Source organism: Artemia franciscana, chromosome 9 (genome assembly GCF_032884065.1).
Source record: "Artemia franciscana chromosome 9, ASM3288406v1, whole genome shotgun sequence".
In the NCBI taxonomy this organism is placed as follows: Eukaryota; Metazoa; Arthropoda; class Branchiopoda; order Anostraca; family Artemiidae; genus Artemia; species Artemia franciscana.
In genome coordinates this window covers 43,425,931-43,570,109 of record NC_088871.1, presented here as the reverse complement: position 1 = coordinate 43,570,109, position 144,179 = coordinate 43,425,931, and the positions used below count along the sequence as shown (strand labels likewise).

Sequence of the window (144,179 nt, the reverse complement as noted above, 5' to 3'; positions counted from 1 at the left end):
TTGGCTCTATTGGCTAGACGTGACAACCCGTTAGTAATACCCCTCTAATGGTAGGATATATGTAACTAACTTACTGCCGGCGTAACTGATTAGTAAACGGAGCCTATAACTGATTTTGTGGCAAAAAATATTTTTGAGTGTCTGCGATAAAAGACTTTCACCACTTAAGTGGATTGGAGTTGCTTAGAACCAAAGACTCCTTATTTGAAATTTTGAAACAAAACAGATTTGATAGACTAGGGTATTTGAAAAGCCCAGGTGTCATATAAACAAAAAACATATACAAAACAGGGATGTCGCGGTCAAAACCAATTTCAAAGCCCACAAAAACAGAAAACAAAGCGAAAAATACTTGATCAAGAGGTAAAACAGCTTAAACCTTTACAGCTTAAACCTTAAACGCATAAGCCTTTACTTCTATCCAAGATTTATCTATATGCACAGCAACTTGAGCTATTGTTGTTGGACTACTACATTGAAGAATCTCAGGAAGAAATCAGAAAGGAAGAAAATTGTCCAAATTTTCATCAAAATACTTAATCTGCAGATGACCAAAATACATCTCTTTACGTTTCACACTCTTTTTAGCAAATACACATTTCCTGCCTATGGGTTGGCGAAACATTTGCCCCTAGTTGTACACATTGACATATATATAACTTTTCCAGTTAGCTTAATTTTAAAATAGACTCTCTTAACAAAACTGGCTTTGAGCACATTGTCATGTTTTAATGTTGCTCAGTACCAGCCTTTTCTTCACCCCTTCATTAATAAATTAGCCAATCAAAACGATTAATTTTTTTTTAAAGGTGTCTTCAGAATTCCTAGGAAAGCAAGGGTATTACCCTAAAAAAATGATTTCTTAAATGAGTTGCTGGTACACTAGCATAATGTGTGCTACGTCCTCAACTCCTTATCTGGGAATAGCCTCTTTTTCACTGAATTAACCATCTCTATAATTATTTCTATATGTAGCGATAAAACCGCAAATATCTTGATTTGGAGTTAAAACGTCAGTTTTGACTTTAGTTTGAAGAAGAAAACTTATTGGCTTTATGTTTCTTTCTGAATCTGTGATCATTCTATGATCACGTAACTAATACTTTAGTGAGATTTTTGTTGATTTACAGCTTCTTGTTTGGGCATTTTTTACCTTTTTTGATTGTATAATAAACAAGAAAATTTTCATAAATAATTATTAAACTTTATTATATTTTATACAAATGATGGTTAAAACTTGAAATTTTAAATACAGTGTAGGTTTGAACACAATAATTATAAAGCTCCTATCAGATTTCATCTACTACAAATTAGTGTTTGGAAATAATTTAACCAACCAATGTATCAGTATATCGATATTTTACTTTTCATATTCGGTATACAAAGATCAACCTATTGGATCAGATTTTTGCTCAGATTAACAACTGGTTTCGCCAGACTTCAATAACAAAAATTGCAGTTAAAGGATATCTTGCTTAATTTTTTTTCGAACTTCTAATAACATAAAATGAAGCAATAGATAGAAACTTTGATTCCATAAATAAATATCAAGAAAGCCCAGATTTTAGATTACTTAGGCTCAGGATAAAAAAAAAATAAAATAATGGCCAATTTCGGCTATTACATAGGGTAACATGTCAATGTTTTCCCTGAAAGTCAATGCCACACTGGCTTGACTATGCTGTGGCTCACTTACAGGGATTGTCACTGTACTTGCATCTAATGATACAGACTGAGAAGCCAGCAAGGCCTTGCTGTTTTACTCTCAACTTAAAGAAGATTTTCAGGGTGAATATGCATTTTCTTTCAATGCAGCTCAAGAAATTTGGCAATGGTGACGGGTGTGATCAGACCAAGGCTTACAGAGCTAGAGGACGCTTTATTCATATGTATCTGTATGTGTCGGTCAATGGATGAAATGCGTTATTCTTCTTTCGAAGTAATACTTTCGAAATGATTTTGTATATTACTGCTACTGTTAACAATTTACAGCAGCATCAAACCACCTGAGGCCAAAATTTCTATATACACTCCCCTTCCATTCCAATATATTCAAAGCTTCCCAATTTACACCCCCTAATAATTTCGAAGCATGGCATCTTCCATCTCATTCAGGGACAATCTACTTTTCAAACTGGCATAAAAACAATAAAGACAAGGACGATCTTTGGCAACCGCTCATATTTAATCCACAGGAACTGTCCTGGCCACCTAAACCTTTCTTTATTATAACTCTAGAAAGCAGAATAAAGCCATATTTTTTTCAAATAGCAGTTTTAAATGTGGTGACATAGTCGGGTACCCAAGACAATCCGTGTATAATTTCTCTGGAAAAAATCAATCAAATCCTCCGTCCTTTGGAGTGCCCACACTTCATCACTATACTTGACCAAAGTAGGTTCTAGTACTCTGACCTTTGTTCTCAGACTTACATCTTATTCTTTAAAACTTAATTCAAATACCCTAGGCCTTGGCTAGCCCACTTGTAACATCTTCTTAGTGCTTACCGTTTTAACTAATAATATTACCTAGGTAAGTGAAGCCGTTCATCTGATCTACATTCTCACTACCCAGTACAAACTTAACATTTCCCTAGTTTTAGAGACTTAGTGTTCCTACCATTAAATGTCAAACCTATTCTTGCGTCCTGAGCGCATTCATCATGCCATTAACTATATCAAAGACGTTCAAATCGTCAGCACAATCTAAGCCTAAGAGAGTTTTATTTCCCCCATTGATTTCATGTTCTCCCATCGTCTTTCTGTGCTCCCTAGTACAAAGTCCATTGAAATAATCCATTTAAATATGGATAATCCACAAACTTTTTAACTCCTGATTTAAAGTGAAAACATCTACCAACCTCATTTCCTGCCATAACCGCAGCTACTTTAATGTTATGTATAGCACTAATCTTACTTCCTTGCTTTGGGAAGGAACCAGACGAAGAACTGTACTGCTTGGATTGTTTCCTGTTTTGATTTGGAATTAGGTCTGATGACCAAATCGATCTATCGGTGGCACAGAATTACCCCCCTCCCCAATGGAGCGGATTTGTTCCAATTATGTAAATCACATATCTAAGACTTCTGTATATTTTCCCCACCAAGTTTAATCCCGATCCCTCCAATCTAAGCGTTTCCATGATTTTAGGCTCCCCACCCGAAACTCCTCCCAATGTCACCAGATCCGGTTGGGATTTAAAAATATGAGCTTTGAGATACGATATCCTTCTAAATATCAAATTTCATTGAGATCCGATTACCCGTTCGTAAGTTAAAATACCTCATTTTTTTTATTTTTCAGAATTATCCCCCCCCCAACTACCCCAAAGAGAGTGGATCCGCTCTGGTTATGTCAATCATGTATCTAGTCGGCTTGTGCTTATTTTTCCCACCAAGTTTCATCCCGATCCCTCCACTCTAAGTGTTTTCCAAGATTTTAGGGTTCCCCCTCCAGACCCCCCCTCCAGACCCCCCTAATGTCACCAGATCTGGTCGGGATTTAAAATAACAGCTCTGAGACGCGGTATCCATCCAAACATTAAATTTCATTAAGATCTGATCAACCGTTCGTAAGTTAAAAATACTTCAATTCTTCTAATTTTTTCCGAATTAACGGTCCCCCCACTACCCCTTCGCCCAGATCGTCAAATCGAGAAAACGACTATTTCTAATTTAATCTGTCCCGGTCCAAGATATGCCGGCCAAATTTCATCGTCCTAGCTTACCTGGAAGTGCCTAAAGTAACAAAACCGGGACCGACACACAGACAGACCGACAGACAGACAGACCAACAGACAGACAGACAGATAGAATTTGCGATTGCTATATGTCACTTGGTTAATAACAAGTGCCATAAAAATGGCTCCTCTCAAAAGAGCCAGTGGTTTGAGGAGGGGGCGACCCCCGCTGCATATGTTATAATTTATGGTTGCTTTAATGTTGCTCCTTACTTTGTGCGGGAAAACGTTTTTTATTTAATAAATAACAAGGTCTAAAAGTGGTCACAGGCAAGACCGTATCCAAGGGGGCTAGACCACCCGAAATCTTTGTCCAAATCGTAAAAACGTGACGCAAACCCATATAAAGAAAATTTTCACATTTCACTAACAAATTTAAAAAAAAAAAAAATGATAAGTTCGGCATAGGCTTGAAATATAAATGCCAAAACAATCTGAAGGATCAACGTGGATCTCACTTGGGAATTAATCTAACATGCTTTTAGATGAAATTATCTTTAAAAAAAAACTTGTTCCGCAAAATAAGTTTTTATAGAAAAGCAATGAGCAAAGAAAAATAAAAAATTATCATAAATAAAATCAAACAATTTTGAAAGCAAAAAACTACCAAAAATTATTATCAATATATAAATCAAACCCAAAAAGAACAAAAATCACAATTAATACATTGCTTAGAAAATGTTTGTCAATGATTAGTAACGGTTACACTACCTCCTATCCGTATGTGGTTGTGGTGGAGAGACTGAGAGTTTGTTTTAAAAGAATAAAAGTAACGAACACAAAAACACTTTCTTGTATTAGTGGTCTATTTAATTGTTGTTTTATTCCTGTGTTTCGGAAAATCTTTCATTTGTTTGTTTTCAAATTTTTTCTTATTAAGCTTTTATTTTTCACTTTTAGTCATAAATTTCTCCTTAGTTTTTTCGGGTGTCACTCCTTTCTTTACCGGCAGCGCCATATTTTTAATCAGGGAAATTAAAACAATTTCGTTTATTCGCAACAATAAAGATGTTAGCCTTTGGACAATTTCATAATGGTGGCCCGATCTAAGAAATTCTCTGAAAAAATTAGCAAAATAAAATAAAACGAAGTCGTAATTGAAAGCCAGCCATATAGAAGAAAAAGTAGGCATAGAAAAACAGCAATAGCATAAAAACCAGAATTTTGTTCCTACAACTGAATTAAATAAACACAAAATGCTGTAGCCTAATGCGGCACTAAGTAGGCAGGTAGGTTGGTTTTATTAGTAACCATTAGTTATTAGTAACCATTACAGTACCTCCTATCCGCATGTGGTTGTGAGGGAGAGAACAGAGAGGTTCCTTTTAAAAGAATAAAAAGTAAAATTAACCATATAGAAAAAAAGTAGGCATAGAAAAATAGCAATAGCATAAAAACTGGGCAAAACTCGAGTTTTGTTCCTACAACTGAATTAAATGACCACAAAATGCTTTAGCATAATGTACAACTTAAATGCTCTACAAATACGAAAACTACGTGGTTAATTATATCCCATCCTACCAGACATAACTAGGCCGTTTAGAAGCCTTTTTTTTGTTTGAAAATACCAGCCAACAAAACATGACGAAACTTTTGGGAGCCTATTTTAAGCTAAAATTCAAGCTTGTTGCCTTTCTTTCTAATGACATAGAAGAATTACTTTATTTTATCTTGGACTGGAACACTTCCAGGTTTTCCAGCTTCTAAGGAATAGGTAATATTACTAATGTTATTTTTCCGCTAACTTGTCTATTATAAAATGAAAGAAGTCTTCAGAAGAATAATTGGATCTTCGATACGACAGAGCCTAATGCCAAAACATGCATTAGAAGTAGCTCTCAATCTGTATTAAAACATCATACACATTCACGATGAATAAAATTACAAGATCAATTGTATATCATTCCAATATCAAGTTTTTCTGATTAATCCGACAATGGTTTTGATTATTAAGTTGGCTTTCAGTTTTTAATTATCTAGGGCGGATATAAAGCTTTGACCTTTTTAAGGGATTATGGATGCTCTGAACAGAACGCCGAGCCAAAAGTAATGAAAGGGAGAGAGATGATACCGAACTTAATTTATGGAAAACATCGGACAGTTTAAAAGTGGTCACGGACTTCCTGTGTTGTTTTAAGATCACTTTTCTGTGAACAGGCAGCGTGGCCAAGGAATGCACGTGGCGCTGTGACAATTTTTCACAGGATTCCAGGTTTTTTGAAGGGAAACAATCACTGAGTGATAGTTTATTGCGCCCCATGGTAAATTTGTGTCAGATTATTATAGTTGTCACGCAATATTAATTAGTTTTAAAATCCTCAGAAGTACTATACAATTTAGGATACATACCTTTCTTACTGCGCATTATTTCTCTACCGATTATTTATCGGTCAGGTCTCCAAGACTTCAAAGTGCATTGGGCTTACCATTAGCAGTTTCAAGACTAAAGTGATGGCCGTCAACATCCTTTTGAATCATCGTGGGCGATAAACCAATTGTAAACGTCGAGGAATTCAAGTACCTTTGGTCTATTTTAACACCAAACGGTGGAGCCGAAAAAGACATTTCTGTCCAAATATCAAGGGATTGGGGTATCTTTAACAACCTGAAAAAGCGCTGTCGGTCTGACGTGAGATCTCAACAAAAACCAAAGTTAGATTTTGAACAGCATCCATGCAATTTGTACTACCGTTTTCCTGCGAGACGTGGACACGTGGCCACTCAAGCCCGAAGAGGATAGAGCTCTGGAAGCATTCTATAACCGCTACGTTCGCTATATACTCAGCTATATACGCTAACAGCTAGGGTCTAGATGTTCCAATAGTGAGGTAAGAAGCCACTGTGGCCAAGTGAAGAGCTATCCCTTACCATTAAACAACGTTGGCCCAAACTCCTCGGCCACACTTTGCTTCACCCCACAGGTACGATATGTCAAAACATCCCTATCTGTGACCTATTACCATTCGGGAGATGACACCGAGTAGGATCGAAAAAAAAACATCTTTGGCAAAAACTCAAAGAGTACTTTGATCCACAGGGAGTCTTCCACCGGCATGCTGGTACATTGGACAAAGACTGGCTGAATATCACTGTGGAAGCTGCCGCCGATACATGGATTTGGTCATCAGACCTAATTCCAAGTCAAAACAGGAAACAATCCAAGCAGGGCAGCTCTTCGTCTGGTTCCTTCCGAAAGCAAGGAAGTAAGATTTGTGCTATATATAACAGAAATTTGCTGTGGTTATGGCAGGAAATGAGGTTGGTAGATGTTTTCACATTAAATCAGGAGTTAAAAAAGTTTGTGGATTATCCATATTTATATGGATTATTTCAATGGACTTTGTACTAGGGAGCACAGAAAAGACGATGGGAGAACATGAAATCAATGGGGGAAAGAAAACGCTCTTAGGCTTAGATTGTGCTGACGATTTGACCGTCTTTGATACAGTTAATGGCAAAATGAATGATTGTGTGGATATTTCGAGAGCTCGGGGCGCAAGAATAGGTTTGACATTTAATGGTAGGAGCACTAAGTCTCTAAAACTAGGGAAATGTGAAGTTTGTACTGGGTAATGAGAATGTAGATCAGATGGACGGCTTCACTTACCTAGGCAATATTGTTAGTTAAAACGGTAAGCACAAAGAAGATGTTACAAGTGGGCTACCCAAGGCCTAGGGTATTTGAATTAGGTTTGAAAGAATAAGACGTAAGTCTGATAACAAAGGTCAGAGTACTAGAACCTACTTTGGTCAAGTATAGTGTTGAAGTGTTATATATACACTTTTCAATAACTTTGCTAAAAGCGGACAAGATGGAAATAGGTCGATAATTGGATGGATCTTGCTTGTTTCCTCCTTTATGTAGGAGAATAACTCGAGCAGTTATCATCACTTCAGAGAAATATCCGTGTTTGAAGCATAGATTGACCAGATGAACCAGCACTTGAGCATAACATCCAATGGTTTGTTTCAGTAGATAAGTAGATGAGTAATCGGTTCCTTCATAATGTCCGTTCTTCATGATTTTTACCAAATTCTTAAGTTCCACTTCAGTTACGGTAGAGAGACATATGGAAGAATCGAGGGGATGTGGTAGAAAGTCGCGAAATCCAGATTCCACATCCAAGCAGTCATTCAAATTACTGTTTACGGTGGCCTCTCCAATCCTAGCAAAGTGCTGGTTCATTTCCTCGGCTACCTTTTGCTTACCATTCACTATTGATCCATCCGATACTTTCATTGATTCGGGCAGCCCTTGACTTTTGCTTTTGTTAAGACACTTAATGTTAATTATTGTCCAGGTCTTTTTTGGAGATCCTTCAGCTTCGAGAAATAGTTTCTCAAAATGAATCCTTTTCGCCCATCTTATCATTCTTGTAAGATGGTTTTTATAAGATTTGAATGTAGTTTCATTATTTGATGTGGGAGAATTTATGTATTCAGCGTAAAGTCGATTTTTTTCGGCTCAATACTCTTAAGCAAGCATCTGACTCCAAGCCTTGCGACCAATCAGTATAAAGAAACTTGGCATTTAATAGCTTAACTGAACCTTGATCCATCCTTCTAGATTTTTTCATTTGACCCTTTTCACCGGAATAACGGAGAAACTCGCTCATAAGAATAAAACGATCAGACACATCCGTAAATATTACGTCACACGACCCAACAGGGAAATTTACAAGTTGATTATCAATAATAGATGCATTTTGATTTGTAACCCGAGTTGGAATCCAGACGGATGGAACAAAGCCAGCAGCCAATGATGTAGTAAGGAAGTCTGTAGCCAGAGTACTCAAAGGCGCAGAAGTACTTGAGTCATGACTTACTGAAGAATTATCAATGTTAAAGTCTCCCATGAGAATGATTTTTCTTTCCTTGGTACTGACCATCTTAGCAAATTCTTCAAATTTATCCAAATATTTTTTGGTGCTAGAACTAGGAGGGCGGTAGAACATGCATAAAAGAACCTTCTCAAATGTTATGGTGACTTCGATAACCAGAAATTCGAACAGCATTTCCTCATATAGAGAGTCAAAATCTTTGATTTCTTCAAAATGCAAAGAAGTATGGATGTAGAATGCAAGTCCTCCTTTCTGATTATTCGATCTTTTTTTCTCAAGTATTTGGTATGCTTGAATATTTGCCACATTCAGGGTTTTTGCATTCAAAAGAGTCTCATAAAGCCTCATAACCCCTATCCCATTACCAGGAAGGAACGCAGATAAAAAAAAATCTAGGCTAAAATGAACCCCACAACAATTCCAACTCGCAAGTCTAAAAGGCCATTATTAACAGGAATAATTTCTTCAGCTAAAAGATACCTATTATGGGGTAAATTATCAACAAGAGGGTCTTGTGCTAGATCATCACCTATATTTATTGAAATTAATATTTTATTCAACTCAGTAGAGTATCTCTCAAACCGTTTCAGTCTATCAGACATATCAAAAAAATTACTTAACAAAATAGTTTGTTTTTAAATTACTTGCCAAATAGTATCCAAAAGCATGAGACATAGTGTAAAGCGCGCCACATACCGGATCCTCTGGTGATGGACATAAATTCAAAAAGACCAAATACTCAATATCATTAACATCTAAAGCATTATTTTCTAATTCATCCAACCGATCCTTCTGGTGTAACGGCAAAACTAATTATCAAGAAATAAGAACAATATAAACTGTACTGATTCCTTTTGGAAAAAACCTAATAATAATAAAAAAAATAAATAAAAATAATAATACATAAAAAAACTAAAAATGAAAAATAAATAAACACAATCTAAGCGACATCTTGCAACGACCATAGGCGACGGGGGAAAGCATCACTCGCAAGGCGTATATAAACGGACCTTGATCAGACCACACTTGTTTATTACCGTATTTTTCACGTGCTAGGTTCATAATGTCCCGTCTCTGCTTTGTTAAGTTTTCTGATAAAAATATACCAATGCGCACCAGCTTCGACTTAAGCTTAAAAACTTTCTGGGCCATTTCTTTCGACCTGAATTTGACTAGGACCGGAGCTATGGCATCTTGACGAGCTGTAGAACTCTTTAGTTTAAATCTTCTCACTTCCACAATATCACCATCAGATACTCCAGATATTTCCATTTTATTGCGAATCACACCCCCGATTACAGACTTTAAGTCACTATTTGGAGGCTGTTTGATACCGTTGAAAAGAAGACTGTCTAGCCTTAAGTCCTGATCATACATATCTAGTTTCATCTCTGCATTCTTAACTCTCTCCTCAAGAAATAATATTTGATTTCTTAGAAATTTTAGCTCGTTACTGAGGGCTAGGAGTTTCGGTTCAAACTCAACAATCAATGCTGAATAAACCTCTCTGACGAAAGTTGAATTCTGAGCTGTTATGGCATTCAAAGTGTCACTGGATGGAAAAAATGACTTGTCCCTGGATCGGATGAAATTGATCCGATTAAGTGGGAGACCGAACATATTGGGATGGAAGAGACCGTGCCTGGATAGAGACTGCCTACCAGCAGCAGTAGCCACTAGTTTTTCATCTAGCTTCTCGTCTATTTTTTTTTTTTTTTAGCAAGATATTCCATTACACTTTGGATTTCCTGTTTTGTCGCGGAAATGCGAGTAATAATAGCCGAAGATCGCGCTACAGTTTGTTGCCCAGGATTTGGAATTTGAGCTTTTAGCTACTCTTTGCAAAGTTCTATATAAATGTAGTTCTAATAAAATCGTAAAATGCTGTCTTTATACCGTTGCTAGTAGATTTCATACCTTCAGCCTTATTTGCCTCGAACTGCATAAGCTGTGACTCGAGAACAAACTCGGTGTCATGTGACCCGTAGCAAAAAACCAGATACTTAAAAGACTTTTGACTTTGAGCTCGCAGTCTTTGGATCCAAAACTTCAGTAATACGAACTGGCCAATCGGGGAATCCTCGAAACTTTGCTAGAGCCAGATCATGAATACTAAATTTAGCCATTATCTGTAGCTTAAATTTATCAAAAGTAATTTTCAACAGTTGCCAAAAAACTCGTACCTGTTAGTGGGGCAGGCCCACGTCGGCAGTGGCAATTACCGTTTGACAGGAGGCCCAGTGAAACGCAGGACCTGCTTATTGATTTCTTCACCTTATTCTTAAAAAATATCCAAATTTCCGAGCATCCAAAATATTCCCAATAATCACAAAAAAATAGCCAATAATCACACGTCACTAATTATCAGAGCTAGCGAAATGCAACTGCATTGAATGAATGCTAGATGCGAACTCAAATATTTTTATTGTGTATATGGAGGGTTCGTCCCATCGTCAATGCCTTACTCTTTAAACTAAAGTTCAAATTTTGTTCCAATTATTTCAGAATAACCCCTGAATCACAAAGGCTGTTTAATTAGAATAAACATTTTTTTTTGAAATTACTAAAAACAAGATAACTTCGAAGGCCACACTGCCTTTCTATGGCAAAAATATAATAGTTCAAAATAGGGATAAAGCTTTTTTAATTGTAATCGAAATATCCAGTTAAAAAATTTATATTTGTTTCACTGTCAATTAAAAGGTTTCATCCCTACTTTGAACTGTTATATTTTCGTACTAAAAAATTTTTTGGGTAAAGTAAAATGTATTGAGGAGGGGACCAAACCCCTCATATACGTAATAATTTCTTTTTGCTTTAATTTTTAATGTTGCTCCTTAATTTCGGTTGAATAAAACTAGTTTTTTTATTTAATTTCTGAATGTTTTTTAATTAATGTAGGGTTTGATTTTGGCTCACCATACATAAACAATTAAAACGAAATTTGCATATTAATTTTACTTTTTTTTTTGCTAAATGGCTTTCTCAAAGTTTTGATCGGATGATTTTGAGAAAAAAGGAAGGGGGAGGGGGCCTAGTTGCCCTTCAATTTTTTTCTATACAAAAAGGCCACTAGAACTTTTAATTTTATTCAAAAATGTTTTATTAGTAATAAGTAAACTTAAATTACAAATTAACCTACGTAGCGAACTTCTATATTCGTATATTTTTATTGCGTACATGAGTGGGATATGAATCCTCGTCAATACCTCGCTCTTTGCATTAAAGCTCGAATTTTGCTACAATTCCTTAAGAATGGCCCCCTGAATCAGAAAAGCCGTTTAATTAGAATAAATAGCTCTTTTGAAATTATTAAAATAATTTAGTGTAAAAAGCGAGGTATTGAGGAGGGGACGAACCTCCTCATATACGCAAGATTTCTGTTCGTTTTAAGTTTTAATCTTGCTCCTTACTTTCAGTTGAAAAAATTTGCTTTTTTATTTAATTTCTAAATTTTTTTAAAGAACGCTGGGTGGGAGGGGGTCCAATTTTTCGTCACTTAAAAAAAGACTCTAGAAATTTTAATTTACACTAAAATGATCCCTGTAGCGACATTCTAGAACCACTGAAACGATACGATCACCCCTGGGCAAAAAAAAACAACAAATTAACATGCATCCGTGATCTTTCTTCTGCCAAAAAATACAAAATTCCATATTTTTGCAGATAAGAGCTTGAAACCTCTACAGTAGGGTTCTCTGATAGGCTGAATCTGATGACGTGATTTTCATTAAGATTCCATTACTGTTAGGGGGCGTTTTTGAAAATAATACAAATTTTCTTAGTCTCGCAACTTTTGATATTTAAGACTAAACCTGATGAAACTTATATATTTAAAATCAGCATAAAGATTCGATTCTTTTGATGTATACATTGGTATCAAAGTTCCGTTTTTTAGAGTTTCGGTTGCTATTGAGCCGGGTCGCTCCGTATTTACAGTTCGTTACCACGAACTGTTTGAAAATTATACAGATTATAGAGGGTAAGTTTGAACTAAATCAAAAGAAACTGTTTAAATACAGACGGCCAAATGGATATATTTCAAGAATAGATTTAGTTACTAATTTGGAGCTTCCGCGAAGGGCTTAAAGGGAAGATCAATTGACCAAAAGGTAATATGTGCATGCTACTACTAGCTGCATATTATGTTTGCCATGAAAAAGACTATGTGAATAGATATAATCTTTTTGGAATAAAATTATGTTTTTATTTCTGGTTAACTTCACAAGCTATAAAATTTAATTAAAAAACACTGTTATGTTAGGATTACAAACTGTTGAAGAAGTTTTTCCAACACACAAATAGCAATCCATATAACAGATTCTTACTTAACTTTTAACTGTTGACTTTAATTGAATTGAACTTTAATTTAACAGTTTTATTTTATTTTATTTATGTTGCTGGAGAAAAGATCTTTGCTGTGATTACTATACATGTATAATTTAAAAGATTGCCTACGGATTGTTCTGGGTACCTGGCTGACTTACCGTATTTGAAACAGTAGGCTGTACGAAAAATATGGCTCAATCCCGCTTTCTAGGGCTATAATGAAAGAAAGGTTAAGATGGCTAGGCCACGTTCTACGAATGAAGGATGACAGATTACCGAAGATTGTCCTTTTTGGCCAACCGTCTGGGGCTACACGGAAAGCAGGTCGCCCTTGTCTGGGTTGGGAGGATGTCATAAATAAAGATTTAAAGGAAATGGGAGCTTCCTGGGAGGGTGTAAAGAGGGAGGCTTTAAATAGATTAGGTTGGAGGAGGAGCGTGCGTAGCTGTGTTGGCCTCAGGCGGCTTCGTGCTGCAGTGAGTTATTAGTAGTAGTAGTAGTATAATTTAAAAACCTTTTTTGCAAAACAAGTTTTTTTATGAAAAATTAAGAGTTCCATAAAGGCAAGAATGAGTAAAACTAAAGTAAAATAATCTTTCAAGCGTAAAGCTACCACAAATCACTATCAATAAATAAATGAAACTCAAAACGAAAAGAAATTATAATAAATAGCTAAGTCAAACTCAAAATGTGCAAGAATTAACATGAGTAGGTCTGATAACCCCCCTGCCTTCTTTAGACCAGAAATCAACTTGAGCTTTACTGAAAACAAAATACGTTTGAAATATTTTCACTTTTTCTACTTTCAGAAATAAAAAAAATATCAAAACTTTAAGGAATAAATATCAGTATATGTTAATTCAACTGACAGTCCACGGTCATTTGTTTTTTGTGTCTTGTTTCAGTAAAGCACAATTTGCGTTCTCGTTCTGCACAAAATGTGATTTGTGGTAGTTTTACGCTTGGAAGATTAATTGACTTTATTTTTGCTCATTCTTGGCTTAATGAAGTTCTTTACTTTTCATAGAAAAACTTGTTTTGTAGAAAAGGGTTTTAAATTATACTTGCATAGTAATCATAGCAAGTAACTTTTCTCTAGCAGCATAAATGAAATGAAATAAAAACTGTTAAATTAAAGTTCAATTCAATTTAAAAAAAAACAGTTAAAAGTATAATAATAATCTATAACATGAGTTGCTACTTGTATGTTGTAAAAACTTCTTCAACAGTCTGTAATCCTGACAGAACAGTGTTTTTTAGTTTAGTTTTATAGCTTGTGAAGTTAAACAGAAAAAAAAAAACTTAAGACTCTATCTATGGTCTTTGACAACCTGGATACATTGACACTCTTTTTATTTTTTTAAAATGTAAGAGCAGAAGTGGTAATAGTAGTATCCCCAAAATTTTCAGCTTAATACCCTCAGTATCCAATCAAATGAGCTTCCTCCAAAGTTCAAACAACTACACCCTCCATGAAAAGATTATATGCCCCCCGGAGATAACATACAAACCTGATTCCAAAGCTCTGGGGGCTTGTGTCAACTCTGAACGTCTTACTACGTGATCTTTGGGATACTTTTAAAGACATGGCTATCTAAAAATTTCAGTAATATAGCATATCAGAAAATATAAATTTCTTAATATAACAGCTTAATATCTATAATAGCTATGATATATAACTATCAGTTATTAATCTTATTTTACAACAAATTTATCATGTTTTTTTTTTAAACAAAAACATCTGTTTTGCGTTCACTTTCGCGTTGAAGATTGAAAAACTATTCAAATCCTTTCATCCTACAACTTTAAACGACAAATTACGTTTAAAATGTTTTAACTTTTTTAGGTTTAATAAATAAAAACTATTAAAACCTTATGGAATATATATATATATATGTAAATATATATATATATATATATATATATATATATATATATATATATATATATATATATATATATATATATATATATATTTACATATATATATATATATATATATATATATATATATATATATATATATATATATATATATATATATATATATATATATATATATCAGTATATGTATACTAAACTGACAATCCACAGCAATTTTATTCAGTAAAGTGCAAGTTATGCTATGGTCGTGCGAAAGTAAGGGGGTTGATGAAGACATAATTTCCAGACCTTTCCACTACGCTGAACAAAAAGGGCTTGGTGCCCTCCAATCAATTTTGAATCATAAAAAGGACATTAACTCTTATAATTTCAAATTGAATGAGTGATTTTGGAGTGATTTTGGAAGTATCTACGACAACAAATGGACATCTCAAAATTTCTATCAGATACATTTCGGGAAAATACGAGGTGTGGGCGGGTATCCACCTTTCGATCACTCTCAATAAATGTCCCCAGGGTATATCTGACAACCCTTGCCCTGGGAGCTGTAGGGGGGTTTGTCATCCTCAAATACATAATTTATGCACCTCTTAACTACGTTGAACAAAATGGTTGTCTCAAAATTATGATTGGATGTGTCTGAGGAAATGGTGAGCGTGGAAGGAGGAGGGGGTCAATCAGTTTCTACGAAAACAATTGGCCATCTCAAAGTTTCTATTTCATGCATTCCGGAAAAATATGAGGTTTGGGGGGGGGGTAGTGTCCGCCTTCTGATCACTTTGAATCTTAAAAAGAGCACTAGAACTTCTGACAAGCAATCCAATGAGCCCCCTCCGAAGTTTATATGATCACTCTTTCCATATAAAACTTGTACGTCCCCACGGCAAAGCTTACAACCCTTGCCCTAAGAGATGTAGGAGGGCGTCGTCCTCAAATACATAATTTCCGGACCATTCAACTATGTTTGAATTCAAATTCAAATCTCAAAATTTTGATTGGATGTGCTTAGGGAAATAGTGGGCTGGAAGGGTAGGTTAGTTGCGCTTCAATCAATTTCCCCTTTCAATTCTAATCGAATGAGCTGTTTTCGAAGTTTCTACGACAACAAATGACCATCTCAAAACTTCTATCCGACATATTTAGGGAAAATACAACATATGGGGCATCCACCATCCAATGACTCTGAATCTTAAGAAAGGGCACTAGAACTTCTGATAACCCATCCAGTGAGCCCCTCCGAAGTTTATACGGTCACCCATCATGTATGTACTTTGTATACCCCTAAGGCATAACCTACAACCCTCGCCCTGAGAGCTCCGAAGTGTAGGGGGTTTGTATCCTCAAATACATAATTTCCAGGCCTTTCAACTTTGTTGAACAAAATGGTTATATCAAAATTTTTATTGGATGTATCTGGGTAAATGGTGCGTGTCGGAGGGGGGTTGGTTGCCCTCCAATCACTTTTGACTATTAAAAAAGAAGAACACAACCCCTTTCAATTTCTAATCGAATAAGCTCTTTTTGGAGTTTCTACGACACCTCCTTCAATACGAAGTACCCTGGTAAAAGAAAAATACATTGTGCCCACATCGCTCTTTTCTTAGGCAGCGCTTTTGCGCTGCCTATGATATAGTAATCTACTAGCCTATAAATAATAAATACTTACTATTAATTACAAGTTTTCTTAAATGCTTTGTCAGAGGGAAATATTAATGTAATTAAGTCTTAGGCAGTAAAAATGTATGTTTTTCTGGCAAATCTTTATTGCATAAACATAATTAGATAGCCAAATATACTTTTTCTGGTGTTAATAAAACCATTTCTAAAAAACATCAATGGTAGCCTCCTCAAGGAAAACTCTAAAGGGTTGAAACAATGGCGTAACTAGCTGATTTTCAGGAAGGGCATAAATTATATAAAATACTAATACACTTTTCTCATTCAGTAGGATAACATTCTTCAGATGAACACGGTATTTTCTGTCCTTCAGCAAAAGAAACTTAGAAAATTTATCATTAGACAGTATATTATTTCTTATTTTTGTCTCTTAAATACCTACGGCAGACACGAAAATTATCTTAAATATTAACGTTAATAAGTAAAAGGTGTAAGTTTTTAGAAAATCGTAGTTGAGAACTATCATTTTGCTTTTATCTGCCGACAGATTTTTTTTAGCTTGATATGCCAACGAAACCACTCAGGGGCCAATTAAGTCCTTTCCTCTAGCTATTACACTGAGGCGAAAGAATTCAGACATTTGGGTGAATCTACAAATTTAAAAATAGGTAGGCTACTTGCTTCTTGTTTTGTCAAAGATCTTAAAACCAACCTTTACTTTAAGAAAAGCACCACATTATGCTTTGATGACGACTTGGATGATCCAAACGAAACTTCAAAGACGAGGTATTAAAGAGGGCAGGTGCCCTTCCAATACACCCCATCATTCTCAAAGCCAACTCTCTAGCAGAAGGGTAGGGTGCAGTGTACTGTTTGAATCGAAAAAGTAAGATAATTCTCTATTTTTGCGAAATTTCATATACCTGACGATATCCTGACAATGTTTTTTTCCATAATCTGGCCGCTGAGGAAATTATTTTGATATGATTGTCCTTAATCCACTATAAGAAGGATTCATGGAGAGTTTCCATCGATATTATGTAATATTTGAAAGCGAAATGTTAATAAGTTAAAATTTGTGACACGGCTAGCCTTGAATCTGCTATAAACCTGCTTGTCATCCAAATTAATTTTAAAAAAATCGAATACGAAGTTTTTCAAAGAAAAACTTCCTATTCGGAATGAGAAAGAAGGAATGAAAATCTACAACAACTCCAACTCAAAACGACCAGTAATTACTACTAAAACATAGATGAAACCAAAAACGAACAGAAATTGAATAAACAATCAGAAAAAAAAACATAACAGGTACTAATATAAACAAATAAACAAATCTCGAGTAAAGCTTCATTTGAATATGTAAATCAAGTTTAAAACAAACAAAAATATTTTTCTATTGATTTATAAATTAAACGCAAAACAAATAGAAATCAAATTCACAACCACAGTAAACAAACATACAATAGGTAACAATGTAAATGAATAAATAAATCTTAAAACGAGTGATACTGAAATTGAATATGTAGATCAAACATGAAAAGAACAAAACCCCCTACAAACAAGAATTTGTGTAATGCCTCCTTCTCTCACTGTAAAAGCCTAGAACCTTTTGTATGCTCGATTTTTCTCTAAAGCGAAATTTAAGATTACGAACTCTTAGTAGTTATTCAGGTAAGTTTTAAAGTACACGGTCAGAAAGCTTTTAGATAGCTCTTTTCGGCTTTAATATCAATTTCGGGAAGACTTATTTGATTAAAATGAAAAATCGTTTATTAAACACGTATAATTTTCTTTAAATATGATTTAAATGCTCTGAAACAAGACAGTTTGAAATGGTTTGCGTCTGTTAACAGCCTATAGACAGTTTTCATCTGTAGACAGCGGGGAGGGGGGAAGCTTTGGGAAACCCATCCTGGGGTAGAGTTTCGCTTATTTTCCCCGTTCCTGATTTTGGAGGTTGGAAGGACTCTACGGGCTGTAGAATTCTTGAGCCCTGGTGTAAACTTTAGAGTAAACAGTGGGGGGGGCTACTGGTACCCTTCACAGATAGGGCAATGTCAGTTTGGTTCAATCTTCAACTAGTTTTTACTTAGGTTTAGCGTTAGTTTTACTTTCATAATAAAGGGCCACGCCAGAAATATTACCATAAATCAAGAGGAATTTGATAACAATTTCTAGTTCTCTCCCCCCTCCAACTTCCCTCGAACTCACTCTGTATTTATCCAGGAAATATAATAATAAAACATTGAAGGCAAATGACCTTTACTATAGACAATGCTATAGTGTTGCCTTTAATCCTCCATTACGACTTCTCCATTTCATTCACACTTGCGTATAGTTATCTTCTAACTAAATACCCAATTGCGCATAAGTTAATAATACCTAGCCTACCCTATCCTCCTCAAGCACCGGTTTTGACTACTTTACACCCTTATTTAACTCTTCGATCTCATGTTCTATCTTTATCCTTGTTTTTATGTAATAATTAACCTCTCCCTGTAAGAAGGATGACACAGTTAAGCAGACCTTCCATGAAACGTGGGCTAATTAGAAATAATAATACCAACAAGGTTAGCATGGATAACCACCCCCTTCCAATATTTTATTGACTTGTTATTTCTTTTTATTTTGACTCACTTGCAAAAACCCTTTCTCCTTCTAATTGTGTGGTCACTCGGATTATCAGCAGCTGATATATTTTCTGTCGCACACTAGCATTTGTCACATTCTTTTTAGTCCATTGGATATGTACAATCCTTCAAACACATGTTTTAGAACACAGGGAGTTTCACTTCAAGTTGCTGGTCTCAATGAGGCCCTAAAGGGTCAATCATTTTGATCAAAAGTTTCCGTCAATTCATTGACGTGTGGTTCAATCAATCTTCAACCGACCCTTCAATCATGACCAAAGCTAATCTAACACACTGCTTTTGATCAAAACGATGGAGTTCTATCACAGAATTGTCAACGCTCGACTCAAGCCTCAAACAGGTTCCTAGACGATCATTAGTCAATCTATTGACGGAAACTTCTGATCAAAATAATTGACCCTCTAGAGCTTACTTAAATGTCGGGTTTTGTAAACATACGAAAGCGTCAAGGTGGCGTTGCGCTTGAAACTTGTTTAAGTTTCTGCTTGAGTAAAAAAAAAAAAAAAATACAATTGACTGCACCAGATTTAAAGTAAAACAGTTCAAAATAGGGATGATACCTTTTTATTGACAGTGAATAGATATAAAATTATTTAACTGGAAATTTTGAACACTGTATATGTGTTCGAAATATCCAGTTAAATAATTTTTTATCTATTCACTGTCAATAAAAAGGTATCATCCCTATTTTGAACTGTTTTACTTTCGTCATGGAAAGGCAGTGTGGTCTTCGAAGTTATCTGCACCAGATTTAGAGATGAAGATACTTCTCAAACTTACATCTTTGAACACAATGTGTTTCTCTTCAAATTGTTGGTCTAAATACTAGGTTTGACAAACACAGCTAAGCGTCTACAAAAACCACAAACATAGTTTTAAGCTTAATGACATGAGAAACCAATTAGTCTGCTAAATAGTGGCCTTATCAAACAAAACAGTGTAAATTATAAAAAATTTTAGCATTCTAGTTGACACTCCAAAATTAAATCTCAGAGTATATAATTTCAAATAAGATGTGGTAGTAAATATGCTATTCGCTTTAATAACAACAATGTTGCATTAGTCCCTAGAAATTATTTTTATCTTATTGTTCTTTTACGTGGGCTAGGGTTTATACTATCTTTAAATTATCAAAAAGAATAATTGTGACAATTATTGTTCTTGCTTGTCAACTGAAATGTCTAGATCTTCTCGAGATAGGTCTTAAAATACTAGCTCAGTGACCACTAGCCGGAAGTAGATTAAACTTGAAAGCACAGAAATGGAAATGAGAAAAGATCTTTAGATGAGAGCCGTTTTACATAAAAGGCAGACCAATAAAAGAGAAAAGATATATAAAAGAGGAGCTCATATATGATAAACTAAAGTTGTTGTTCCTAGGCATATCTGGTGAGGCAATTGAACAATAAAAATACTCATCAAAAGTTACGAGCCTGAGAAAATCTGCCTTATTTTTGAAAAAAGGGTAAAACACAACCTAAAAGTTGTAGAATCTTAATGAAAACTAGACCTCCGTTGCCTGTGCAACGGGAAGTGTTGCAGCAACTGTGCCCTGTTCCTTAGGGCACAGTTGCGGAGCAACACGTGCAACTGTGCCCTACGGGACACAGTTGCGGAGCAACAGTCTCCATTATGTCCTTCAGAGGACATTTTTCTAATGCGGCTTCGATTGTTATCTTGAAGCATCTTTGATATGGTTTTATTTCGAGCTCCTACTAAACTGAGTTTGGTAAAATGTTTAGCTGGTCCAGAAATAAACGAGGATAACACAATAACACAGTTGACAATTCTGAATATTTATAGGATGGATAATTACAATTTCAAGATAAACCAGAATTTCTTTAAATAATTGAAACTAGAAATCAAATTTTATGGCCATGACATCAAAAATCACACTTAATTCAATTCATTACAGTTATAACGGTAACAACTAAAATACCGCTGTTCAACTAATGTCGATATCATATAACTGGACCCCCCTCTGCCCACAGAGATAAGGTCAAGTTTGGACTCCAAAAGGATAACTAGGCCCGTCAGACTTACTTTCTGTGAAGTTTGATTGAGATCCGACAACTCGTACTGGTACTTCTGGAGTGTATTGGAAATGATACGCGATAAAAAAAACGGTTTTTATTTTTTATCTGGAAAACTATTAGGAATTTTTACACACTTTCTAAGGAACTTTTTAATCCGTTTCACGTTATAAAAATAAAATAGACATCAAAATCGAAAATTTAAGAAAATTTCAAAAAATCGGAACGAGATTGACTTTTCCGGAATTATTTCCGGGAAATCTGTAAGAGCTACGGAATTTCATGCTTCAGTTCTCGAAAACATCAATAAAAGTTCTATACGAGTTCATAATTATTTTATCTCTAAAACGTTTACTTCCGAAACTAGGGCCGTCTTAACTTGACGCCAATTCGAAGTATTATGTTTCGAGACGCACATTTCGGGAATTATTTTCGGGAAATCTGAAAGAGATACGGAAATAACGTCTTATAGTTTTCTGCTTAACTTTTGATGGTCTAAGCTAGGAAAATATAAAACAAACCAAATTCACCAAAAAATTTAAATTGCCCCGAGGGCATGACAAAACTTCCAAATAGAAAAACCCAAAGAAGGAATTTTATTTCGGAGAAACTATTGTAAGCTCCAGTTGTTAGGAGATCGAGACCTGTCGAACCGCGTTGGAAAAAAAATTCTAGCTAGTCCAGAACAGAAGTTGCCTCTAGAACGTCGAAACTTCGGAAATTATTTCTTAGAGAACGAAGCAACTTGGTATATAGAACACTTCACTTCTTCTTGCATACTTTTCATAGCACTACTCGATAAAAATATAAGAAACATCAAAATCGAAAATTTGAGAAAACTCCAAAAAAAAATCGGAACGAGATGGACTTTTCCGGAATTATTTCCGGGAAATCTGTAAGAGCTACGGAATTTTGTGCTCCGGTTCTCGAAGAGACAGATGAAAGTTCTATATGAGTTCAGCATAACTGTATTTCTAACAAGTTTATTTCCGAAGTTAGGGTCGTCTTAACTTGACGCCAAACATCGAACGCAGAGTTTCTAAGAAAAAAACGGTTTTATTTTTTTTTATGGAAAACTGTTATAAATTTTAGGAACTTCTCTGGAACTTTTTTACTCTGTTTTACGTTTCCCTTCCCTCTGAAAAATCTCAAATTTTTAACTCTTACCACTTCGGAGCTACAGGTCGCTGATCACGGTGAAAAAAAAAAAAAAAAAAAAAAAAAAAAAACTACGAAAGCAGTAGTGTTGCGACAATTACACAATTAGATTCAGCCGACACTATCTGCATAAACGTGAAAATCTATATATTTTTTTTGCCAGAATAAAGATCACGGATGCGCGTTTTTTGTTCGTTTTTTCTGTTTTGTTTTGTTTTTTTCCCCAAGGGTGATTGTATCGACCCAGTGGTCTTAGAATATTGCGACTCATTCAAGTGAAAATTAAAAGTTCTATTGCCCTTTTTTGAGTGATAAAAAAATCAGAGGCAACCAGGCCCCCTCCCAAGCTCATTTTTTCCTAAAGTCACCGGATCAAAATTTCGTTGCCAGAGTCTAAATATCTAAAAACTATTTCTTTGAGGATGACTTAAACCTCCACAGTCCCCAGGGGAAGGGTTGCAAGTTATGAACTTTGACATTGTTTACATATATCATTGATTATTGGGAAGTATACAGACGCTTTTAGGGAGATTTTTTTCTGATGGGGAGGTGGTCGGAGAGAGGGGATCAAGAGGGGGGTCTTTCGATAGAGGAATTTTCATGGGAGAAAAAAATTCCTGGTCTTATTTTAACAACTATCAGAAATTAAAAAAACAACTTTTTTCAACTGAAAGTAAGGAGCAACATCAAAACTCAAAAAGAACAGAAACTGTTACGTATATGAGAGGCTCGTTCTTTCTTCAATACCTTGCTCTTTGTGCTAAAGTTTTCTTAGTACTTTCAAAAGAGTTATTTATTCTAATTTTACGGTCTTTGTAATTCAGGGATCTTCCTTAAAGAATTGGAACAAAATTCAAACTTTAGTGCAAAGAGCGAGGTAAAAAGATCCAGCAACTAAAGGTTCAGTTTGACGATTTATGTACCAGTAATGGCTTTGGAGGATATCTAGCTTTTATCTTAGCAGTATTGTTGATTTTTATTATGAAAAGGAAACAAATATACACAAGACATATAATTTTCTTTTGACATCAGATATGAACCTAAGACGATAAAGGTGTAGTTGCACTTAACATCCTTAGCTTTTCTGGAGACATCCAGGTTCAAACATTCTGTCCTTCCCTATGATTAAATAAAAAAAATAAGTTTTTTTAACTGAAAGTAAGGAGCGACATTAAAACTTAAAACGAACAGAAATTACTTCGTATATGAAAGGGGCTATTCCCTCTTCAGTGCCCCTCTCTTTACGCTAAAGTTTGACTCTTTCTCTCAACTCTACTTTTTAAAACAGTAAAATACTTTAGCGTAAAGTGCGGGGCATTGATTTATCATTTGGGGCAACATTTATAGTAATTTATTGTAAAGAGCGGGGCAGGATTTATCATTTGGGTGTGTCCAAAAAGGCTAAAGGGTATTAAGATGAAACTTCGGGGAATATTGAGGCGTGTTCTGAAGTAAATGAAAAGACACGTGGTACTCCCAGTTTGTTAAAAAGCCAAGTTTGTCAAGTATCTGCTATATCTTAAAAACGACTGAGGGTATTAAACCGAAATTTTGTTAAAATGTCAAGGGACTATTGAAAAGTGTTTGGAGGGTAACCGTCCCCCCTCCTTTGTTTCTTGTTATTTGATCATCTCCCAATGACACCCGATCGAAATTTTGAAATAACCATCATGTTCAAAATAGTCTAAAGATCAAATAACAATATTCATCTCATGAAAATTTAATACGCATTAACACTTTTTATTTATACTTATCTAAAGAGACAAACAAGAAACTGAAACAGAATACCAAATGTGCAAACACACAACTAGGATAATTAAATCCAGATTTGTCTCTTCTTTAAAGTGGACCATCACTGGACAATCTTGTCTAACTTAATGACATTGATGAGAGCTTCGTCACTCACTAACAACAGGAAGGAATCTAGTTGATGATCAACCATGGTAATTCTTAGCAAATTATTAACAAACTTGAGCTTACTAAATGTTCTTTAAGGCGCAGCAGTAGCAACAGGCACTGTTTGAGTATTTTAATACATGATTAGCTTGATAAACCTGATGTTGCCAGTGATATGCTTTGCCTGGGACTTCTTTGAAGGAAGTTGCGCCTTGTCAAAAACTGAAAGAGAACTTCACACAATACTTGAAGATCGGTAGAACCTGAAGTTTATTTCTTGATTTTGAAAAAATTTTGCTGCCAGCTGAGTGTTTGCAGCTAAAACCTTTTTTTTTAATGAGACTGAAATAAGAAGTAAAATGGCTGAAAGTTGACAAGGTAAGCTCTGAGATTTTATGCAATCATTGTAGTCAACTTATCAAGCAGGACTCCAAAATCCTGTCTATAGAGCTAATACAATGAGATCTCGGCTTTTCTTTGAGCTCAACTGCCATAGAGAGATTGTCCAAGTCGTCGACGATGATGTCTGATGAAATATGCCTGTGGATCAACTTCCATCTTTCTCTCTCTGTCAATTAAACTGTTCATTCCATCCTCACAAATTCTTTCGGAAATTTTTTCCCTAGCTTCAAGCATATCCATTGCGTCGATGACGTTTCTTTCCTCTTCTACAAGTTTTCTGTTGCATCCTTGGCCTTGTACATACTATTTTCCATGATGCCTCTAGCTGGTGCTTTCCTCTTCACGTCGATGTTCTTAATCTGTTTTATTTCGTCAAGGGCTGAAACAATTTCTTCAAACAAAGTAACTACTACTTGTATGGCTACAACCCATGGAGTCCATCGACTTCGTGATAAGTTTCGGAGATTAGGGCTGTTTTCGTCGAAGAGAGTTTTTCTGAAGGAGAGGAATATCAACTATGCTCTATGACGATGTTTTATCTATGAGCCTAGCAGAAGATATAAGGCACACAGTGATCAGTAATTTTAGATTAATCTGCTGGATTCCATTAAATAACTAGACTAGACATCACGCTTGCATACTTATAAGACTGGAAAGCTAGTTTATCCAGAGTAATTCCTTTCAATGTCTGCCAATGTTTACGAAATTCTTGAAAATGTTTCTTTTGTACTTTCTGCCATACCCTATCCGGTAAAGTCATAAGCCTTGCTAATATTTAATAGTTACTCTCTATGTGTCCCTTCTCAGCTGATAGCACAGATTATGACCACGAGCTTACCAGAATACGAAGCATCAGGTGTCGTATCCGTCATCACAGATTAAATTCTATAGGAGACTTCGTCGAGAATCTCCCCCCTCCCTCGAATTATGCTGAAATCAAGTCGATGAACTCGTTCTGAGAAGCTTTGTGTAGATAGGTAGCTTCGAATAGTCTATATTGGGTATCATTAAACCATGCTCTAAGAGCAGGCACACATCTCCCCAAAAGCCAAAAAATTTGAATAAAGGTACCATTTTTTGCTTAGCTTCTTCCAAAGGGAATACCTTTTCTCGCTAGGGTTCTATCAACGTAAAAAAAATTTAAATTTTTACTGTTGGTCTCTTCATCTTATGCTTGCTGCGAAAACTCAGCTCGAGTGCTTACATCAAGCAGGAAATCAACATGACGACTTTTTTGACAAGGTGACAAAAATCAGACAGAACTGCTTTGTATGACTCGGAAGAGAATTAAAATGCCAGTTCTCCTTTCTTCACTTTTCCATTGCTCTTCATTTTGTGCTGTTGCCACACACTGTTTTCCACCCAAGTTCTTACGGATTAATTTCTCCCGGGACCACTGGGGAAAAAGAAACACGCAAAGCAGAAGAGTGCATCTTTCTCGATACTGTGTTCTATCAGCTGGTAATACTCATACCAGCAGGGATTAATAAGCCACTGTTTTTCTTTTATATTGAAGGATCAGCGGGGCATACAGTCATATTTGGTTGATTAGGACCATGTTTAATAAGGTATTTCCTTTGGTTCAAACTAGAGGTCGACTTCCATGTTCCTGTATCCTTTTGGCCCAGGAATCGCTGCAATTGATAGCTAGCTCTTTACATAGCTCAAACACAGAAGATGATATTGATTGTATTTCCACCTATATATCTTATGCATTCAACATAGAATTTTCTCAGACAGTCTTTAAAATGTCATTGGAACCAGTATCTACTGATATAATATATTCCAGATTGGTGAAAAAGAAAAAACTGCCTTGTTGGGTCTTTAATTAGAGATGTTTTGTCCTGTGTCTAATCCCATCTGATCATTTATGTTGGTCGATGGCGTGATATCTTCTTCGGTTCCGATTTGATCTCTTGATTCTGCTGCTAGGTGTCCTAGCGTGGTGATTGGTCCAGCACCAAGTGTTTACTCGGTAATTGTAACATTCATTTCCTGAAAAAAAAATACTGTTAAATATAATTTAGCTTTAAAATCTACTTTTTATACTAATTAATTTAAAAAACTTTTTCATAAAACAAGTTTTTCAAAGGAAGGTAAGGAGCTCCTTCAAATTAAAAATGAGCAGAAACAGATTAAAGTAATTTTCCAAGCGTAAATCTACCACAAATCACCATCAATAAATAAATGAAACCCGAAATGAAGAGAAATCACAATAAATAACCGAATCAAACTCCAAACAAGGGTAAATTAACATCAGTAGGATTGAAAATCCCCGTGCCCTCTCAAGACCAGAACATAATTTGCACTTAAATGAAAACAAAATGCATAAGAAGTGTGCTCACCTTTTTTACTTTAATATGTAAAAAGCTATTAAGACTTTAAAGAATAAATGTCAATATATGTATGTTAGACTGACAATCCGTGGATAATGGTTGTTTTGTTTTTCAGTAAAGTGCAAAATATGCTGGTATTGAGAAGGCATGGGGGTTGTCAGCTCTACTGATATTAATTTTTGCTCGTTTGAGTTTGGCTGGGTTATATATTCGGGATAGAGAAATCGGAGACACCCTTCCTTAATGCTGCTCCTTTCAGTTTGAAAAAACTTATTTTTTATTTAACTTAGAACAAAAGTGCTATTTCAAGATTTTGATCAGATATTTTTGGTTGAAAAAAAGGGTATGGGAAGGGTGCTAGTTGCCCGCTGATCCCTTTTGAATGTTAAAAATGGCATTAGAACTTTCAATTTCCAATCTAATAAACCCCTTCCAATGTTTATGCAACCACTTCTTCAATTTGTGTAGGCTCAGGGAAATAAAAACAAAAAACATAAATCGTCGAAGCCTTATGGCTCTTTATTACAAGCAACACTACAGCGTTGCCTTGGATACAATCAAATAAAATAAAACAAGTTTTTCGACAGTATTAAGGAGTAAGATTAAAACTTAAAACGAGCAGAAATTGTTCCACGTATGAGGGGGGGAAATCATCATCCCTGGCTCTTTACGCTGGATTCTTAAAGTCTCCTAAAGCCCCTTCTCTTTCAAATTCAACAGCCCTTGTGTTTCAGCAGTCATCCTGAAGAAATTGTGACAGAAAGTTTAGCGTACGTTAAAGTTTAACGTAAAGAGTGAGGGAAGAAAAAGAGCCACCCCCATCATATACAGACTCATTTATGTTCTTTTAAGTTTTAATGTTGTTCCTTACTTTCAGCTGAATAAACTTGTTTCTATGTTTAATTTTTGACCATATTTCAAATCAGACCGAGAAACAACCCCTGGAAAAGTCTCCCCAGGAACTTCTCCCTGCATTGCAAATTTTTCCAGTGAAAAATCCTCCCTAGAAATATTTTCGAGCATTTCCCTATAGCAAATTCTATATGTAAACAATAGGTAAATTGCACAAATTATATCTCTTTCCCTATGGGCTTTGGAGAGCCATGTTAAACATGCCCAGAGGCATAGCTATTAAACAACTTTACTATGCTGAGCTAAATAGCTTTCTCCAAATTTTGATCATATCTCTTTGGGGAAAAAATGGGCGTTGGAAGGGGGTTAGTTGCCCTCTAATGCTTTCGGTATATTACAAGGGGCATTAGAACTTTTAATTTCCGTTCAAATGAGCCCATTCCCTCTCTCCTTGGAGTATTGGTTCCTTAAGATCGCCAATGGAAAAAATTAAATAAAATAGATACGCACCCGTGATCTAAGATCACTTAACTTTATGGGCGCGTTTTCCCCTTTTTTCAAAAATTTGGCAAATTTTCTCAAGTCTGTAACTTTCAATGGGCAAAAAAATTCTTAGATTTGGAATCAGCATAAGAAGTAAATTTTTTTTAGTATCAACTGTCATCAAAATTATTTTTTTTAGAGTTTCAGGTACTGGTGGACCCAGTCACTCCTTACTCACACTTCGTGGTTTCCAACTGTTTGCGAACCTTCCATGCAGGAACTGCCAAAAAAAAAGGACAAACGAAGAGGTCTGTGAAAAAATTTACTGTCTTCCCTCTGATCTTAATTTTATATATATATATATGTATATATATATATATATATATATATATATATATATACATATATATATATATATATATATATATATATATATATATATATATATATATATATATATATATATATATATATATATATATATATATATATATATATATATATATATATATATATATATATATATATATATATATATATATATATATATATATATATATATATATATATATATATATATATATATATATATATATATTTATGAATTTCCAATCAAATGAACCCTATACGAAGTTTATACGAGCATCCTTTCCATAAGAACCATATATACCCTCTGGGCACAACTAAGAAATCCTGGGGTGTTGCCCCCTCCTCAAGACCTCACTCTTCGTGCTGAGGATTTTTGGCATTTTTTTAAAAGTTACTTACTGTTCTAATTTAATGACCCTTGTGTTTCAAGAGTCGTTTTCAATGAATTGGGACAAAATTAAAATCTACCGTAAAGAGAGAGGTGTTGATGAGGGGGCAACTCTCCTCCTATACGTACTATACTCTGTTCGCTTTAAGCTTTAATATTGCCCCTAACTTTCAGTTGAAAAAACTTGCTTTTTTATTAATTTTTGATTGTTTTTCAAATAGCACCAGGAAATTCGGCTCCACCTCCCCGGAAAATCCTCCTTCCCACAGAAATATCCTCTGGACAAATCCTGGTGAAAGTTTACCCCGGACAGTTAACCTTAACACCTCCAATCGTAAAATTGAGTCAGCAAAGAGAAAGCAAGACATACAAAGAAATTTCACATAGTAATTCTGGCAAATTCCCCAGTATGCAATTTCCCATGAAATACAGCCGTGCCTATAGTAAAGGCCATTTGGCTCCAATGTTTTATTTTTTCCCTGAGGTACTCCATATGGAAAGGGTCGTCGCGTAAACTTTTGAGGGGGCTCATTTGATTGAAAATCCTTGTGTCCTTTTTAAGAGTGAAAAGTGATCAGAGGGCAACTATCCCCCAAGTCCTTTTTTCCAAAGGCACTTGATAAAAATTTTGAGATAGCCATTTTGTTAAAAATAGTTCAAGGTTCACATAACAAGAACTCCGGCGTGGACGCGACCCCACAGATCCCAAAGGTAGGCGTTGTAAGCTATGCTTTGGAGACTTACATGGTTCTTATGGAAGGGATGCTCGCATAAACTTTACACAGGGTTCATTTGATTGAAAGCTGAAAGTTCTAGTTCACTTTTTAAGAGTCAAAAGAATTCACAAGTTAACTAGTCCCCCCTCCTCCGAACTCTTCTTCCTCAAACCCATCCAATAAACACTTTGACATAGCTATTTTTTCAAATAGTTCAAAGATCAGGAAACAAAACTTCAGGGTAAACACAATCCCCCAGGACCCAGGGGCAGGCTGTGTAAGTTATGCCCTGGGGACACATATGGTTCTTATAGAAGGGACATTCATATATACTTCAGAGAGGGCTCATTTGATTGGTAATTGATTATTCTAGTTTAGTTTTTGAGAATAAAAAGAGATTGGAGGGTAACTAGCCCTGGGGACATTTATGGCTCTTATGAAAGGGAGGCTCGTATAAACTTCAAAGAGGGCTCATTTGATTGGAAATTGAAATTTCTAGTTCACTTTTTAAAAGTCAAAAGAGACCCAAGGGCAACTAACCCCTCCCCCATGCCTTTTTTCTCCAAGCTCATCCGATGAAAATTGTTATATAGTTATTTTGTTAAAAATAGTTAAAAGATCAGATAAGAAAAACTCCAGTGTCGATATAACCCCCAGGGGTAGGTGTTCTTAGTTGTGCCCAGGAGTTATATATGGTTTTTATGGAAATGATGCTCGTATAAACTTCGTATAGGGTTCATTTGATTGGAAATTCATAAAGGGTCAAAAGAAATCGGAGGGCAAATAGCCCCCCATGCCCTTTTTTTTCCCAAACCAATTCGATAGAAATTTTGAGATAGCCATTTTTTTTAAATAGTTCAAAAAATAGTGAACGAAAACTTATGCGTCGTAATATCCCCCTGGGCCCAGAGCAGGCGTTTAAGTTATGTCCTGGGAGCGTATATGCTTCTTACGAAAGGGATGCGGGTATAAATTTCAGTGAGGGCTCATTTGATTGGAAACTAAAAGTTCTTGTTCCCTTTTGAGGATCTAAAGCGATCGAAGGAAAACTAGCCCCCCCACGCACCCTTTTCTCTTAAATGCATTCGATAAAATTTTGACATAGCCATTTTGTTATAAATAGTTCAAAGGTCAGATAAGCAAAACTCCTTTGTCGACACAGCCCCCCAGTGCTGGGAGCAGGCTTTGTAACTTATATTCTGGGGGCATATATGGTTCTTATTGAAGGGATGCTTGTATAAACTTTGGAGAGGGCTTACTTGATTGGAAACTGAAAGCTTTAGCTCCATCTTTAAGAGTCAAAAGAGATAGAACTGCAACTATCCACTCCCTCTTCACTCCCCATTTTCCTCAAACCCATCCGATAAGAATTTTATGACAGCTATTTTCTTCAAAATAGTTCAAAAATCATAGAATGAAAACTCCGGTGTTGACACAATCCCTCAGACCCAGGGGTAAGCGTTGTAAGTTATGCCCTGGGGCATATATGGTTCGTATGGAAGGGATGAACGTATAAACTTAAGAGAGTACTCCCTTAATTGGAAATTGAAAGTTTTAGTTCACTTTTTAAGAGTCAAAAGAGATCCGATGGTGACTACCCCCCCCCCCCCGCCCTCTATGCCTTTTTTCTCTAATCCATCCGATAAGAATTTGGAGATAGCTGTTTCGATAAAAAAGTTCAAAGGTCAAATAACAAAAGCTCAGGTGTCAAAAAAACCTTCCATGCCCCGTTGGCAGGCGTTGTAAGTTATGCGCTTAGGGTAAATATGGTCCTAATGAAAGGAATTCTCGTATAAACTTCAGAGAGGGCTCATTTGATTGGAAATTGAAAGTTCTAGTTCACTTTTTAAGGGTCAAAAGAGACCCGAGAGCAACTAGCAACCCCCACCCCACTTTTTTCCCAAATCCATCCGATAAAAACTTTGAGATAGCTATTTTGTTAAAAATAGTTTCAAGGTCAGACAGGAAAAACTCCGGTGTCGATAAAACCCTCCATGGCCCGGGCGCTGGCGTTCTAAATATGCTCTGGGGGCACATATGTTTCTTATGGAAGGGATGTTCCATAAACCTCATAGAGAGTTCATTTGATTGTAAATTGAAAGTTATAGTTCATTTTTTAAGATCGGAGATCAAATAGCCCCCGTCACGCACTTTTTTCCCAAAACCCATCCGTTACAGATTTTGAAATAGCCATTTAAAAAAAAAAGGTCAAAATTAGATAACAAAAATTGTGTGGTTGACACAGCCCCCCCAGGGACCCGGGGGCAGGGGTGGTAAGTTATACCCTGGGGGCGTATATGGTTCTTATCGAAGGAATGTGCGTACAAACTTAATAGAGGTCTAAAATTGATCGGAAATTGAAAGTTCTGGTTCACTTTTTAAGATTCAAAACAGATCCTGGGACAACTAGCCCCTCACGCCTTTTTCCCCCAAACCCATCTGATTAAAATTTTGAGAAAGCCATTTTGTTAAATATAGTTCAATGGCAATATTAGAGAAAACTTATAGGAACAGTTGAATACTAAAATGTAAAGTTTAAAATTTGATAACGTTGAAAATGAATGAAGTAATTGTAGAAAAACAATTGAAACAGTGAAGTTGCTGATGTTGTCATAGAGAAGAAAGTTAGGAATATAACTAGGAATATTAGCAAAAATTATTTACGTTTTATAGAGAGGAGGAGCGGCTTGTACAGGAATTATTTAAGTCTTAGATCATAGGAAAATAGGAGGAATGTAAAGAAAGTGGAGAAAGTATTAAAGTAAGAACTAAGGAGGTGTGAAGCGGAGGCCATGGATAAAATTACTGAAGATCTGGAAGATACAACTAGATGAAACAATTGTAAAATAATGCACTTGTATGTTAATAAATTGACAGGGACTAGTCAATCTGGACTTCTCCCAGTTTAAATTAGGAAGGGGGCCGCAATTAGCCATAAAGAAAGAGTAAAAGAGAATCTGCTAAACCACGATAGACTTACAGGAAAAGATGATTTTTGAAAAAGGGTAAGTGCCTAGTAATTTTAAGAAGAACCGTAATTAAACCTCTGTATAAGAAAGGGGATAAGATCAGTCCGGTAGTTATAGAGGCATTAGCCTGGTTTATATAGGTAGTAAATTACTTATTTTTATGGAACTTTTTAGACTTAATGGTACTTTAGATTAAGCTTTAAGAGAAGAACAGTTCGGTTTTACGAAGGGTAGAGGATGTGTTGACCAAATTTACACTCTTAAGTTATGAATTGGGAAGTGCCTGAGTCATCAAGGTAGGAAATTAGATTAGTATCCGGTTTTATATTAAATCAGGAATTAAGCTGGTTTGTTATCTATCTTTATTTATATGGATCATTTTGATGGACTTTATCTTAAAGAGCACAGGAAAGGCAATGGGAGAATACAGAATCAAATGGGGAAGAAAACCTTTCCTAGGCATAGGTTATACTGATGACTTAAGCATCCTAGATGAAAGTGTGAGCAAAATGAATGAACTTTTATAGATTCTGCGAGTTCAGGGTTCTAGAATAAGTCTGAATATTAAGGTTAAGAAGACTAAGCCGCTAAGGTGACGCTACTAAGATGAAAAGGTGACGTTGGGTAATCAACAGATTGATCAAGTCGGCAGCTTCACATGTCTTGGTCGTATTATTAGTAAAGGTGGTTGGTGCCTTGAAGCTATTAAAAGTAAAATGGCCAATGATCGGGGTGTTTTTTCATAGTCGAAAAAAGTTTGGAAGAGTAGAAAAATAAGTCTACGAACCAAGATTAGAATATTAGAAGCAAGATTAGTTATAGAGGTATTAGCCTGGTTTATATAGGTATCAAATTACTTATTTTTATAGAAATCTCTAGACTTAGTGCTGCTGTAAATTAAATAGAAAAACAAGTTTTTTAAATGAAAGTAAGGAGCAACATTAAAACTTAAAACGAACAGAAATTACTCCGTATATGAAAGGAGCTTTTCCTCCTCAACGCATCACTCTTTATGCTAAAGTTTGACTCTTTCTCTTAACTCTACTTTTTACAACAGTAAGAAACTGTAGCGTAAAGAGCAGGGCGTTGAGGAGGAAAAGCCCCTTTCATGTACGGAGTAATTTCTGTTCGTTTTAAGTTTTAATGTTGTTCCTTACTTTCATTTAAAAAAACTTGTTTTTTTATTTAATTTCTGAACGTTTTTGAAATAATGCGTGTTTTGGTCTTGGCTGTCCGCACATAAATAATTAAAACGAAATTTGCATATTAATCAATTGCAATTAATCGGAAGATTTTCAGAAAAAAGGAGCGAGGGAGGAGTCCTAGTTGCCCTCCAATTTTTTGATTACTTAAAAAGGCAACTAGAACTTTAAACAAATTTACGAACGTTTTCACTGGTGAAAAATATACGTAACTTACGAATTAACTTACGTAACGAACTTCTATATTTGTATTTTTTTATTGCGTATATGAGGGGGTTCACCCCTCGTCGATACCTCGCTCTTTACACTAAAGCTTAAATTTTGTCTTAATTCCTTAAGAATGACCTCTGAATCACAAAGGCCGTAGAATAAATAGTTGAAATTACTAAAAGTACTTTAGCGTAAAGAATGAGGTATTACAAGGAGGTAAACTCCTCATATGTGTAATAATTTTTGTTCGTTTTAAGTTTTAATGCTGCTCCTTACTTTCAGTAAAAACAACTTTTTCATATTTATTTTTTCATTGTCTTTTCAAATAATGCTAGAACATCCTTTGCCCCCTTCATTGAAATTTTCTTCTCCCATGAGAAGTTTCTTCATGGAAACATCCTCCCACTTAACCCCCCTCCTTCCCTCAACTCTCTCCCTAAGCCAAAAAATCCCCCTGAAAACGTCTGTACACTTCCCAGTAACCATTACTATATGTAAACATAGGTCAAAGTTAGTAACTTGCAGCCCCTCCCACGGGGACTGTGGGGGAGTAAGTCGTCCCCAAAGACATAGTTATTAGGTTTTTCGACTATGATGAATAAAATGGCTATCTCAGAATTTTGATCCGGTGACTCTTGGGAAAAAATGATCGTGGGAGGTGGCCTAGGTTCCCTCCAATTTTTTGGTCACTTAAAAAGGGCACTAAAACTTTTAATATCCGTTAGAATGAGCCCTCTCGCGACATTCTAGGACCACTCAGTCGAGTCAATACGATCACCCCTGGAAAAAAAAACCACATAAACACGCATCCGTGATCTGTCTTCTGGCAAAAAAAATGTGAAATTCCACATTTTTACAGGATATAGTCTTCTTTTTATTAAGGAAAATCTTTTTTAAATTAAAAATTAAGCGAACTTAAAAGGGAGCTTTTTAGAAGATCTTTATTGGAAACGTTAAAGTTTGATCGAAGAAGCGGGGTTAAGCATGTAACAACCACCCTTTTATAGTTAGGATGCCACTGAATGTTAAACAGAACTTAGTCGGAAAAAATTATAAAATCAATTTTTTCCAATGGAAATAAACAGGATAGTTGAAACTTTAAACAAAAGGATACAATCCTGTATATAAAGGGGGGGGGCTATCAAACCAATTAAACACTCTTCTTCCCCTCTGTACACAAAAGCTAAGCACTTATCAAAGTGCTTCGAGAATAATTGCTCTATAAAAAGGTAAATATTATAGATGTTTACTGCTTTCATTACAATCCCTCGACCACAAAAAAACTTATTCATTTTAATGTTTTATACAATAGAATGCTTATTGCAATATTTAAACGGCTATCAGTAAATAAAACACTTGTAAGTGCTTGACGGATATGTATTTTCCGCTTTAAATTTTTTCAGTAAAGTACTAGTGAAACATTAGCGTGAAGAGGGAGGCACTGACAGAAAGGGGTTTTTTATGTCACTACGTATTTTCATTTCAATTGTTTTAGGTTGCCTTTTTGGTTGAGTATAATTGGACTTAAAGCAAATTGAGTTTCCATTGATTTATGGGAGAAATTTTAAATAAATCAAGAGGTAAATTGGTACTTTAAAAATATAAGATTGAGTTGAAAACTTTATGTTTTTTTTTAGGGCGAATACTCTTCTACACTAGGAGATTTTCCAAAACAGGAGGAAGGAAAATAAAAAAAGAATTTGAAATGTATCTTTTTAGTTGCAGTAAGGACTATTTTTCAGCAAATACTTGGGAAATTTCTTTGAACCTTTCCCTCCCTATAGAGGGTTATAACACCAAAAATAAAAACTAGGTGATTCTTTGTCTTGGCATCAGCCTCCTAGCCCCGTATTACCTCTCGTAAAGCAGCCTATCAAAAAATATTTATTTCACTAGCAGTGTTATTATAATCTAAAACCATCATTACTTTGAATAATCTTTGTCGTTATAATAATTACTTACAATTAGAATTATACCTAAATTATTTATTGTTTGTTATTTATTTATATTACTTATGGTTACGCATATTATTTATGAATAATCATTTATTTTTGGTTAGTATCATTATTTTTATAAATTAATAAAGTTCAGTCGCTTTTACATCAGCCTCACACTTAAACAATAAATCTAAGAATAGAGGTGACGCATAAGACTTTGTTTTCAAACTTTGAACATCTTTTTTATAGTTTTTGATGATGAAGACCCTGATGTCACTCTGCCTGGGCCTCTTAGTGTGCATTCTGGAGCGCCACTTGTTCCGCCACGTTCAGTGCCAGCTCTAACGTGCCGTAGCATCATTATGTCATGTGTGGTGTGCTTCCATTTGGTACGGTAACCTGGTGAACGCCATTTTTTAAAGTGGGCAGCCCATGGTGACTTCCAAAGATTGCAAATCAATAATCTTAAATCTGTCACCTCACTTTGTTGGTGATAAAGTAATTGCACAAGGAAGCATAACTATTCCCAAAAGTTGGTTATCTCCGGAGATGTTAAGTCCCATTTTTCTTTATTTGATCCAGAACTTGCATGTTCTGATACTTAGAGTAAGGGGGAAAACTGTCAAGCTTCATTGTTATTAACGAACTTTGAAACTTGGTCTTTTTTATGTTTATCTAGTAAATTTTATAGATCCAGAAAATGTTTCTCCTACTTTGAAATAGTTAGATATCCTATTATTAGTGTCAAATAGCTTTCAAGATAAATAATGGATTCTTTTATTTCTTTTTTACATTCCAAGCAAAGCGCTGAAAACCCCAAGTAGTCATCCTGATGAAAAACAACTATCGCCATCACAATTTTCAGGCACATGAAAAACAAATAAGAGTGTTTTCATCACAGAGGTTAAATTAATGAAGTAATAGTGAATTTAAAGGAGATTAGCTGTAAAAATACTATTCATTTTATGCTTATACCATATATGCGACCTTTTTCAAAATTAGAATTAATCTTGAAAAGGAAGCTGCTTAAGAATATTTTGAAGGGTTGACAAATGAAGGATAAAACTAGGAGAAAGTGAGCATATCTCAATAGTGATCAGATTTATAACTTTAAATGTTTATGAACCCTTACATGAACTGTGTAGAGGTCAACATGCCCAAGTCCGTTAAACTTCCAAAGAGGAAATTCAGAAAAATGTTTCCAGTGATGTTATTGGAGGGCGTTAGGCTTTACCCCCTAGATCCCCCCATATATTTGGAAAAATTACTTTTTCAAGGTATTTGTACAAAAAAAGTGTGTTTTGGGGTATTTTAAGTTGAAAAATCAAAAAGTTGAAAAATCAAAAAGAAGACTTTATCTTTATCATCGATAGTGAAAAGATAGTCTGACATCTTTTTACTATCTGCAATGGGGTGCAGATTGACATTCTGCACCCTACATTTTAATTCAAAAATCCATCGTTTCTTAAATTATCGATCGCAACCCGGTACAAGGTCACAGAAAAATTTCACTGGATCGCTAGAGAAAATCCTGGAAATACAAAATAAAGTCACTTGTTATTTTTTCATAGCACTTAGACACTCGGGATATTGGCAACGTGTGTTTTTTTATTATTTCATATAGCGTTGTGCTTCTAACATAGCTAGGTATAAGGATTATTCCAGAGTCCTCATTTTTGTTTCACTGAGCATCTAAATGATGTTGATGGTTCATTCAAAGGATCTGTCGATGGAAGGTACTTTTACAACCAATATTGAAAAAGAAGGTGAGTTTGGTCTACGTAAATATTTGTAAAGATAATCTTAATCTAAGTTTAATCTATGCATCGTTCGTCACTTCTTCATACAGCAGAACTAGTCTCCAAAAAGTTGAGAAAATCTTCTTTAGCTGATGTTCGGTCAAGCGTGGAGTCAGAATCGATGGTACCTCCAGCATTCATCGGCACAACAACAACTTCTCCACTAAAGTCGGGTGATTCGTCACCAAAATGAAACGAAGAAAGATACGAATGAAGTGGCTGAAGTATCTTCTATCCAAGTATTAAACTCAGAAATTCCATCTCATCTGGTGATGCCCATCCACCCCATTGCTGATATACCTGTACCTACGGTTGCCACTGAGACCCTTCCAGTTCCTGAAACATATGTTGATTCACCATAGGTATCAATTCCAACACCACATAGTGCTAACGTTGAGCCAGGTTTACAAAAATAAATGAATCCAATTTCCCAGATGACTCCTCGCCTAAATATCCACTCCCTGAAATTGAACAGCAGGAAAAGTCATCGGTAAAGTTAATATATCCCTACAAAGAAGGACAGTGGAGTTCTTTAAATCCCGGAGACAAAAATACATACGATACAGAATTTTTTATTTTATTTTACAAGATTTGCTGTTTGCTAAAATGCAAACAGCTGGGCCGTAAACTGGGCTTCCCAGGGTCGTAAAAAGAACCAAGACTGCAGTTGAACCACTCAATCAAGCATGAACGTCCGCCAAAAACGTTGCAGGTAAGGGCACCATTTACGACTCACTTGCAGCGGCATACAAGCAGATCGGACTTTCCTTCAACGAATCTAAAACAGAACTTCTTTTCTTCAATGGTTCAAAAAATGAGCTTTCAATTAACCTCTCCGTTAAAATTGGCGACACTCTGATTAAGCCTTGTGAGTCCCTTACGTATCTTGGCCTTCCTATTTCTCCTACATTAAAGGACACACGCTCAGCACTGACAAACCACCTCTGTTCCCGTCTACGAGCGTCTTACGGATTACTAGTTGCCAATAAGTATCGTTTCAACCGTCCTCTCCTTGCCCGGCTATACAATGTTTTTACTACTCCCCATCTGCTTGCTCTGGTTCCCTTCTGGAGAATATTCACAGCTACCGAAAAGAAAGCTATTTGCAGCGCATTTTACAGATATGCTAAGTTTCTACTGCGTCTCACTTTGTGGCACAGCAATGGCGACATCTCCAGGAAATATAAGGTCACCAACCCTTCCATGGTCATAGAGAGAAGAATTCCCAAATTCAGTACCAATGTTTTAAGGGCCAACCACCCCTGGACTAGTATTATTTTATAATATTTGTAGTGGAAGTGTACTTAAAATTTTGCTTTTCTTTCTTTTTATTTTATATATTCCGTCTTTTCGGCTTTTGACGGGTAATAAATTAATAATAATAATAACAATAATAGCAATGGTGAGGGGAAGAGGATGGGAGTCCTTCGGATATATATATATATATATATATATATATATATATATATATATATATATATATATATATATATATATATATATATATATATATATATATATATATATATATATATATATGTATATATGTATATATATATGTATATGTATATATGTATATATAAATATATATATATATATATATATATATATATATATATATATATATATATATATATATATATATATATATATATATATATATATATATATATATATATATATATATATATATATATATATATATATATATATATACTAGCTGGGTCCCTTGCTATCCCAGCTAAGATCTTGTCTAAAGGTCCACCTTTCAAACAACCTGGCAGTCATAGGCAGAACGCACATTTTAATTGTCAAAATTGCTTGGAGGGCGACCAGCCCCCTCCCACGCCCATAAATTTCCCAAGCAAATTCAGTCAAAATTTTGATACAGCCATTTTGTTTAACGCAGTTGAATGGTCCGGAAATAATGTCTTTGAGGACTACCACCCCCATACAGTCCTCGGGGAAAGGGCTTTAAGTTATGCCCTTGGGGCATATAAGGTTTTTATTGAAAGGGTGGTTGTGTAAGCTTCGGAGGGGGCTCATTGGATTTTTAACAGAAGTTATGGTGCCCTTTTTAGGAGAAACAGTGACTGGAGGGCAGATACCCCCCCCCCCTCACACACACGTCGTATTGTACTGAAATGTATCCAATTGAACTTTTAAGACAGTTTTTTATTCAATATAGTCCGAAGATCATATAACAAGGCTTTTGGGATTTAAAGAAACCTCTAGAGCCTGGGGTAAGGATTGTAGGTTATGGCTCGGGGTATTTATTTTTTTATGGAAGAGATGGTTGTATAAATTTTTGAGGAGTCTCGTTTGGTTGAAAATTGGAAATTCTGGTTTTCTTTTAAAAGTTAAAAGTGATAGAAGGCAACTGGCCCCCTCCTGACTACCCTTCTTTTCACCAAACGCATCAGACTGGAATTGTGAGATAGCTATTTTGTTCAAAAAAGTCCAAAAACATATACAATTGTCTCTAGGGTTTGCAAATCCCCCAGAGACCTGGAGCAAGGTTTGTAAGTTATGCCCTGGAGGCATATAAGGTTTTTATGGAATGGCTGGTCGTATAAACTTCAGATGGGGCAATTTGATTTGAAATTGGAAATTATAGTGCCCTCTTTAAGAGTTAAAAGTGATTTGGCAGCAACCAGCCCCCTCCCCCTCCCCACCCATCATTTCCACAGAAACATGCAGTCAAAATTTGAAATAGCAATTTTGTTTAGTATAGTTGAAGGGTCCGGAAGTTATGTCGTTAAGGATGCCAACCACCCCGCAGCCCTCAGGGTATGGGTTGTAAGTCATTCCCTAGAGGCATGTAAGGTTTTTGTAGAAAGAGTGGTGTTATATACTTCAGAGGGGTCTCATTGGATTGGTAATCCAAAAGTGCCCTTCTTAAGAGTCAAAGTGATCAGAGGGCAGCTACCCCCGCCCCCCTACACGTCGTATTTTTCCCAAAATGCATCCAATAGAAATTTTGAGATAGCCATTTTATTCAAAATAGTTCAAAGATCATATAACAGGGCTTTTGGTGTTGTTACCAACCACCAGGGTCTGGGGTTAAGGGTTGTAAGTTATGTAAGTTAATTGCCCGGGGGCAATTGAGATTTTACGGAAGGCATGGTTATATAAACTTTACAAGTTGCCCATTCTCTTGAAAATTGGAAGCACTAGTTCCATCTTCAGAGTCAAAACTGATGGAATTCAACTAGCCCTCTCTTAACTACCCCTCTTTTCATGAAACGCATCTGGTTAAAATTGGGAGATACCCATTTAACAAAAATATAGTCCAAAGAACATATAAAAATTCTTCTAGGGTTGAAAAAATCCCCCAGAGAACCGAGGAAAGGGCTTAATTTATGCCCTGGGGGCACATGAGGTTTTTATAGAATGGGTTGCCGTATAGATTTCATACGTGGCTCACTTGATTTGGAATCGGAAGTTATATTTCCCTTTTTAAGAGTAAAAAGTGATTTAACAGCAACCAGCCCCCCTCCCCCCCCGCATGCCCAATCATTTCCCAGAAAAACATCCAAACAAACTTTTGAAACATCTACTATTCAGCATTGTTGAAAGGTTCAGTTATTATGTGTTTGGCGATGTCAACTCCCTTCCCCCAAGGCCTCAGGACAAGGGTTGTGCGTTAGGCAATTTGATCATTGTTTACATATAGAATAAGTTATTGAGAAAAAGTATGCATGTTTGACTGCTACTTTCCCAAAATACGAAGGGCATTAAGGTATGTCTTTCAAGGATTATCGAAGATAGTGTTGAACTAAATCAAAAAAAATTATGTGTATATGGGTTGTCAAAAGGGTGTAACTAAGGAATGACTGAGAATATTAATTTTGAACTGCCAGAACATGATAAGGGAGATGATCAATTGACCAAAAAGGCCAAATTTGCGTGCGACTTCTATTACTAATACTATCACTACTATCACTAAAACTACTGCTGCTGCAGCAGTGTTGAACTAAATCAAAGCAAGTTATGTGTATATGGGTTGTCAAAAGGGCGTAACTCAGGAATGACTGAGTATATTAATTTCTAACTGCGAGAAAATGATAGGATAGATGATCAATTGATCAAAAAGGCCAAATTAGCATGGTACTTCTATTACTAATACTATCACTACTATCACTAAAACTAAAGCTGCTGTAGTGGGTACTACTAAGACTGAAGATATTGAAATAAACATCTGAGGAAAAGTTGAGGTGAAATTTGAACTAAATCAAAGCATATTTTTTTTATACAGATTGCTGATACGGAAGTATCAGCAATATTTTCGGAACAGCTTATTGTGTCAAGAGGAAACTTCAGGGATATCATGAGTGGGATGTTCAGTTGACCAACAGGCAATTTACCTGCTACTACTGCTAATAATATTGCTGCTACTACTGTTGCTTCTACTAATAATAATACACTGTTACTGTTACTACTGTTCCTACTACTACCACTGCTACTACGATACTAGTACAAAATCTTAGTACTTAGTAAAATCTAGTACAAAATCAGAATATTGAGGGGGTGTTTTAAAATAAATCAAAACACACCATCTACATGCAGGTTGTCAAAAGGGCGTATCTCAAGAAGGATTTTTGGTATTAAGTTTGAACTCTTAGAGAATACTTAAAGGGAAAGATAATTTGACAAAAAGGTAATATATGCATTTCATTACTAACACTACTACCGTTGCTACTTTTACTAATGCTACTACTGCTACTAAACTACTCCATCTACAGCTATTATTACTGCTACTACTACTATTACTAATATTAATATTACAACACTAACACTCCAACTACTTCTCCTACTACAACTGCAACTACTTTGACACTATTACTGTTAAGGGTAAGTCCATGAAGGTAGGGTTTCAGAGAATATTGATAGAGAATTCAAACTAACGAAAAACACTATGTGCATTTAGATTGTCAAAAGAGAATATATCAAGAATTGATTTGTGTATCAAGTTGGAACATCGTGTGTTGAAGGGGATGTTGGAAAAAAATCTAAGGTGATATGTGAATACTGCTAATAATACTACTGTTGCCACTACAGTTATTGCTACTGCACAAACTAAGGGTATTAAAGTGAAGCTTTCAGGGAATAATTAGATAGATGTTGAAAAGGGGCAATGCAAATAGGTGGTGGAAGATACTCACCACTATTAGATGATAAAAAGCCTTCTGTATCGAGACAAAGTGTGACAAACATTAGACTTGAACCGCCTCGATGTACGAGTCACAGGGCAGCCGCAAAAAAGTCAATGAGACCTGTAAACGACCGTCAAAAGTTTATTCAAGCAACTCGTCGCTTCATAATATTTGGAAGTCAGCAAGTTTCCAGGGCAAGTTACTATCACGACAGGGCATTGAGACTTCAACTACTGAACAGGTACCCTTCCGAGCAAAATCAGAACTAAATGATAAGCCCAACCTTACTGAACATGAAATTCAGGAAAAAAAACAGACGGGATTATGAAATGTGAATCTCCAGGACGCTGTTGAATGTGTCAAAAGGCACATACACGAAAAGAAGATTATGTATGTTATTGAGAATGGTCTAAAAAATTGTTATTGAATATAAGCCATCAGCAAGAACTGAATTCCAGAAACTGCTCAGAAACCATTTTTGAAAGGGACTTATATCCTGTAGTAGACTTTTTCAGGGTTTTAGGACCATTTTGGAAGGAGCTTTGTTATAAGTGTGGTATGCAGTTAAAGATATGAAAATGTTGTTTACTGAAGAAATCACGACGATAGCAGTTTTAGCTGAGCTACTGAAATAAAAAGATAAGAGGACTGCAGCTTGTGCTTGGTATACTTTCAGTCTTACTTGGAAACCTTTTAGAGCCGAAGCTAGTGATAATGTAGAGGTTCTAATTAGTTAGAAATATATGTACTTCACGGAGGACCCATTTCAAAGCCTGCCTCAAGCTTCATATCCTGAAAGAAGAGACAAAATGCTGACGAAAATATTTGACACCAAGGAGTTTAAAAAAAAAGAAATTCCGTACTAAATAAAGAAGGGGGTAAGAGAAAATATTTTTGTATTTTACAAAATTTTGATCCGTTTGATACAAACAATATTACAGTTTTAACTGAGAGTTGATCTACAGAATAATCTTGGGAGACAATAAATATTTCTGCAGTTTTGGTTCGAGCCTTGTTTTCTTTTACTTTAGGTTTTGTTTTACAAATGGATTTAATGCGCAATAATACATAATAATTACATATTTGTTATATATTATATAATTATATCATGTTATATATTTGATGGATTGATCCCTTTACCAGGAATCCTCGCATTTTGTAATTTGGTCAGTTTTGTTTCATTTTTAGTGTAAAAATAGCAACTTTTTTTCAGAAAGAGTTCTCTGAATGTTTTTGAAAATAAACCTATTCCTAAGAAATGCATTTGCCATTTTGTTGTCTGCCCCCTTGAAAATTTTCTGCCGGTGCCCTTGGCATCTTCTTCAATCATTAAATTATTACGTTGATGATGTATAGTAGCCCCTTGTTTTTAAATAATCTATATCATATTGAGGGCGAATGCCACACCACACGCACAATATACAGTCTCTGAAACTGAAAAGCTGCGTAACTTTTTTTTTTATAAGATAATAACTATCGTAAAATATCCTTTCAGCCCCATTAGGGCTAAAACTGCCACTTTGTGGTTCGACATTGTAGATATCAATACTTTGAATGCGCTAAGATTTTTTTTTGGTCTTTAAGACGTAACGTGTACTTAAGATAAAAATTTTCGTGTTATCTGAGAGTAATGAGAACAGATCGTCCCCTGAGAGCGGTTTTGTAGTATCTGCAACTTTTTCGGGAAGTGGAGTTAAGACTGCCATCTAATGTGAAATTTTTTGCCCTATCCGATTCCGTCGACCATTTTATTGTATCTCAACTAGAAGTGCCTCAATTTTAAATTTCGTTTATCGTATCTCACATTTTGCCGTTTTGTTAAGAGCGGTTTTGTCGTATCTCATATGGGAAAATTACATGGGCATTTTTGTCGTAACTCCGTCGACGTACACTTTTGAAGAAGAAAAAAATTGGTAAAAGTTTCACAATGAGTCACAAACGGACATTATTAATATCTGCACAAGCTGCGCAATATTGACAGGAATCCAGTTCCTCATTTTTGTGGAATTGACTAATATTTTGTTCCAAGAATATAATATATTTTATATCGTATATTATAAATATTATATTATATATTGTACATACATAGAGTATAATTTAATATTATCAAATATCAGATTTGTTATTATTTTTGTTGCGTATCAGTGGTCAGAATATATCTTGGTTATGATCGTATTTTGGTAGTGCTTCCTTGTAACGCAGCAGCCTGTCGGTAAATTTTTCGCAGTTCGTATTATTGACTTACAAATAAAGTTAACATACACTCGATGCCTTTTTTTATGTTCTTAACGAATTTAATAATCGCTTCTGTCGCAAATTCCAATTTAAGCACTTTTTGACCTCACCTAATTAACCCAACCTAACCTAACTATAATTAATTTTGGCACTGAGAAAACGTAGTATTATTTTGTCAAAAACGACCGAAAACGCATACTTTAATTGAAAAATTGGCGTCAAGGAAGAAGAAAATGGCATAAACGGCAAAATAAAATTTATTTATCCAACTTAATCGTTGAAAATTTGTGCTTGTAGATTACATAACATTATAAAAATGGATTCATAATGAAACAGTAAGTTTCTCAAACAGTCTGAAACAGTAAGAAAATCAATGAGGTATACTGTTGCATTTGATCCGAGTTTGAGGCTGGGCGTGGAGCAAACGAAATAGCTAGTGGACTATTGACTATACTAGAAAAAATTCTTTATGCTTACCCTGATATCTGTCAGTTAATTACTTGGTCGGACTCCCGCGTGTCCCAGAACCGGAACTCAATTATAAGCTTCGCCATCCAAGATGTTCTAAGAACCATTTCCACGCTTAGAAAAAGTGGTTATGAAGTATTGTGAACCAGGTCATTCGATTATACAGGTGGTCGATGCTATACATAACATTATTGAGTGGGGGCTAAAGCACCTTGATTTGTTTTCTCCGATAGATCTGGTGAGGAAGTTACTTAAAGTAAGAAAGACACGTCCTTTGAATGTCCTGTAAGTCACCCAGTCAAAGTTCTTTGACTTTCAAAAGCCGGCAAATCTGTACAAGTGCTCGTTGGTACCGAATTCAAAGGAAAAACAACTTGAGTTCCGTTAGGATAACGCTAAGAGAGTTTTGTTCAAAACTTCCTTATCTGGATACTTGCAAATGGCTACTATATCACAAGAATGTACTTCGGTTAAAAGTGACCCAACACTTCACCTTTCCGTGTTGTTGAACGTCTTGTTTTGCCCAAACTTTGTGGCAAAAATATTGATCTACCTGATGCGAAAATCAAAGATGTCAAGTATCTCCTGAAGTTCATCCCCAACCAAGACCAGAAGTATTTTGAAACCAAGATTGAACAGTACTACAAGGCCAAAGGGGATACTGAACGTTTGGAAGCCTCTCCATCTACGCGAGACCATGTCCAGAGGAGGATTCCTTTGAAACAAAACGGCGGCCAGCAAAGAAACTCACCAAAAAATATTCAGGAGACCCTCCTAGTTATTTTTTTTCTTTTTTTTTATGTATTTGCGAAGAAAATTGGTTGTACCGTGTAAGTTCCAGCAAAGGTGAAAATTTAAAAGTCTTTTTTCTCGGAATTTTGAAAACCTTAGTTACGACAAAACCGCTCTCAGGGGACGAGATGTGTGGTTTTGTTATATTAGACTTTCAGTCCAAACGCCGAAGTTTGGTCTAATTTTGTCGCCAAAATTTTAGAAGTGTGGCCAATCATACCGAAATGTTGATTGTGTAAAGAAGGGTCAGAACCATTGTATTTCGGTGCACACTGATTAATTACTTATTTCGACCACACATGGTCACTTTCGTCTAAAGATGACAAATAAAGTCGCAGTCATTGTGACTGCAGCATCGCCTCTATGACAACACTTTAAAGAAAAGCAAACTATTTAAATTAGTCGCATGCATTCTTGGGAATATATAACTGATGCAGTTTTTATTAAGATCTTGGACTTGATAGATATAGAGGTGTCCTCATTTTGTATACAACTCTAATATTCCACATAGTGGAATTAATTCCCTCAATTATATACTTTTTTTTCAAATAGGCAAGTAAGAAATAAAACTCCATCATGCAAGATGGTCAACAACTTCATAGGGCTAGAATGAGCTTTGCTGCCAGGCTCTGGCATGTGGTAGGCTTCTATATATGAATTATCATTTATGCTTGTCTTCCAATCATAAAAAATTTGCTGTTTTTTCATATTGTGGTATTTTCAAAGATATTTTATTTATTAAAGCAAGTTTGATTTCTAACAATGATATCTACTAAGGTTCAAAGTTTTGGTTTTTCTTTTTATAAAGTTTTTGAATTGTAGTAATCTCTTTTTTAAAATGGTAAATTTCTAGTTAATTGACTTCTTGCTATCTCAGAAAGGGTTTAGGTTAGGAAAATGAAACTTTCAGGCAAGGGTCTACAGGCTAAAGTATGACCTGGGAAGGTATTTTAAAGTACCCTCCTCCACTCCTTCTCTCTCTAGAGTGCCCTGAAATTTGCCTACATGACAGGTCTAACCTGTTGAAATTGTGACAAAACAACATCTTACCTTAATTATCAGTTACTAGTTGCCTTTTCTCTGCCTCTAGTTCTGAAAATGCAATTCCTGTTATTTGAGTAGAAATTTGAGCCATATCAATGTGTTTTTTTTTCAAAATTTAGGAAATATATTTGCATATCTTTAAAACCTTATAAAATGGAATTGAGCAAAGTTATGAAGCTGAAAACAGTTTTGTTGTAATCAAATTAAGCAAAAGATCTATTTTGCAAAGTTTCACTTTTATAACACAAATAGGCTATTTTTAAAGGTCGTCAAAGCTCAGGGCCCTCTAGAGGGATGAGAATTAGAGGTAGTTGCTTCAAAATACCTTCCTGGGGAATCCTTTGGTCTATAGATTCATCCCTGAAAGTTTCATTTTCCTGTTGTAATCCCTTGTCCAAATACTGAATCATCTATTGTAATAATTACAATTTTTTCTTTTTTGGGCCTTCCTACTGAAATTATACAACTGGTTGGATTCAAACCTGTTTGCTTAATCATGTAGCAAGTGGATTTTGTCTAACAAAAAAAAACTAATTTTGAAATTTTTAGGCATTTATTTAATTTGAATTAAAATATTGAAATTATTGCTCAGACACCATAAATATTTTTGTAGTTTACATAATAACTTAAGCAATTCCACAAATATACTGATGACAGTACTCTCCTATCTGACTCACCACTGATAGCAGAAGAAATGATAAAAAGAATGGTGGCTACAGCAGATATGGCAGGTTTCACAATCAGCATTCCAGAAACTAAATATTTACCAACTAAGAATCATACCAACTCTTTTATACATGTTAATAGAGATCCTATTGACAGAGTCCAAGAGTTCAAATATTTGGGAGGACTTATGGATACTAAGGGTGGAGCATCCAATGAGATCCAAGCTTGTACCAACAAAGTCTGGTGTGCTTTTGGGCAAATGTGCAAACCCCTATGGTTGGAACAAGAAATTGAGCACAAAACTCAGAATATGCTTGGTATGCATGTGCTCTATTGACCAATTGTTCACTCTTAGGTTAATAATTAATAAGTGCCTTTGTTTTCAAACACCTTTGGTCCTCAGTTTTATATATTATCAGCAAGCATTCAATTCTGTTGACAGAAGAGCTTTAGCAAAGGCCTTATCCTTGTATGCTATACCAGACAAATACATTAAAGTGATTAGTGCTTTGTACAAGAATAACACTGCTGGGGTTAAAGTAGGAAATGAGGTTACTAGCTGGTTTTGTATTAAATCAGGAATTGAGCAGGGTTGTGTTCTATCCCCCTTCATGTGGATCATCTTGATGGACTTTGTTTTAAGGAGCAAAGGAAAGGCAATGGGAGACCACAGAATCAAATGGAGAGGGAAAGCCCTTCTGGACTTAGATTATGGTGATGATTTAAGCATCTTAGATGAAAGTATGAGCAAAATGATTGAACTTTTAGATTTTTTGTGAGTTTAGGGTGCTAGAATAGGTTTTAAAATTAGTTTTAGGAAGACTAAGTCACTAGGGCTAGGAATAAGTGAAGAAGAAAATGTGACATTGGGTAACAAAAAGATTGAAGAGGTGAGCAGCTTCACTTATGTTGGTAGTATTATAAGTAAATATGGTGGGAGCAGTGAAAATGTCAAAAGCAGAATAGCCAAGGCTCAGGGTGTTTTTTCACAGTTAAAAAAGGTTGGGAAGAAATGGAAGATAAGTCTGTAAACCAAGATTGAAATATTGGAATGTACAGTGATGACAATGGTAAAACATGGCTCTGAAGCATGGCACTCCAAGAAGCAAATGAAAATTTATTAGATGGTTTCCTACATGGCCAACTTACCATATTTGAAAGAGTAGACTGTACAAAAAATGTGGTTCAATCCCAATTTTTAGGACTATAATGAAAGATTAAGGATGACTTTAAGTACTATAAGTGCTAGCTAAAATAGGGTGGTTAAATTTAAACTTTAACACAACTAGTAAACCATGTGCATTCCTAGATTTTCTGGCAAAAAAATCTTTCAGAAGCTGATGCATGGCTTGAAGATTTGACCCAATTGGTACACCAAGATATTTCAGTGTATCTTATGCTTTAATAACAGGTTCACCCAACTGAACATTTTTCAGGAAATCTGAATAGTGATTGAACACCTGGAATTCAGTCTTACTCTTATTAAGTCAAAGACCAATATGTTTATGCTCCCTATCAAAAATTTGAAAATTTTCCTCAATTCCAAAGGCTGTTCTCCTAGTATCAAGGATGTCATCCACTTACACAATAACTCTGAATATGCAGCTACTACTGGATCTATTGGCTTTTTCAAACAAAGGCTGGGTGTTGATTGGTCCTTGAGGAAGTGGAAAATCAACTGGGATGCTACTGATCATCCAACTGCTACTTCAGGGAGAGTACTGTTATGTCAGGAAATATAAGTCAGTTTCTAATGACCTTCAAGGACTCAAAATCAAAAACATTCAAAAGAAAAAAAACATTATTGAAAAGGAACCTGTATGAAAAAAAGAAGAAAAGAAATAAGCAGTAAGGTCATGAGGCAATGAAGAAAAAAACATGTTACAAAACACTTGGATGTTCAGAGAGAAAAAAACTGAAAAATAGTGTTGGACTGTCTGACCACATTATGCTGACATTCTCTATCTTTTGTAAAAGCTGCTTTCTGGTCATGCAGTAAAAAAGTGGGGCAAAAAAAGGAGTAGTAACCAATGCTAGTTTGCTATTACTAAGTTAAAATTTGAATTAAAGGTACAAAGGCAATTGCTTTTTGACATGGAAAAATCAAGAACTACCCATTTTATTGGGTGTATGTGAGATACCACCAATCAGTTCAATAGGGGTTATAATCAGGTTTGTTGTAGGTTACTCAAAGTTTAAAATATGTTCTTGTTTCTTGACATTTGTATATAGTCCAATTATAAACTAGCTTTCTGTCTGCAATAACCAGCATTGGTATACTTTCTGAGATTGAACATTTGTGCAAGCTAAAACAATTTTAGAGTTATTTGGCAGTCTTATGGGATTTGGGACTGCTGTACACATGGGTAGTTTCTAAGTGGGGTTGTTTTGCTTTCCAATTGTTTTAAGTACATATTATTCTTTTAGGATATATCTAATGTATCCAAGGTATGTAGACGATGGAAAGAATTATGCTTGGATGAATATTTCTGGAAGAAAAGACTGCTGAAGGACTGGAAAATTGACCCTACAATTGGCATAAAAAAGGGTATGACATAAGAATTACCATAACTGTGTCTTTCTATGGTGTTTATGGTAAAGTTTTGTATGCTTTACTGAATAATGTTACACAGTTAGCCACCTTTTGTAAAGCTAAGCTATTTAGGCTCCTTTTATTTCTTTAAAGTATTATATCAATACTGTTATTTCCATGTAATAGTTTTAATAGATCATACTAGCACACAATGTTTTGAATAGTAAAATTGGTTATTTTACTACAATATTAGTGTCCCCTATAAAATTGATTTTTTACTTTGTTTCATATAATTTACCTATTTTACTAGCATTTTATATATGAGTATTTTGTAAGTATATTAGGTGTATTGGTAAAATATTTAACATAACCTTGTAATTTTTCTTATTCAGAAGTTCCAAAACGTCTATGCAGTTTAAGAAACTTGTTGTTGAGCCAATTCATTCATGGTTATTTTTCAAGCTGGAGAATGAGTGATGTATTTGAAGCCTAATCAATATCATTACTTTGGTAATAACTTTGTTTAAACAGTATTTTAATGGCTACAGCCAACTGGGTTGACAATTCAAATGGAAAAACAGGTTGCATAGTAAATGATTGAAGCCAAAACTGGGCATGAATTGTGATAGCAGTGGCAGCTGCGACCTAGTAGCGAGTGAGCCTTTGCATATAGTAGCCAAAAAAAGGAAAATTGTGTTTTAAGGAAAAATTTAGGAGAGAGGGGTTGATTATCTGCTCATATATAGTGCCAATTACAATGCTGTCTGAGGCAATTGACCTTAATATTTGCTTAAAAAAATGTATCTAGAAATATAAACAAGAGCTAAGAGCTCATATGGCACTTGTGACGAGGCGAGAAGAGCTAAGAGTCAAGAGATCATATGGTATGAGCTCTAACAAAATTCTATGAATCAATAGATTGATTTAAAAAGGAAAATAAGAGGCTTAATGCCGGTCAAGATTTAAAATAAGAGCTCTGAGTCACAAAGTCCTTCTAAATATCAAAATTCATTAAGATCCGATCACACACTCGTAAGTTATAAATACCTAATTTTTTCTAATTTTTCCTCTCCCTTTTGCCCCCCAGATGGTCGAATCTGGGAAAACGACTTTATCAAGTCAAATTGTGCAGCTCCCTGACACGCCTACCAATTTTCATCGCCCTAGTACGTCCAGAAGCATCGAACTCGCCAAATCACTGAACCCCTCCCCCCAACTCCCCCAAAGAGAGCGAATCCAGCACGATTCTGTCAATCACGCATCAAGGACATTTGTTTATTCTATCCACCAAGCTTCATCCCGATTCCTACACTCCAAGTGTTTTTCCAAGATTTCCCCCTCCAAATCCCCACAATGTCAAAAGATCTGGTCGGGATTTGAAATAAGAGCTCTGAGACATGAATTCCTTCTAAAAATCAAATTTCATTACGATCCGATCATCTATTCGTAAGATATAAATACTCCAATTTTCATGTTTTCCAAGAATTCCGGTTCCCCCTCCAACTCCCCCGAATGTCACAGGATCTGGTCGGAATTTGAAATTAGAACTTTAAACCACAAGATCCTTCTAAATATCAAATTTCATTAAGATCTGGTCACCCTTTCGTAAGTTACAAATTCCTCAATTTTCAAAATTACCCCCCCCCCCCAATTCGACCAAAGAGAGCAGATCCGGTCCAGTTATGTCAGTCACGTATCTTAGACAGGTTTCTATTCTTCCCATCCAGTTCCATCCTGATCTCACCGCTTTAAGTATTTTCTAAGATTTTCGGTCCCCCCAACTGCCCCCCCCCCCAATTACGCTTAATCCGGTTGAGATTTAAAATAAGATATAGGAGTTACGAGGTTCTTCCAAATATGAAGTTTCATGAAGATCCCATCACTTCTTCGTAAGTTAAAAATACGTCATTTTTCTTATTTTTCAGAATTCCCCCCCCCCCCCCCCGCAATTGAGCGGATCCGTTCCAATTTTGTAAATCACGTATGCAAGACTTCTGCTTATTTTTCCAACCAAGTTTCATCCCAATCCCTCCAATCTAAGCGTTTCCCATCATTTTAGGTCTCTCCACCCCAAACTTCCTCCAATGTCACCAGATCCGGTCAGGATTTAAAATAAGAGCTTTGAGACACGATATCCTTCTAAAAATCAAGTTTCATGGAGATCCAATCACCCGTTCGTAAGTTAAAAATACCTCATTTTTTCTAATTTTTCAGAATTAACCCCCCCCCCCCAACTACCCCAAAGAGAGCGGATCCGTTCTGGTTATGTCAATCATGTATCTAGGACTCGTGTTTTTTCCCCACCAAGTTTCATCCCGATCCCTCCACTCTAAGTATTTTCCAATTTTTAGGTTTCTCCCTCCCAACTCCCCCCCCCCCCCAATGTCACCAGATCCGGTGGGGTTTAAAATAAGAGCTCTGAGCCACGATATCCTTCTAAATATCAAATTTCATTGAGATCCGATCACCCGTTCGTAAGTTAAAAATAAATCATTTTTTTTTTTCAGAAATACCCCCCCCCCCCAACTACCCAAAAGAGAGCGGATCCGTTCCGTTTATGTCAATCATCTATCTAGGACTTGTGTTTATTTTCCCTACCATGTTTCATCCCGATCCCTCCACTCTAAGTGTTTTCCAAGTTTTAGGTTTCCCCCTCCCAACTCCCCGCCCCCATCACCAGATCCGGTCGGGATTTAAAATAAGAGCTCTAAGACACGATATCCTTCTAAACATCAAATTTCATTGAGATCCGATCACCCGTTCGTAAGTTGAAAATACCTCATTTTTCTAATTTTTAAGAATTACTCCCCCCCCCCCCAACTACCCCAAAGAGAGCAAATCAGTTCCGATTATGTCAATCATGTATCTGGGACTTGCGCTTATTTTTCCCATCAAGTTTCATCCCGATTCCTCTACTCTAAGTGTTTTCCAAGATTTTAGGTTTCCCCCCTCCAACTCCCCCCAATGTCATCAGACCCAGTCGGGATTTAAAATAAGAGCTCTGAGACACAATATCATTCCAAACATCAAATCTCATTAAGTTCCAATCACCCGCTCATAAGTTAAAAATACTTCATTTTTTCTATTTGTTCCGAATTAACCGGCCCCTACTCCCCCCCCCCCAGATGGTGAAATCGGGAAAAAGACTATTTCTAATTTAATCTGGTCCGGTCCCTGATTCGCTTGCCAAATTTCATCGTCCTAGCTTACCTGGAAGTGCCTAAAGTAGCAAAACCGGGACTTTAGGTTTTCCCCCTCCAACTCCCCCCAATGTCATCAGATCCGGTCGGGATTTAAAATAAGAGCTTTGAGACACAATATCATTCCAAACATCAAATTTCATTAAGATCCAATCACCCGCTGATAAGTTAAAAATACTTAATTTTTTCTATTTTCTGCGAATTAACCGGGCCCCCACTCCCCCCCAGATGGTCAAATCGGGAAAACGACTATTTCTAATTTAATCTGGTCCGGTCCCTGATAAGCTTGTGAAATTTCATCGTCCTAGCTTACCTGGAAGTGCCTAAAGTAGCAAAACCAGGACCGACAGACCGACAGAATTGGCGACTGCTATATGTCACTTGGTTAATACCAAGTGCCATAAAAAATGGTTTTGGTATATTCAATGGGAATTCATATAATCAGGAGAAACTTGGAATCTCACACTTGTCATTGTTGTAGATATGTCACTGATAATTGGCAATTTTTGATCCCATCTTCAGAATGGGTGGATTAGAAGATTGGATTGGCTGATTTGTAGCTTTAACATGAAACTGACTAATATCTTTGGCATGATGTCGTTCAGGCCAAAAGAGTATGCTGGTTTGGTATAAAATTATTACTCAGTTGTATACATTTTTTTCACTCTTATCTCACTGCAAAACAATATAACCTAGCAATAGATTAAAAGTCAAGGGATTGTTAGGAATCTAGTTCAATTCCCTCAACCATTTGTGTTTTGTTTTGCACAGATTTAGAATGTTTATTTAAGTACAGATTAGGGCCCGACCAATATATATCATCTGGTCAATATGAGACTCAATGTCATTATTGGAAATCAGAAAAAGGAAAATATCTGCTTATATATATATATATATATATATATATATATATATATATATATATATATATATATATATATATATATATATATATATTTCTTCGTCCAACATGTCCAGAAGATGGTACCAGATTTCCTCTGGTAATTTTGCTTGTCCAGTCCTAGTGGGTAGACCCACCAGCTAAAATTGACCACGGTTGAGAAAGTAGAACAAGTGAGTCAAATAAAGTCAAAGTATATTTGTTGCTCAATACACACCCAGTGCAGCTATGTTCTAAATATATGGTGACTTCAAGAACATAAATCCTCTATCAAAACAACTAAAAAGAATACAGTGAATCGCACAATTTTGTTTAGTGAGCATTCACTTGCGTGGGTGAAAGATTCAAGATTCAAATGGTTAAAGCCACGATATCCAGTCACGGGCGCAGCTAAGAAGGAGAGAGGGTGGTTTAAGGTGGGGAGGAGGGAGTTCCAAGGGTTGAAAGTTTAGCTTGTGTGTCCGCTTTTGCGGGCATACTGGACATTTTTGTCGAAAAAAAATGATAAGCTCCCAAAGTGGCCTTGGTTTTCAATCTCCAATGAAGACTGAAAATAAAGGTTTGTAAAAGAAGAAGTGTGACCCTGATGAAATGCATATAACTAACACACCGAATTTTCAAGTTTTTCGGAAATTAGTAAAATATTATTTCATTTTTGGAGCAGGAGTCAAATGAAGATACAGAACTTCTTCAAATGCTTCTGAAGTCTGTTTTCTTCTGGTCTAGAATTCTGATGGAACAGAACTTTCAACTGTAAAAGTTTTAAGACGCCTTTTGAAAAACTGTAAAGTGATAAAAAAAAATTTTCGTTTAAATTTTATCAGGAATGATAACTATTGTATAAGTCTATTTTAATAGTAAAAGTTTATAGAGGATACCAAATTCTATTTTCTAAAAGGTCTGTGGGTCAAAATGAAAAATATAAAATTGTAATTACCATGATCAGAAACCTTAGACCAGTGGTTTCGAGGCACATCACTTTTTCAACGGGTTGCAGAAATTCACACTTTTATTTACACCAAGGCTGGCAGATCACCACAAGGTTTTAGAGAGATGATTAATGAAACATTAAAAGCTACTGCTCGCAACTACTGCTACTACTAAAAAGGTGGCTTAATAGTTAAAGACGAATTCTAACACGGTTCTGAAAAATTGGCACTACCCTAGAAAAAATAAGGAGAAGTAAAGTTTTGAGAAAACCGGGTTTTTATATTGCTGGTTTCTACTTAATAATCGCATTTAATCTATCATGGATAACTATTATTGCACCCAAATAAATCTCTATATTTTGTAGAGAAAAGAAACGACTTAATTGGTCAATACCCCAAGGCCTCTATTTCACAAAAGAAGAAGAACTACTTTTCGTTCCAACCTTGATGAATCCGCACTGCGTGCCTGGTTTTTGATCTACCAGCTTAGAATGATTGAATTTATATGTTTGCCATCTCTGACATATAACTTTCGTTTTAAAGCTGAACATAGATGTTGTTACTTTGTTTGTAATGAAAGTTGTTATACTGTATTTTCTTAAATTCGAAATCTTCGATTCGATAATGATCATTTACATTGAGCTAATTTACAACCTGGTCTAAAGGCTATGCGAAACGTATAAGAGTGGGAACCAGCACTAGTGTTGAAACGAAAAATCACCAACCCATTTTAGTGTTTGATTTGTTCGATTTTTAGCCTATCCTAAACTGCTGCATACTTGGCTTTTCAGGCACTTTAAAATGCAATAAAGGGTAAAGAAAGTTAAATTCTGTCACTAACCAGCTTAAATTGAACTAGCCTACCTAACCTGCGAAACTGAGAGCAGCTCTTCTGCCGTTAGGGTGGGAGGATGTCCTAAAGAAAGATTTAAGGGAACTGGGAACTTCCTGGAAGGTTCTGAAGAGGGAGGCATTGAATAGTTTGGGATGTAGGAGGAGCTTGTGTAGCTGTGTTGGCCTCAGGCCGCTCGGTGCTTCGGTAAGTTATTAGTAGTAGTATAGTAGTACTTAACCTGTCAATATATTCCAAAGCTAATCTAGGCCTACTTTCTGCAGACTGTTTGAACTTGGAATAATTCTTTAAAGAAAAATTTTCTGGTTAAATACTGTATTAGTCAATTATAGAAATATTATACCAATCGTAAAATTTGGTTTCGAGTATTTTCTGTCTCTTTTAGTGAAATTGTTTAACGCTACACTTTCAGTGGCCCTAATAGTTTCAATCCCTGTTTTCCCATGTTAAATGACCTGAAATACCACTTGGTTTTTCATTATCTTTGAGTTGGGTCGCATTGCAGTTTAGTGTGTTGCTGATAAATCCATTTTAGTGTTTCACAATTAATTTGTGTGACCAAAGGTAAACCTGGATTTTATGTAAACATTATATTTTTTGAAGCTAAATATTTTTTTTTTATTTGCTTTAAAATATAAAATTTGATAACAACTATTTTGTAGTCCCTGATGATATGAATGCAAGGAGAATTATCCTATCCGCTCGTAGTTCTGAGCTTGTCTAAGATGATTTGCTTTTACATGACAAAACTGAGGTAGAGCATACTAGGAAGAAGACGAGTACATTAAAACCATGAACGGTTTAGAAAGTGAACCATCGATTGTTGATTCAAATTCTTTTAGAATAATGATAGTAAAAGTAAAAGTACGGTAAAAAATACGGCGTTAGACTTTACAGTCCCTACCGGCGGTGCTGATCTCCGTTTCTTTGCCTTTCAGCCAGGAAGTGCAATGGGGGGCTGAGGGCCAACCACCCTGTGCTTTTGCACACACTTTCTGTTTACCTTCCTCATATTTCTCCAGTTACCCATTTAGAGCTGGGTCGACTCTGGCTGAGCTTGGAGAGTCACACCACTGACCCTCCTCCCAAACTAAATAATTGGGTACACTAGGATTCCAACCATCGCTCTCTCAGACAAAGGATCCTGATATTCAGCGCACCAATCCACTCGGCCAGGACGGCTCATAATTGATAGTAGTTCTTACAAACTTGTGTTGTTGCTCCGTGATTTCTGTATTATTTTAGGGGCACTACCGTCGGTTGAAGAATATAAACGACTATGAGAACGTATCCTTAAAAACTTGTATTATTTCTCCGTGTCTCTTGTGTTATTTTAGGGGCTTTATCCTGGCATGACGAATATATACGATTATGGAGACATGTACCAATAGTTGAGACGGAAATCTTGAAAGAGCACACCAATCAGGTTTTGCATGTTTCTTTCTCCAATAATGGAAAATTTTTTGCTACTTGCTCAAAGGATGGCTATGTTCTGGTGAGCTTTTCTTCCCTTGTTGTCTAACTTCTATTTCCTTTTTCTTCTACTTTTTACCTTACTTTTTTCTGTCACTTGTTTACTTACTTAGAACTTATTTTACTTTGTTTCTACTTCTACATCATTACTTGTTTTGTACTTTTGCTTCTTTATTTTACCTTTTTACTCATTTTATATTCGTTTCTTTTGCTTTATTCCTTTATTTTAGTGCCTATGCTATGATTATTTTTATGGGGGTGATGATGGTAGACTAAACCTGCATCCATTTTTTTTTTTTTTTTTTTTTTTTTTTTTTTTTTTTTTTTTTTTTTTTTTTTTTTTTTTTTTTTTTTTTTTTTGTAAGGGAGCCATGGATGATGCTCTCTTAAGAAATCCAGCTTGGTGGATTTATTGGTGATCTGAATTGTTAATATCGATTTATTTTACTAATTAAGAATTCGACCATGAGTATCTAAGCCACACCTTCTCTGAAAGCTGGGTCCAGAAACCTCTCATGAAAACAAAAAATTTAAGAGTTAAGATATTGTCAATATCATATGAAAAACCAAATAGTTCGGGTACTTATAAGAGTCAAAACTTGTGGCATTGTTTGAAAAAAAAAAATCAGTTGCCATTTGGCGTTCGGTATTTTTTCTCTGGAATAATAAGGCATGGTTAGCGTATTAATAGTATTCAGTTAAAAAAAAGAAAAATAAGTAAATAAAAACGCACAAACAATTGAGAAATTTGTACTCAATAATTAGGAGTTATTGTATCTTGTTGGTTCTTACTCATAGGCTTAACTAATGTCTTTTTATCCTTTCTTGAATATAGAGGAAGGATCATCAATCTTGAGACAGTTTTCAGGGAATCTCTTATGAGTTTTTCTTGTGAGGTAGCTAAAGAACGCTAGAAATAGGTTCTTTCCTTTTCTCTAGCCTAGGAAAGTAGCAGAAAATTATCCTGACTAAATAGTTCATTGGTGAATTATGCTAAAATATAAATTTTTCTTTTTTACAGCATAGAAAAGTAGCGTCTGCATTTTATGGGTTCCAAGCGTCTTGGACATGGGCGTTTAAATATTAGAATAACCTTCGCTGGTTTTGGGATGACCTGAAACATTTGAGGGAGGCTTGAAACTGGAAGAAAATAATCTACACAACTTGTGTTCAACTCCGTGCTAGTTTTTAGGTGGCCTGAAAAATTATAGCCTTATGATATAAGAAATTTTGAGTATCTTTAAAAGGGTCAAAATAGATCTGTTGCTCTTATAAATTGTTTTGAAATAGTCGAAATTATCTTCTTGAAATAGATATAATAATTTCTATAATATAGATTAATAATTTCTTGAAATAGTTTGTATTATATGGGTTTAATGTATAAACCGACCAAATATCATTGACAGTTTTTAAATAACTAGAGATTGTCTTAGAGAGCTGTGTATTCAGAAGTTGAGTTGAAATTGAATCTGCTTCCTGATAAATACAATCAGTTGCAATACGAGGCTTGTTGAAGAGCCTTAAGCAATTAAGGGATAGTAGCACAGTAGACTATTATTTATTTGCGCCATGAATAAGATAGATGTTGATTTTCTTTAGGTCTGGGATGCTGGATATCCGGCCAGAATACGGCACTACAAAGATATGAAGACCTTTAGTTGGAAATATACCCAATATTCAAAATTTAACGCCTCGGATACATCACTTTTGGTATCTGGTGTTCATTTTGGGTCCCACTCTAATACTGGTGAAATCGCTGTATTGTCCTTAACAGGTAAATAACCCTGTCACATTGTAATGAACTTGTATTATTTTAATGGCTTGTCCAGTCATCTAGTTGTAGGAACATTTTTAAATAACCGAGTTGAACCTTATCGGATTTAAAGGTCGTATAGACCTTATATTTTTAAGTTAAAAAAGGCCATGTTCACACTGTACGGCCTTATTTTGCGCCAGCTATCTAACTAAGATATGCTTTCCAGATTAAAGTTCATATTAGCACTTTTTTAACGCTAGCTTATTCTAGAGATTGTGTAAAAAATTAAGAATATTTTAGTGATAATTCTGTAGATTTTGTTATTATGGAGGTACAAGCTCATTCAATCTCACTTGATACGGCACTTGATACATTTTCATCATTGAGCACTCAAATTTTAGAAATTTAAAATATTTGCCAAAAGACGCAAAAACTAGCCTATCTTTACTGGAAGCCTATGAAAAGGCTACCAGATTTTATCTTCTTTTGGTGGCCCTTGGTGAAAAATATAGGTTTTAAGCAAACGGTTCGTGAGCTTTAATTTAAAATGATGAAATAATGTCTAGCGACCTCTAAAAATGACTTTACTTTTCATACTAATTAGACTAATACTAATTAGTCTAATACTAATTAGTCTAATACTTAGACTAATACTAATACTAATACTAATACTAATTAAATACTAATACTAATTAGACTGCCAATGATTGTAAAAATACACTGAGGAACCTGACAAGTTATATTTTCAGTGGATGGCTGGTTTATGAGATAAACTTATGTATTGCCCCATATTGCTGAAAGTATGATTTTTTAAGACTTATGAATTCACCTCTCGTAGTGCAAAGTTAAGATGTCAAATATGTTTGCTGTTCAGATTATAAATGAATTAAACACAAGATATTATTGAAGAGGACTCGTATACTGTCAGCTCCAATTACCAGTTTCATTGTTTCTTTATATTAATTTTTTTCACCATTTTGAAATACATTCTGTGTTTAATTATGGCACTAAATTATTTGATTTATTTGGACCGGTAAAATCTACAATAAAAAGCTCTGAAAAATCAGCATATATGCTGGACGGTCCAGAGTGGGTAGCCTCGTCTAGGGACTGTGGAATCTAGAGTTCAACTCCCAGGCCAGCAGATGTTTTTATCAATTATTTCCAACTATTAAATGAAAGTCAAGGGTTTATTCCTAGTCAGTTGTGCTTGTTGAATGCGCGGCGGTCGTGGGCCCCTTTGTTTATTTCTGTATGTTAATTTTTTTTCACCGAATAAAATATAATTTAAGTTTGATTTTCTTTATAATTTTATAAATAATATAATTTAAATTATTCAAACCATTTTTTTTTTGTCAAGAGGCCTAAAGATTTTCTATAATTATTACTAAATAGAAAAATAAGTCAACGCTTTGCTTCTTATTTGTTTGTGACCTGCCCTTTTTAATGCTAAAAATACGCTCTGTTATAATAAATAGTCATAGGCAGCACAATAGCGCTACCTAAGTAAAAAGTGATGTTGGCACGATGTATTTTTTTTTTAGGTCAGGGGACTTCGTATAGAAGGAAATGTCTTAGAAACTCTAAAAGGGCTCATTCGATTGGAAACTAAAGGGGTTAGTGCCCTTTTTAATATTCAGAAGTGATTGGAGGGCAACCAACCCCCTCCCATGCTCATCATTTCCCCAAACACATCCAGACAAAATTTTGATATAGCCATTTTGTTTAGCATAGTTGAAAGGTCTGGTAATTATGTCTTTGTAAATGCCCCCCCCCACATTTTTCAGGGCAAGGGTTGTTTGTTATGCCCTAGGGCATATACGGTTTTTATAGAAAGGATGGTCGTATGGGCTACGAAGAGGTCTTATTGGATTGGTAATCAATAATTCTAGTGCTCTTTTTAAGAGTCAGTGATCTGAGGGCAGCTGACCCCTCTCCCCTCCCCACGCCCATAATTCCCCCAAACACATCCTATCACAATTATGAGACAATTATTTTGTTCAGCGTAGTTAAAAGATCCAGGAATTATATCTTTGAGGATGACACCCCCCCCCCTACAGCCCTCGGGGCAAGGTTTGTCAGTTATGCCCTGGGGTATATAAGATTTTATACAAAAGGTGGCCATACAGGCTTCTTCTGAGTTTTTTGGGCTTGTAAGAAGTTAGAGTGCTTTTTTAAGAGTCAAAGTGATACAGTGGCAATTAAATCCTCCCCCCCCCCCCTATGCCCATCATTCCCCCAAATACATCCACTAAAGATTTTGAGATAGCCGTTTTGTTCAGCATAGTTGAAAGGTCCAGTAATTTTGTATTGGAAGATGACATCCCCCCCACGGTCCTCAGGGCAAGGGTTATAAGTTATGCCTCGGGGCAAATAAGCTTTAAATGGAAAGGATGGTGGTATAAACTTCGGATGGGGGTTCACTAGATTGGAAATTAGGAATTCTAGTATTCTTTTTAAGAATCGAAATTATTGGAGGGCAATAGCCCCCCCTCATGGTCTATTTTCCCCATATGTATCTGATAGAAATTTTGTGATAGGTGTTTGTTCAAAAGTAGTCCAAAGGTCACATTACAAGACATTTCGGGTTGACACAATCCCCCATAGTCTGGAGACCTGGGTTGTAAGTTAAGCCCTGGAGGCATATAAGGTTTATGTGGAAAGGGTGGTTGTGTGAAGTTTAGAGGAAACTCATTTGATAGTGAGTGTATGGTTTTAGTTCCCTTTTAAGAGTCAAAATTGATGGAGTGCAACTAGCCCCCCCCCCCTCACTGACATTCTCTCTTCCCCAAATGCATCCGATCAATTGTGAAATAGCCATTTTATTCACAATAGTCCAAAGAGCATATAACAATGGCCTCCGAGTGGACGCAACCCTCCAGAGCCCAGATCAAGGGCTGTAAGTTTTTGCCCTGGGCATATAAGGTTTTTTATGGAACGGATAGTTGCATAAACTCCTGATCGGATGGGGCTCGTTCGATTGGAAATCGGTAGATCTAGTACCATTTTTAAGAGTCAAAAGTGTATGGAGGTCAACCAGCCCCTCCCCCACAAGCCTTTCATTCCCCAAAACACATCCATTCAAATTTTAAGACAGCTTTTTTGCTTAGCATTATCGAAAGGTCCATTAATTTTGTCTTTTGGGATATCCACCTCCCCACGGTCTTCAGGTTAAGGCTTGTAAGTTAGGCAATTCTTTCATTCCTATATATATATATATATATATATATATATATATATATATATATATATATATATATATATATTTTATAGAGAAAGATATGCATGTTTGAACTTTATTTTTCAAAAAGACTGAAAGCCTTGCCCCTGGGCTTTGGGGGGCTGCGTCTACCCTTAAGACATGGTTATATGTTCTACGAACTATTGGTAACAAAATGGCTATTTCAAAGTTTCGATCGAACGCATTTGCGGAAAACAAAATACCAAGGAGGGGGGGGGTTAGTTGCCATCCATCACATTTGACTCTTAAAAGGAAACTTGAACCGTAAGTTTCCAGTTTCTATGACCACCCTTCCCATAAAAACTTTATATGCCCTCAGGGCATACCTTGCAACCCTGGTCCTCAGGGGTGTGTGGGGGAGTAGGGTTGTCATCGTTGAAGTCATAATTTACCACCTTTCAACTACGGTGAACAATGTCGCTATCAAATATTTTGATTGGGTGTGTTTGGAAAAATGTGAGCTGGTTGCCCACTCCCCCATATGGGTTGTAAGTTATGCCCCAAGGGCAAAGACATAATTTCTGGACCTTTCAACTAAAAAATCGTCAAGATTAAAAATCGTTGAAAAAGTTTCTCCTAACATACAAATAGCAAGCCAAACTATTTATTAATTTACAAAAAATCGAAAATATATATTTTTTTTTTCATGAAAACATCTATTTCAATAAAAAACGAACAGAGATTAATTTAAGAAAAACTATTTCCACAAAACAAGTTTATAAAAGAAATTTGAGAGATCCACCAGGCAAAAATAACCAGAAATAAAGTCAAATAATCTCCAAATTTCTTTTAAATGCTTTCACTTTTTTTACTTTAATAAATAAAAAATATTAAGACTTTAAGGAATAAATATCAGTTTATGTATATCAAACTGACAATCCACGTTCATTTGTTTTTGTTTTGTTTTTCCAGTAAAGCGTAATTTATGTTCTTGTTTTGAGAAAACATTGGTGTTATCAGTCCTACTAATGTTGATTTTTGCTCTCATTGAGTTTGACTCAGCTGTTTATTGTAATTCGTTTTGAGATTTATTTATTTATTGATAGTGATTTGTGATATTTCTAAAAATCTTTCTAGGGCCACTGCTGGCACACCGGGTATCGACAGCTTGTCCATATTTCAGTTGCTTAGTATTTTTTTTTTTTTCATAGGATAGAAAGCCAGTCGCCCAACCAAGTGAGTTCTGGTATAAAAATCATATTTCCTAAGAATATCTCCTAAGGATACGCAGCGCAGCATATTTCAAGAAAATGTTCTCATAGGAATCTTTGATTAGATACTAGATAACCATGGTATTTTGGGGAGTTTTGTTTTCTCATGATGATTAGGGGTACCATATTTGGGAGCTACCTTGGCGCAAAGGTTGCCTTGCTAACATAGTTAAATTTTAGGTTATCTTTTAAATATTGACAGCTTACCATCTTGGGCTGGTTTAAAGACAGTAAAAAGTATATAGGACTAGGAATTTAAGCTGACTGTCAAAGAAAAATATCTTATGCATTTTGTGATATTCAGTTTCGCTGCAGTAATTTTTACGCATTACAACTACTACTTCTAGACCTACTACTGACAACTCACTACAGCTTCAAGCCGCCTGATGCCAACACAACTACCCATGCTCTTCCTCCATGCCAATCTACTCAAAGCCTCCCTCTTTGCACCTTCCCAGGAAGTCCCAGTCTCCCTTAGACCTTTCCGTACAACGCCCTCCCGCTCCTTTCGGGGAGCATCTGCTTTTCGTTTCGCCCTAGACGGTTGGCCGACGAGGATACTCTTTGGCAATCAGTCATCCTTCATCCATAGAACGTGTTCCACCCATCTACACTGTTTTATCATTATAGCACTAGAATGTTAGATTGAACCACAGTTTTCGTACATCTTACGTTTTGAAAACGGTCAGTCAGACAGGTACCCAAAACTCTCTGTTGACAATTTATCTAGAAAACGTTTGGCAAATTTGTCTTTCGAGTGTCTACGTTTTAGAACGATGCTTGGCCATTATCATCACTATTACTCTCAATATTCTAATCTTGGTCCATAGACTTATCTTCCTATTCTTCCAAACTTTTGCACAACTGTAAAAAAAAAAAAAAAAAAAAAAAAAAAAAAAAAAAAAACGGAGCCTTGGCTATTCTAATTTTAATATCTTCATTGCATGCACCGTCTTTACTAATAATAGGTAAGCGAAGTTGTCCACTTGATTGATCTTCTCGTTACCCAAGATCACTTTTTCTCCTTCATTTATTCCCAGTCTTAGCAACTTGGTCTGTTTCACATTAGTTTTCGAGATGCACTCGAGATCTAACGGATTCAAGATACACTAGATACACATCTGCGAGAAGAGCAGCATGGTTTTAGAGCCGGCAGATCGTGCTCTGACTTGATTTTGTACTGAGAATGCTTGTTGAGGAATTAAAAGAATAGAACAACAACCTATATCTAAAATTTATTGACCTCGAAAAGGCGTTTTACTCGGCTGGACTGAGAAATTTTGTGGAGAATCCTCAGGTAGTATGGGTACCAGAAAAACTAGGGAGCAAATTTATTTCCTTATACGAGAATGGCGCTACCAGATTTTCAAGATTATGTCTGGTTTGCATCAGGGATGTGTGCATCAGGGATCAGGGACTTCCCCATCTCTTTTGTAGTTGTAATGGACTACATATTAAGACGAAACTCTAGATATGGCGTAAAAGTAAGCAGTAGGCAACTCTCTGATTCAAACTTTGTGGATGACCTACTCTTGTTAGAAGATTCAAAACATAGGTTACAGCAGATACTTCACGCATTTGTAGAAAATGCAGAAAACGTTGGGCTAATCATACAAATTTAGAACAGGTGAAGGATTTCAAACACCTGGGCAGCAAGATGAATTACGGTGAAATAATGACCGAAATTAAACGCCAGATTAGTCAGTCAACTGGAGCTTTTAATAGACAAAAGTCCATTTAGAGGAGCAGTAAATATTCTTTATGACTGAAGTTACGTCTCTTCAATAGCAATGGGCACTCCATACTCCTGTACATTAGTGAGTGCTGGGAAATAAATCAACAGCTCGAAAAGAGAATTTTTGCAGTCAAAATATGTGCCTAAGGAGGATTTTAAATATAAGCTGGCAACAAAGAGTAAGTAACTCTGAAATTCGTAATACAGCCGTCCAGCCTCTCATTACTGCTTTTATAATGAAGAAGAGGTGAGCGTATTTAGGAAATGTACTCTGCATGAAAGAAGGCCACCTTCCATGGACTGTCCACGACTGGAAACCAGGCGACTGAAGAAGACAAGGTCGTCGAAAGAACACTTTGTAGGGAACTTTTGACCGAGATCTCAGGACGGCTGAGACCTTGTTATAGACACCTAACTGGGAAGATGTCGCCGCTGCAGCATCGGTTTGGGACGATCGGAGACGATTCGCTTACGGACTATGCGCCACTACTGGCTCCGGAGGAACTAAGGTCTAAAGAAAGGTAAATTGTTGTATTCCGAACTCTCAAAATCTCAAAAATTCATTCATTTTGCTAATATTTTATCTAGGATGCTCAAATCATGAGAATCAGAGTTTTACTTTACATAGAAGTCTATCAGAGTTTTCTTGCCTTTTGATTCCGTGCTCTTCCATTGCATTTGCTGTGTGTCTTAGGAGAAAGCTTATAAAAATAATCCATATTAATTGAGATAGAACGCAATACTGCTGAACTCCTGATTCTATACGAAACCAGTTACTGACCTTCTTTCCTACCTTGACCACAGCATTGTTATTCTAGTATGTAGCACTAATCACTTTAATGTATTTATCTGGTATACCATGGAAGGATAGGATCTTTGCTAAAGCTCTTCTATCAGCTGAATCGAGCGCTTGCTCAAGATCTGTAAAACTAAGGTTTAAAGGGGTCTGATGACTTAGGCACTTCTCAATTATTAACCTAAGAGGGAAAATTCAGTAAGCGCATCTTCTCTCCCTCCTAAAACCATACTGTTCTTCCCTAAAAAGTTCATCTACGGCATCTCTAAGTATTAAAAGTATAATCATACCAAGTAATTTGCTTCCTATAGAAACCAAGCTAGTGCCTCTATAATGACAGTATTCACTCTTATCATCTGTCTTACAGAGGGCTTAAATTAAAGGTTTTCTAAAAATCGCTCAGTACTTCCCCTTTTTATGGCCCTTGGTATTAACCAAAGGACATATAGCGATCGCAAATTCTGTTGGTCTGTCGGTTCCGGTTTTGCTACTTTAGGCAATTCCAGGTAAGCTAGGACGATGAAATTTAGCAGGCGTATCAAGGACCGGAGAGACCGGACCAGATTAAATTAGAAATAGTCATTTTCCCGATTTGACTATCTGGGGGGGGGGGGGGAATGAGGGGCTGGTTAATTCGGAAAAAATAGAAACAATGACGTATTTTTAACTTATGAACGGGTGGTGGGATCTTAATGAAATTTGATACTTGGAAAAATATCGTGTCTCAGAGCTCTCATTTTAAATCCCGACCAGATCTGGTGACATTGGGGGGAGTTGGAGGGGTGAAACCTAAAATCTTGGAAAACGCTTAGAGTGGAGGGATCGGGATGAAACTTGGTGGGAAAAATAAGCAGAAGTCCTAGATACGTGATTAACATAACTTGAACGGATCTGCTCTGTTTGGGGGAGTTGGGGAGGGGGGTGGTAATTCTGAAAAATTAAAAAAATGAGGTATTTTTAACTTACGAAGGAGTGATAGGATCTTAATGAAATTTCATATTTAGAAGAACCTCGTAACTCAGATCTCTTACTTTGAGTCATTAAGCGGGAGGGAGTTGAGGGGAACCAGAAATCTTGGAAAACACTTAAATCGGAGAGATCGAGATGAAACTTGGTGGGAAGAATAAAAACAAGTCCAAGATACGTGACTGACATAACTGGAACGGATCCACTCTGGATCCGGCGACATATGGGGGAGTTGGTGGGAACCTAAAATCTTGGAAAACGCTTAAAGTGGAGGGGTCGGGATGAAACTTGCTGGGAAAAATAAGCAGAAGTCCATGATTGACATAACCGGAACGGATCCGCTCTATTTGGGGGAGTTAGGGGGGGGGGGTAAATTTGAAAAATTAGAAAAAATGAGGTATTTTTAACTTACGAAGGAGTGATCGTATCTTAATGAAATTTCATATTTAGAAGGACCTTGTAACTCAGATCTCTAATTTTGAATCCCAACCAGATCCAGCGTCATTCGGGGGGGGGGGGGAATCTTGGAAAACACTTAAAGCGGAGAGATTAAGATGAAACTTGGTGGGAGGAATAAAAACGTGTCCAAGATACGTGAGTGACATAACCGGACTGGATGCACCCTCTTTGGTGGAATTGTGGGTGGGGGGGATAATTTGGAAAAATGAGGTATTTGTAACTTAAGAATGGGTGATCAGATCTTAATGAAATTTGATATTTAGAAGGATCTTATGCTTTAGAGCTCTTATTTTAAATCCTGAACAGATCCGGTGACATTTGGAGGAGTTTGACGGGGAAACCGGAATTCTTGGAAAACGTGAAAATTGAGGTATCTTTATCTTACGAATGGGTGATCGGATCTTAATGAAACTTGATATATAGAAGGATTTTATGTCTCAGATGCTCTATTTTCAATTCGAATCGGATCCGGGGACATAGGGGGTTGGAAGGGGAAAACAGAAATCTTGGAAAACGCTTAGAGTGGAGAGATCGGGGTGAAACTTGATGGGAAGAATAATTACAAGTTATAGATACGTGATTGACATAATTGGAATGGATCTGTTCACTTTGGAGGAGCTGGGGGGTGTTGATTTGGAAAAATTAAAAAAAAATTGAGGAACTTTTAACTCATGTCTCAGAGCTCTTATTTCAAATCCCGACCAGATCTGTGGACATTGGGGGAGTTGGAGAGGGGGAACCGGAAATCTTGGAAGACGCTTAGAGAAGAGAAATCGGGATGAAACTTGGTGGGTAGAATAAGCAAATGTCGTAGATACGTGATTGGCGTAACCGTACTGGGACCACTCTCATTGGGGGAGTTAGGGGCGGGGCTCAGTGCTTTGGCGATTTTGGTGCTTCTGGACGTGCTAGGACGATGGAAATTGGTAGGCGTGTCCGGGAGCTGCACAAATTGACTTGATAAAGTCGTTTTCCCCGATTAGATCATCTGGGGGGCTGAAGGGAGAGAAAAAAGTAGAAAAAATGAGGTATTTATAACTTACGAGTGGGTGATCGGATCTTAATGAATTTTGATATTTAGAAGGACCTCGTGACTCAGAGCTCTTATTTTAAGTCCCGACCGGCATTAAGCCTCCGATTTTCTTTTTAAAGCAATCTATTGATTCTTAGGATTTTGCTAGAGCTCATACCATATGAGCTCTTGGCTCGTCTGGCCTCGTCACAAGTGCCATGTGAGCTCTTAGCTCTTGTTTTAAATTATATTCATAATATTCAGCAATTTATGTCTGACTTCATAAACATCATATTTTAAAAAGATCATTTACCATACTATCAGCATCTGGGAAATTATTACTTTTAATCCTTTTGGTACTGTCGCTAATTCTTCCTCACAAAACAAATCTTCGTTCAAAGTATCACAAACTTTTTCATTTTCTTATATATATTTTGCTGCAACTGTATCTCAGTTTAGCACATTCTCAAAATGTTTTACCCATCTCTCTTTAACTCTAATTCTTCGTCACAAAATAAATTTTTGTTCACTTCCAATTTGTCAGCTATATCGAGGTGCATATGAGTTAATCTGCACAAAAAAGTGTTATGCTAAGGTAAATTTGCATTTGTGTGGTGTACTTTTTTTTCTTCTGTCTGTTTTCATTTAATTTGCCTATTTTTTTTTTAATTTGCTGATTGTAGGGTTAGAAAAGTATGAATCTAAATATAATTCAAAACTATAGCTATGAATGTTGAAATTAGTTTTGTATAAAAAAATGTGCTACTACTACTACCACTGACAACTGATTGCTTTACCAGAAGACTGACATAGCCTAATAACCTCTTAGTTGTTTTTTTACTATTTTGCCTCAAGACTCATTACTTCCCGAGAACTAAGGCCTTGTGGCTTGCAGATGCTCCATAAAACTTGAAATAGGAAAAGCATAAACGAAATCCAGAACAGTAATTACTTTCGTGTAATAACTTTCTCTTGGCTGTTCATTAAATGTAGATTTAACAACTTATTTAAACGGAAAAAAAGCAAGTTCTTGCTGTAAAAAAAGGGTTTAATTTTGTTTCAAATTGCAATACCATGAGAAAACAAAATATCATTCAGACTTTGTATTTTAACGGTTAAAAACAAGGTATCTAACGTTTATTATAATTATATCAATGCTAAAATTGCTGCGAATGTTGTCTTTGTATTGTCTTTTAGCGCTGTTATATTTATTTTGATGCTCACATTTCATAAGAATAAATCCAAAAGGGAAAACTTGCACCGACAAAAAGGTTTTATCGGTTAAGAATCTTCCCTGAAACCATGAGGAAAACACCTTATTTCCATACTATATATATATATATATATATATATATATATGTGTGTGTGTGTGTGTGTGTGTGTGTGTGTGTGTGAATGTATTTATTTAGTGCACGAAGCAGCCGTGATCTACTCTGCTACACAACATAGCCAACAAATAAAACAAAAAAATGGTAGAAAAAAACTTCTATAGGTGGGAGTCGAACCCGTGAGCCTTCTAGCTACTAGCCGAAGCTTCTAATTGTGGGCTTAGACAATCACCAGGGAAAATTTTCATAGCCTTTAATTAGCTATCTGAAATTGATTGCACATTTCAAAGCTTTTTCTTAATATACAGTTTCTTTTTAGATGGTAACTTTGACCTCCAGTGCCGGGTTTCTAATCGGCCCTATGACATCTTTGGAACTTGGTATACAGATTCATATCTGATATCAGGCGATCAACATTGGCTGGGGAATTTGATAAGCACTTCGAATCTGTGGTTAAATCGAGCTTCTCAAGAAACTGACTCCGAATTCACTTCTGTCATGAATCGAATGTTTCGTTTTTTTAATAGGTATTTCTTTTTTAATTTGATTCCCAAATTTATTTAGCCTTAAAACAACTTTGCATTCTTCACTGAGGTTCCACAAAGTATACTAATAAATGTATACTACTTGTATATATATACTACTTGTATAAATATGTACTACTTATAATATAATATCCTTTATAAAATATATGAATCCTTCACAAAATATACAAAACATTTAATTTTTAGGATTAACGATTTCAAAAACTAATAGTATGGATCATTTGAGTAAAAAAAAAAAGAAAAAAACCTCGTGAACAACCGTTCAATTCTCGATGGCTGGACAGATATAATAGTTTGATTGTTGCTGCCTCTATTCTGCCTTGCAAATTTTATATACGTAATATTTAGACAAGTTTTAGTTATAAACAACAGAAACGGAATTAAAAACTGGGAACTAACAGGGACCCTCTTGCAAGGGTGGTTTCTGGCTAAGGAGTCAGAGAGGGGGGGGGGCAATTTCTGATTGCAGCTTTCATGTTATGGTGTGTCCATTCGAGATGGAGGGATGTAGCTTCTGGTAATATTAGTCTTTATTTGTTAACCATTATGTTTATGATTTTAAAAACTGTATCTGCTTTAATAAACAAAGACTCACTAACCAAACAGTTTCTTGAAGCTCTCACCAGTATTATAATAATGATATCCAACTCTTAACGTAAATTAATTATTGGGCAAAGACTATAAAACTAAACTCTTTGTACCAGTCAAGGGTAGAATTTCCCAGTCTATCGTTCATATCTACGCAAATGCTGTCCTACAAGGGAATATAAATGCAGCTTCAAATCCATTTTTTGAATATTATTTCCTCTATACATTCAACTGAAATTCTAATTGAAAACTTTTATTAAAGTTTGTTAGAAAATGGTGTTCAAAATAAAAATAACAATCCAAAATGTTAATTCTACTGCTGAAAAAATTACAAATATTCCTTCATTAACCAATAAAAAATAATTATGTCGATTTAAAACGAACAGAAACTAGATCTACGTTGCATGGGCAACGTGAGGTGTTGCGGCAACCTTTGCTCGGCTTCGCCGAATAAAGTGTTGCGAAAGCAACACTTTGGTTTTGTTTCCTCGCTGCGACTAAACGCTGAAGTTGTTAATCTGTAAGGATGCTAAAATACATACTAGGTACACCAACTCGCAAAAGTTGCAAACTCCTCATTGCTAAAGATGATTGTAGCCTTACAGCCGATTATTACTTACAAGTCCCCTACATGTCTTACCACTGGAACCAAATTGGTCTTACCATCAAATACAACGGAAACAAAAAATAGGTACACCAACTAGTAAGAGTTGCGAACCCCTCATTGCCGAGGATGATTATGAGCTAACAGCCGACTGTTGTTTACAACTCCCCTATATGTCTCACAATTGGTATCGGCCTATTTTTGGTTTCAGTGTGTACCTTACTACTGAAGTTGTCAACCCCTTTAAACTTTCAAACTGGTATATCTCATGAAGGAATTTTTGTACAAAAAAACGGATGACATATACTTTGATCAGCTCATCAAAAGCTATCGACTGCCGTCGAAAAAAAAAATCTATCTGTCTTAGTTCAAAAGTTGACTTTTTTGCCGTAGGCCAACTTTCTAACGTCATCACTTAGAAAGGAGCAAAGGATAAACTCTAATTTCTTTAGCAATGAGAGAACTTTTAAAGTTTAAGAGGCACATCTGATACCATTTCTCTACCGCAGTCCCAAGTGCGAAAAACCGAATGATAAACTCAGCTGAAATCACGAACAGAAATGGGTAGAAACAATAGATGGCAGCACTTTCGGACCCGTGGGAAAATGCCGCTTTTTTGCTTCTCTAAATTTTTCTATTTATCACTCAAAGAAGATATATTGGCTGTGGGGCAGGGTAACTGTCGCATATATTTAACACTTATAGATTTTAGTCCATCTTCAACTTGAAACTGGTGCCTGCCTGCTTGCCTGCTAGAACGGAGCTTTCCACTCGAAAGCAGAAACATGGTTTGATGAAACGAAAGCTTGGCTGCATAACTTCAGATAGTCCTCTCTGACATGGGCTATACAACTCCTCTTCACTTCACACACTATAGGCTCTGGCTCAAGGACAAGCAAAAACCATCCTTTTTGGCCCCAGGCAAGAGTTCTACGAAGCTTTCCAAAATGTAAAGTCATATTCATCAATCCGGCCTAAGGTCCATACTTTCCGTAAAAACTGCAGAGGTTAGACCCTTACCACTTTCTAGGAATAAGCTGAAATCGGGGTGCTAGGAAAAAAAAAAAAAAACACGACAAAACCTAAGTGTTGCTCTCGCAACACAATTAATTTTTAAAAGCAACTTGTTCCAAAATATAAGTTTTTCGTAAAGAGCTGCGTTAAACCCAAAACGAGCGGTAGTAAACTAAAATGGTAATTCGAACTCAAGACGAACAGAAATCACTATGAAAGAGCAACCCAAAACGAAATCAATCTGCAATGAATAATCAAGTCAACCCTAAAACATACCGAAAGCAACACGAACAGAAGTAGGGCTAATGGCGCCTTTAGCCTTTCAAAGGCCAGAGCGCCATTTATGCCTTACTGAAAACGAGATGTATTTTTAGTTTTTTTTCTTTTATCACGCTAATAAATATAAAATTGTTGGGACGTCCAGGATTGAATCCTGGTCATTGAATCCAGTTATCTTTGTTATTATGATGGTTTCCTTTTTTGTGGTTTATGCCAAATAAAAACACAACTGGATTTAGGATCCTTTGTCCGAGAGGGCGCAGATTCGAATCCTAGTGTATCCAATTATTTGATTGGCACAGGGGTCTGTGGCGTGACTGTAAGCTCATCTAGAGTCGACCCAGCTCTGAATGGGTACCTAGAGAAATACCCCCCACTGCACTTCTTGGCTGAAGGGCTATCAAACAGAGATCAGCATTGCCGGTAGGGACTGTAAAGTCCAATGCCGCATTCTTTACCTTACCTTACCAAATAATACTGCACTCCTCGAGATAAAAACTTTAGTTTTCAGTAAAATGTAAAGTTTTATTCACAGAACATTGGTTTTGAAAAGTACACACATGCACAATACTTAGGGGGTGTTTCTAAGCCTTTGATTCATCCTATGTAGTTCAGAAATATTTGTATGCTCAATTCTTCTTTTAAACTTCAACACGAATAATATGTTTCAGAATATACCTACCGAAAAACAACTTTTCAAATTTGTTGTTCCCTGACTCAGGAAGAAATTTTGCCTTAGAAATTGTTACCAACAAGTGTAGTAGCGGAAAACCCCTTAAGTTGATTCGAAAACGATTAATTTTTGATTGCACATTAGTTTTTGTAATAAGATTTTTTTTTATATTCGCCCGTCTTTCTTCTATAGAAATCAGAGGTTGAAAAAAACAACCCTCATTAATGTTAAAATCAAAATAAACTAAAACATCTCTTTCGGACCTATTTTGGACACTCTTATTTTAGTTTTTAAATGTCATAGTCAGTGGTGTCGTTTTTTATGAAGGACCGTTTAACCCTCTAGATTTTGAACCCTCCCGTTCATTTGGAAAAATATCTTTTTTTATGATATTTTCATTGAAAACTACCTTCTACATTTCAAATGGTATTTAAGCGACTGCTTGGCTCTCCTTACCCATGTAGATAGTTTAAAATGCCCCCTTCCCTAAATTTTCGTGAATTAAATACATTGTAAGTGCTACTAACATTTAGCTATTTAAAGAAACAATATAGATTTCATAATTTTCTGAATTAACCACTGAAAATTACAATTAATTACGTTATCAGGCTGTATTGCAACCGAACAGAAAAACTGAAACAAAAATAAAACAGCTTCAATTTAATATAACATTAAGTACGATAAGAGTAGAGACCACAATTGTATTGGCCCAAATAAATCTCCCCCTCCACTTCCTCCCTAGTGAAAAGAAAAAATGGTAAAATGTAAGAACCAATGTCCAGTTATCGCCTCCTTTGATCTTCTTGTGAAAAAAGAATGGGACCATAGCCACGAAGACGAAAAATGAGAATAGTGTGTAGATTTTGTCCCTCGCCCCCCTAAACAGTTGTAGAATTAAGGCTTTCACTTCAAATATTAGCTGCAATATAATTTCTAAGAAATACGAGGATTATTCGGACACTATTACAATCATCTTTTTCATGCCCGCCCCCGTCCCCCCAAAGAAAAACATTCGATCTCTTCCTCTCAACCCCGGGGCTGGGCCTCTACTGCAGTAATTCAAAACGTATTAAGCTGCACGTCATAAATTTTACGAGAGGGAAAAAATGAGATGCGTTTTGAGTTTTTTGACTATTACTAACGACAAGTTGTTTGCACATGGAAATTTATTTTAAGGTATCCAGGAGTGACAAAGTAACTTTAATAATGAAAGTTTCAACTTACAACTATTTCTGGAAAGTGAAAGAAAATCAACTAAGATACAAAAAATGGGTTGAACTAGTGTGGGCAGCCTTGTGAGGTGAAGCCTCACCTTTGTCAGTTAAGGTGAATCACGTACCTTTGGGCCTTCCATTTAGTTAGTCTAGCAGGAAAACTATCTTGGCAAATTTCGTCGTCGCTGTTGACCAAGTGATGTCGCTATGTGAAGTACCGCTGATATGTCTGATTGAAAGCGGACTTTTTGAAAATATTCCCGGCAAATTTCCTGTGGAGGAAACTTCTCTTTTGCTGCTCTCTTGTAAAATTCGCAGCATGAGACATATTCTTTTCGTTATGGGCATGAGCAAATCCTAAGTACCAAGGGCGTCAAAATAAAATCATTTTTTCCCCGTAGATTCTTTTTAGGTCTATTCATACCTGAAAACTATGATTTTCCAAATTGTTTCTTTTGATTGTTCTAAAATTATTATTCTTTAATAGTGTCTTATTTTCTTCAGCATTGCCATGTTGAACTGTGAACATAATTTGGTAGCTCTTTTTGTCCTTAAAAATTCAAGCTAAAATTCTGTTGATTCCTAAAGACAACTACACCTTCTAAGGAAAAGTATGCCTTCTTAACCCGCTTGGTGCCAACAGATTTTTAGCTGATTTTTTGATGATTTTTCATCCATTTTCATTATTATTTGGTGCCAAGCCGGTATTAAAACTTCATTACTACATATGAAACTCTTTTTTTTTGTTAAAAGATTGAATTGCTGTTTTTCTTAATTTTTAAATGTATGAATCAAGGCCTTGTCCACGAGGGGTTGGGGAGTTTCAACTCCATCCCCCCCCCCTCGCCAGAATTGTTGTCTGACTCATAAAAATGTATCAAAAATGCATATAAACCAATTTTAGTTTTTATTTTTAAGTTTTTGTAGGGTACAAGTTTTTTGTAACCTGTTTCCCGAAAAAAAATGACGCCTCCCAAAGGAAAATCTTGGATAGCCCTGGTATATATGGCTGTACAAGTTTTCACTTGACTAATTCAATGAACCAAATTCCGTTTTCATTATTCCTGGTACTTTAAAGAGATATCTTATTTTCAAACTAAAATTTATTTTCAGGTCTGCTTCTTCTGTTAGAGGTGTGATGGTAGCCAACTGCGTGACTCCTAAATCTCATTTTACTTCACCAATGATAGAAAATCGCCCAAATTTTAACTCAGGAGATTCTGATGCTGGGTCAACAACCAGCAAGGGAAATAAACCTTCCCATATATCAATAAACCAAAATCCACCTGGTTTGTCACGAACTATTGATAACCTAGGTCAGGGAAGACTCTGGGCTGGTGATCCTGACTTTCAGTATTGGCGAAGCACGGAGAGTTTCAGTCAAGCTCCAAATGCTATTTATTACACAAATTATGAAGCACCCACTGTTAATGACGGAGATTCTGATGCTGACATGCCGCTTGGTAATAAATCTCTGCCTTAACTTAAAATAAATTTAATAGGAGTTTTCTTCTAGGTGACTTTGTTAAGTTTTTTTAGAAATAAAGGCGTTCCTGGGGGGGGGGGGGGGCAACCGGGTTAGCTTCTCCGGGTGTTGCGGCTAAAGGGGGGGGGGGGAATTGCCCAGTTTGATCAAATTTTTAACTTTTTTCGGCTTTTTTGCTTAAATTCGAATCGGGAGGAGGAGGGCTGTAATTAATTTTTCCCCGAGAACCACCAACCTTAGGAACGGCTCTGGGTGTGGGTACGTATCAATATTCAGCGTATTTTAATATAAAAACCATGTACACCAGAATTTAGATATGTAATATGGTAGATATATAGTAGCCTATTTGTAGATCTCAGCTATGGAGTGAAATCAAAGCTGTTGTCTTTCGCTGATAAATTAAAACCATAGAAGAGCAACTCCATTGTTTAAAAGTTTGATATTTTAGCATCAAAGTCCATTTTTGACTTGTTAGTTTATACGGTCGTAAAGATAAGAATTTGGTAAAGATAAAACGTAAGACTACCACCAATCACTATCATTAAATAAATGAAACTCAAAAAAGTAAAAAGGTGAAAACATTTGAGACGTATTTTGTTTTCAGTAAAGCGCAAATAATGCTCTGGTCTTGAGAAGGCATGGGGGTTATTGGCCCTACGCATGTTGATTTTTGCTAGTTTGACTCGGTTATTTATTTTAATTTCTGTTCGTTTTGAGTTTCATTTATTTATTGATAGTGATTTGTGGTAGTTTCACGTTTGGAAGATTATTTGACGTTATGTGTACTCATTAATGGAGCTCTTGACTTTTGTTTAAAAAACTTGTTTTGTGGAAAATGTTTTTTTTAAATTAATGATATTTAAAGGCACAGGTAGCAGGGGAGAAACAAAACAGAAAAAAAAGAACACATCAGTGCTACCCATGCGAAAGTGATTTCCCTCTTCTAATCTGGGGCTGATGTAAGTTTCCTGTGTTGGGTTCTCGGTAACGGAAATGCCAATGGTGAAGGATATTTCTCGATTTTCCCGTAAATCCCATAAATTCATTTCCTAAGCAACATTTTACTATCAAGCGTAATCTAAAGAGTAGTTAAAATTTCTGTATCAGCTACAAGAGGCCTTTTTTTCTCACTAGCCAGTTTTGTTAAAACGTTTTTTTTACTTTTGATTACTCTAGATTGTGCCTCATTCTTTATTTTTACATATGAAGTTGGTTCGAAATCACCTTGAGTGGTTCGTGTCGGTTCGTGAGTGGTTCGTGCCAAATTAATTTTATGATAAATTTAAAACGCCTTTATTATTTTCGGTTACTATCGGCCGTGGTTTATTCTTCACTAGGTGGCAGCTATCGCCATAACCATGACTATTAGACACTAACCTTATAGTAAATGTAAGTTACACACAGTAAAAAGCCTTCAGTTTTTCTTAGCAGGAACTAATAAAGAACGAAGTACATGGTCATCGCTGATACCCAGACGCTATTTAAAGGACATTTTATACAGTCTCACAGATCTCTTAACTTTTTCTTGATAGCTATTATCACTGACTGTACCTGTCAGCCTTTAAATTGGTACTGAAGTCATCTTTTAGTTTTAGTGTAACGTCAGTTATGTTTATACCCTACGACTATGGCGTCATTCATCATCTTGTATGTGAAGATGCAGTGCACTAGGTACAGGAATTACTTTAAATGAACCCTTAAACAGCTTTCTATAATGTTCGATTGCCCCGCTAGCAGTAAAAAAAAAAAAAAAAAAAAAAAAAAAAAAAAAAGAGAGAGAGACATAGAGGAGACATCCGTGCTACCCATGGAAAAACATGATTTTCCTTTTTTGTTCGTGTCAAGGGGCTATAATTTTTCTGTATAGAATTTTTGACCGTGATGATTCCAGGATATAACAATTGTTGATTTAATCCTATTCGTCTTCTGATTTTTTTCGTCGTTTGATTTAATCCTTTTTTTGTAAGCACAAGCGCTATTTAGTTTTATGAGTACGAGAGATTGTGCAAATAAAACCGATTCTATTCTGATAGTCCATTTTGGCCATCCGTCTGGGGCTAAATGGAAAGCAGGTCGTCCTCGTTTGTGGAGGGAGGATGTCCTAAATAAAGATTTAAAGGAAATAGGAACTTCCTGGGAGGGTTTAAAGAAGGAGGCCTTGAATAGATTGGGTTGAAGGAGGAGTGTGCGTAGCTGTGTTGGCCTCTGGCGGCTTGGTGCTGCGGTAAGTTGTTAGTAGTAGTAGTACTAGACACTATTAGATATTGATTTTTACTTTTAACATCAATGACAGTACTCTTGTATACCCTAGTATCTTGTATTGATCCTGTCATTCTTCAGTTTACTATAACATAATCAATAAATTTTACTGTCTTAGAATTGCGTGAATACTTTGTTAACTTATGGGCCATTTTATGACCAAACACCGTATTGGTTATAACTAGACTGTTATACCTATAAAATTGCAAAAGTCTGTAGCCATTACTGTTTTCTTTTACTACACCAAATTTACCTAGGCTAGGATACCATCTATTCGTATTTCTACCGACCTGGGCGTTAAAATCTCCTAGTAAAAACACCATATTTCTACCTGGAACCCTGTCTATTTGCTCCTGTAACTGTAAGTAAAATTCATTAGTCACTAGTATCTCCTTCAGTCGGTTTAACAGGGGCATATGCTACTATAGCTTGATACCCTGAACTTTTTAGTCATAAAATGAGCAATTAGTATTCTATTATTAATACCTTCCCAGCCTAAACAAGACTTAGCATCTTCCTTATTCGTCATGAGCCCTAATCCCTGTCTATGTTTCCCTTCATTCCTGTCTGAGTAAGCAAATTCTATATGACCTAATTTCATCCTTCCCAGTTTTTGAAACTCCTAGTAAATCCAGTTCGAATCGTCTGAATTCGTCGGTCAGAATTTTGATACGATAGTCATTTTCTAACGTCGTAACATTCCAAGTTCCAGTTTTCATATTCTTTAAATCATTGAAATGATTTTGCCTCAAGAAAAGCAATGATCCCGGATACCAATGCAGGGTGGGGACCAACATATCTTCTCAAGTCTACACAGAAGCGCTTAAGCCGGCTTAGAACCAGACAGCAAGAATTCTCTGGGACTTCCAGTATGAATGGAGGTTTTGTTCGATCCTGGGCCCATCATGATCATACCATGGTTGTCAGCACTGGGCGATGCTCTTCTATCAACAAGAGTCGAAATCCTACACAGACAGTCCCAAGCCTACTACCTCCTACTCATTATATATTCATGCCTACAAATATCATGCTACTACGGGAAGGTAAACCATAATAGATGAATTATCTAGGAAGAGGTTTTTTAGTGCGAAAAAGCCTGTCAGAACAGACCAAGTCCTGAAGTATTATCCATTAGTCAGAATCCCGTGCGAATGCTGTGTCGCTTACTAGGCTGTAATTGCCTGGAGGGGTGCCACTCCTCATGTGGGAATAGAGTTGACTGCAAGGTCCCCATCCTTTCAGTTACCCCGAAAAGGTCAAGGCAGCCCTTTGCAGAGGCCGTTGTCCATAGATCTAGACCTTACGCCCTGCCGCAGTTGTCCTCCTGTAGATGATCCTCCCATGATGGTGTTCTGTGTTACTGTACAATTTAACCCTTTACTGGGAGAAGGCTTGTTACTCATGGAACGTTTGGACATGCCGGTGAGCCCTGTTGAATGTACATTTGAGGGGCCTTCTTCCTCCTCCACCGGTATTTATGGCTCCAGGTGAGGGTTTCCCAATTTCAATCATGGACCCCCTGGGATAAGGCCCCCTCCCCTTTTTCCGTCTTCCTATGGAGGTACTCTACATATCCGTAGGGTGTTTATTTATCGCCACCAGGGGACACGCTGAGTGGCTTGGGGGTGGCCCCAGCTACTATAATGATAAGTAAGTGTCTATGAAAATAGATAAAATGTACTGACGCTAACTGGTAACAATTATAATCGTCAAAACCCCAGATTACAAATTTCACAAATTTCCTATAATTTGATTAATGAGAATACAGATTAGTTAGTTTATCAGTTTCTTGGACTTTTCAAAGGTTGCTTCTTTTTACCCATTCCACTCTGGGTTTTGATGAGAAAGTCTCCTAATTTTAGTTGAAATCTATTTCTCTCAGAAGAAAGCTTTAAATAAAATGTGTAAAACCAAGAGGATGGGGATTCTTTTTGATTCGAAAGGCTTGAGAAATATTTGGTATAATTAAAGGCCTTACACATTTACGCTCTTCTCAAGAGCCTTTAGGTTTGTTTTCTTTTGTTTTTTGTTCCGAATGTTTGAATTCGTTTTTGTTTTTCTTGTATATGATTTTTTCAGTTCTAAATTTAGAGTTAAATTTAATTTAATTATGTTAAGCCGAACATACCGAAGGAAAGGTAGATTTGGTTCATCTAATCTACTTCTGGAACTAACCCTGTCTATTTGGCTCTAACAAGGAGTTAGAGATTATTTTAATTTTTTTCATAATTTTTGTTCTTCTATAACCAGGTGCTGGACCAAGTAAAGATTATGTGGATTCTGATGATACTTACCGTCAAACAAGGAGTCAATCAATGCCAAACACAACTGCTCAAAGACAAGAGAGTCAGTATTATTGGAGTGAAGGGGCTAATTCCAGCTCTGAATATGACACAGATGAAGATGATGAGGGAAATGTAGAACTTTTGGATAAACGAGAAAAATTTCTCATATTTTCAACTGGCGATGAAACATATACTCCGCATCAGATTGGTGAGCTAAATCTTTGGTATATATTTCATATGATAAATGTATATGGTAATAATATGGTAATAATTTGTAAATATCTTATATTTTCAACTGGCAATGAAACATACACACTACATCAGATTGGTGAGCTTAATTGTTGGTATATATTTCTTATGGTAAATATATATGGTAATAAAACGGTAATAGTTGGTATATATCTCATATTCTAAACTGGCGATGAAACATACACTCCGGATCAGATTGGTGAGCTTAGTTATTGGTATACATCTCATATTCTAAATATATATGGTAATAATGTATAATTATAATTAATACTATGGTAAATATATAATAATCTATATATATAAAAATAAGTTGTCTGTGTGTGGATCTGTGGATCTGTGGATCAGGTGACGTCACACTAAATTATTTCACACTAATACAAAAGAAGAAAAAAACTAAAAAAGGTAAAAACTACAAAAAAAACTAAAAAGAAAAAAAAACTAAAAAAGCTAAAAAACTAAAAAAAAATAAAAAAAAGGCAAAAACTACAAAAAAAATAAAAACTAATAAAAAAACTAAAAAAGCTAAAAAACTAAAAAAACTAAAAAAAACTAAAAAAAGGTAAAAACTAAAAAAAACTAAAAACTAAAAAAGAAAAAAACTAAAAAAAAGGAAAAAACTGAAAAATAAAAGAGAAAAAGAAAACTAAAAAAATATGAATAAATATATATAAAAATAAGTTGTTTGTGGGTTATGTCTGTCTGTCTGTCTGTCGAGTGACGTCGTGTTTGTCCGCATATGACGTCTGAATTATTTCACACTAATACAAAAGAAGAAAAAAAACTAAAAAAGGTAAAAACTACAAAAAAAAATTAAAAAGAAAAAAAAACTAAAAAAGCTAAAAAACTAAAAAAAACTAAAAAAAGGTTAAAAAACTAAAAACTAAAAAAAACTGAAAAAACTAAAAAAAGGCAAAAACTAAAAAAAAAAACTAAAAACTAATAAAAAAACTAAAAAAGCTAAAAAACTAAAAAAAACTAAAAAAACTAAAAAAAGGTAAAAAACAAAAAAAAAACTAAAAACTAAAAAAGAAAAAACTAAAAAAAAGGAAAAAACTGAAAAATAAGAGAAAAAGAAAACTAAAAAAATATTAATAAATATAAAAAATATAAATATAAATATAATATAAATTAGCAATCAACAAAGCACCGAGACACAAATGACGACCGGGACACAGGGAGTATAAATGACGACCAGGACATAAGTAAAAAAAAAACTAAAAAAACTAAAAAAATGGTAAAAACTACAAAAAAACTAAAAACTAATAAAAAAACTAAAAAATCTAAAAATCTAAATAAACTAAAAAAGAAAAAAAAGAAAAAAGGAAAAAAATAAAGGAGAAAAACAAAACTAAAAAACGAATGTATATACAGACCGGGACACCGGGATACAAATGACGACCGGGACACAGGGAATATAAATGACGACTGGGACACAGGGACACAACTACAATGGGGACGCCGGGGGGCACAGGGGGATATAAATGACGACCGGGACACCGGGACACAAGGAATATAAATGACGCCCGGGACACTCAAAGAGAAATCACAGACTGGAACACCGGGACACAAATGACGACCGGGACACAGGGAATATAAATGACGACCGGGACACAGGGACATAACTACAAAGGGGACGCCGGGGTGCACAGGGGGATATATAAATGACGATGGCGACTCAGGGAATGGTCGATTAGCAATCACCATCAACAAAGCTCAAGGGCAATCATTAGAATCATGAGGTATAGATCTGAATACGGATTGTTTTCCCATGGACCATTATATGTTGCATGTTCAAGAGTCGGTAAACCTGAAAATCTATTTATATGCACAGACAATGGGACAGCAAAGAATGTTGTATATTCGCAAGTTTTACGTAGTTAAAAACATATATATATATATATATATATATATATATATATATATATATATATATATATATATATATATATATATATATATATATATATATATATATATATATATATATCTATATTCACAGGTGGGACATAGGGACACAACTACAATGGCGCGTAACTAATATGGCGCGTAACGACTTACGCGCGCGGGGGGGCTTGGGGGGGGGGGGGGGGGTTGCGAAGCGCCCCCACCAACTAGGTGTTGGGGTGGCGCGAAGCGCCACCCCAACAGCTAGTAATTAATAATAATAATTGGTAAATATCTCGTATTTTAAACTGGCGATGAAACATACACTCCGCATCAGATTGGTGAGCTTAGTTATTGGTATACATCTCATATGGTAATAATATGGTAATAATTGGTAAAAATCTCATATTTTCAACTGGCAACTTCAGTGCAAAAACCCGAGGAGGGGCTTTAGTACCCGAAAAATGTTAAACCTTTTCTGAGCGGGTGCTTTGCACAAATCCTCGGGGAGAATTCAAATTTCCTTCGTCTATCTGAATATATAAAATAATATGTACGACTTTTTCTCATATGGAAAACAAGTTTGAAAATATCCTTAAGTGGCGATAAAACAAAAACCTCGCACCAGATTGGTGAGCTTAATAAATTTTTTTCTATGGCAATTCTGTGCTTAAAATTTCGGAACATTTTCTGTATTGATAATTCCCGCTGACCTTTGGGGATGGATCGCATACACTCCCTCTGTATAGATATTTATCATAGGTACAAATAGATATTAACTCACTAAGTTTAACTCTTAAGCAAGCTATCTTGCATAAGTTCGTAGTGGGAAAGATCTCTCCTTTTTCCTCTCCTCTTCCAGTATATAAATAATCAGTCTTCCTCTACAACCTCCCGGGAAGTTCCCATTTTCCTTAAATCTTTCCTTAGGACATCCTCCCAACCCAACTTAGGGCCGTCTGCTTTTCCTCTGGCCCTAGACGGTTGGCCGAAATGGACAATCTTTGGCAATCTGTCATCTTTCGCCCACAGACCGTGCCCTAGCCATCTCAACCTTTCTCTCATTATAGCTTTAGAAATGAGGGTTGAACCACACCTTTCATGCAGCCTTCTGTTTGAAATACGGTCAGTCAGTCGAGTATCCTGAAGAATCCGTGGGTAATTTTTCTGGAAAATATTTAGCAAATCTTTCTCTGTTTTTCAGAGTGTCGATGCTTCAAAACCATATCTGACCACTGTCATCACTATAGCTTCTAACATTCTAATCTTGGTTCGCAGACTTATCTTCCTATTATTCTAAACTTTTTTAAACTGGGAAAAAAAACCTGGGCCTTGACTATTCTACCTGTTCGCTGCACCACGTCTTTGCTAATATCACTACCTAGGTTAGTGAAACTGTTCACTTGCGTTACCCAACGTTACCTTTTAATCTCAAATTATTTTTAGCCTTGGTGACTTAGTCTTCTTAACATTAGTTTTCAAGCCTATTCTAGCACTCAGAACTCGCAAAACCTCTGAAAGTTCATTCATTTTGATAACACTTTAATCTAGGATTTTTAAATCGTCAGCATAATCTAAGTCCAGGAAAGTTCTTATTATTTTAATAATGCTACAAATAAAGGCTTCCACCCCCTTTCCCCAAAGCAAAAAAAAATTGAAAGCCTACGAAAGTTCAATAAATCATCATAAGGAGCCATTTTCTTGTTCTAGATAGGTTTGTAGACTATATTATTGGTTGCTTTCTTTGCTTGTCCAATCAAGATATAAAAAGGAGCGACCCCCTGCCCCACCTTTTGGATCCCTTCCTTCGTTTCATAGTCATGGGAAGATGTGAGTCTACCTCTTCATATTTTCAGTATAATTCTTATTAGTATGACCTTAGTTCTGTCAGTGGAGACCGTTAGACTGTCTTAAGCCTTCTGACTTGTCCTTGTGCTACTAAATCTTCTTACTTATCCTTGTGCTACTAAGTCTTCATGACTTTTCCTGATTCAGTAATTAAAGTAAGAGCTCATTGCAACGTAATATCGTGATTCCCGTCCATATAGAAGAAAACAATAATTTTAAAAAATAATCCAGAAATGTGCAATTTAGAAATCTACTTAATTTGAGATCAAAATCAGATGAAATGATTTTGTTCTTAAAAAAGTACTTTCATGGCCATTGCCAGATCACGGTTTACGTCATAAATACATATCGTAAGTTAATATAACTTATAGAAAAAAAATGATTAATACACAATTTATAAAAAAGAACATTTTACTCGTGCATGGGTATAAACGTTCTTTCATTCCACATATTTTTTCCTTTATTTCTGTCAGCTTCGGGACTGGCCCTACTACAACCCTTGTAGGTCGTTTATGGGTAAATTGCAAGAGAAGATATCACGGTGCTTATGGATTCAAAACCAAATTTATAAGATTCAGATTTAAAATTTGAAATACATGAACCACGTTTACAGGATTTAAAACCAAGGTTTAATTTTAATTAAATGGTAACTAATAAGTCTAGCTGATTCATCAAGAAATTAAATTCGCTTCTGCTCAGTTAACGAACTTAATCGATGTATATATTTCATTTGATAGTTTGGTTATTTTGTCAATGCATTTTTTCATTGCTGTTTGTTTGGAAAATGAGGGGGAGGGTATATTTCCCCTCTTTGATTATTATATTTACGTCTGTTCTATCAACAAAACAAATGTACATTTGTATTTAATTTGGTTGTCTTTGCCAAGGCATTTTTTTTTGCCAAGGCATATCTGAATACAGTTAGGTGGTATTCCCTCCTTCCCACTTTTTCCGCATAATATTCACCCGAAAGATCCTCCTCCTCCCTCTTCCCATAAATTAGAAAAATTCAGGGTCCGTAATGAATAACTTCCCTCCCCCCTCCCTAGGGTTGGACCTCTGAATGTCTAGCTGTTTAAAGGTCTTTTTCATATTTGAAACTGTTCCTTTTCTTATACTTATACTTATTTATAGGCTTTAAACGAATCCCTCCATTTGCATTTAATAAGAGGATTGATCCAGGTCCTACCTTGGCTGAGCGAGTTGCTCACAGAAGGGAGCTCCAGCTTCATCCCGAAAGATTTGAGCATGAAAATGTTGATGCTGACTGGGTGGCTCAACGATGTGATATAGTTGATCATATTATTGAGCTTCATGGACACATAATTGGTATGGCACTCTCACCTGATCACAGGTTAGTATCCATGTTTGTCATTTTAGGGGTGTAAGATCATCATGAAACCACAGCCCCTTACCTGCCATACAACCATGCACATTGGAGAACGCCAAGTTAAAGTAAGCGAAAAATAGGCCGATTACACGGGAAAAGAGGGACGGATCATAAATGTCTTGTTATTTCATGAAAAGCTCCCTCTGTGTACTTAACTCACCCCCCCCCCCAATAAGGCTCCGAAACTCATCAAATATAGGTGCATTTTAGCTTCGTTTAAATAAATATGGAGTTAATTATAATTGCCTATTCCACAAATTCACTGCTTTATTTTATTTTCTTTTACTTTTTATTGTATATTCTTCGGCTTGATCTTTCGTGCTTTAAGACGATAGGCCAAAGGCGGAAAACACCAGTTTCATTATTATTCCGTAAAAACGGTTCTGAGTACTGCTCTTTTTCTTTTCTTTTTTCTTCTTTTTCTGTTTTAAGTGCCAGCCATTCCTTAAGCCCTTAGTTACGGAAAAAATACTTCCTATGGTAATTTTACATACACAATCTCCAACTAAACCAGCTAAAATAACAATAAAATTTCTGCCTTATATTAAATAAGTTCTGAGAACATACTGGCTAAATATGACAGTACGAGAAAACGTAGGACAACGAAAAAAACAAGGCAATTCACAGCACGTGAAAAAAAAAAGAAAAACAATGCAAATATTTTGGCTGACACATTTGCTCAACTGTCTTCAGCTGCAGAAGGAAAAAAAGATGACAAATATAAAAGATAGATATATTGAAGAATGCGAAGAAAAAGATAAAAACAAAACAAAGCCCAATCGGCTTTGATTCTGTAGTTCTTTTCTAGTTTTGTTGATAATCTTATTGGAAGATTTTTTTTCTGAACTAAACAAAATAACATAACAAAATAATACTACCATTCGAACCCCCAATATTTTTTCCAACATGATAGGTGCAACAATGACCGTAACCTAATAGCCTCTCCCCCGTCTCCCTCTCTAATGTCCGGATATACTCCTAGGCTTTACACAAAAATAGCTGTTTTTTGTTGTTGTATTTTGTTTTGTTTTTAGGTTAGCAAGTATGAGCATTATTTCAATTGGCAAGTTCGCAATTGACATTATGAACCAATTGTTGATGAGAAATAAGTAAGAAAAATAATACAAAACAAATAGAACGAGCAAACTTCTGTATATGGCCTAAAGCTATGTCCAGGCATTAGGGGAGGGGCACTAGGACACTATTGTCGGGGTAGCAACTTTTGCACCAAATAACCATTGTGTCTTGTCCAAATCCTTGAATAAAAATCAGTTCATGATGAAAAGTATAAAATCTCGTTTTGGTCTCTGCTTAAGTTGTGAAACTTAAAAAAATATCAAGATTTTTTAGTAGCAACAGTGTCAACTTTTTGTTTATGGCATATGGATGAAATATGACAATTCTCTCGTTAGAAAATTAATTCAAAGAAGGTAAAAAAAAAAGTATATTTTTTTGCTGCTAAGAATTGAAACAAGGCTATAAGTGAAGAAAAGCAATCAAAACACAATGTGGATTTTAAGTATGGAATTTTTTTTTTGCTCATTAAGAACACACATTTTACAGCTTGGAAATGGATACAACGAATTTTATTTTAATAAAACTTTTTTGGGGCATTAGAGTAATTTTCCCTGTGAGAGGGGCCTAATGAAACTGACTCAAAATCTGGACTGCTACGGAGTTTGGGCCCTTCCGTGTCCCAAAAAATCTCTGTATTTTTGTAGGTCTCTGTTGTCGATCCTGCCTATAACATATTATGTTGGGTGAAAGAGACTTCAGGGGAATCTTTTGTTCTCGAGGTGAGTAAAAAAGAGTTTCTAAGATGGTTATTTTATTAATGGTCCATTGTTGGCCTCTCAGAGATAGAAAAAAACATGTTGAGGAAAAGGTTAAAAAAAAGGTCTTTATTCATGCTCAGTGTTTATGTGTATAAATGAAAGTATGTTTCAGTTAATGTGTGAGTGGGACACACTGAATATTTATGAGGTAGCATCTTTGGGCCTGGAAAATATGATGAAGATTGGCTGATGAGTTGATCGAGTTGGGGTGCCATGATCAGAGAGGGGGAAAGTCATTTGGTCTTTTATTGAGGGAAGGAGCTGCCCAAATCCTAAAAAGCAATTTAGAGAGGGTATTTTACTTTAAGCTTCTCATTTAAAAAAATATATTTGGACTAAGTATATATTATGGATCTAAACGGGAGAATGCATTCACTATTACTGTTGATATATTTTTGCATTTTAACGTGAAGCAAAACGTTATATTTATGCGATACCCTGAGACAACTGGAGAGACTTCATATGGTAATTCTGAGGCGCATTGAACATTGTAGGGTATTGTAGCCTATTTCGTATATATTCATGTTAGCATGATGTTTATTTATTTTTTACTGGGCCTGTTGGCTTTTTTGTAATACATACCATATCATCTGGCTTATTAATGAAAATGCTGATTATAATAAGCACAGTTTTTTGTATTTTTTTAATAGAAATTTTAGTATTTACATCGTAAATACTTGAAGTATAAAGGACAGTGAAAATTAAGCAAAATTTTTTGTATTTATTTAATTAAAATTTTAGTATTTATATCGTAAATACTTGAAGTATAAAGGACAGTGAAAATTAAATAGTATTGTTTGAGTTAGTTATAATCGTACACATCTGAAAATGGGAATTAAGTTTTAATGAAAAAACTTCCATAAAGGGTTGAACTGTTTTCGGTACAGCGAGCACCCAATTTGAAAAAAAAGAAACGGGGTTGAAAATCACCCCGAAATAAGCTTAGATATATGACCCTAAAGAGCTTAAGAAGCTGCAGCTTTCCTCTGAAAGTGTAGCTGTCTATGGGAATCAAAAGGTCTTTGTTGTTGGAATTTTTAGGAATGAAAAGCGTTATCAAACTTAGCAATTATGTTTGCTTGTTTTTTAGGGTACAACGTGGCAACACTATCAAAAATGTAGTGCTGCCCTCAATACTTCATACTTTCGAAAGAAAAATACTTGGAAAGTCATGGTTTTCAGACATGAATAGACCTAAGATGGGTCCAGGGGAAAAACGTTTAATTTTAAAATTTTGGATAAATTAAATGATGGGTAAACGCTAGATATCGTGGTTTTCAGACATGAATAGACCTAAGATGGGTTCAGGGGGAAAACGTTTAATTTTAAAATCTTTGATAAATTAAATGATGGGTAAACGCTAGACACTAAAATATTTTATCCTTTAAACCAAAAAACTATGCTATAATAAGTAACTGTTTATTTATTAGAGTCTGCGAAAATCTAGGTTTCTACAGCTCAAAATATTTGAAGTTTCTGGGAAATGTAAAGTATTTTATCTGAATTGCTCTTCAATTGCTCTTATCAAAGTTGTTTTCATTGTAATTTAGCTGGGATAAACCGCTTTATCTTATTATGAAAACGTCTTCTTACGGTTTTAGAGCTTGTATGTTTATTGAAATCAAAAAACAAAACTTTTAATGCGTATTGTATCTTTAATACGGTAGAATTGTAATCCACATATTTAAATGTTCAATAAACTTGACATGCCACTCTATCACTGATCATAATTTCATAACCGTTTTGTACCGGGCGGGAGGTATTACAAGGTTTACTTTTAACTTTGGGGTGTTGCTTTTAACTTTTAGACCAGTTATAAATCGAAAGGAGAAATTTGTCTCTGGAGGCAACACAGTTGAGTGCTGCTTCAAGTTAAGAGCCTCATTGTAGAAATAAATTTAATTTTTCATTTAAGACAGGGGTCTTTTCTGGGGGAAGGGGGTCAAAAATATAGGAAATCACATTTGTAGGCCACAATAAAATGGGACTTTAGCCTCTTAAGACCTAAAGTTTGAGAAAACGGCTTAGAATCATCAAAACCAGTGATTTTGTTCTTAAAAATCTTGGATTTTGAATTAAGTCTCCAAAAAACATTCCCTCTATTACCTCCCTGGGTCGAATGGATGGACGTCCGGTCTCGATCCTCGGAAATGTCTAGCTTTACTGCTGAACGATTTTGAATCCGTATTTTTTAAATCAAAATGGGAAAATTATGGTTTAAGGTAAATTTACGAATGAAGTGATTTGAAGCAGTTTTTTTCTCCAGCTAGACATAGAAAAGGTTTTGCATTGTAAACATTGTCGGAATGGTTCCAAATATGGGACAACTTCAAACAGAGATTCTTCTTATAAACTATCACACAGGTGTAGGTAGGCTCACATGGGGAGGGGGTGGGATGATTTCAAGGGTTTCCTTCATAATTTCTTGTTTCCCTGGAATAAATTATATCAAATATGCCTACTCTGATTTATGATTTAGGGAGGCTGTACTGCAAAATATAGCAAATTGACAGATTCAGTAAGTCAAAATATCCGAAAAATTCGATATTAGGCCAGGTAGGTCCAGCGATAAAATACGGAAACTGTGATTTTGATTTCTGTTTTTGCCATAATATAAGAGATATTTACTTTTTTTTTTTTTTTTTTTTCTTTTTTTTTTTTTTTTTTTTTTTTTTTTCTTTTTTTTTTTTTTTTATCCTTCGCAATTTTGGTGGCGTATATTAATTGAGTGTCGATTCTTACTAGTCCATACATGTAAAATCAAGTGTCTTTCCGTCTGTTCATCAAGAGTCCGTTTTCCCGTTCACTGAACTCATAGCTAAAGTATTCAAGATAGAAACGTACTATCAATGCAGAACAGTTTTGGAACCACAAGAATGGAAATAGGCTATAAAAATAATAAACGATATTAACTAAAAAAGGAAAAAACTGGAAATATGTTGTCGTGGCAACAGTGTATGTTCTGAATCCATATAGTGGATGTTATCGATGGCTAACCGCATTCAAATATAGAAATCGGCAAAAGCTGATATACTACATATATGGATAATACATAGACAATGATATGCCCATTGTCTGTGTATTCATTCAGTTCGTCTTTCAAATCTCCCCTTTGGTCGATTTTGTGGAGTTCACTTGGAATTGTGCTAGTTGCCGACAAACAAGATTGTACATACAGTTGCTGTTCAGCATTAGACTTGTTATATTCATCCATGTCGGCCCTTTGAATTTTCTTTTATCTTTTGTTTATGTATTATGTAACAGAATTTTGTTAGTCGTAGGTTTTACATATGATCTGTATTTGGTTATTAATGAATTAATTCAGTTCTGTTATTGCTTTTTCTTTTTGCAATTTTCTTTCAGTGTTTCTGTGTTTGTGCGGTTTTTCTTTCTGTGTTTATTCAGTATTTGTCCTTTATTTAACATAATCCATTATTCAGTCTAAAAAAAAGCTGTTAATTTATATTCTGAAATGGTGAAACCCGAAAATAAACGCTATTTTTGAATGAAGGATTTTAATAACGGTGAACTCTTGCATGGATGTAGCCTACAACGTCAAGTAAAAACAGCTAAGAATCACGCAATTATCAAAAGAATATTTGGATAATATTTGTGTCTGGGAAATGTAAATTTTCTTGATATTGGTCTGAAGAGGTCCCCCACTGATCCTCGGTGGGTTGCCGAGGGCGAAGATAAAAGTTTTTACCTGTGTATCTGTGGTTTTGGTCATGGCTCACAAGTAAAATATGAATTAAGGTTAAACATTGTTTTGAATTAAACTTCTTACTGTGTATTTATCAGGCAGAAATTTCACAGAGATTTCTTATTGTTTAGTTTTTTATTAACCCTATTAGGATTTCTTTTTTTTTATCCTTTCTTTGGGTCGTTAAAGTTATTCCTTTAAGTTAATATCGTAAAATTTTTTGGAATTAGCTTTTAAAGTATGCTTGATTCTCGTGAGATTTGCTCTCTCTTTTATCTATAATAGCTTTTGTGAGTTCGGCTTTGATTTTTATATATTTTTTCTATAAATTTTTTTAGATCCGCTTAGCTACCACATTATACCATTATCTAGTACTTGTTTTCTTATATGATCATCTATTTAGACAATCCACTTGTACCAAAGAATGGTTTCACTGTCTTCTATCCAATTCTTTCAGCGACTTTGCTTTTCACTTTTTCACTCTTGGAATAATAAACCTACCTTAGCAGTTTTGGGCTTCATACCCCTTCCTGAATACACAAGATTTCTATCATTAAATTGAATTTTTATTTAGTTTATCTTTTTTTTTTCATTTTGCAGAAACTGGATAATTTGATCAAGCCAGATAGTTCATCTTGCAAAACCTCTGTCATCTAAACTCTCCCAATAAATTTTTTTTTCTTACTCTTTTTGGAATATGTTTAATCTATATCATTACAGAATAAGTCGCGAATCTTCCTTTAAAATATAAAGACGTAAGCTTATAGTAGCTATAGAGAGAGAGAAAACATTTTATTATAACCACCAAACCACGAATACAGTTTAACGGGTACCCCAATAATATATATATATATATATATATATATATATATATATATATATATATATATATATATATTTATATATAATATATATATATATATATATATATATATATATATATATTTATATATATATATATATATATATATATATATATATATACTAGCTGTTGGGGTGGCGCTTCGCGCCACCCCAACACCTAGTTGGTGGGGGCGCTTCGCGCCCCCCCCCCCAAGCCCCCCCGCGCGCGTAAGTCGTTACGCGCCATATTAGTTACGCGCCATTGTAGTTGTGTCCCTATGTCCCACCTGTGAATATAGATAGATATATATATATATATATATATATATATATATATATATATATATGTTTTTAACTACGTAAAACTTGCGAATATACAACATTCTTTGCTGTCCCATTGTCTGTGCATATAAATAGATTTTCAGGTTTACCGACTCTTGAACATGCAACATATAATAGTCCATGGGAAAACAATCCGTATTCAGATCTATACCTCATGATTCTAATGATTGCCCTTGAGCTTTGTTGATGGTGATTGCTAATCGACCATTCCCTGAGTCGCCATCGTCATTTATATATCCCCCTGTGCACCCCGGCGTCCCCTTTATAGTTATGTCCCTGTGTCCCGGTCGTCATTTATATTCCCTGTGTCCCGGTCGTCATTTGTGTCCCGGTGTTCCAGTCTGTGATTTCTCTTTGAGTGTCCCGGGCGTCATTTATATTCCTTGTGTCCCGGTGTCCCGGTCGTCATTTATATCCCCCTGTGCCCCCCGGCGTCCCCATTGTAGTTGTGTCCCTGTGTCCCGGTCGTCATTTATATTCCCTGTGTCCCGGTCGTCATTTGTATCCCGGTGTCCCGGTCTGTATATACATTCGTTTTTTAGTTTTGTTTTTCTCCTTTATTTTTTTCCTTTTTTCTTTTTTTTCTTTTTTAGTTTATTTAGATTTTTAGATTTTTTAGTTTTTTTATTAGTTTTTAGTTGTTTTTTTTACTTATGTCCTGGTCGTCATTTATACTCCCTGTGTCCCGGTCGTCATTTGTGTCTCGGTGCTTGTTGATTGCTAATTTATATTATATTTATATTTTTTATATTTATTAATATTTTTTTAGTTTTCTTTTTCTCTTATTTTTCAGTTTTTTCCTTTTTTTTAGTTTTTTCTTTTTTAGTTTTTTTTTGTTTTTTACCTTTTTTTAGTTTTTTCAGTTTTTTTAGTTTTTTAGCTTTTTTAGTTTTTTTATTAGTTTTTAATATTTTTTATATTTATTAATATTTTTTTAGTTTTCTTTTTCTCTTATTTTTCAGTTTTTTCCTTTTTTTTAGTTTTTTCTTTTTTAGTTTTTAGTTTTTTTTTGTTTTTTACCTTTTTTTAGTTTTTTAGTTTTTTTTAGTTTTTTAGCTTTTTTAGTTTTTTTATTAGTTTTTAGTTTTTTTTTTAGTTTTTGCCTTTTTTTAGTTTTTTCAGTTTTTTTTAGTTTTTAGTTTTTTACCTTTTTTTAGTTTTTTTTAGTTTTTTAGCTTTTTTAGTTTTTTTTCTTTTTAGTTTTTTTTTGTAGTTTTTACCTTTTTTAGTTTTTTTTCTTCTTTTGTATTAGTGTGAAATAATTCAGACGTCATATGCGGACAAACACGACGTCACTCGACAGACAGACAGACAGACATAACCCACAAACAACTTATTTTTATATATATTTATTCATATTTTTTTAGTTTTCTTTTTCTCTTTTATTTTTTAGTTTTTTTTAGTTTTTTACCTTTTTTTAGTTTTTTTTAGTTTTTTTAGTTTTTTAGCTTTTTTAGTTTTTTTTATTAGTTTTTATTTTTTTTTGTAGTTTTTGCCTTTTTTTATTTTTTTCAGTTTTTTTTTGTTATTAGATTTTTACCTTTTTTTAGTTTTTTTTTAGTTTTTTAGCTTTTTTAGTTTTTTTTTCTTTTTAGTTTTTTTTGTAGTTTTTACCTTTTTTAGTTTTTTTCTTCTTTTGTATTAGTGTGAAATAATTCAGACGTCATATGCGGACAAACATGACGTCACCTGATCCACAGATCCACACACAGACAACTTATTTTTATATATATAGATATATATATATATATATATATATATATATATATATATATATATATATATATATATATATATATATATATATATATATATATATATATATATATGTATATCTATATATATAAAAATAAGTTGTCTGTGGATGGATGGATGGATGTGTCAGGTGACGTCACCTGAAAAAACTGGATCAGGTGACGTCAAAACTGAAAAAACTAAAAAAGGCAAAAACTACAAAAAAAACTAAAAACTAATAAAAAAAATAAAAAAGCTAAAAAACTAAAAAAACTATAAAGGTAAAAACCAATAAAAAACTAAAAAAAAACTGAAAAAACTAAAAAAAGGCAAAAACTACAAAAAAAACTAAAAACTAATAAAAAAAGTAAAAAAGCTAAAAAACTAAAAAAACTAAAAAAAAACTAAAAAAAGGTAAAAAACTAAAAAAAATAAAAAATAAAAAAAAACTAAAAAAAAGGAAAAAACTGAAAAATAAGCTAAAATAAAGGTAAAAACCAATAAAAAACTAAAAAAAAAAAGGAAAAAACTAATAAATGACGACACTCAAAGAGAAAGCGACCAGGACAAAAGGAATGTTCGATTAGCAATCAACAAAGCACAGGGACACAGGGAGTATAAATGACGACCAGGACATAAGTAAAAAAAAAAACTATCTATATATATAAAAATAAGTTGTCAAACTAAAAAAAGGCAAAAACTACAAAAAAAACTAAAAACTAATAAAAAAGCTAAAAAACTAAAAAAACTAAAAAAAAGGCAAAAACTACAAAAAAAACTAAAAACTAATAAAAAAAATAAAAAAGCTAAAAAACTAAAAAAACTAAAAAAACTAAAAAAAGGTAAAAAACTAAAAAAACTAAAAACTAAAAAAAACTAAAAAAAGGAAAAAACTGAAAAATAAGCTAAAATAAAGGTAAAAACCAATAAAAAACTAAAAAAAAACTGAAAAAACTAAAAAAAGGCAAAAACTACAAAAAAACTAAAAACTAATAAAAAAAGTAAAAAAGCTAAAAAACTAAAAAAACTAAAAAAACTAAAAAAAACTAAAAAAAGGTAAAAAACTAAAAAAAATAAAAAATAAAAAAAAACTAAAAAAAAGGAAAAAACTGAAAAATAAGCTAACATAAAGGTAAAAACCAATAAAAACTAAAAAGAAAAAAAGGAAAAAACTAAAAAAAATTTTCATCTAAAAAACTAAAAAAAAACTAAAAAAGGTAAAAACTAAAAGAACTAAAAAAGAAAAAAAAAAATGACGACACTCAAAGAGAAAGCGACCAGGACAAAAGGAATGTTCGATTAGCAATCAACAAAGCACCGGGACATAGGGAGCATAAATGACGACCAGGACATAAGTAAAAAAAAAATTAACAAAACTAAAAAGAAGGTAAAAACTACAAAAAAACTAAAAAGAAAAAAAAACTAAAAACTAATAAAAAAACTAAAAAATCTAAAAATCTAAATAAACTAAAAAAGAAAAAAAAAGGAAAAAAATAAAGGAGAAAAACAAAACTAAAAAACGAATGTATATACAGACCGGTACACCGGGATACAAATGACGACCGGGACACAGGGAATATAAATGACGACCGGGACACAGGGACACAACTACAACGGGGACACCGGGGGAAACAGGGGGATATAAATGACGACCGGGACAAAAAAACTAAAAAGAAAAAAAAACTAAAAACTAATAAAAAAACTAAAAAATCTAAAAATCTAAATAAGCTAAAAAAGAAAAAAAAAGGAAAAAAATAAAGGAGAAAAACAAAACTAAAAAACGAATGTATATACAGACCGGGACACCGGGATACAAATGACGACCGGGACACAGGGAATATAAATGACGACCGGGACACAGGGACACAACTACAACGGGGACACCGGAGGAAACAGGGGGATGTAAATGACGACCGGGACACCGGGACAGGGAATGGTCGATTAGCAATCACCATCAACAAAGCTCAAGGGCAATCATTAGAATCATGAGGTATAGATCTGAATACAGATTGTTTTCCCATGGACCATTATATGTTGCATGTTCAAGAGTCGGTAAACCTGACAATCTATTTATATGCAAAGACAATGGGACAGCAAAGAATGTTGTATATTCGCAAGTTTTACGTAGTTAAAACCATATATATATATATCTATCTATATTCACAGGTGGGACATAGGGACACAACTACAATGGCGCGTAACTATTATGGCGCGTAACGACTTACGCGCGCGGGGGGGCGCGAAGTGCCCCCACCAACTAGGTGTTGGGGTGGCGCGAAGCGCCACCCCAACAGCTAGTATCTATATATATAAAAATAAGTTGTCTGTCTGTCTGTGGATGGATGGATCAGGTGACGTCACCTGAAAAAACTGGATCAGGTGACGTCAAAACTGAAAAAACTAAAAAAAGGCAAAAACTACAAAAAAAAACTAAAAACTAATAAAAAAAATAAAAAAGCTAAAAAACTAAAAAAACTAAAAAAAGGCAAAAACTACAAAAAAAACTAAAAACTAATAAAAAAGCTAAAAAACTAAAAAAACTAAAAAAACTAAAAAAAGGCAAAAACTACAAAAAAAACTAAAAACTAATAAAAAAAATAAAAAAGCTAAAAAACTAAAAAAACTAAAAAAACTAAAAAAAGGTAAAAAACTAAAAAAACTAAAAACTAAAAAAAAACTAAAAAAAAGGAAAAAACTGAAAAATAAGCTAAAATAAAGGTAAAAACCAATAAAAAACTAAAAAAAAAACTGAAAAAACTAAAAAAAGGCAAAAACTACAAAAAAAACTAAAAACTAATAAAAAAAAGTAAAAAAGCTAAAAAACTAAAAAAACTAAAAAAAGGTAAACAACCAAAAAAAATAAAAAATAAAAAAAAAACTAAAAAAAAGGAAAAAACTGAAAAATAAGCTAAAATAAAGGTAAAAACCAATAAAAAACTAAAAAGAAAAAAAGGAAAAAACTAAAAAAAATTTTCATCTAAAAAACTAAAAAAAACTAAAAAAGGTAAAAACTAAAAGAACTAAAAAAGAAAAAAATAAATGACGAAACTCAAAGAGAAAGCGACCAGGACAAAAGGAATGTTCGATTAGCAATCAACAAAGCACCGGGACACAGGGAGTATAAATGACGACCAGGACATAAGTAAAAAAAAAAAACTATCTATATATATAAAAATAAGTTGTCTGTGGATCTGTGGATCGTGGATCAGGTGACGTCACCTGAAAAAACTGGATCAGGTGACGTCAAAACTGAAAAAACTAAAAAAAGGCAAAAACTACAAAAAAAACTAAAAACTAATAAAAAAGCTAAAAAACTAAAAAAACTAAAAAAAAGGCAAAAACTACAAAAAAACTAAAAACTAATAAAAAAAATAAAAAAGCTAAAAAACTTAAAAAAACTAAAAAAACTAAAAAAAGGTAAAAAACTAAAAAAACTAAAAACTAAAAAAAACTAAAAAAAAAGGAAAAAACTGAAAAATAAGCTAAAATAAAGGTAAAAACCAATAAAAAACTAAAAAAAAACTGAAAAAACTAAAAAAAGGCAAAAACTACAAAAAAACTAAAAACTAATAAAAAAAGTAAAAAAGCTAAAAAACTAAAAAACTAAAAAAACTAAAAAAACTAAAAAAAACTAAAAAAGGTAAAAAACTAAAAAAAATAAAAAATAAAAAAAAAATAAAAAAAAAGGAAAAAACTGAAAAATAAGCTAACATAAAGGTAAAAACCAATAAAAAACTAAAAAGAAAAAAAGGAAAAAACTAAAAAAAATTTTCATCTAAAAAACTAAAAAAAACTAAAAAAGGTAAAAACTAAAAGAACTAAAAAAGAAAAAAATAAATGACGACACTCAAAGAGAAAGCGACCAGGACAAAAGGAATGTTCGATTAGCAATCAACAAAGCACCGGGACACAGGGAGTATAAATGACGACCAGGACATAAGTAAAAAAAAAAATTAACAAAACTAAAAAGAAGGTAAAAACTACAAAAAAACTAAAAAGAAAAAAAAACTAAAAACTAATAAAAAAAATAAAAAATCTAAAAATCTAAATAATCTAAAAAAGAAAAAAAAAGGAAAAAAATAAAGGAGAAAAACAAAACTAAAAAACAAATGTATATACAGACCGGTACACCGGGATACAAATGACGACCGGGACACAGGGAATATAAATGACGACCGGGACACAGGGACACAACTACAACGGGGACACCGGGGGAAACAGGGGGATATAAATGACGACCGGGACAAAAAAACTAAAAAGAAAAAAAAACTAAAAACTAATAAAAAAACTAAAAAATCTAAAAATCTAAATAAGCTAAAAAAGAAAAAAAAAGGAAAAAAATAAAGGAGAAAAACAAAACTAAAAAACGAATGTATATACAGACCGGGACACCGGGATACAAATGACGACCGGGACACAGGGAATATAAATGACGACCGGGACACAGGGACACAACTACAACGGGGACACCGGGGGAAACAGGGGGATGTAAATGACGACCGGGACACTGGGACAGGGAATGGTCGATTAGCAATCACCATCAACAAAGCTCAAGGGCAATCATTAGAATCATGAGGTATAGATCTGAATACAGATTGTTTTCCCATGGACCATTATATGTTGCATGTTCAAGAGTCGGTAAACCTGACAATCTATTTATATGCAAAGACAATGGGACAGCAAAGAATGTTGTATATTCGCAAGTTTTACGTAGTTAAAACCATATATATATATATATATATATATATATATATATATATATATATATATATATATATATATATATATATATCTATCTATATTCACAGGTGGGACATAGGGACACAACTACAATGGCGCGTAACTATTATGGCGCGTAACGACTTACGCGCGCGGGGGGGCTTGGGGGGGGGGGGGGCGCGAAGCGCCCCCACCAACTAGGTGTTGGGGTGGCGCGAAGCGCCACCCCAACAGCTAGTATATATATATATATATATATATATATATATATATATATATATATATATATATATATGTGTGTGTGTGTGTGTCTGTGTGTATTTGTCTATGTGTGTGTGTGTCGAGTGACGTCATGTTTGTGTGTCGACTGACGTCATGTTTGTCGACTGACGAAATTACAGACCGGGACATCGGGACACAAATGACGACCGGGACATAGGGAATATAAATGACGACCGGGACACTCAAAGAGAAAACGACTGGGACACCGGGACACAGGGAATATAAATGACGACCGCGACACTCAAAGAGAAATTACGGACTGGGACACCGGGACACAAATGACGACCGGGACACAGGGAAACAACTACTACGGGGACGCTGGAGGCACAGGGGGATATATAAATGACGACGGGGACACAGGGAATGTTCGATTAGCAATAACCATCAACAAAGCTCAAGGGTAATCATTAGAATAATGAGGTATAGATCTGAATACAGATTTTTTTTTCCAAGGACAATTATATGTTGCATCTTCAAGAGTCGGTAGTCCTGACAATCTATTTATATGCACAGAAAATGGGACAGCCAAGAATGTTGTATATTCGCAAGTTTTAAGTAGTTAAAAATATATATATATATATATATCTATATTCACAGGTGGGACACAGGGACACAACTACAATGGTGCATATGGCGCGTAACGACTTACGCGCGGGGGGGGGGGCTTGGTGGGCACGAAGCGCCCCCACCAACTAGGTTTTGGGGTCCCCAACAGCTAGTATTTATACATATATATATATATATATATATATATATATATATATATATATATTGCCATATTTCCTATACTTACTTCCATGGATTCCAATTTTATGTAATAATTTAAACTTACCGGAGAACTATTTCTCTTTGTTCCTTCTAAGTTTATCACGGATTTTAAACGGTTTTCTGATTATTTCAAAGTGTTCTGCAATGGGAAAAACGTATATCTAAGGTTTAAAATGTTGATTTGAACCTTAGTTAAACCTTAGTTTAATGTCGATTTAAACGTTAAAAAATGTTGATTAAATCGTCTTTCCACTTAGTTCTTTTTGTCTTTAATATTTTTGCAGTTTTTGAATATGCGTTGGTCGACTTCTAGGTGAGAGAGGTAAAACTTGGTCTGGACTTGGGCCCCTTCTTCAAGAAAATACCCAAAAATACATAGGTCTTATATGGATATTATTGTCCATCCTGCTTTGATCCTGTTCGCAGCTACAAATATTAGACACGTTTTTGTTGTTTGTTTTTTTTCATAATGCTGCTTCGTTCGCAGATGTCACTTGTTCAATTTATTTGTTACGATAAATGGTCCAAATCTGTGAAAAACTTAGCCAAAACAAGTGCTTCATTTTCCCATGATGTCATTTTCCATGGTGTCCTCAAGATTTTGGAAATAGCTTGTATATGCATTTAAAAATTTAAAAAAATCCCCCGCCCCATAAATTTTCGTGAAATTGGCTCACTGGCCCTAATTCAAGTTTACCAAATTTGTGCAGTTGAATGACTTGGGCACTACATCTCAATATTTTAGAATGTGATGTTCCTCCAGAAATGATACTGCTTACTTAACTAAAGATCTAAATAAACGAAATTAATTGAGCTAAACTGAATTAAACTAAACTAAATTAATTGAGTAAACTAATGGTAATATAAAGTACATACTTTCGATAACGGTAAACTATATTTATAATTGAACCCATGCATACTCTGATTCAAGAACCCGTAGTAAGGATAAAATCGATCAAAGGAATACAAATGGGACACTTGGGCATTAGATGGGGGCATTCAACCTGTTATACGGGTTTTGGGATATAGTTATCTAATTCACCTTGTTTCTCTCTAGATATTTATACGTGAACTGCAGACCTTGGCCACCCAATTACCATATTGATCACCCCCTTGATCCTCCTCCCATAGCGCAGGAGATTGATATACATGTTATTGATATGGAAATATTAAAACCAGTTGGAAAACTCCTTCGAGCTCATAAAGCCTATACTCCAAATGACGAATGCTTTTTCATTTTTTTAGATGTCTCGGAGGACTATGTTGCTAGGTATGTTTCTTGTTTATTTATGATTTCTTATATTTTACATATAATTCCACCTTTATAATCCCGTATAATTGAACATTATATTACCATATAGTGTTTTTGCTTCTTTTTTTCTAACTCCCCTTCTGTCCCGTTCTTCTCCTCTTCCAAATGTATAACTCCATACTCTAAAAATATTTTGAGTCATCCTCCAAAAATGCTGTATTTTGGATTTGATCAAAATTCGCTCAAAGAAAATTATCTGGCAGTCTATATGATAACCAACTGTTGTTGTATTTTTGTTTTTCTTTTTATCCTTAATCCATGTTTTTAGATTAAGTGACTGTACAACTGTACCCTTCAGACTGCACAAAGTTAATATTTAATCACTTTCTCAATTTGTGTTTTGTTCTAGCCTTCCAGCCTCTAAATCTAAATACTATACTGTCAATTTGGTATTATAAAAATTACCATTATGGGTTACCATAAAATAATAAAACATTATTTTTAACATACTGGTAAAATTACCAAATTTACCAAAATTGGTATTTGGTATTTTTATACAAACCGTTTGGCTTATATTTTTACATCCAAGCGACTGAACTTCTTTGGCAGACTACATTATAAATTTCAATTTTTAATAAGAGCTTTGTAAATTAGATTTACTTTAATTAAAAATTGGAAGAATTAACGACAGTACTGATTTTGCACAGCTGTGACTTGCACCAAAAAGACAAGACACTCACATCATTGTATTCATTTGTCTCACATCAATCCATTCACCGAGCCAGAATTAAGATATTACATAAAGTTTTTATTGGAGAAGGTTCTAAATTTGCTTAAAAGTAGGAAAATTGTCTTTTTTTCTACAGTTTCCGACAAATATTCAATGTATTTTCCATCTATGAAACTATGTACACCGAATTTCAAAATATAGTTTGGTAGATGGAAGGAACTGAATCTCAGCTATAGAATGACAGCAAGTGGTCGTCTTTCGTTGATATATTAAAACTCTAAGAGAGCTGAAAAATTAAACTCCAAAAATTACACTGGGAACATAAGCCTTAACGTAAACCCATGCTATTCATAATTTTGTACTTTTGGTTTAATTGAAAGTCATTTATGAAGAAAGAAAATTATGAAGAAACATGAAAAAAATTGAAAATGATATAACAAAAAATGACATTAAAATACTTTCTGATTTGAAAAAGGATAAGACCCTTACTATCACTAGGGCAGATAAAGGCAATACTATTGTAATTATGGACACTGATGATTATGATCGTAAAATGAATACAATCATTTCGGATACCACTTTTTACAAGAAATTGGATTTCGATCCTACGGATAAATATGTAAAGTCGATTAGAAAGGAATTGGAGTCCCTGAAAAATAATTTGCACATTACCCCGCAATTTTATAATAAATTTTATCCAAGAGGTTGTTCCGCACCAAAGATCTATGGTCTACCCAAAATTCATAAGACGGGAGTCCCCCTCCGTCACATTGTATCAACTTTTTCATCACCAGTGGCGAAATTAGGAAAGTGGTTGTCGGTGGCATTGCGTCCACTCTTAGGAACACAAAAATCATATATAAAAAATTCCACTGATCTTACTAATAAGTTAAAAAATTTCACATTGCAGAAGAATTCAATTCTCTGTAGTTTTGATGCGGTGTCCATGTATTCAAATTGTAACGTGAAAAAGTGCGAGGATATATTAAGGATTAAATTACAAAAGCACTTTGATTTGATGCAAGATGTGACCATGGCGAGTTTGGAGATTGAAGTCATTATGAAATTAGTTATTCTTGCAAATGAACATTCTCTTTATTTTGGTTTTAGAGGTGAACTTTACAAACAGGTGTTTGTTTTGGCTATGGGGGCATCTCTCTCCCCTTTGTTGGCAAATCTCTTCATGGAATCTATTGAAACCTCCGCCATACACAGTTTTAGGCTCTCTCCTTGTTTCTGGGGCAGATTCATGGATGATGTGGTCTGCATTTGGAAACACGGTTTAGAGTCTTTCGACCTTTTCCATAAACATCTAAATAGTTTTGACAAAAACGTAAAATTTACAGTAGAGTTTGAAGAAAGTGATAAACTACCTTTTCTGGATATCTTATTGATTAAAAGTGAGTCCCATTTACTTTTTTCAGTATATAGAAAGCCTACTCACAGTGATAGGTATTTGAGCTTTCACTCTTGCCACCCTATTTCAGTGAAACGAGGGGTTGTGATTGCACTGGTGGAAAGAGCTTTCAGAATTTGTTCCCGGGAGTTTTTAGATTCTGAATTGTTGTATTTGAGGGATGTTTTATTTTGTAATAGCTACCCGGTTAAATTCATTGATGAAATAGTAAAAAATAGACGCATTAAACACAACAATAGGGTTACAGTGCACAGAATTAAACTTACCGAAAAGTTTCATTTCTTTACCTTATGTACCCACTTTGGGGGAGATGCTTAAAAGAATTTTAGGTAAACATAACATTGATACTTGTTTCCAATCAGTGAGACCATTAGGTAGTTTTCTTAATTCTGGGAAGGATTTAACCCGGGGGGATTTAGTTAGTGGGGTGTATAAAATTCCTTGTTCCTGTGGGAAGTTTTATATTGGTAGAACTCACCAACAATTTACTGAAAGATTTATTGAGCATCGCAACTCAATAGAAAAAACCCTACAACTAAGAAAGCCTCCCGAAACTTTTGTTTCGGGTCTAGCTGAACATACATTCTTTTACCCCGAACATTTTATACAATTCGATGAGGCTACAGCTATTTCTAATGATAGAGGTTTTACTCAGTGGGCGAGGGAGGCTATAGAAATGAAAAAACATATATTTGCTAATATTTCAATAAATAGAGACACAGGGAATTTAAATATTGACCCAATTTATGATATTCTTTTAAAAATGAACCAATAGTCGATGGGGGAATTAAAATTTTACACAATCACCAGGGGACAAGATTAACCACTAGACCAAAAAGAGTTGCTTCAATGTTAGCTTACAAGAGGATTATTTCGCAACAGAATAATTAACTAAGTTTCAATTTTCATAATTTTTCCTCGATTGCTCTTTGATTCTCATTGAAGCTACTCAAATAGCTGCTTTTCCCTACGTGGATAACTAGCGACAATTGTATTTATTATTATTGGTGGTGGTTTTTATTTGTTTTTAAATTAGTTTTCTTTTAATTTTCTATCTTGTGCTGAAGACGCCTTGTTTGGATACAGGCGAAATTTCCGCGTTGTTTTAGTCTTTCAATTCTACTGGCCCTCGTCTCGTTTGAAGTTTTCTTTTTGCCGAGTTTTATCTCTCTTGGTTGTTTATTATGAAGAAAGAAATGTGCGAGATAATATAATTAGTTCGGGAAAAAATAAGATAGACGCGTGATCGCAACATACAAAAGCTATAAGTCTGTGGGCTGTACAGTATGCGCTGTCTGTCCACGCTTGGCTTGCAGGCCATAGTTAGCCCATGCCTATTTTAAATGAATCTTTATTTTAGTGGGGCCGAGGACAAGCACGGTTATCTTTGGGATCGGCACTATGGAACTTGTATTGCCAAATATCCTCATGAAGATGTTGTCAACGCTATTGCGTTCAACCCAAAAGATCCTGAAATGCTTGTCACCGCCTCCGATGATTTTACGCTGAAGATATGGCGATCAAGATCGCTTTGTAACCATCTTGAGATTGACACAAGTGATTGTGGAAAAGGAGCTGAAACAAGATCTAAAATTAAGTGATTTTTATTAGAACTTTATGCAACATAGTTTAGCTCTATTTCATCAAAAGAATTGGGAAGGTTTAAAGAAGTACCAAGCGTAGTGAAATCGAAATCTGATTATTGAATTGGTTAACTAGAAACTTCTGAAGGCTATATAACTATGCCCCCAAGTTAGCTCCTGGTGCAAGACTGTAAGTTATGCATATTGCCTATTGTTTATATACAAGGTGTTTTCTTTGAATCTAGAAAAGAGGGCATGTTTGATCCTATAAATAAAAAAAAGCATGGAACATTAAGGTCAAACCTTAGGGAAATGTCAAGAAGAAAACCAAACAATCAAAAACATTTTTGCCTTTATTGGTTGCGAAAAGGAAATACCGGCAATATTTACAATGATTGATGGTATCAGCCGTCACATCAATAGGAAAATTTGTAGGATCATCTTCAACTAATAGCAGCTGTATATATATATATCGTAAAATATTAAGGAAAATTAGGAAATTCCATTTCTAATGAAAAAAGCCCTCCATATGCCGCTAGTTTTTGGCAGTAGCGGGTGCGTAATTTTGAAAAAAACAAATAGCAAAGAAATAAGGTGAAAAAAATTGCAGAAAAAAAACCTAAAACACTAAAGTATAGTATTTGGGGTCAACAGATTATTAATGTTTGAGTTTCTACGGACAAAATGCGCTGTCATTTCTCGTGAATTAGTTTTGCTTATTTGTTCTCATGTTAACGTGGTAACACCGACGAAAAATTTTAAAACTATCAGAAGAAAAATCTTAGAAAATCGGGATTTTTAGTTCAGGACCTCAGATTGATCCAGGGGGGGGGTAAAAATTGCTTTTATTTTGATTTACTTGGTAATTTACCCAAAAAATGATTCTTAGAGCCTGGTCATCTTCAGAGATGAGCGGTCGAAATACATTCAATTGGTGCAGTTATTCAGACTATTTGACATCTGGTTTTGTACAAAAATTTTCTGGTAAAATATTTGATATTTTTGAAAGGTGGGTGCATATGCTGTTTCAAAAAGGTAATAATCATATACGAAATATATATAAAATTTATATTATTTATGCATATTGATCAAGAACATATCGTACTCACCTAGGGATTGATAAAAGCTATCGTGGAAAAGGGAGTGAAGTTAGATATGAAAAAAATTTCTAATTTAATTGACAGATTTTGTAGACTTCGATGTATTATCTTCTTCTACTTTCCTGCTTCCTCCATTTTTAGTTATACTTTTATCTGAATGGCTATTTGGACTAAAAAGATTTATTTTAGCTCTATATTCAGAGGCGATGCCCTTCTTTATTATATTTCATTGGTGTTGTTATTGTTTTAGAACTGCAAGGGTTACTTATCTAACTAATTATAACTTCCCTGGATGTGATCTACTAAATGCAACAATACATAATATCCACTAGCATGATATCCCTGAAATTGCCTTGTCTTGGATGTTTCAGGAAAGTTCCTCCTCTAATTGTTTACGCTATTATTACCTACTACAATTAAGACGGTTAATCTTGTTCAGCAGAGGAGTGATCTTGACGTGGTTAAACTCCCTAACAGTCAGAATTTCACAGATGCTCCTTTCTTTGCTGAAAAAAATGTGTTTAGTTTGTTTATTGCTGAATTAATTTTTCCCTGTCCATTTCTAGGCTTGATTCAAGCCCTTCATACTCCCCCTAGGTTGGGGAAAATCATGCAAAAATACACAGTGATCGATTGCACAATGGCTAAGAGAGAGGCGGGGGAATCCCAGAATAAATTCAGACAGAGACTGTGGAGGTGGACATCTGTTACGTTCCTGTGTAAAAAGGCATTTTTTAGGCACTGCAAAAGTCATACCACCCGTTCCAGTAATATTTGTTACTGCAGAATGACTTGATGTCATATTTTAGCTATTCCTAGATTAGGGCCTTTTTACCACTAAACTGCAGTCACTGTAAACCAAGTCTGGACTATTGTAATGGGTGATTCGAAGGGTAGCGCATCTCGGTTTGAACCCCATCTAAATATAGATATTCACCTAAAACACATATATAATCCATACCTGCATCTAGGGAAGGGGGGTCTATTCCCCTGAGATTTATAACCATCAACAGATGATTTAGTTTATCTGTTGATGGTGGCCATTGTATATGTATATTAAACTGTTCTTTATTCTTCATGGAAAAGCAGTGTGGTCTTCGAAAATACCTACGCTTGAGATTTGCTTGGACAAGCGTTCTTGGAAAAACAAAAGGGTGAACCTATGTGCACCTACCTAAAATTGCTTTTTTCATATTTTACCCCCACCCTGCCCCAAATCAAAACCCTTTTGATCTTGGTCTTAGTAATGTATCTATAAGCTCTTATTTAAAAAGCAAAAAAGGCGAGATTCTCAACTGATAAAGGAACATCGCGAATAAATTGTAAAATTTACAAGATCCAAAAATTAGCCCCTACTTATGTGCGTCTGCGTGTAAGGTGGAATCCGGCGTTTACCCCCCCCCCTGGAAAATACACGCCCTTCCCTAGTCTCTAGTCACTTTCGACTTTCAAAAAAAGGACTAACTCTTAATTTTTGACGTAATGAGCACCCTTCGAAGTTTCTGCGACCATTAGGTGGATGTAGGGATGAGCAAGTGGTTGTCCCCCTCCTATACAGAGCCAAATCTACTCATTTTGGGGTTTAATGTTACTCTTTGCTGTCAAAATAATAGTATAGACCACAAATATTCCCAGAAATCAAGAGTAATGAAATATCAATTTCACATTTTTGATGTGTTTTTTAAAAGTTTGTTTGTACCACTCCCTCCCCCTGAAGAAACAACCCTCCAAACAAAAGTTCTGGGTACAGCCCTGGGGATTATATATAAATTTCTATCTCCACTCTCCCTTAGAACTAACTGTGTATTTACCTGAAGGCTCAATGAGAGTTGGAGTGTTTTGGCATTAAAATGCACCCTTTGAGGCATCTCCTTCCCTCGCTAACTACAAAACAATCAGAGAACCCCAGAAATTTAAAGCCCTTATATGCAAATGTTTGAAATTGTAAAACAACGGGGAATTTACCTAAGACATTGGAATTTGTGTAAACCTTAAAAGGGACCATATATAAGTGGGACTGCCTCTTCCTCATCCCCACCTTCACCTCTTGGCTGTAGTAACTTCGGAGGATTCTTACTCGATCCGAAATTGAGGGTCCTGGTCCTTTTTTATAAGTGGAAAGTGATTGGAGACCAACCAGCCACGGTGGGTATTTTCCGGGGGGGTAAACGTCTAGCCCAGTATAAAGTACCCTGGGCAACCATTCTAAAGTATTTGATTGTGCGGTAAAAACAAATCATTTCTCTCTCTTTCTCCTTTTGTTTATTGTTTTTACCCTATACTCGTTTCAAGTATTACGAAAAACTATGTTATTTCATGTACTTTATTAAGTGATTTATTAAATGGTCTTTTTTCTTCGTATAGTGTCCTTATCTACCTTGGTTCTTGTTCTATTGTATTTACATATATTTTTTCGTTGGTCTTTTACTACGTTTTCTTAACTTAAGCTACTATTTAAGATCAATTCTAGTGCTTTCAATTCTAGTTTTATTGTTTATTAGTTTTCATTTTTGACCGTTCCGTGCATTTTATATAATACCGGAATAATTACGGAATGTGCATTACTGGAATGTTAATAAAATTTTAAGTTTTAAGGGCTCTTTATTTTTACTAGGTTCGTGACGCCAAGATGCCGCTAGTCTTTATAATGTAAATGTTTTGACGTTGAACATATAAACGAAACGTGTGAGACGTTTGAGACGCCTTTTGTTGCCTCAGCTCTGTTAGAGTTAGTTTTATTTTAATATTTACTTCTAAAATATGAATATAAACCAAAATACTTTTGAAGCGAATAGGGGATCCTTTAAAAAAGATACCAAAAAATCTGGTGCTTTTATTGCCTCAGCTGTAGTAGGAAGAATTTGAGTTTAGTAATTAGTTAAAAATAAGGATGTATATTTCAGTAAAAATACTTTGAAGTGACTGACGTTGTCTTTTTGAAAGATTTCAAGGCATCTTATTCGGAGGAGCCCAGTCTCCACTGAGCTGTTTTTTTGGTCCCGAAAGGTCTTGGACGAATCGTGGGGAAATTCCTTACATGATTTACTTGTTAACGGCAGATTTAGTCGTAGAAATACTTCCGAAGTGATGGAGAAGATGTTTTTTACAAGATTGTCAGGGAATCTAGTGTTTTGTTGGGATTTTTTAGGGGGAGGAGGGATCAAGAATGTCGCTCACAGAGTTTGTGCCAAAATTTCGAGAAAAATTTATTGAGAGAAAATAAGCTATCAATGGGCTTTTAATGACAAGTAGTAACGAGCTTAAAATATAACTCTAAAACTAGTATATCAAGCCTATCGTGACAAGGACGTGCGCTTTGTGGATACTTTAGGTCTGAGCCCCCCCCCCCCCCAAAGGAAAATGTAAGTTTTTTTCTGAATTCAAGGCTAATTGTTTTTCGAATTATGTAAAACTATTGTTTTTATTATTGGACTCCTCGAAAAAAAGTCCTGTGTACGTTTCTGATTGATTCATGGTACTGAACTCCAAGTAGAGCGCAACTCGTGTGATTACCAACCAAAACCTCATAAAATGTTCTATTGAAAATAATATATCCATCAAAGGATTTAATTTTTATCCTGATTCCAAAATCGACAAACTTATTTACATACGCCCTATTTGTCTTCCTTCTCGTCGCTATCATCACTGGCTATGCATTTTTTTCTTACATGATCGAATATGAACAATAAATTCATACGACCAAAGCCAAGCTTTACTCATGAAATTTGTCTATTTATCGAAATAGGGATTTCTCCCTCATTATTTACCGTAATAATAAAAATAAAAGATTCTAGAACCTGTGAAATCTCTAAAAAAATGTTGAGAAAAGGGAAACCCCACTAGATGCGTCATTGTGTTTAGAAAGTCAAATATGTGTGTCCATTGAGAGAAAGATCTTCACTAACACGTTATCACTAAACGGCTTATTTTTATTCTGAAGATAACGTTATCAATCCTCTCGCTTATCAGCAATTGTAGGATTTTCAGAAATTTCGACTTAATGTATGGTTGGTATCGAGATAGTTATTTTGGTGAGTTAATTATTTTACTTTTATCGTGATTTTTATTGTAGCTAACTCTCTTCTTTACTCGACGTTAGATGCATTTCCGCCACTAATCTATGTATTATTTCAATAAGAGCTTGAATGATTTATCTTTTAAAATTGCCCAGTTTAAAATATGTAATCTCTGAAATGATATAGACAGAGGCTCTGGAGGATGTGGGGTTCATTGACCTCATTATTTTTTTTACATTTAGTGGATTATGTGCTTAAAGTGAAAATTTTCGTGAATCTATTAGTTCAAGTAAGTGATTCCGTCAAAATTCAAAAAACTGCGCATTGTTTGCTATTTGCTATCTTGTTCACCGGCACAGATGCAGAAGCTTCAGGAGGTAGTTTTGGAGACAAAATCCTTTTGGAGACAAAATCCATCTAGAGTAAACGAAACCTTGAGGTCAGTGCTCCCTGACCCCCCCCCCCCCCCTCTCAGTTGATGCTCCTGTTGCCTTAACCGTCTATTCTAAACAATCAATAACTCGAAACATTTCTAAGAAATGGTTAAAAGTCGTGTTATATGCGGTAATGTTCCCTTCAGGCTGATGAACTACGACCTTTTCCAAGGAAGAAAAATTTGAATCGGTAAATTTTGAAAATTATTACAATTCTTATAATCTTATAATTTCAACTGGTAAGAGCATGGTTTGGACGGGCGGTTTGTTTTAATAGGGGGTGGGAGGGTCCCACTATTGAAAATTTTATTGGTCATTCCAAAGTCAAAAATTTTACGCACACTGTTCTTAAAATGGATATTTTTACCAAAAAGTGGTAGGAGAGTTTAAGATTATGCTACACCCCTTACCAATCCGGTGAATTTCAGGGGAGAGAGAGGCAGAACCTAAATAACCTGAAAAAAAGTTGAATTATATGGAAAATCAAGCAAATTATATTGAAAAGGAAGCAAATTATATGAAAAGTCATAAAAAATCTGGATGTTTTCTAAGGATATTTGTAGTAATGAATCTTTAATTATCGTGGTTTAATTTTTGATTCAAAAAATTCAAAGCAAAAGTGTAATGTATTGTATTAAAAATTCATCAACGAATCTCAATGTAGAAATAAATCTTTAATGTTCATTTCAGTTACCCGAAATGTATCCAGAAATATATGATTTTTTCTTTATTTTTAGCCTTTTTTACCCCTGCATGGAAAACGTACGCATGTAGTTTGTTTTTAATTGTCGAGTTCTAAAGTAAGCATTGTAGGAGGCTTATCTGTAGGGCTCTAGGTTTTTTATTTTGCACATTTATTTAACCATGTAACAAAATATTTAAACCATGCGTCATTTAGAAACCTCTTCTGTTCTTTTCTGTTCTGTTCTTTTCTGTTCAGATATTTAAAGTTACCAACAGCAAATATTTAAACCATGCGTCATTTAGAAACCTCTTTGAGTATCTTACCTGAGGGCTACATTATTCATGCAATCTCTCTATTGCATGCATTACAAGTCGACAGTCAACTTGACAATATTTGAAAGATGGGAGGGGGCTGCATGGGAATGTATAGAAAATCGTCGGTTTCACAGAATATCTAACAGTTAATGGTGACAAACTGTAGTAAGGAGTGACCCGGCTCAATAATAACCAAAACTCTAAAAAACGGAATTGTGATAAAGAGAGGACATCAAAAGAATCGTATTTTATGCTGATTTTTTTAATATACAAGTTTCATCAAGTTTAATCTTACCTATCAAAAGTTACGAGCCTGAGAAAATTTGCCCTATTTCTGAAAAAAGTGGGAAACACTCCCTAAAAGTCACAAAATCTTAATAAAAACCACACCATCAGATTCCACGTATCAGAAAACCCTACTGTAGAGGTTTCAAGGTATTATCTGCAAAACCGTGGAATTTTTTATTTTTTGCCAGAAGAAAGATAACGGATGTGTTTTTGTTTTTTTGTTGTTTTTTTCCCCAGGGGTGACCGTGTCGACTCAGTGGTCCTAGAATATCGCAAAAGGGCTCATTCTAATGGAAATTAAAAGGTCTAGTGCTCTTTCCAAGGGACCAAAAGGAATGGAGGGTAACTAGTCCCCCTGCCATGCTCATTGTTCCCCAAGGTCACCAGACCAAAATTTTGAGATAACCATTTTATTTGAGATAGTCAAAAAATCCAATAGCTGTGTCTTTGAGGATGACTCAATACCCCGCAGTCCCGGGGGATGGGCTGCAAGTTATGAACTTTGCCCATTGTCTACATATAGTATTGGTTATTGAGAAGTATACAGACGTTTTCAGGGGGTATTTTGTATGGTGAGGTTTGGGGGTTTCATCCCTTCCTCAATACCTCGCTCTATACGCTAAAGTATGTTTAGTAATTTCAGAAGAGCTATTTATTCAAATTAAACGTCCTTTGTGATACCGGGCCCATTCTTAAAGAATTAGAACAAAATTTGAACTTTAGTGTAAAGACCGAGGTATTGACGAGGGGGGTGAACCCCCTCATATACGTAATACAAATATTTGAATATAGAAGTTCGTTACATAAGTCAATTTTTAAGTTACGTATATTTATTATTGATAAAAACATTCTTAAATAAAATTAAAAGCTCTGGAAGTAAACTGGAAACAAACTGGAGGGAAACTAGCCCCCCCCCCCGTCCCTTTTTTCTCAAAATTGTCCGATAAAAAGTTTGACAAAACAATTTAGCCAAAAAAAAGTAAAACGAAAATGCAAATTTCTTTTTAATTATTCATGTACGGTGAGCCAAAATCGAAACCTCCGTTAATTAAAAAACGTTCATAAATTGAATATAAAAAAACTATTTTTTTACTGAGACTAAGTAGCAGCATTAAAACTTAAAATGAATAGAAGTTAATCTGTATGTGAAAGGGGCTGTCCCCTCCTCAACATCCCTCTTTTTACGCTAAAGTTTTTATTGTTTTAAAAAGTAGAGTTGTGACAAAGAGTCAAATTTTAGCGTAAAGAGTGGGGCGTTGAGGAGGGGACAGCCCTTTTCAAAACTTGTTATTTTTTAATTTAATTGACTTTGAGGCTACAGATGCACTCAACTTGTTTAGTAAATTGTGCTGTACAATTTGAATCTATTGTTGGTGAATTCATATTCTTACCTGATTTGTATATTCATAACCTGATTTGATTCATATTCTTTGGATTGTCCCACAAGTGACCGACCATAACGGTGTGGATCGTTTTCTCTCTTCAATGCGGCTTTTTTGGGTTGGTGAAGTAGGGCTGGAAAGCTCCATACTTTCAATTCTGAATCGTTTCCCACAGAAAATCTCGCCTTCTGGACGTCTGATCACCGTTTCTATAATGACAGTGCTCTAGGAGGTGTGCCCCTCAATAGTGTCAAGGGAGAGAGGAGCATTTCCTCCTCTAGATTTTCTGTCTCCCCCCCCCCCCTTCATCTCGAAAAATACCCGTTTTGGGGCAATTTCGTTTAAAAATGCCTCTTTTTTACTTTTATTGAAAAAATGACCAATTAACAAATTTTCTCCCCCCCCCCCCTAAGTTCGAGAAGTACATTTGGTCCCCCTGTGTGTTTTTTTGGGTTGGCACCTTAAGTGCACCCAAGCATGAGGTGCTGCCCCATCTTCATAGGCAGCAGCGCAATAGCGCTGTCTAAGTAAAGAGCGACAAGGGCAAAATGTTTTTTTTCTCCTGATTAGGATCCCTCGTATAGGAATAGTTCTCACAGAAACTTCAAATGGAGCTCACTCGATTCTTCGAGTTTTCCGTCACCCCCCAACAGCCCTCAAGGTAAGGGCTACAAGTTGTGCTAGTTGCCCATTATTAACATACAAGGTTTTTAGGGAAGGGGTGGTCGTACAAACTTCGGATTGGGGCTCAATCGACTGGAAAATCTGGAAAAAGTTGAACTAGAATCTAGTGGCCTTTCACTCGATTTCTTTATAAGAGTCGAAAGTAATTGAGTGGCAACCAGCCCCTTACCCTAAGCCTATCATTTCCCCAGACGCATCCAGTCAAAATGTTAACATAGCCATTTTGTTCAGCATAATTGAAAGGTCCAGTGATTAAGTTCTGGAAGATAACACCCTCCCAGCAGCCCTTAGGGTAAGGACTATAAGTTATACTAGTTGCCCATTAGTAACATATAAGGATTTTATAGGAGGGGTGGTCGCACAAACTTCGGACATGGCTCAATCAACTGGAAATCCCATATTCTTGCGGCCTTTTTAAGAGTCAATGGTGATCAGAGGGCAGCTATCCCCCACCCCACCCCACATCTTCTTTTCCCCAAATGTTTCTGATCACGATTGTAAGATAGCCTTTTTGTTCAATATAGTCGAAAAGAAAATATAACAATGCCTCCAGGGTTGACACAACCCACCAGAGCCGTAGGGCAACAGTTGCAAGTTATGCCCAGGGGGCATGTAAGGTTCCTGTAGAATAGGTTACCGTATAAACCCTGGATAGGACCTATTTGATAGGAAATAAGAGGTTAAGTGCCTTCTTTAAGAGTCAATAGCGATTGGAAGTCAACCAGCCCTCACCCACGCCCATCAAAATCTAATCAAATCTCTTTTTAAACAAAAATCCAATCAAAATCTCTTTTAAGACGTCTACTTTCTTCAGCATTGTTGTATGGTCTAATAATTTTGCATTAGGTAATGCCACTCCCCCTCCCCACAGTCCTCAAGGCAAGGTCTATAAGTTAGGCAATTCATTCATTGCGTACATATTGTATATGTTATTGAGAAAGGTATGCATGGCTGAACTTGACTTTCCAAAAAATACGAGGGGCATTCAGGCAAGCCTTTTAGAGAGTGTTGAACTAAATCAAAACAAGTTATGTGAATTCGGATTGTCAAAAAGGCGTACATCAGGAATGACCGAGTACATTAATTTAGAACTTCTGGAAAATTATAAGGAAGATGATCAATTGACCAAAAGAAAATATTTGCACGCTGCTGTTACTACTACATCTACAACCACTGCTACTACTACTACTACTACCACTACTAGATTCCCAATGCAGAGGTAAAATTTGAACTAAATCAAGAAACCCTATATGCATGCATATTGTCAAAAGAGCGTAACTCAAGAATTGTTTCGGGTATTAAGCTGGAACTTTCAGAGTTCCAATTGACAAAATGGTAATATATGCATGTCAGGGTTGAAAATTGTTGAAAAAGTTTCTGTAAAATACAAATAGCAAGCCAAGCGGTGGATTCTTATAGAAAAAACCGAAAAGATATAAATAAATTCCAAATAAAAAAAGAATAGATATTAATTTAAAAATACTTTTCCACAAAACGAGTTTTCAAAGAAAAGTAAAGTGCTGCATTAAACCAAAAATTAACAGAAATCAAGTCAAATGATCTTCTAAGCATAAAACTACCACAAATCACCATCAATAAATAAAGGAAACCCAAAATGAGCAAAAATAACATGAATAGGGCTGACAACCCCCCTTCCCTTCTCGAGACCAGAACATAATTTGCACATTACTGAAAACAAAATACATTTAAGGAATAAATGTCAGTACGTATATATTAAACTAACAATCAATGGTCATTCGTTTTTTCAGTAAAATGCAAATTATGGTCTGGCCTTGCGAAGGCATTGGGGATGTCAACCCTAAACATGCTAATTTTTGCTCATTTTGGGTTTGCCGGTTTTTTTTGTAAGATCTTTTCGTTTTGGGCTCTACTTATTTATTGATAGTGATGTGTGGTAGTTTTACACTTGGAAGATTATCTGACTTTATTTCTGTCCAATTTTTTGTTTAATAAAGCTCTTTACTTTTCTTTGATAAAAACGGCCTTGTGGAATTTTTTTTTTTAACTCATTATGCAAAGAGACAGTCTGTGAAACCGTATATTAATTATTTAACGCTGGCACTGATCTCGGCTGCAATGCTTACTTGACAGGCAATCTATTAATGAACGAGCCTGTGTATCCTAAGCGTACAGTATACATATTTTTACCGAAAATTTTGCTCTAACTGAAACATATATGTAGAATATCTTTTTAGCAAATTATATGGTGCTAGCAGGATAAACCCCAACAACAGGGAAAACGATAGGGATTTTTTTTAAGACATTCAAACTTACTCAAAAACAAATGAATTTAAGTTTTGAGTTTCATTTGAGTTTTGAGTAAGTTTTGTAAGTTGCATTGGTGATTTCTCTTTTCATGATAATTAGGTGCACAAATCCATGAAGGATTGGGAAATAAAACTTACTTTAGAAAGCGATTTTTTTTTCGCCAAAGCGCAAGATAAACCACAAAAGTGAGCGGCTAAGGGTTGGCAACCCCCCTCCTACTTAGGATACTTTTGCTCAACTTCAGCTGTGATATTCCTCTTTATTTTCATGACCAACCGCTAATTTGTTTAGCTCAATTGTCAACTATCGTTATATCAGAACTTCTAGACCGATATCAGGTACCAAAAGAATCTTTAGGCAGGGTATGAGAAACAAATTTATCTACTAATTACTTTGCTTTAGAGCTTACTTCAGAAAACGATCTTTTTTGCCAAAGCACATGATAAACCACAAAAGTGAGGGGATCCGGGCTGGCAACCCCCTTCGGCTTAAGGCACGCGGCAGGATTCTGTATGTGGATTCTCAATATCGCTTGTCTTAGCGTTTGTAGTTATAGTCTGCGGCTTGCCGCAGACAATTTAAGGTCTTTTCAGGACAGTCTTTTCAAAGATGTTTGATTATTGAAGCAAATCTTATCTTTAACAACGATTTCTACTAAGCTTCAACCTTTTGGTTTTCTATTTTAAGGCTTTTGAATCGTTGTAATGTAAATATTTTCACAGTTACCAGTTTTTTGCTCTTTAAGCAATTTGATGAAGACTTCTCTATACGTGAAAATCTTCAATTTTTACACATAATTGTGGCATCATTAGTGTGGCACATAAGTGTGGCAGTATTGCATCATTGGAATACTGATGTATCTATAAATCACGTCACTCACATAATTTCTTTTTTTCCAAATTTAAAGCTCTTAACCAATTTTCTTGAACTTCTGACCTATCTAGATTGTTTTGTTAGGCCAAAATTTATATCAGAATGCCAATTTTCCCGAAAAATATTGAGAAAAATTTTGAGAAAAAATACATACATACATACACAATTATTGCTCGTTATAAAGATGGTATATTAGTTCTTTAGTCCTTTAGAAGGTCAGAAAGGGCAAAGCCAATTTTTTAATGATGCTCAAAGAGTAATTGCTATACACGACATTTTTGTTCTTCTTCCATATCTCGAGAAAACATGACCTATGCTAACTGATAAAGCCCTTATCAATAAATTCGTGTTTATATCTATCATGCCGTCTGTCATTAAATTTGATTTTTATATTCCTGTCGAATTTTATTTTCATTAATCTTATCGCCTGTTATCAGTTCGTTTCTCAATCCAAAACAAACTGATAAAACTTTTATCAATTGGATTTTTTTCTTTTTTTAATCAGTTTCGATTGCCTTATTCGGAGTTTCCATTTGTTGCGTAAGTACTTTGTTCAGATTAGACCCTTCTACTATCCACATTCGTATCAAAATCTTTGCTTGAATTAGAAGTGGCTGAACACATTTTTTTCTCTACAAAAAAAAAACTTAGCAATTAAAATTAGACCATAAATAGGAAGCCTGAAAAGGGGCTCTTTATTTTTAATGTTCATATTAAATTAATTCTATACAATTAGAGTTGTACAAAAAATAAATTTATATAATTGAAAATTTAAAAATAGAAACAAGTTTATATAGATATTTCCACAGCTCAGACTAGATTGAGAAATTAAATATATATTCGTTTACCAAAAAAAAAGTTTTTCAAAGAAAAGTAAAGAGCCATATTTAAAACTTAGAGTAGTAGAAATAAAACGGTATAATATCCGAACTCAGAAGGATCATAGCTTATAATTAATGAATAAAAGAAATCCAAAACGAACAAAAATCAAAATGATCAAACGAAAGATAAAGATAACGTATTCTGGTGAAAATGAATAGATAAATCTAAAAGCAAAAAGAAGTTAAAATTAGTTTTCAAGTCAAACTTAAAACGAACAGAGAATGCCACAAGTTAATTAGGTCGATCAAGTTTCTCCGGCCTATGCGAAATAGTTAGGGAAAAAACAAATAAATTAAAAAACAGTGTATAGAAGTCATATGGTTTTTACCTTGGTGGTTCTACAACGATGACTCTGATAAAATTAGACAATTTAGAGTTAACAGCGATTCTCCATGTGGGGAAATCTTGCAACAGGGGATTTTTTTTGCGGGGGGGGGATTCTCTGGGGAAAAATTACACTCCCTCCAGAAAGATGATACTGTGTTTGTCCTGGAGTTGGAAACTATTGACTTTTCTGATAAATTAGTTATAAATCCTTATAATGAAATTTAGCAATTAATTTAGAAAGTCCTCATCTGCTTCAAAATTTGAACAAGGGAGATCATCTTAAATTTCCAAATTTATCTACTTGTGAGTTCATTTTTGAAAAGAATATTCTTTAGTTCTTTCATTTTGTTTCTTTTTTTAGTAATACTTTCAAATGCAATATTGATTTATTAGTTAACATTACTTAAATTAATCAATTAAATTCATTAAAAATTGTTCTCAATGAAATTCTGCTAATCGAGGCTTCTTCTTACTCAACTGAAAAATGGGAGAAATACTCTGAACTTATCTCTAAAAGCAGCACCAGGCTAGCTGCCAAAAATCTACAAGTCAAACAGTTCGTGGTAAAGAACTGTAGTAAGGAGCGACCCGGCTCAATAGTAACCGAAACTCTAAAAAATGGAATTTTGATACCAATAGTTATATCAAAAGAATTGCATTTTCATACTGATTTTAAATATATAGATTTCATCAAGATCAGTTATACCCATCAAAAGTTACGAGCCTGAGAAAATTTGCCTCATTTTAGAAAATAGGGGAAAACACCGCCTAAAAGTCATACGATCTTAACGAAAATACACATCATCAGATTCAACATATCAGAGAACCTTATTGTAGAAGTTTCAAGCTCCTATCTACAAAAATGTGGAATTTTGTATTTTTTTGCCAGAAGACAGATCACGGATGCGTGTTTATTTGTTTTTTTTTTTGTTGTTTTTTTTTCCCAGGGGTGATCGTATCGACTGATTGGTCCTAGAATGTCGCGAGAGGGTTCATTCTAACGGAAATTGAAAGTTCTAGTTTCATTTTAAGTGACAAAAAAATTGGAGGGCACCTAGGCCCCCTCCCACGCTCATTTTTTCCCAAAAGTCACCGGATAAAAATTCAGAGATAGCCATTTTATTCACCATAGTCGAAAAACCTAAAAACTATGTCTTTAGGGACGACTTACTCCCCCGCAGCCCCGGTGGGAGGGGCTGCAAGTTACAAACTTTGACCTGTGTTTACATATAGTAATGGTTACTGGGAAGTGTACAGGTGTTTTCAGGGGGATTTTTTTGGTTTAGGAGGGAGACTTGAGGCGGGGGTTACGTGGGAGGATATTTCCATGGAGAAAATTCTCATGGGGGAAGAGAATTTCAATGAAGGGGGCGAAGGATTTTCTATCATTATTTGAAAAAAACAATGAAAAAATAAATATGAAAAGTTTTTTCTACTGAAAGTAAGGAGCAATATTAAAACTTAAAACGAACAAAAATTATTACGCATATGAGGGGTTTACCTCCTCGTTATACCTAACTCTTTACGCTAAAGTATTTTTAGTAATTTCAACTATTTATTCTACGGCCTTTGTGATTGAGAGGTCATTCTTAAGGAATTGGGACAAAATCTAAGCCTTAGTGTAAAGAGCGAGGTATCCACGAGGGTTGAACACCCTCATATACGCAGTAAAAACATACGAATATAGAAGGTCCTCATGTAAGTTAATTCGTAAGTTACGTATACTTTTTATCAATGAAAACGTTTTTAAAAAATTAAAGTTCTAGTTACTTTTTTAAGTAATTAAAAACTTGGAGGACAACTAGGCCTCCTCCCTCGCTCCTTTTTTCTCAAAATCAATGTATTAATTGTAATTAATTAATATGTAAATTTCGTTTTGATTATTTATGTGCTGAGAGCCAAGATCAAAACATGCATTAATTCAAAAACGCCCAGAAATTAAATAAAAGAAAAACAAGTTTTTTTAAATGAAAGTAAGGAGCAACATTAATAACTTAAAACAAACAGAAATTTCTCCGTATATGAAACTTTTCCTCCTCAACGCCCCGCTCTTTACGCTAGAGTTTGACTCTTTCTCTTAACTCTTAAAAAAAAGTTAACTCTACCTCTACTTGGGTTTCACTTAACTCTACTTTTTAAAACAGTAAAAAACTTTAGCGTAAAGAGCGGGGCGTTGAGGAGGAAAAGGCCCTTTCATATATGCAGTAATTTCTGTTCGTTTTAGGTTGTAATGTCGCTCCTTACTTTCATTAGAAAAAACTTTTTTTTAAGAGTTAAGGGAAAGAGTCAAACTTTAGCGTAAAGAGCGGGGCGTTGAGGAGGAACAGCCCCTTTCATATACGGAGAAATTTCTGTTCGTTTTAATTTGTAATGTTGCTCCTTACTTTCATTTAAAAAAACTGGTTTTTTATTTAATTTCATAAGAAACCGTTTATATGACCTGAAATCTATGCCGACTATCGATGATCTGACTGTGCTGAATAAAATGGCTACCTCAGAATTTTGATCCAATGACTTTGGGGAAAAAAATGAGCGTGGGACCAATGAGGATGTAACAATGATTATAAACGTTTCAGATTTGTCGTAAGCGACCTTTTTTAATTATCATATTTTGAGTATGTACACGTTGCATATGCGTCAAAAAATTTCCAACATTAGACAATAGGGTAATAGGAAGAAACAGAACCATCAAGTATTGTTTTACTTTTACTAATGACAAAAAATTCCTACTTTTCATTCCTTATGGAAATAAAATATAAAAAAAAACAAGTTTTCTCAACTGGACACAAGGATCAACATTAAAACGAACAGAAATTATTATATATATGAGGGGGTTTGCCCCCTCGTCAGTACCTCACTCTTTACGCTAAAGTTCGAATTTTTTTCCAATTCCTTAAGAATGGCCCCTGTATCACAAAGGCTGTTTAGTTAGAATAGATAGCTCTTTTGAAAGTACTGAAAATACTTTAGCGTAAAAATCGAGGTATTGACGAGGGGTCAAACCTCCTCATATGCGCAATAAGTTCTGTTCGATTTAAGTTTTAATGTTGCTCCTTACTTTCAGTTGAAAAAACTTGATTTTCATTTGATTTCTGATCATTTTATGAATAATGCTGGGAAAACCGGCACCCCCTTCATGGAAATTTCTCTTTCCCCATGAAAAATTTCTCCAAGGAAGTATCCTTCCACGTAACTCCCTTCCTCCAAACCAGAAAAAAATTAAAACCAAACCCCTCACCAGAAAAAGTTCTCCCCGAAAACTTTTGTAAACTTCCTAATAACCAATACTACATGTAAACAATGGGCATAAGTTCAGAACTTGCAGCCCTTCCCCAGGGGTCTGTTCGGGATTAAGTCGTCCTCAGGTACATGGTTATTAAATTTTTCGACTATGCTGAACAAAATGACTATCTCAAAATTTTGATCCGGCGACTTTGGGGAAAACGAGCGCGGGAGGGCGCCTAGTTGCCCCCAATTTGTTTGTTCACTTAAAAAGAGCACTAGATAGTTTTTGTCAGAATGAGCCCTCTTGCGATATTATGGGGCCACTGGGTCGACACGATCACCCACTCCTGGGAAAAAAAAACACGAAAAACAAATAGGCACGCATCCGTGATCCTTCTTCTGGCAAAAAATACAGAATTCGACATTTTTGCAAATACGAGCTTGAAGCCTCTACAGTAGGGTTCTCTGATACGCTGAATCTGATTGTCATTAGGATTCTATGACTTTTAGGGGATATTTCCCTCTTTTTTTGAAAGTAGGGCTAATTTTTGAAATTAGATGAAACTTATATAATTAAAACCAGCAAAAAAATCCGATTCTTTTGATGTATCTATTGGTATCAAAATTCCGTTTTTTAGAGATTCGGTTACTATTGAGCCAGGTTGCTCCTTACTTACAGTTCGTTACCACGAACTGTTTTATACGCCAACTTCAGACAAGCACTAATAATTTTAAACAGAATGGGGATATTACATTGAAAGTTTTTTCAAAACTAAATTTAGGATCCCGTTCAGGCCAGCTCCTTTCATTGAGCTTGTATTCCTTATAATTTGCTGTAATTAAGGCAGACTAACATCGTTTACTCTGTTTACGCTGTTATTTAACACGATTGAAACTTTTTGCCTAAAACAACGATGAAACTCACTGTCACTCATCACGGTGCAACCATCTGGAGAAAAGTTCTTTTCCTGTTCCATGCACTGAGATTGTATGTGTTCCGCCATCTCTCTTAATGTGGATCGACCGTTCAACACTTGCCGGACTTGCATATTCGATGTACTATGTGCCAGGGATCAGAACTGCCTTTGGTTAACAAAAAGTTTTTCCGGACCTCTAATTTGCCTTTTAGGATTGCAGATTTTTATTTTTTCTTGAGTACTTTTCACATTTACGCTGTCATTCATGGGATACTGTGTACTTGGAGGTGGCGGTATTCTCATCTAAGAATTCTTAGCTCCTGACTCCGCCACCTGACATATGTTCCTTGGCATACATTTCGTCCATAGAATGTGGTCGAGAAAACAATAACTATGTGGTATCACTTGCCAAAAGCTGGTGTAAGCCACCAGCTTTGACCAGGAATAATTATGGTTCCTCCGATGATTCCAATGGTTTTCTTTGATGATTTTTATCTTTTTTTCATAAGCTTTTGGGCGCCCTGAAAGGCTACTGGTATTACCAAATATTCTGTTAAGGGTTAAATTCTGTGGAGCCCACCTTCTAAGATTTTTTTTTTGTTAGTCCTTAATCTGCATTTTTACCCCATTTTTGATGAAAGAGGCAGGGAAAGACATAGAGACTAATATTTTGGTCAATATTAGGTGATTTTCTACGGTCCTGGCGACTCAATAACACTGCTAAAGTAAATAGTGGAGTGGGCTGTATCCATTGTTTACTTATTTAATGAACTTTTCTCTTATCCACTTCGTTAGGAATGGAAACTTTGGAAGTGGCTCATTTGGTAGGAAATTGAAAGTTCTAGTGGCCTTTTTATAACAGAAGTGATTGGAGGGCAAATGAACCCCATAGCTATACCTCATTATAATCTCCCCTTTTCATATAGTATTTGCTATTCGAAAGGTAACGTTTACCTTCTTACTTCAGTAACGAAACAGTAACTACAGCTGTTCGTACTTTGTTATGTCTACTACGGATTAATTGTGAGTCACAGAGCTGAATAGATGATAGCACGGATTTTTAAATGACGTTTTTCTTGCTGCATTAGATGATTAAAGAGGAGTGTTTTTTTCTTTATCGTTTTCATTACTTCCTTCACACAATAAAGCAACATAGATATGTCATTGCTACAGCGTTTGGACCTTATTGCATTTATCAACTGTAACTAATGAAATGCTACTTCAGAATACCGATATTTCAGTCATTATTGAAGGATTCCAGAATAATCAAGACCAGTATTATATTGACGAACCTGTAATAACATTGACTGTTCTTCATTTCTTCCGACCCCGGAATGAAGATTGGACTAAAAAAATTGTAGCAAGAAGGTCAAAATACGATCTAAAGGGAAACAAAGGTTTTGAAACTTCGTGGTGGCAAAGAGTGAACAGGGCTACCACCACGATCAGTTACCAAGGTGTTACAACTACTAAACGTTGCGGGCTACAAAGTGATTTTTAGTCAAAAACTTTACTGTAGTAGTGCTAAAATAGTACTTCCGTGCTATTTTAACACTTTCTTTCTACGGGCTGCAACCCTGAGCACATTTTATATATATATATATATATATATATATATATATATATATATATATATATATATATATATATATATATAAAGTGTTTTTTAGTCAAAAAATTGACTAAATTATAAATTAATATTGTGACCCTGAGGGTGAATCATTGCTCATAAAAGGTACCTATATCATTTCATAGGGAAGCTGTGACGCTCATATATATATATATATATATATATATATATATATATATATATATATATATATATATATATATATATATATATATATATATATATATATATATATATATATATATATATATATATATATATATATGCATATATATATATATATATATATATATATATATATATATATATATATATATATATATATATATATATATATATATATATATATATATATATATATAAAGTATTTTTTAGTCAAAAAATTGACTAAATTATAAATTAATATTGTGACCCTGAGGGTGAATCATTGCTCATAAAAGGTACCTATACAATTTCATAGGGAAGCTGTGACGCGGACAACAAACGATTTTATAAGTTCCGTATGTGTAAACGTACTCTGGGATGAAGATTATGCTGATTGATACATACTCTGAGATTGGTTATGCTGATTGATCAAGATGAGGATAAGCATTCTTGATCAACTCAACATTTCAAAAATTGATTGTTCTAATATTGTGAATTTATATTTAAAATTAGATCCTGACTAAGTTTAAAGTAATTTGAACAATGTATTTACGCTAGATTTGATTGTCTTAAAAAACTACTTGAAATAAAAATTGTCCATTGTACAATTTTTAAAAGTTTACCAAAGTTCTGTAAAATGTTTCTAAAAAGTTTTTAAAAGGCATTATTCGCAAAATATCACATCAAAAGATCCTTTTCGAATTTACTGTTTTAAACTTAGAAAAATACAAAGACTCTCTTTAACAAACCAACGCGATTTGGAGAATTTAAGAGAGAGAAAACGGGCATAAGTTAAATAAAACAGTGAAACAAAACATCAACAAACTTTAAATAGTAAAGTTGCAAGTATTTTAACTCTACATTCGGGATCCCTTATCAACGGTAAACAAATTAAAGTTAACTTAAATTAAACGCAACATATAAAGAACAACAAAACTAAAACACACAAAAAAAACAAATAAATAAATAAAGCAGATCTTAATAACAACCAAAATCCTGCAATCACTGTAAAAGCCTAAATAAGCACACAGAAAAGACTAAAGGCTGTTACTAGTTCACTAGATTGCTTCTTGTGTAATTTCAGATTGGCAATGAGATATATGTTGCGTGTAATTTAATTTAACTTTAATTTGTTCTTTCCGTACATAAAGGCTCCCAGGCGTGAAGTCAAAATATTCAAATTTTTGATATTTAAAGTTTGTTGTTGTTTTTCTTTCTTTTTTTTCTTTTTTGTTCCACTTTTTTCTCTTTTAAATGCTGTAAATGGAAAAGCAGTGTGGGCTAACACGTTGTTTAGGGGGACCATTTTAAAAGTATAGATTTAACTATACCTGACAACTTTCTCTTATGGAACAACATCAAGGAGTTCTGACCCAATTGGAGAGCCGAGACCAAACATACCTCTCTGTTCTACCAAAATGCGTTTGCACTGAGTAAATAGCGACATTAGGTTTCTAGGGCTGAGGAGGGGATATAATTACTCTGGATGTGTACTTGTTAGACACTTCATCGTTTTTGGACAAAAGGGCTATCCAAAAGTTACGCTGAGAAGCAACTGGTATATAGGGAGGCACCAAGGAACACATTTTGCCTTGGAGGACCCTGTGAAAGGCTTCTGTTATATGCAAAGACCATTAGAAGATTTATTTTCATTCTATTGAGCCTGGCTTCAAATGTTCACGACATTCCATTCATAGAAAAAAAAAATAACTAAGTGACATTACTTGGCAAAGCTGTTTTGAGCCACCTGTTCTGACACAGAAAAATTGTGATTCCTCAGGTGGTTCAAATAGTCCACTCCAGTGATTTATACCTTTTTCAAAAATTTTGGCAGCTCTGAATTGTTTCTAATATGACCTAATTTTTTTGCTAAAACTTGAATTCCGTAGAACTCAGTTTATCATCTTATTTTTCTTATTTTATGGTCCCTAGTTTGTATCTTAACCCTTATTTTGGATAAAGAGGATAGAGAGAGACATAGGAACTAAAATTTTGGCAAGACCTATGATGTGATTTTCTACTGTCCCGGTGACACAATAGCACTGCCTAAGGAAAGAATGAAGTAAACTGCATGTAGTTTTTATTCACTTACTTACATTTTCACCAAATCATTTTGTATGGAATAAGTCGTCTTAGAAACCTCTGAATGTGCATACTCGGTATGAAATTGAATATTCTAGAAATTTTTTTTATAAACCAAATGTTTGGGCAACCAAATCTCCCACCGATTCCTATTTTTACTTTCCTAGCTGATACCAACGACTGTTTGAACCTTGAAACATGAACTACAGATTAACTGCGAGTCACAAAGTTCAAACACCGATAGCACGTATTTTTAGTGATTTTTTCCTTGCTGGGGTACATGAACATAGAGGTTTTTCAACCGTGTATCGCTGACATGACTTTTCGCACAGTAAGGTACAATTGGCATTTCATTACTTACCCGTTCGGACTTTGGTTTTGATTACTTTAGTTACTAATGAGGTCTTAGCGTTGCTACTTCTGCAAGCGTCATTAATAAAATCAAATACACTTTGCCTACTTGGGCATGAATTTTACATTTTTAAGGGATTTTAAGACTTTTCAGCTATTTAATTAAATGTAATAGACGGAGTAAAAATCAGGGAAAACTTTCTAAAAATGACTACGTTTAGGTTGTTCAATTATGCGGACTGCTAATGATTGTGTTATATATTCAATAAGAAAGGTACAGAGACATCCTAACTCTATTTAAATAGGTAATTGTTATAACCATTTTTTTCATTCTTCTCCAAAATACTTGCTAAAATGAATATCAGCACAATTTTATTTTCTGAACATCTTTCGACATTTTTTTTTCTTTCTCTCTTTTTCTCTTTCCAGTTAATTCGTTACTAATTAAAGCTGTTTTACTTAATAGTTAGATGATTAATTTTAATTGTAGTTTAAGTTTCCAACAATATTTTATTTCCTCTTTTTCTTCTATTTGCCTGGGTTTTACCTTTTCAGTTGTTTACTTGTGTGGTTAAGCTCATTTCTCAATCTTTATATGTTTATACTTTACCCTCCCTTTTAGTATAAAAGATATGTCACTTTTTACTTCTTTTTCTTCTTTGTTTGGTTTTCTTTTTCATGACTTCCATATATCAGCAAGTGATTCTAAATTGTAGCCCCGCTCTTTGGGCAAATGTTTCAATTGAGATTTTACTTGTTAAACACTTTGATCTCGATCTCTGCAAGCATACATTGGGGATCTTACATGGCAACATACACACCATTGAAGAAAGCTTATGATTTTCCTTCCTTCATGTTTCCCAGTGGAGGCAACACAAATTCCTTTTAAAAGAGGTGACCGATTTCCCTCGAGGGGTGGGGGTTTTCGACTAAGTGTTTTGCTCTTTATCAAATACCTATCAAAATATATAATAAAAATTCAGGAAAAGAGTGATTGTTACTTCCTAAGTCTCTTTCCACGCTTTGTTTCAACATCTTCATCGCTTTGCGTTGATTCAATATCACTTAGAAGTGTATTATTTAATATTTGGGAAATCCTTGTGTTACCAGAGTTCATTTGTTTCTGTTCTCTATTTTTTGTCTAGATTTTCTCTTTTTAAGTCTTTGCTTGTGTGTCTTAGTTCGTCTTTCCCTTTTCATATATTTATAGTAACCCTTTCTCGTAATCCAACCCAAATTTATACTTGTTCTTTTTTATAACTGTTGTCTTCTTTTTGTGTTCTGTTTCCCAGATTCGTTTTAAATCTTGGTTTTTGTCTTTGGCCATATTTTTCCAAATTTTTTACTGTTTGAAAATCAGATCCCACTTACTGCAAGTAAGATTTATTTTTGATTAATGCCAATTTCAGGCGCTAGGGATTTTTCCCAAAATCCTTTAAGGATTTTATTGCTAATTTTGACTTGAATTTTTTAAAATAGCCCATAGAGTTTAAGGGGACTGTTAAAATTTTCTAGAGTATTTTCCTCCAAAAACAAAACCTCATCTGGTTTCGCATACAAATTTAATTTCAAAGTAGCAGAAAAGATCTTAACGAATTATTTTCAAAATGCTATGTGTGTGTGGGCTTAGTATAAGTTTTCTGTTCCTTTACAAAGTCATGTTAAAATAAAGTAAATTCAACTTCATAAAGCAATCCTGTTCCTTAACAAAGCACATGTTAAAATAAAGTAAATTCAACTTCAGAAAACAGGTCATTAAAGCAACTCGGAAAAAGAGTTGTGGCCACTTTTAAATCTCCTTCAACAGGTAGTTTTCTTTTTTTCTTCGTTTTTTTATGCAAATCCTAAAGTGAGGATAAAGAAATTCAAAATTTTAAAAGTTAAATTTTCACGTTACCTGAGTTTGAATGTCACATAAAATTTCCTTTTTTATTCTCATTACCTAGATTTTATCTTTTTAGCTATATTTGTGGGGTTTAGTTTCTGTTTCAGGTAAATAAGTTACGTCCACCCTCTTCTGGGATAATAGAATAACACTTCTTATAATCAGAGGAAGAAATAACCTCACGGTTTTTTCTTTTTTTAATATTCCACAGATGGTTTTACCAATTGCATATTTTTACTCGGCTTATGATAGGCTTAGACACAAACATATACGCAGAATTTTTTTCTAAGGGAGGGGGAGCAATCTTTAAAAAAATATTTTAATAGTTCTATAATAACTGCCTTCAAATTTGGAGAAATAAGATTTCGATGGACTTAGGCCCCATGGTATGGCATTCAGAAATTAAAAATTGGATTTCTATAAAAAAAATCCTATGAAGAGTTTTGCTATTTTTGACTTGGCAATTTTCCCGAATTTCTGTAAAATTTCTCTTAATAACATTAAATATTTTTGAAGAGTTTTAAGATACTAAAGTCTGTAAAAACCTTTAAGCTTTTTTCTGTAATCATGTCATGGTAAACATTTATCCATAGATATCTTACTAGTATATATCCAAGGTTCTACAAGATATGTCACTACAAACAGGTATGGGTTCTGGTCATGGACCTGGCACTTGCTCTTAGGCACATATTTCATACAGTCACTATCACACCTAGAGATGGTTTCACAAATTTTTGATCTTTTAAGATAAATACCAGAATCGTTTACTAAACTGTTCTCAAAGGGAGTATCATCAGAGCTTATACGTTCAGTCATACATAGACCCTCTTCGATCCTCTATCCTCGATCTTCATTCTATTCATCCTCTATTAGCGAACAGCTGATTAAATGTCTTTGATAATTTGACTCGGAATTCTGAAAAAGTCAGATACTATTTTTAGGTGTGAAAATTACAATACGGATTAAAATTTCTAGAACCGAATATATTCATTGAATTAACATGATTGAAGTTAAAGCAAATGAAGTAACAAATTCAAGAATAAGTAAATATAAATGTTAATAGATATTGTTTTCTTTCTAGCTTGTTTCATATGGAAGTTAAATTCACGACAACAACTTGTCACTCCAGACCTATTACTGTGCCATGGTCCCCCCATACTAGCATGCCTTCCCCGTACAATATTCGTGACAAAACTGTTCCTGCTCATTTTTGTCATATTGTGAAGAAACGAGTACTGTCAAAATCTTCATCTGAAGACATTGGCTTGGAGTTTCTACAGCGGCTTCCTACAAAAGGATCTCACGTAAATGCGGCAAAATCTTCTAGCATTCCAGTTAAGAAGGCATCCACTTCTAATGTTATACCAAGTCGTCATCACTTTGCACCAACTACCTTTACAAAACCCTATCTCGGCTTATATGACCCAGATACGGTTATAAATACAATTGCTGCGAGCTCTGCTAACATTCCCAAAAACCGCCTTCTGCACTGCGGTGGTGGTATTGTGTATCCTTCACCGGAGATAAAGCGATCAAGGATACCAGATAATCCGACATTTAAAATTGACTGGACAAATAATAAGATCCATTCTCCGGATTCTAAACAGCAACCAACTATTTCAAAGCAGCATGCGCGTTCGAAGTCTGTGCTTCAGAGAACACTAAGTGTGCCTTATCAAAGTCCTGAAGTTGTGATGCTAAAAAGAGCACCAAGTGAGCCAATTGTGATATCTGACTCCCAAGATAGTGAAGGAAAAACTGAATTTCATGAAGTACCTTCGTTACAAACCACAAAATTAGAAAAAGTTGATAGGCAGATGATGTCTGAAGAAAAATCCCCTCCTGAAAAAATAAAAGAAAACCTTAGATCCAATGAAAAAAAGGCTGATACGGTTCTACAGCCTCCAAAGAAACGTGCCTACCTCGAGCCAACAGAGGAATCTTCTTCTGAGTTCCCAAAACCAGAAACGAAACCAGAACCAAAACTACGAGTCAAAACTAATTTATGTGACGAAAAAACTAGTCACCGAAATGGCTTTCTAAATCCACTCGAAATACGAATAGAAGTAGCTCAAAATTCTCCATCAAGGGTAATATTCGAAAAACCAACTCAGATTCAGTCTCTTATAAGAACTTCAAAGTGTAAAGACTTAGATTATATACAGAACAATGCATATACTAACATTCGATATTCTCTGGACAAGCGTGACATTATGAGAAACTCTATTGAAGAGAAGGTTGTACTATGTAAAGAGCGCGCAGAGAAATTGCGCTGCACGCTGTTAAGTGTTATGCACGCTCTGCTTGGACCGAAACGAATGGAAACTTTAGGGTTTCCAAGTAAATCCACGGATGAAATGCTTATAGAAGTGCTTCGTTGCGCTGATTTGTCTCCGAAATTAGGTATTAGCTATTCTCATTTAAGAGAGAATACCAAATTATTGCTATCGCTACTGATGATAAATGACAAAAATACAAATGGAAGTAGCTGGGAAAGCTTAGACCCGGAGGAGGTTTTAGAAGAAATATACATAAGAGGTAAGAGAATGGGATCAGAAAGAGTTGTAGATTAGGAAATAATAAGTAATTTACGGCTCTTTCTTGCAGTTTGTAAAAATTGTTAAGTATGACAATTATGAGAAATTTATTGTATTTTTATTCATCTTTAATAGAAGTTTTGATCGAAAAAAAGGCTTAAAAAAGGAAAAGACTTGAAGCCTCTTTAAATTCATGATCATAAAAATAAACTTCAGCTTATTTGAACAAAAATGATGACTTTCTTGATTCATCCTAACTTTATCACAAAAGAAGTTGAAATTTTTGCTGGCAAGGCACTGTAAATAGTGAAATAAAATATGATTCAAAAAATTTATCAAAACTAAGTGGTAAACAGTGATTTGTGAAAAATAGCCAGTTCTTGCGTTTTAGTTAAAATTTTGATTAAAAAATAATTTATTCTTATTATAAAAATAAAAGGAAGATCAGCTTCGTCAACTTGCTATTATTAGACTTACTTTCTGTCAAATAATGCCTATTACAAAGTCAATGTAGTTCCAGCTCAATATCTTAACAAAACAAATTAAATATAAATTTATTGGCCCGTTTTAGACCTTGTAGATGTAGCCCAAGATTGTCACAAAAAAAATGAATGCTCTGCAATTAATTTTATCACAACAAATCAAATATGAATAGTTCAGAGGATTATAACGAAATTCTTGCAACCAAACAGTAAGAAACGAACTGTCAAAAAGTCTGACCTTTTTATTTGAAATAATTCAAAGTTTTAACCCCAAAAATTATTCATGCTATTACTTAAAGAGAAGGGTTTGTAATTTGTTTAATTTATTAAATTTACAATTAAACTTTAACTTCAAATTGTGCGATTATAGATTTGAAAAGAACTTAATCTTTGTGCCACTAGTTTGCAATAAATACTGTCTAAAATGCTTATTAAAATATATGAAGTACTTCTATAGTCAATATATAAGTATTTGTTCAAAATATAATTTATTCTAAGCATTACGCCGAAATTTCAAAACGTGCTAGTAAAAAATAAACTGCAAAAAAATAAGATTTTTCTGTCCAACTTAATTAAAAGCTTCAATTCAAAAAATCACTCTCTAATCCCAAGTTCTATAAGGCCTTGTAATTTATCTAATTTATTATTGTTATAATTATACTTCTTTGCATTCACATTCAAACTGTGCCTTTGCAGGTTAAACCCAACATTTTAATAAAGAAGTTTCATTCTTTGCTATTAGTATATAGTAAGTAGTTCATCATTATTATAAAATCTGTAGAACTTGTAGCTTCTTTGTTTATTATTTGTTTAGCATTTAATCTCAATTTTATTTACATTCTTTCCTCTTGTATATCAAATCCAACCATTCCAAAAAAAATCCACTTTTTGTGATTATTTTAGAGTTTCCACAAATCTCCCCAAAAGAAAAATGGGTATTCCCTTGAAAAAAACTAGTTGAAAAAAACTATCACTTGAAAAAAACTAGTTTTTTCACTTGAAAGTAACGAGCAAAATTAAAACTTAAAACGAACGGAAAGTATTACGCACATAAGGGGGATGATCTTTCTTCAATACCTCGCTCTTAACGCTAAAGTTCAAGCTTTTCTCTAATTCTTTAAGAATGACCCCTAAATCACAAAGGACGTTTAATTCGAATAAGTAGCTCTTTTAAAAGTATAAAATAAATTTAGCTAAAAGAGCAAGGTATTGACGGGGGGCAACCCCCCCTCCTCATATACGTAATAATTTCTGTTCGTTGTAATTATTAATTTTGCTCCTTACTTTCAAATGAAAAAACTTGTTTTTTTATTGAATTTCTGATTTATTTAATTATTAAATAATGCTGAGAAATCTGGCTCCCACTCCATGGAAAATTCCCTTCTTCTCCATAAAAAGATCCTCCACGTAACCCCAAAAAACTCCCCCGCAACCAGAGAAATCCCCCCTGAAAACGTCTGTGTACTTCATAATAACCAATACTATATGTATGCAATGGACAAAGTTCATGGCTTGCAGCCCTTCCCCCGGGGACTTTGGGGGGTTAAGTCATACTTAAAGACATAGTTATTTGATTTTTTGACTATGCTGAACAAAATGGCTGTCTCAAAATTTTGAACGGGTGACTCTAGGAAAATTGAGCGTGGGAGAGGGGCTAGCTGCCCTCCAATATTTTTGGTCACTTGAAAAGGGCACTAGCACTTTTTATTCCGATCAATGAGCTTTCTCCTGATCTTCTACGATTACTGTATCGATATGATCTCCCCTGGGAAAAAAAAACAAACAAAAAACAACAAATAAACACGCATCCATGATCTTTCTTCGGACTAAAAATGCAAAGCTCCACACTGTTGTACATAGGAGCTTGAAATCTCAACAGTAGGGTTCTCGGGTATGCTGCATCTGATTGAGTGATTTTCAATAAGGTTACTTGATGTTTATGGGGTGTTTTCCCCTTTTACAAAAAATTTCCCGAATTTTCTCAGGCTCATAACTTTTCATAGATACCATAAAATTTGATGAGTTTTACATATTTAGAACAAGCATCAAAATTAGATTCTTTTGATATATATATATATATATATATATATATATATATATATATATATATATATATATATATATATATATATATATATATATTGTTATTAAATCTCTGTTTCTTAGATTTTCTTTTACTATTGAGCTGCATCACTCCTTAAAAATGACAATTAACATTTTTTTTTTTTTTAATGTTTATATGTTTAATAGCCTTAATCTTCTGGAAAGTATCAAAAATGTCGAAAAATCTATTTCTCCTTAAGGGGAACTACGATACATGCTGCAATTATTGAGGGACTAAATGAAAAATGTCTTTATTAAAAAGCTATTTAGGCAGGAGTTTACATTCGTTAAAAGGCAGGGTTTGCCAGCCATGATTTTGACAAAAATCTTTTATTAAATCTGGTTGTAAGAAGGATAGATATAATTTTACCTAATATTACCATTATCACCATTATTACATTATTACAATATTACTAATTTTACCATCTCAATGGGAAGGAAAGTTGCTTCCCCCCGTCATCTCAGAAATTCAGTAAAGAAAAGTCGCGAATTATGAGAGATTGAAGCTCTTATTCCAGAAATTCTGGTCCAGAAAAAAAAACGGTGAATTAGGACAGGCATGAAGAAACCGGACCAGACCACCAAATTTGCCTTGGTTAATAATATATAAATAATCTACAAGTTAAATCAAAGGAAAATACAGAAACTGATCCTGGATTTTACCAGAGAGCTTCTGGGTATTACCTTGGGAAACCTTGCTTAAGTATAGGAAAGTAAATTTTGGAAAAATATTGGAAAAATAAAGTATTCAGGTAAAATATCGAATACCCAAATGCCCTATCCGAAAAATACCAAAACGATCTGTATGCTACGAAACAAACTAAAACCATAACATTTCAGCTAGATAAAATCACTTGAATAGATCTATTTCCTTTTAAATCTCCCCTGTAAAATTATTCAAATATCAAATAAACTTATTCGCGAAAAGTAGCAATTGAAAAGAAATAATCGAATTTTTTCAGTTTCATTATGCTTTTTGTTTTGACTTTATTGATATTAACATTTTCGTTGAAGTTGTGGCCAAAACAGATTTAATGAAAGAATGTTTTGTTTTTTGAATAATTCACTTCTTATTCCCACGCTTTGACATTTTGCCATTTAAAAGACCAAAGGATTCTCTAGTGATCAAAAAAGCTATTTCTATAGAAACTGATTCTTTGACCTATAGTACTAATTATCAAAAATACATTTCCCTATCTTTTTTAATTTTACTTATAGTTTGTTCAGCAGAGTCATCTATTATTTCTCATAATTTAGAAAAACATATTACTCTAGTTTTACTGTAATCTGCGCGATAGGTGAACATATAGTTAGAAATTGTTGATCGAAAAATTTCTCGATAAACTTCTGAATCATAAAGGAATTAGTTAAAAAATTTCGTAAAAGTGAGCAAGTCTAAGCTACCAAAATAACCAATTGTATTATTTATTCTTTTCTTTTTTAACATTCACGGAAATCCTTGGACCTATAATCAACTCCTTCTTCCTCTGCTTGTGTAGCATTTAGTATTTCCCAATAGCATATCGATAAAGTGGACTGGTGTGGTTTTTACAACCAGAAAAAAAAGAAACAGCTATATCTATTCAATACGGGTGTACTTCGGGACAACTCCCAGCCTAGGAATCTCTGCAAGATTAACACTGATTTTGGGCAGAACTAAATACCCACACTTGCTCCGTGGAATATTGTTTTGTGCATTTTTTTTTAAGAAGGTTATATGGGAATTGTATTTTAAAAACTTATTTTGAAGGCGTATCTAAATTGACTCGTTCTGCTTGTTGATAGCCGGTCTGTGTGTGTTCTTTCTTTCTCTTTTTTTTTGCTTTAATGTCCACTTTAAAATTCGTCTTTGAAAGCGAGTTTCGAAATCTATCTTATAAAGCAAACTTATTGTTTGCGCGTCTGCACTTTTAAGGCACTAGAAGAATATACTATGCCCGTCTTAATTTAATGTCGAGACTCCCAAGTTTGAGAATAAACTTGCATATTGTAAAAAGAAACATAACCAGTTCTCAACCAATTGTATGAAGCTAGGCATAAAAAAAAACAAAATAATTAATGCATCCCACATATAGAGTATAAATGTTCAAGTGTGATGTGAAAATTTGATATTTGTGTTAAGGAGAAGTCTGAGTAAGATTTGTTTTTATGGCACTTGGTATTAACCAAGTGACGCATAGCGATTGCAAATTCTGTCGGTCTGTCTGCCCTGGTTTCGCTAGTTTAGGCACTTCCAGATAAGCTAGGACGATGAAATTTGGCAGACGTATCAGAGACCAGACCAGATTAAATTAGAAATAGTCTTTAACGCGATTCTACCGTCGGGGGGGGGGGGAGTGGGGGACGGTTAATTTGGAAAAATAGAAAAATGAAGTATTTTTAACTTACGAACGGGTGATCGGATCTTAATGAAACTTGATTTTTAGGAGGATATCGCGTCTCAGAGCTCTTATTTTGAATCCCGATCGGATCTGGTGACGTTTGAAGGAGATGGAGTGGGGGAAACCTAAAATTTGGGAAAACGCTTAGAATGGAGGGATCGGGATGAAACTTGGTGGTAAAAATAAGTGCAAGTCCTAGATACATGATATACATAACCGGAACGGATACGTTCTCTTTGAGAGAGTTGGGGGGAGGGTTGGTTCTGAAAATTAGAAAAATGAGGTATTTTTAACTTACGAAGGAGAGATTGGATCTTTATGAAATTTCATATCGAGAAGGACCTCGTAATTCAGATCTCTTATTTTAAATCCCGACCGGATCCAGTGTCATTTGGGGGAGTTGGGGCGGGGGGAACCGGAAATCTTGGAAAAGGCTTAGAGTGGAGAGATCTGGATTAAACTTGGTGGTAAGAATAAGCATAAGTCCAAGATACATGGCTGACACAACCGGACTGGGACCGCTCTCCTTGGTGGAGTTGGGGGGGGGGCTGTAATTCGGAAAAATTAGAAAAAATGAGGTATTTGTAACTTACGAACAGGTAATCAGATCTTAATGAAATTTGATATTTAGAAAGATTTTGTGCTTCAGAGCTCTTATTCGAAATCCCGATCAGATCCGGTGACATTGGGAAGAGTAGCAGGGGGAAACTGGAAATCTTGGAAAACGTGAAAATTGAGGTATCTTTATCTTACGAATGGGTGATCAGATCTTAATGAAACTTAATATATAGAAATATTTTATGTCTCAGATGCTCCATTTTTGAATTGGTTCCAACTTGAACTGGATCCGAGGACATTGGGGGCTGGAGGGGGGAAAGAGAAATCTTGAAAAACCTGAAATCTTGGAAAACACTTAGAGTTGAGAGATCGGGATGAAACTTGATGGGAAGAATAAGTACAAGTTCTAGATATGGTTATTGACATAATTGAAATGGATCCACCATCTTTGGGGAAGTTGAGGGGGGGATGTTAATTTGAAAAAATTAGAAAATTTGAGGTATTTTTAACTTAAGAGCAGGTCACCGGATCTTAATGAAATTTGATATTTAGAAGGAACTCATGTCTCAGAGCTCTTATTTTAAATTCCGACCAGATCTGGTGACATTAGGGGGGAGTTGGAGGGGGGAACCGGAAATCTTGGCAAAACACTTAGAGTGGAGGGATCAGGATGAAACTTGGTTGGTAGAATAAGCAAATGTCTTACGTAAATAAGCAAACGTAACCGGAATGGATCCCCTCTCTTTGGGGGAGTTAGGAGGGGGTCCAGTGCTTTGGCGAGTTCGGTGCTTCTGGACGTGCTAGGATGATGAAAATTAGTAGGTGTGTTAGGGACCTTGACAAATTAACACGATAAAGTCGTTTTCCAGGATTCGATTATCTGGGGGGCTGAAGGGAGAGGAAAAATTTGAAAAAATTAGGTATTTTTAACTTACGAGTGGGCGATTGGATCTTAATGAATTTTGATATTTAGAAGGACCTCGTGTCTCAGAACTCTTATTTTAAATCCTGACCGGCATTAAACCTCTGATTTTCCTTTTACGTCAATCTATTGATTCTTAGAATTTTGCTAGAGCTCATGCCATAAGAGCTCTTGGCTCTTCTGGCCTCGTCACAAGTGCCATATGAGTTCTTAGCTCTTGTTAAGATTATATTTGATAGCATCGGATGGTATTATTTTGCGCATTTATTTATTTGTTCTTTTCTTAATCTTAAAGCATATTGGCTTCTTAATGTTAAAATAATTTTAGGTTTGGTAAGTCGTTTTATTGCACTGGTTTGCATAAGGCTTGTAAGAATGTAAACATGTCTGATTATTGGGTTAATTTAGATGAAACCATTTAAAAATTTAAGTTAATTAGCTTATGTTACAAAATGGGAATTTATTTATCTATTAATCACCCAAAAGAAAATAAGTAATAAATTTTCAGAAAACTAAAAGTTTTTTTTTTAGTATACATTGTCGACTAAATCCTTTGTCTTTGGCACTTGTTAATTTGGCACTAGTTTAAATATGGGTTTTTTTTTTGTCAAAGTAGTACTTATAACCCAAAGAATTAAACGTAATGCGTTCAGGTGATTGGGTCAATTCGTCCTCCTCAAAGCGTTAAATCTCATTTTCTCAAAAGTAAAAATTGTCGGAATTTGGAGCTTTTGATATAAAAAACTTCTTCTTATCTATAAGTCCATAAATAGGCCTATTTTGTGCAAATAAAATGTGTTTCGCATTGGTCAATAATATCGAAACTCCAAAAATAAATATTTTTCTAGAGAAACTTTTGTTTTTTGACCTAATAACTTTCGATCACCATTGTTGTTTTGCAGAGCTGAAAATGATGTTATCAGAACAAATAGGCAATCTGGATGGTTCAGTTCAAACCAAATAATTGCATTGTTTTTTGTTTTGTTTTTTACTTTTTTTTATGGATCTACCTTAATTTCACTTATTCAGTGAAGTTCAGATTCTGGACTGATTCTTCATCTATTCGTTTCTTAATGACCCAAAAGAAGGACAAAAAAGTAAAGCATTAAAATTCCTTCTTCTCTCCTTCATGTCTTTCTTTTTTCTCTTTTCTCCATATTTTTTAATTTTATTTTCAATAAGCCTTTTTAACTGAAATCGTTTGTCTGTATGAACTTATCTCTTCGTAGTGGTGACTGAAAAAGGGATGAGATTTTTTTTCAAGTCATAGTTGCAACTAAACAAACTAAAAGTAGTACGTTCAGTCGATTGCTTCAGTTTGTTTTTACAAAAGTGTTGTATCTGCTTTTCTCAAAATTAAAAATTGTTGGAATTTGGAGCTTTTGATATCAAAGTTATTTTCTTCTTAAGATTAAGGCTAAAAATAGGCCTATTTTCTGCGAACACAATTTGCTTGGCATTTGTGAAAAACAAATTTGGCATTTCCGTCAGTTCTTTGTCACTGTCTGAAAAGCATACCTCTAAATGATGTGTAAAATAGTTTCCACATTTATTTTCTTTTTTAATTCTGCCATAAAATTAGCTGTTCGACTTTATATGCGTTACCGTGCATGTCTGAAATTGGTGAATGTCGACACTCACCGGTGAATGTTCAAATTAGCCTACCTTTTTTTTCGCCTTGGATTTCTTCAGCGTTACCAGTCAACTTTTTCAATCTAGTGCAAGGTTTAACGATGAAAGTTTAGATTAGGTTAGATTAGTTTATCTGTTTAGGTTAGGTTAGCTTTGGTTTTTAACCCATTTGTCATGCTTATTACCAAGGTTAGCCTAACCTGACCTAAACTAATATAACCTAACTTTAACTTTAACCATCATAACTTGCATTAGACTGGAATATGACTTATATATGACTTGCATATGACTTATAAAATTAATTGAATCTAAACAAAAAAAAGTTAATGTCGACATTCACAGGTGAATGTTGAAGTTAACCAGATTTCGGACAATCACGGTAACGTATACACAAATTATGGAGTTTAAATGAATTTTGACATCATTCCACGTTCGACTATGTGTGCTTTAACACTATTGCTACGAAAATTTAGTTCTATTTTTAAATTTAGATGGTGTTTGGGCTTATAGCTAGGTTTAACATTAAATACACCCGCAGATAGAATATTTGTACTCCAGAGGAACTAAAGCTAACATAAAAAGCATTCTTCCTCAACCTTGGTCTTTAGACTAAAAAGCCTTCCACAATATTCACGTTTGAAGATACCGAGTCTTCAATCAGTTATACTGTTGCTTTGGATAATATTATATGTTATAATATTATCCAATAATATTATCCAATAATATAAAGACTATTATATTATAGTCTTTCTTCTTTAATGTAAGTTGGCCATACTTCGCCTGTAATCCTGTTTTTTGTGTATAGAGGTCTTTCTTCTTTAATGTAAGTGGGCCATACTTCGCCTGTAATCCAGTTTTTGTTTGTGTATAGAGGTCTTTCTTCTTTAATGTAAGTGGGCCATACTTTGCCTGTAATCCTGTTTTTTGTGTATAGAGGTCTTTCTTCTTTAATGTAAGTTGGCCATACTTCGCCTGTAATCCTGTTTTTTGTTTATAGAGGTCTTTCTTTTTTAATGTAAGTTGGCCATACTTCGCCTGTAATCCTGTTTTTGTGTATAGAGGTCTTTCTTCTTTAATGTAAGTTCGGCATGCTTGGCCTGTAGTCCTGCTTTTTGTGTATAGAGGTCTTTCTTCTTTAATGTAAGTGGGCCATACTTTGCCTGTAATCCAGTTTTTGTTTGTGTATAGAGGTCTTTCTTCTTTAATGGAATTGGGCCATACTTCACCTGTAATCCCGTTTTTTGTGTATATAGGTCTTTCTTCTTTAATGTAAGTCGGCCATACCCCGCCTGTAATCCTTTTTTTGTGTATAGACGTCTTTCTTCTTTAATGTCAGTGGGCCATACTTCGCCTGTAATCCTGCTTTTTGTGTATAGAGGTCATTTTCTTTAATTTAAGTGGGCCATACATCACCTGTAATCTTGTTTTTGAGCATAGAGATCTTTCTTCTTTAATGCAAGTGGGCCATACTTCGCCTGTAATCATGTTTTTTTTTTTTTTTTTGTATAGAGGTGTTTGTTTTTTAATGTAAATGGGCCATACTTGGCCTGTAATTCTGTTTTGTGTGTTTAGAGGTCTTTATTCTTTAATATAAGTGGGCTTTCCTTGGCCTGTTATCCGGTTTTTGTGTATAGAGGTCTTTCTTGTTTAATGTAAGTGGGCCATAATTGGCCTTTAGTCCTCTTTTTAATGTATAGAGGTCTTTCTTCTGGAATTAATTTTAAAACCGTCGGAATGTCTTCCTTTATTTTGACAGCTACATTTCTGCTTTGTATAGATTTTGAATAATATCTCTTTTTTATTTTTCCAGATGTTTTACCTCACTTGGAATCTGTTTCAAGAGTTCAGTGATCATTGTTACCTGTTTTTTTTTTTTTTTTTTTTAATAAAATGAGAGTTAAATAAAGTACGTCTTTAGTCTTTTTCATCGTACATTCCCTTTATACCCTCTCCTTTTCTCTCAAACTGTCACTCTCTCTCTCTCTCTCTCTCTCTCTCTCTCTCTCTCTCTCTCTCTCTCTCTCTCTCTCTCTCTCTCTCTCTCTCTCTCTCTCTCTCTCTCTCTCTCTCTCTCTCTCTCTCTCTCTCTCTCTCTCTCTCTCTCTCTCTCTCTTTCTCTCTTTTTTTGTAATTCTTCGTGCAATAGGAATTATACATTAATCCACAGGTTTTGGAAACACTTCGATGAGTGTTACTTACTTAAATAATCTACTTTGACAGTAAAACCCAAAAAAATAAAATATGGACGTAGCCACAATTGCTCTTGAAAAATTAATTTTTATTTATACTCCTTTAAATGAGTGAATATCTACAATAAATACCAATAAATACAAAGATCAAGATTTGAATGCCACTTTGAACTACAAAGCCTTCTAAAGTTGGATGTGGGACAAATATTTAAGTATAGCGTAAAACTTCCCATTAGTAGCTAAATGGAAAGACCATTCTTAATTATAAGATTGAAATGGTTGTAAGCTGGCCTCTATAAATACCAATACCCGGGGTTGAAAAATTGTCCTGGCTATGGACATTATTATACTAAACCATCATTAATTTGTGTGTCTATCTAGTCATTTTTGAATTCACAAAGGAAAGAAGGGGCCTAGAGGGCTGAAAACCGCCAAGAATATGTTTGTTCCTTCCATTTAATTAGTTTAAAAAACATTTCCAAAAAAATTTCAACGAAGAGTGAAAATCCAGAATAAAACCTAAAAATTCGTATATTAAGTCAAATTCAGAACGAACAGAAATTACTTAAATGAATGAAGGAACATAAAGCGAATATAACTTAAAATACGTGATCACATAAACTTAGAAATATTAGATACTATTATAGTGATATGATATGATATGGTTTTATTTGATTAGTTTCATCATTAATTTACATACGAAAATCAATAAATTCACCCAAAATCAAACGGTTGACGTGCCGTGAATCCAGTAAAAAGCACATTAATATAACGTCATTTAATATCACTGTAATAAGAAATAAAGAAAGAAAGAAAAAAAATATATAAATATATGCAAAATAATAAGAATACTACGGGGGCAGTAACTAAACACCATGTTCATACTGTGGGGTCACACTTACCAACCAACAAAAATTACAACTTAATTTAAACCGAATCCAATCTCATCCAAAAAAAAAATAAAATTCATACTTACTTAATAAAATTTCTTTCAAATATCTATAAAATCACTAAAATTTTCTATCTCCTTCCTTTCATTTTCCAAATTATTCCATGACTTTATACCCTTCATAATAAAAGAAAACGTGGGCCTGGCAGTCACTATAGGTCGAGTATAATAAGCATTCCTACCCCTTGTATTGTGGTTATGTTTATTCCATTAAAACAATCCGGCAGCAGGTATCATATAGTACTTTTACATAAACACAAATATTTTAAATAATATATTAATATATTAAAAAATTAATATTATATGTTAATATATTGTATTAATATATTAAAATATATTGAAATTATTATGAAATGGTATTATTAAAATTGTAATATATTAAAATTATTAATAGTTATTTAGAATTATTTAAAAATTATTAATTTCGAATTCCGACGGAATGAGCCCCCTCCCAAGGTCTTATGACCACATCTTCTATATGAAGCGGTCAAGAAAAAAAAATAAATAACGGATACATGATAGGCATATGGCTCTTGAGTAAGTCAACGGTGGTATATGGACAAACCTGGTTTGGTTGAAAGTTTTCTAATTTTAGTCTCTTCTATCATTCATCAGAATATAAAAAAGGAACGATGGGCTTGCTAAATTAAACCGTATATCATGGGGCTGCATTCATTTTTCTTCTTTCTTTCTTTCTTTATCCTTTTTTTCTATTTGTTTCATCTAATATTTACGAAATGTAAGCAACAAAATAAGGTGAAAATCATTAAACATTGGCTCTTGTAGACTTGTACTCATATATTACCCCTCCACAAAAAGATATCAGA

The 144,179-nt window shown here is 34.7% G+C and overlaps 3 protein-coding genes across 4 annotated transcripts; 2 read left to right on the top strand and 1 right to left on the bottom strand.

The window, feature by feature from the left end:
- Positions 1 to 7,400: 7,400 nt before the first annotated feature.
- LOC136030834 (uncharacterized) lies at positions 7,401 to 8,111 on the bottom strand. Its single transcript, XM_065709881.1, has one exon. The coding sequence runs from the start codon at positions 8,109 to 8,111 to the stop codon at positions 7,401 to 7,403; it is 711 nt and encodes a 236-aa protein (XP_065565953.1).
- Positions 8,112 to 46,778: 38,667 nt separating this feature from the next.
- Positions 46,779 to 109,785, top strand: LOC136031449 (F-box/WD repeat-containing protein 5-like). The gene is made up of 10 exons (XM_065711047.1): positions 46,779 to 46,934; positions 50,600 to 50,720; positions 57,926 to 58,083; positions 59,661 to 59,835; positions 70,885 to 71,092; positions 76,596 to 76,945; positions 81,478 to 81,720; positions 86,628 to 86,847; positions 102,167 to 102,379; positions 105,869 to 109,785. Exons 1-10 carry the CDS (start codon positions 46,869 to 46,871, stop codon positions 106,107 to 106,109), a joined length of 1,995 nt encoding a protein of 664 aa, XP_065567119.1. The 5' UTR covers positions 46,779 to 46,868; the 3' UTR covers positions 106,110 to 109,785.
- Positions 109,786 to 111,190: 1,405 nt separating this feature from the next.
- Positions 111,191 to 142,120, top strand: LOC136031450 (uncharacterized). 2 transcript variants are annotated; one of them, XM_065711048.1, is made up of 3 exons: positions 111,191 to 111,222; positions 130,681 to 132,137; positions 142,025 to 142,120. In XM_065711048.1, exons 2-3 carry the CDS (start codon positions 130,691 to 130,693, stop codon positions 142,063 to 142,065), a joined length of 1,488 nt encoding a protein of 495 aa, XP_065567120.1. In that variant the 5' UTR covers positions 111,191 to 111,222; positions 130,681 to 130,690; the 3' UTR covers positions 142,066 to 142,120. The 2 variants fall into 2 exon arrangements, with proteins under 2 accessions (XP_065567120.1, XP_065567121.1); XM_065711049.1 differs by lacking the exon at positions 111,191 to 111,222 and adding an exon at positions 118,541 to 118,696.
- The last annotated feature ends 2,059 nt before the right edge of the window (positions 142,121 to 144,179 follow it).

Bases quoted from the DNA above. Each gene is read 5' to 3' on its own strand.
- LOC136031450 (XM_065711048.1), top strand. From the start codon at position 130,691: ATGGAAGTTAAATTCACGACAACAACTTGTCACTCCAGACCTATTACT. The intron at 132,138-142,024 runs GTAAGAGAATGG...TTATTTTTCCAG, and splicing joins AGAAGAAATATACATAAGAG to ATGTTTTACCTCACTTGGAA.
- LOC136030834 (XM_065709881.1), bottom strand. From the start codon at position 8,111: ATGATAAGATGGGCGAAAAGGATTCATTTTGAGAAACTATTTCTCGAA.
- LOC136031449 (XM_065711047.1), top strand. From the start codon at position 46,869: ATGCATTCTTGGGAATATATAACTGATGCAGTTTTTATTAAGATCTTG. The intron at 86,848-102,166 runs GTTAGTATCCAT...GTTTCTCTCTAG, and splicing joins GCACTCTCACCTGATCACAG to ATATTTATACGTGAACTGCA. The intron at 102,380-105,868 runs GTATGTTTCTTG...TCTTTATTTTAG, and splicing joins TCGGAGGACTATGTTGCTAG to TGGGGCCGAGGACAAGCACG.